At 38.8% G+C, this 121565-nt stretch overlaps 1 protein-coding gene, 1 long non-coding RNA gene and 1 pseudogene across 4 annotated transcripts; 1 reads left to right on the forward strand and 2 right to left on the reverse strand.

Annotated features, from left to right (window-relative positions):
* Positions 1-17613: 17613 nt before the first annotated feature.
* On the reverse strand, positions 17614-37708 carry LOC109548051 (uncharacterized). The gene is made up of 4 exons (XR_004527838.2): positions 37626-37708; positions 23794-24005; positions 18681-18822; positions 17614-18483 (listed from the first exon to the last, which is right to left on the reverse strand). It is a non-coding gene; the product is annotated as an uncharacterized lncRNA (long non-coding RNA).
* Positions 37709-37899: 191 nt separating this feature from the next.
* TMEM123 (transmembrane protein 123) lies at positions 37900-110332 on the forward strand. 3 transcript variants are annotated; one of them, XM_019923803.3, is made up of 7 exons: positions 38120-38188; positions 42394-42450; positions 77342-77386; positions 79110-79152; positions 103460-103876; positions 105037-105190; positions 107745-110332. In XM_019923803.3, the coding sequence occupies exons 3-7, from the start codon at positions 77354-77356 to the stop codon at positions 107767-107769; spliced, it is 672 nt and encodes a 223-aa protein (XP_019779362.1). In that variant the 5' UTR covers positions 38120-38188; positions 42394-42450; positions 77342-77353; the 3' UTR covers positions 107770-110332. The 3 variants fall into 3 exon arrangements, with proteins under 3 accessions (XP_019779360.1, XP_019779362.1, XP_019779364.1); XM_019923801.3 differs by lacking the exons at positions 77342-77386; positions 79110-79152 and having other exon boundaries at positions 37900-38188; XM_019923805.3 differs by lacking the exons at positions 38120-38188; positions 42394-42450; positions 77342-77386; positions 79110-79152 and adding an exon at positions 100987-101127.
* LOC101317114 (synaptobrevin homolog YKT6 pseudogene) lies at positions 81426-82300 on the reverse strand (annotated as a pseudogene).
* Positions 110333-121565: the final 11233 nt, after the last annotated feature.

A 121565-nucleotide genomic window follows, 5' to 3' on the forward strand; every position in this document is an offset into this window, starting at 1 on the left:
CATTTTAAGTGTCATAATAGAGCATTTTACAATGTGTGAGGGAAAAAGTCCTAATAGTGAGATTCCAGGAGTTATTTTAATGAATTTCTGAGCTACATTCAACAAATTCTAGCATACCACAGATAATATGCAAGACCAAAACTCCAGTTTGATCATAAAGTATTCCAGATAAGTAGGACTTCTCAAATAGGCCTGGGACTTCCCACCAGCCTGATCAAAACTTTTTTAGAACTGTGATGTATCCTAAGACTTCACAGATACCAGACCTGCATCATGGTCTGAAGGCTCTCCCTACCTACTCCACTCCCTCCCCCTTTATTCTTCCTAACTCTAGGAAGGATACCTAAGAATAAATCTCTTGCATGTGTAATCTAAAAAAAAACCAAACTCACAGAAAAAGAGATCAGATTTGTGGTTGCCAGAGGCAGTGAGTAGGGAGTGTGGGAATTGGGTGAAGGTGGTCAAAAGGTACAAACTCCCAATTATAAGATAAATAAGTGCTGGGGATGTAATGTACAACATGATGACTATAGTTAACAATGCTGTATGGTATAGTTGAAAGTTGCTAACAGAGTAGATCCTAAAGTTCTCATCACAAAGAAAAAAATTTTTCATAACTAAATGAGGCGATGGACGTCAACTTATTGTGGTAATCATTTCACAATATATACATATGTCAAGTGATTATGCTGTACATCTTAAATTTATACAATGTTGTATGTCAATCATATAATACTGAAATCATATAATACTTTCAATAATACTGAAAGAAAATAAATCTCTGGCATGTCTAATCCTCTCTTAGCATCTGCTCTTTGGAGGACCCAAAGTAACACAAGCGGTGTTCTGTTTATCTATCATTGCATTTAAAACTGCCCTAAACCGTCACTTAAAACAACAATTATTTTATTAAATCTCATGATTTTGTGGGTCAGGAATGCGGGCAAGGCTCCACGGGGTAATTCTTTTGTTTCATCAGGCAGATGGGCTGGTTTGGAGGGTCCAAAATGGGTGCACTCATATGTCTGCCACTTTGGTATAAATAGCTAGAAATCTGGGCTCAGCTGGGACTGTCAACCATATGGCCCACGCGTGCCCTCTCCAGCATGGAGATCTTAAGGTGGTCAGACTTCACACATGTGGCTCAGGGCTCCAAGAGCAAGTGTTCCCACAAACAAAGAGAAGCTGTAGAGCCTTTTAGACACATAGCATCACTTCTGCTATACCCTACTAGTCAAAGTAATCACAGGCCACCCAGAGTAAAGATGAGGGGGAACACCTCCCACTTTGATACAAGTGCCAAGAATTTGCAGTCATGTTTTAAAACTGCCACATGGGGTCACCCTTCGTCTTACAAAACCATCTATCATTTAAACCAGGGGAGATTAATTCTAACTGAAAGTATACTTGCTACAATAAAAATGCTGTATGTATCAGCAGAATTAAGTTTTAGTTTGCACCCTCGTTTGCCATCACAGCCCAGATGTCAATACCTCGATGAACAAAAAGGGAATTCAGAGTGCTTTACTGTTCAGGTGTAGACCTGTAGACCATGACCCTGGTGACCACAACTGTTTCTTTGGGGGTAATTTTTTTACTTTCTGCATGTATTGAAGGCTGTCATGCAACATGACCCCTACCCACTTATTCAGTGATCATGCTAAGTGTGTGAAAGAGTTATTCCCATTACAACGAGCATAAGGAGGATGGTGAATTGCCCTTTGGCTTGACTCCAGCTAAACGACAGCTGTGAGCTACTACTGCAACTTTAATTGGTGAGAAAGAAGCATGGTGTTGTGATTACCGAAGGATAATGGGTTAAATTTTAAGGAACAACAGTCTTTCATCCCTGCTTTTTTTTTTTTTTTTTTTTTTTTTTTTTTTTTTTTTTTGCGGTACGCGGGCCTCTCCCTGTTGTGGCCTCTCCCGCCGCTGAGCACAGGCTCCGGACGCGCAGGCTCAGCGGCCATGGCTCACGGGCCCAGCTGCTCCGCGGCATGTGGGATCCTCCCGGACCGGGGCACGAACCCGTGTGCCCTGCATCAGCAGGCGGACTCTCAACCACTGCGCCACCAGGGAAGCCCAATCCCTGATTTCTTTTGCTGAAGCATTTTCCTGAGGATTATAGACTTTAGGACCAAGAACCAATGATTCTCCTTGGATATAAAGTACCCAAGTAAGGGTGGACTTGCTTTCCTAGACTTTAATAGTAATGATTGTCGTTTGTTTTATGTGCATGTGTATGGGCTAAACATTCACATGGAAGAAGCCTGGAGAACTACCTCAACATCAGAGCAAATACATTCGACAGGCTTCTTTTTCTTGCCTCTCAAATTAGCAAATACACCTAGCCCTGAATAAAAACAAACAACTATGTAGAAAATTTTGGGAAACTTAAATAACGAATTGGACTTCTATTCAAACTTAATACCTAATATACTTTTTTGGTTATCTATAACTAGATCATATTCAGGGATGAATCTACCTCCAAGTAAGTAGATTACAACCTCTATCTAAGGAATCATTCTGGTATAAAAACATGATTAATCTATTTTAAAACTTCTTCTCCCCATGACATTGATAAGAAAAGTGTAGTTCTTGACAGAAAAGGCAGAGTCTATGAGTTAATTGTTCTGAATTAGAAGCCTAAGGATTAGCACCATCACTGGCACATAAAGGTTGTCTGATAAATTTATTTGTTGAATGGTTGAATGATTGAATGAATACAGTATTTGAATTAACTTGCTCAATTAAAATTTTCATTTTAGACATCTTCTAAAAGATGATGGTATAAATCAAGAATGGTGAGGTGGAGGCTAATTTAAATTTGAAATACTTTAATGGTTTCTATTCAGCTTATTAAGGATTAATACTTAGAAGATGTTAATTATAACTTACCTAGGACAAATTTCCTTTGAACCTCATTTCTTATATGTTCATATCAGATAATTAGTCCTTTCTAGCTAAACCCTAATATTCTGGTTATATCAATATCACAAACAAAGACTAGAGGATATCATCTTAATTACTTTCAGGCAGGGAATTTAGCTGCTTTGTTAGTACCCAGAAGAGTATGTGACAAAGAGTAGGGCACCCATTTAATATTTTCTGAATGAAGGAATTAATTAATGTATATATTAGTGGCCTGGAAAAGCATTGGCTAGAAATTGACTTTTTCCTGAATGATTCCTCCATGTGCTGGGCTTACCGGAATAATAATTGCTAACATGTAAATGCTTAGAAGAGTTACTTGGAATACTGTTCCAAGCATTCTGGTGGTTGTTGAATATATTCTTTGGGTTGTCTATTGCTACATAGCAAATAAACCCCAAACTTAGTGTCTTGAAACTACTACAGCCATTTTCTAATACACAATTCTGTGGCTTGACTAGGTAGTTCTGCTAGTTTTGTTTAGGGTCTCTCATAAGTCTTCAGGCAGATGGTGGTGGGGCTAGAATATCCAAGATGGCTTCATTCACATGTCTGATGCCTTAGCAGGATGGCTGGAGAGCTGGGACCTCTCTCCCCACAAATGGTCTCTTCTGTATGCAGTGACTGAATCCCCGGACCTACTGCTTCCAAGGAGGAAGAAGTAGAAGTATCACTTCTTCCAAGTGCTACTGGTTAAAGCAGCCACAGTGACAGTCAGCCCAGATTCAAAGAGAAGGAAAATAAACTCCATTTCTCAACGGGAGAACACAACAAAAAATTTGTAACCATCTTCAATCCACCCTACATACTTACATTCTAATCATTAGAGCAACCCTGAAAAGTAGGTATTATTTTCTGCATTTCATAAAAGAGGAAATTCTCACAGCCAATAATGGCACTTGGATTTGAAGCTATGTTTGTATATTTCCAGCCTTTTTTTACTGCCTCTCCAAGAAGATAACACTAAGGATACATACAAAATAAAAACAAACAAAATTACTGTATATCTAATTCTGTGTCTGGACTTGGTCACTTGTTTTATTCTTGTCCTGGCAATTGAATCATCAATCAGAGCCTCATATTGCTTTTTGCCTCCAAAGTCTGCCCCTTCAGGTTTTCCCACCATTGTTGCCGACCAAAAAAAAACAATCATTCTTTATTCAGCCTGGCATTCCTTTCTTTTCACAACACAGACAATTGTTCAGCCACCAGAGCATCACCAGTCCTGGTTCTTTGATTGAGCCTATGCTCACCTGAGTTTACCATGAAGATTTCAGCTCCAGGGTAACTTGTCCTAATAACACAATCAATTTCTCTGGTGACGTGTCCTCCGAGAATGCAAAGTAGTTTAATACTGGCCTAACAATCATAATTCTTCCCTACCCCGAAGTCCTAAAGATAGTTGATATTTTCTTCTAGCAATTTTAATCTTTCATATTTAGCACCTTACTTTTATATTCTGGAGTTTATTTTTATATTTTGCCTGAGGTAGGAATCGTTTAATTTTTTTCACATAGCGAACCAAATTTTCCTACAAAATATTTAAATAACCCAAACTCCCATGTGCATCTTTCTGAGTTCTATTCTGTTCCACAGTGCATTTGTATGTTTCTATACCAGTACCACATTGTTTACCTAGGATGGCTGGGTAATATGTCTAAATATCTAGTAGAATGAGTCTGTCTTTTCTTTGCTTTTCTTTTTCATGATTGTCTTAATCGGGGATCAGGGAACTGCAGCCCATGAGCAAAACCTTGCCCGCTATTTTAGTAAATAAAGCATTATTAGAACACAACTACATGCATTTGCTTACATACCATCTATGTCTGCTTTTGAGCACTACAACAGCAGAGTGGAGTAGCTGCATCCTGCCACCAAAGCCTGAGATATTTAGTATCTAGCTTTTTTACAGAAAAAGTTTGCTAACCCCTGGTCTAGGCTACTCACTGACTTGAATTCTTCTACATAAATTACAGAATCATTTTGGCAAGTTTCCCAGTTCCAAGTTCTTGATTGCAAGCAACAGAAACTCATTCTGTCTAGTTTAATGCAAAATAAATTTATTGGAGAAGATATCAGTGAGTTCACAGAAGTTCTCAGGAAGGAGGCTATAGAAGAAGCCTCAAAAATGGGCAAGAACTAAGGGAGGCCTGGCAGTAGCATGACAGACAAGGCTACAATGCAAGGGACACCTGGTTAAGATGCCACCATGCCACCACAATGAAAAGCCTTCTGAACTCTCCCTGCACTACTGTAACACTCACTCAAGATTCAGAGTCCTGGGAAGGAGAATTTTATGTCCAAGCTGGGATCACATACTCATGTGCTAGCTTCCAAAGAGTGAGAAGGAGTGTCTGACCCTTCTACTTCCATAGACGGAGGTAGAGTCCTGCCTTCCATCACGAGTCATTTGATGGTTCATTCAAAATATGAAAGGAGCAGCATCTCCCCAAAGGCAGCTATGACTTTGCTTGGAACTGCATTACATTTGGGGAAACTTGTTATGTCTAAATACCGCATTCTCATTCATGAAGATGATTCACCTCACTATTAATTCAACTCTTTCTTTAGGCCCTTTTGTAGAGTTTTTAAATGTTCTTCTGTAATGGTCTTGTGAGTTTTTATCCAGTAAGTCCTTGAAATTTTCCAGTTTTGATGTTGTTGTTTTGGATGATATCTTACTATCTACTATCTTCTTGATATTAATATTGCTGGTATTGAGGAAAGCTACTGATTTTGGTATACTGATCTTATAATCAGCAAACTTACTGAACTCTCTTATTACTTCTAAGAGTCTGTTGATTTTCTTTAGTCTTTTACGTAAATGATCATGACACTTGAAAATGACAATTTTCTCTCTTCCCATCCAATCTTGTATTTCTTAGTGTTATTTCCTATCTTATAACATTGGCTGGAACCTCCAGCATTATGCAGAACATTGTGATAGCATATATCCTTGCATTGTTCCTAATCTTAAGGCAAATGCTTTTCAAGTTTCTCCAGGTAAAAGGATAAATACCTTTCTATCACATTAAGGAAGTTCCTTTCTACATCTATTTTAAATCATAAATAAGTATAAAACTTTAAACAATACTTTTTCTGCATCTGCTGAAATGTATTTCCTTCTTTAATTTGTTAGTATGGGAAATTATATTAATAGATTCTTTTCACATACAATTTTCTCCTTGCATTCCTAAAAATTAACCATAATTGGTCACAATATATTACATACTTTTTTAATTTTATTTTTAATACAGCAGGTTCTTATTAGTCATCAATTTTATACACATCAGTGTACACATGTCAATTTCAATCGCCCAATTCAGCACACGACCATCCCCACCCACCCACAGTTTTCCCCCCTTGGTATCCATACGTTTGTTCTCTACATCTGTGTCTCAACTTCTGCCCTGCAAACCGGTTCATCTGTACCATTCTTCTAGGTTCCACATACATGCGTTAATATATGATATCTGTTTTTCTCTTTCTCATTTACTTCACTCTGTATGACAGTTTCTAGATCCATCCATGTCTCAACAAAGGACTCAATTTCGTTCCTTTTTCTGGCTGAGTAATATTCCATTGTATATATGTGCCACATCTTCTTTACCCATTCGTCTGTCGATGGGCATTTAGGTTGCTTCCATGACCTGGCTATTGTAAACAGTGCTGCAATGAACATTGGGGTTGCATGTGTCTTTTTGAATTATGCTTTTCTCTTGGTATATGCCCAGTAGTGGGATTGCTGGATCATATGGTAATTCAATTTTAGATTTTTAAGGAACATCCATACCGTCCTCCATAGTGGCTGTATCAATTTATATTCCCACCAACAGTGCAAGAGGGTTCCCTTTTCTCCACACCCTCTCCAGCATTTGCTGTTTGGAGATTTTCTGATGATACCCATTCTAACTGGTGTGAGGTAATACCTCATTGTAGTTCTGACTTGCATTTCTCTAATGATTAGTGATGTTGAGCATATTTTCAGGTGCTTCTTGGCCGTCTGTATGTCTTCTTTGGAGAAATGTTTATTTAGATCTTCTGCCCATTTTTGGATTGGGTTGTTTGTTTCTTTAATATTGAGCTGCATGAGCTGTTTATATATTGTGGAGATTAATCCTCTGTCTGTTTGTTCGTTTACAAATCTTTTCTCCCATTCTGAGGGATGTCTTTTTGTCGTGCTTATGGTTTCCTTTGCTGTGCAAGAGCACTGAAGTTTCATTGGGTGCCATTTGTTTATTTTTGTTTTTATTTCCGTTACTCTAGGAGGTGGATCAAAAAAGATCTTCTTGTCATTTATGTCAAAGAGTGTTCTTCCTATGATTTCCTCTAAGAGTTTTATAGTGTCCAGTCTCACATTTAGGTCACGAATCAATTTTGAGTTTACTTTTGTGCATGGTGTCACCGAGTGTTCTAATTTCATTCTTTTACATGTAGCTGTCCAGTTTTCCCAGCACCACTGATTGAAGAGACTGTCTTTTCTCCATTGTATATCCTTGCCTCCTTTGTCATAGATTAGTTGACCATAGGTGCGTGGGTTTATCTCTGGGCCTTCTATCTTGTTCCATTGATCTATGTTTCTGTTTTTGTGCCAGTACCATATTGTCCTGATTACTGTAGCTTTGTAGTATAGTCTGAAGTCAGGGATTCTGATTCCTCCAGCTCCGTTTTTTTCCCTCAATACTGCTTTGGCTATTAGGGGTCTTCTGTGTCTCCATACAAATTTAAAACCTTTTTGTTCTAGTTCCGTAAAAAATGCCATTGGTGGGCTTCCCTAGTGGCGCAGTGGTTGAGAGTCTGCCTGTCGATGCAGGGGACACGGGTTCATACCCCGGTCCGGGAAGATCCCACATGCCATGGAGCAGCTGGGCCCGTAAGCCATGGCCGCTGGGCCTGCGCGTCCGGCGCCTGTGCTCCACAACGGGAGAGGCCACAACAGTGAGAGGCCCGCGTACCAAAAAAAAAAAAAAAAAAAAAAAAAAAAAGCCATTGGTAATTTGATAGGGATTGCATTGAATCTGTAGATTGTTTTGGGTAGTATAGTCATTTTCACAATATTGATTCTTCCATTCCAAGAACATAGTATATCTCTCCATCTCTTGGTATCATCCTTAATTTCTTTCATCAGTGTCTTATAGTTTTCTGCATACAGGTCTTTTGTCTCCCTAGGTAGGTTTATTCCTAGGTATTTTATTCTTTTTGTTGCAATGGTAAATGGGAGAGTTTCCTTAATTTCTCTTCTGTATTTTTCATCATTAGTGTATAGGAATGCAAGAGATTTGTGTACATTAATTTTGTATCCTGCAACTTTACCAAATTCATTGATTAGCTCTAGTAGTTTTCTGGTGGCATTTTTAGGATTCTGTATGTATATTATCATGTCATCTGCAAAGAGTGACAGTTTAACTTCTTCTTTTCCAATTTGTATTTTCTTTTTTCTTTTTTTTTACGGTACGCGGGCCTCTCACTGTTGTGGCCTCTCCCATTGCGGAGCACAGGCTCTGGACGCACAGGTTCAGCGGCCATATCTCACGGGCCCAGCCGCTCCGCGGCATGTGGGATCTTCCCGGACCAGGGCACGAGCCCGTGTCCCCTGCATTGGCAGGCGGACTCTCAGCCACTGCGCCACCAGGGAAGCCCTGTATTCTTTTATTCCTTTTTCTTCTCTGCTTGCCATGGCTAGAACTTCCAAAACTATGTTTAATAATAGTGGTGAGAGTGGACATCCTTGTCTTGTTCCTAGTCTTAGAGGAAATGCTTTCAGTTTTTCACCATTGAGAATGATGTTTGCTGTGGGTTTGTCGTATATGGCCTTTATTATGTTGAGGTAGGTACACTCTATGCCCACTTTCTGGAGAGTTTTTATGATAAATGTGTGTTGAATTTTGTCAAAACCTTTTTCTGCACCTATTGAGATGATCGTATGGTTTTTATTCTTCAGTTTGTTAATATGGTATATCACACTGATTGATTTGCATACATTGAAGAATCCTTGCATCCCTGGGATAAATCCCACTTGATCGTGGTGTATGATACTTTTAATGTGTTGTTGGATTCTGTTTGCTAGTATTTTGTTGAGAATTTTTGCATCTATATTCATCAGTGATATTGGTCTGTAATTTTCTTCTTTTGTAGTATCTTTGTGTGGTTTGGTATCAGGGTGATGGTGCCCTCATAGAAAGAGTTTGGGAGTGTTTTTTCCTCTGCAATTTTTTGGAAGAGTTTGAGAAGGATGGGTGTTACCTCTTCTCTAAATGTTTGATAGAATTCACCTGTGAAGCCATCGGTCCTGGGCTTTTGTTTGTTGAAAGATTTTGAATCACAGTTTCAATTTCATTACTTGTGATTGGTCTGTTCATATTTTCTATTTCTTTGTGGTTCAGTCTTGGAAGATTATACTTTTTTAAGAATTTTCTGTTTCTTCCAGGTTGTCCATTATATTGGCACAGAGTTGCTTGTAGTAGTCTCTTAGGATGCTTTGTATTTCTGTGGTGTCTGTTGTAACTTCTCCTTATTCATTTCTAATTTTATTGATTTGAGTCTTCTCTCTCTTTTTCTTTATGAGTCCGGCTAATGGTTTATCAATTTAGTTTATCTTCTCAAAGAACCAGCTTTTAGTTTTATTGATCTTTGCTGTTGTTTCCTTTGTCTCTATTTCATTTATTTCTGCTCTTTATGATTTCATTCCTTCTGTTAACTTTGGGTTTTGTTTGTTCTTCTTTCTCTAGCTGCTTTAGGTGTAAGGTTAGATTTTTTTATTTGAAATTTTTCTTGTTTCTTGAGATAGGCTTGTATAGCTATAAACTTCCCTCTTAGAACTACTTTTGCTACATCCCACAGGTCTTGGATCATTGTGTTTTCATTGTCATTTGTCTCTAGGTATTTTTTGATTTCCTCTTTGATTTCTTCAGTGATCTCTTGGTTATTTAGTAATGTATTGTTTAGCCTCAATGTGTTTGTTTTTTATGTTTTTTTCCCTGTAATTCATTTTTAATCTCATAGCATTGTGGTCAGAAAAGATGCTTGATATGGTTTCAATTTTCTAAAATTTACTGAGGCTTGATTTGTGACCCAAGATGTGATCTAACCTGGAGAATGTTTCATGAGCACTTGAGAAGAAAGTGTAATCTGCTGTTTTGGGATGGAATGTCCTATAAATATCAATTAAATCTATCGGGTCTATTGTGTCATTTAAAGCTTGTTTCCTTATTTATTTTTATTTTGGATGATCTTTCCATTGGTGTAAGTGAGGTGTTAAAGTCCCCCACTATTATTGTGTTACCGTCAATTTCTTCTTTTATAGCTGTTAGCAGTTGCCGTATGTATTGAGGTGCTCCTGTGTTGGGTGCGTATATATTTATAATTGTTATATCTTCTTCTTGGGTTGATCCCTTGATCATTATGTAGTGTCCTTCCTTGTCTCTTGTAACATTCTTTATTTTAAAATCTATTTTATCTGACATGAGTATAGCTACTCCAGTTTTCTTTTGATTTCCATTTGCATAGAATATCTTTTCCCATCCCCTCAGTTTCAGTCTGTATGTGTCCCTAGGTCTGAAGTGGGTCTCTTTGTAGACAGCATATATATGGGTCTTGTTTTTGTATCCATTCAGCGAGCCTGTGTCTTTTGGTTGGAGCATTTAATCCATTCACATTTAAGGTAATTATCAATATGTATGTTCCTATGACCATTTTCTTAATTGTTTTGGGTTTGTTTTTGTAGGTCCTTTTCTTCTCCTGTGTTTCCCACTTAGAGAAGTTCCTTTAGCATTTGTTGTAGAGCTGGTTTGGTGGTGCTGAATTCCCTTAGCTTTTGCTTGTAGTAAAGCTTTTGATTTCTCCTTCAAATCTGAATGAGATCCTTGCTGGGTAGAGTAATCTTGGTTGTAGGTTCTTCCCTTTCATCACTTTAAGTATATCATGACACTCCCTTCTGGCTTGTAGGGTTTCTGCTGAGAAATCAGCTGTTAACCTTATGGTAGTTCCCCTGTATGTTGTTATTTTTCCCTTGCTGCTTTCAGTAATTTTTCTTTGTCTTTAATATTTGCAAATTTGATTACTACGTGTCTCGGTGTGTTTCTCCTTGGGTTTATCCTGTATGGGACTCGCTGCGCTTCCTGGACTTGGGTGGCTATTTCCTTTCCCATATTAGGGAAGTTTTCTACTATAATCTCTTCAAATATTTTCACTGGTCCTTTCTCTTTCTCTTCTCCTTCTGGGACCCCTATAATGGGAATGTTGTTGCGTTTAATGCTGTCCCAGAGGTCTCTTAGGCTGTCTTCATTTCTTTTCATTCTTTTTTCTTTATTCTGCTCCACAGAAGTGAATTCCATCTTTCTGTCTTCCAGGTCACTTATCCGTCCTTCTGCCTCAGTTATTCTGCTACTGATTCCTTCTAGTGTAGTTTTCATTTCAGTATTGTATTGTTCATCTCTGTTTGTTTGTTCTTTAATTTTTCTAGGTCTTTGTTAAACATTTCTTGCATCTTCTCGATCTTTGCCTCCATTCTTTTTCCAAGGTCCTGGACCATCTTCACTATCATTATTCTAAATTCTTTTCCTGGAAGGTTGCCTATCTCCACTTCATTTAGTTGTTTTTCTGGGGTTTTATCTTGTTCCTTCATCTGGTACATAGCCCTCTGCCTTTTCATCTTGTCTATCTTTCTGTGAATGTGGTTTTTGTTCCACAGGCTGCATGAATGTAGTTCTTCTTGCTTCTGCTGTCTGCCCTCTGGTGGATGAGGCTATCTAAGAGGCTTGTTTATGTTTCTATATTTCATTGTTTAATCATTACTGAATTTAGTTAGCCAGTACATATTAGGATTCTTGCACCTTTGTTCACAAGTGAGACTGGACTGTAATCTATGTTTATTGTACAGCTTTTATTAAGTTTTGAGGTTAGGGTTAAATTGGCTTCATAAAAGGTGGTGGCAATCATATCTTTCTTAAAGGAAGGAAATAATAAAACTGTTACAAATCTGTAAGGTAGGGAATTTTTTAAAGTAGAAATGCTTACCAAAATTACAATTTGTTCTTTAAAAAAGTTAATAAAAATAGAAAAATAACCAGTTGCCCACACATCTCAATCTGCTAAAGAGAACTCCATTGTACACCTAGTGTGCTGGCATAATTATTAAGAGCAGCCCCTTTCATTCTGAAAATATTGCTGTTGGGCAATAAATCATCCATAGGTTGAACCTACAACTGACAAGTGTGTAGGCCACACATTAGCTGTGTTACTGTGATAAATTCACCTGGCCTCTCTGAGCTTCAGGTTTCCCATCAGCAGAATGGAAATTGTAAAATTTACCACCTTGGGTGGTTTAAAGAGATAACTGAATAAAGCAAGTAAATGCTTAACTTCTAAACAAAAGTTAGCTGATTCCAGCACCAGCCATTCCCAGCAATCCACAGATTAGAGCAATGATCCCGGCACCCAGATACAACCCAACAGAATTCCAAAGCCATCTTGACTAGAGGTAGGAAAGTATGTATGAGGCTATACCACTGTTAAATAATAGACAAAATATATATTGGTCTCTGCCCCCACTTCATGCCACAGAGATCCCAAAACTCTTGTGATTTCCGAAGTGATAACAGCACCAAGAACATATTTTTTTCTCATATTTGGTCTTTGACCCCAGTTCCTTACACAGGATTCCTGAACCCTTTGTAATTTCCTGAGTGATATAAACTTTTGTTCTCCTAAGGCAAGTCTGGGTGGGCTCCTGGATGAGGGCTGGTCACCAGAAAAACCAAACCATGATTAGAAGCTTGGAATTTTCAGCCCCTTTCCCAACCACACCCCATTCTCTTGAGGAGGGAGAAGGAATGAGTTAATCATCAATCATGCCTACGTGATGAAGTCTCCATAAAAAACCCCAAAGTAAGGGGTTTGGAGAGCTTTCAGGTTGGTGAACACATCCATGTTAGTGTACCCCAACTCCATGGGGACAGAAGCTCAGGACCCTCCAGACTTCTTGCCCCATGTATCTCTTTTTCGGGCTATTCATCTGTATCCTTTATCACATCCTTTAATAAAGTGGTAAACAAACATACGTATTTCCTTGAGCTCTGTGAGCCATTCTAGCAAATAACTGACTTTAGAAGGGATTTCTTTGGAACCTCCGATTTGTAGCCACGTTGGAAAGAAGTTGTGGGTAACCTAGGACCTATTACTCATGATTGGCATCTGAAGTGTGTGTGTGGGTTGGGGGAGGGGGAATCTCCTGGGATCTGAGGCTATCTCCAGGTAGACAGTGTCAGAATTGAGTTAAATTATAGGACATCCACCTGGTGTTGCTCGTTGTTGGGGAAAATCTCCACACATCTGGTGTCAGAAGTGTTGTTAGTGTGGCAATGTAGAAGTCAAGGAGAAACACAGGAGGAAGACTGGGTATTTTTCCTATACAGGCAACAGTGCCCAGTGCTCCCCCCTCCCCACCCCACCACCACCTGCAACCCTGTTTACTAGATAACTGGGGATATTCAAGGCTTGATCTATGACCCCTGAGTGCAGGCTCCCTGCAATGCTCCATTCTAAAAATCAGGGAAGCCTAAGTCCAAAGATGTGACCTTCAGCTACTCTTCGTCCCCATCTCTTGTCCCACCTCATTCATAAAGCCCTTTAGAGGCCTGGGTTCTTCCTTGCACTTGCCAATCTCCTCTCTACCAATATGTGCCAGGATACAAATACTCACACTGTTCCAATGCATAATCTTATCTGGTTTTGTTTTTCTTCTTTTTCTTTGATGCACTAGAAAGTGAAATGCAAATATTTTTCCTCATCTTTGGTGAAGAAAGCCCTCCCTTCCCTGGAGCAAAGAAGAACATGTTTCTCAAGTTACAGATTTAATGAACTTAAAGTGTTTGGTGACGGAGCAAGAGGGAGGAACTTCCACCCATACTAGAGATTACTTGGCAATGGTGGGGAGAAGAGGTCCATAGGTCTAGAAGCAGTAGGAAGCCAGGCTCTGCTCCAAGTCATTACCCCAGGAAGCAGCAAGACTCCAGAAGGAGGTACGTGGTTTACCTAGGGAAGCAGAGGCCTAGGCACTGGGTTTCAGAGCTTTGACAAATATTCTAGTATGCTAAATGTGTCAGGGAAACTGCCAAAAGCTGCCCGACCTGACAGGATTGTGCGGACAGAGACAACGGGCAGACCAGCAGTAACTTGGGTGGGAGACATGACTCATGAGTAAGAAAGGCCTCCGGAAGCTTGGTGAAACGAGGGAGCACAGTTGAGGCGGCAATGCAAGGCTGCTGGAATAAGTTGTATACACCTTCCTACCAGCCCAGTGGAGTGGCACCTTGGAGTCAAAACTAGGTTGATTCAGGGATCACAAAGAAATGTGATATTTCTTGAACACCAGAAGGTCTTAGATTCAGACCTGTTACAATATAGTAGATTCCTACTTGGGGTGTAAATCCAGTAGCTGAGGGACTAACCCCAGGAGGAGAGATCTCTGTTGACCATTCCTTGGTCACCCTTCCAGACTCATTTTTGCCACACCAACCATGCCTCAGCCTCTGGCATGACACTGCTCACCAGCCTCAGCATTCATCCTCAGTCCTGCCAGGTGTCCAGGGCAAGCCTTCTGTATCTTCTCTCCCACCTTGTCTTGATGTGGTTTATCTCAAGAAAGAGATATTTGTAGGATGGAGAAGTTTCTCTTCCTCAATTTTACTTTCCAAATGTTCACCATCTATCCCCTGGTGACTCTCAAGTCTGTATCTCCAGCCCTGTCCTGACTATAGAATAACAGTTCATATATGTGACATCCCCTTGGTACCCTACCTAGAACTCAAGTTCCAGATGCTAAAACTAGAACTCATTAGCTTGTGCCACCCTGCCCTTAGATGTCCCTATCTCAGTAATTAGAACCACCAACCAGTTGCCTTAATCAGAAACCCAAAGTCACCAACTCTTTTTAAATGTTCTTTATTCTCCATCTTCTCAGGTCCCATTACTTCTGATTTCATTCAGGACTTCATCATCTCCTTCCTGGATTGTTACAACAGCCTCCTAACCCATCAAACTCCAGTATACTTTCCACAAAGCCAGATCAATGTTTCCAAAACACAAAGTGACTGTCACTCCCCTTTTTAGCATCCTTCAGTGGTACCTCACTATTCTGCTGTCCCATGTCATACAAACTGCGGACCCTGGCCAAATCCAGCCTGTACCCTCTTTTGGTATAGCCCTCAAGTTAAGAATGGATTTCACATTTTTAAGTGTTTTAACCAAAAAAAAAAAAAAAAAAAAAAGAAGAATACCAAACAATTGCCATATATGACCTACAAAGCCTAACATATTACGATCTAGCCTTTACAGAAAAAGTTTACTGCCCCTCTTAAGTTTAAAGGACTCCATTCTGGCCCTCCTCCAACCACTCCCCTCCCCACTCAGGGCCAGGAGTCCCCATCTATCCAAAGGGTGGTCCCACTGAGAGCCTGTGTCCTCCTCCCTTCCAGACAACAGTCCTGGAATTCCCAACCCAAACAGCCTGATCCCACTGCTAGGGCTCACTCTTAGGCCTTAGAAGTGGCCAAAGGCAGATATTTTCAGGGAGATGGGACAGAGCCTGGACATGCAAGCTGGGTTGTTCACACATGTGTGTGAGGTGAATTACAGGAGAGAGGGTAAGATGAGAAGGGGACCAGCCAGGAAACTGTACTTGTGTTTTTGGCCTGGGCCCCACAAGTATAAGGATATTTTAGAATTCCCTAGGTCTGCTCAGGATACTTTTAGAATTCCCTAGCGTGATAAGGAAAACTTTTCATGATGTGGTACCCTGCATTCCACACTCAAGACAAGCACTAACAAGACTGACTCTTAGTGCACCCTGCTGTTTTACCAAGTTCCCATGGACTTGCCTCCCTTTTGCTGTCCATTCTCCTGGTAGAATCCTCTCAATTTCAAGACTCAACTCCAAGGTCAGCTCCTCAATGAAGCTTTTCCTGGTCTCTCTTCTCTCATGTCTCATCATTTCTCATTTAGTTTTTAGGGCCTCAAATGCCCTACACAAATGTCTACCACAGTACTTCTGACACTTTATTCTACCTCATTTCTATGTCTGTTTCCTTCCTGTAGACTGGACCCTCCTTGAGGACAAAGACTTGGTCTAATTTTTTTCTGTAACCCAATCAGTGTAATGGAGTATCTAATGCATAATACGTACTCAATGATTTTTGAAAGAATGCATGAATAAGTCAATATATATGATCAGTTTACCTTACCAAATCTTGGGATCCACCCTCAAAGGGCATAGATACTTGTATAATCCTAAGTCACTATGGTCTCCATCCCATTTTTATCCATGGGGAATTAAAATAAAAACTAGGATCCTATAACTATCTGCAGTTTTCTACATGCACCATATGTTTATGGCCTCTATGGCCTTGTTTTGAGGTCTGGTGAAGTCCTCAACACTTAACACTTACCTCAGGTGTCCCCTCTTTCAGAACACCTTCAAGCTGAGTTTGTCTTCCCCATTGGCATACTCTTGTTCCATTGCCTATTTCTCATACCAAACTTTTACATTGTTTATGTCTTTCTCCCCAACAAGATTGAGAGCTCCTTGAAGGCAAGATCTGTCTATGCATTTTTGCATTTCCAGCGCCCAGGGCTACACCTGACACTTAGAAGTTGTTTAATAAATGTGTGTTGACTGATTAATGTTCACACACACAGAGACTTTAGAGACTGTGGAAGTTATCCAGTCCAAAGAAGGAATCCCAGCCACTGTATTCTCTCTGATCAGCCCATCTTTGTTTGAAAACCTCCAGTGACTGTCACGTAAGACTACCCTAACAGAATGTACGCCTCACTGGGACAAGAGTTTTTGTGTGTTTTTCACTGGCAAATCCCCAGAACCTAGACCAGTGCCTGGCACATAGTAGACGTTCAACAAATATTTAGTAATGTTTGAATGAATAGTTGAAAAGTTTTTCCTGACACTGAACCCAAATTTGTTTCCTTGTAATTTCTACCCTTTGAACTTGGAATATATGTTTTTCTTCTTCACATGACAAGTTCCACATATTTTTCAGGGAGATCTCATATCTCCCCCACCATGAACCTCTTCTTCTCCAAGCTCAACAACCTCAGTTCCTTCAACTCTTCCTAATCTGTTCCCAGTCTCTTTGCCATCTCCATGCATGCCCTTACCATCAACATCCTTTTGATACTGAAAAAATAATTAAGAGGAGCTGTGAAAGAGAGGGGTATAATGTAATTAAAACCCACAGCCCTAGGCCTAGTATAACAACTTAAACATTAAAGAGTTCAGAGAATCCCTAGGGGTTAACTAGTTTAAGCTCCTCATTTCACAAATGAAGAAATTGAAGTTAAATTACTCATCAGAGCAAGACCTGCTCCTGGTCCAGTAGCTAATCAGGCGTAGACCCATCTCAACCCCAAGATTAATCATCTTATTCTACTTGAATTCTTAGTTGGATGTTAAACTGAAAAAGCTTAGATTTGCAGAATCTAGCTCTCTGCCAAAGACTATTCTCTCTAGAGATGTGATGAAATTATTTTAAAAAGAAGGCCAAGTTTCCTAATTCTATAAGCAATAATTTACACTTGTTGAAGCTGTTTTTCATGAATCACCAGATTCTTGGTAGCCTTTTAAAGAGAGAGTTAATAAAATGGTTTATAACTTGTTATAAGAGCTATAAAAATCATTTTATTAAGTTCTTATACAGATTCTTTGCATGATACTTAATTTTTTTTAGTTCAAGAACTAACTGAATCTCAATGTACATTATATGACAGAGGCAACCCAGCTGAACCACAAGAGGTCCATGCCACTTTTTTCTTTTACCCCATATCAGGCAAATATAGAGGAAATTAAATTAAAACCAATTTTTTGGAACAAGAAGGGATCACCCATTCCCACCCCGATTTACCATTCCTCTTTTCTATTTACCACTTTTTCTTATCCCAGAAAAGAATGAACAAAATTGAGTAAACAAAGTCAAATTTTTAGGAAAGACATTTAAATATTTCAAAGGCATGGGCAGTTACATACCTTTTAAGGAATTCTGTCTTAAAATTGATGGAGTAGAATAATTAACAGAGGGATGGTAAGGGTTGCTTTTAGTAGGTACAACGTCTATTTGCAAATAAGCCAATTTGCAGATAATCCAGTTGAAGAGCTCGTTTTCTAACCCATTTTTCTAAAATGGATCTGCCTATTTGTAATTGGAAACTTCCTGGAAAATGGGTAATAAACACATACATTTTACTTTCACGTTAAGTACAAACTTTAGTAGTCAACAATTTGCACAAATTATTTTTGGAGAGAATTTTCCTCTGTGAACTTCCCCTTCAAAGATTTGTAATTTAAAACAGGAAAATGCACAGTGCAGTCCAGTGTCAGAATTGCATCAGAGTATTACCAGGACAAAGTGGTAGATTTTTATCTTGGGAATTGCAGCTAACTACAATAGGTCTTTTCTTTCCCTGTAATCATCCTCACCTTTGATACTTCCATCTTCTTCAGTGGTTTTCAAAGTGTGGTCTGGCTGCATCAGCAACACCTGGGAACTGATTAGAAATGCAAATTATCAAGTCCTACCCCAGACCTACTGAATCAGAAACTCTGGGGGGTGAGGCCCAACATTTTGTGTCTTAACTAGTCTGCCAGGTGACTCTGATGCACGTTAAAGTTTGAGGATTGACACTGTATTGTAATAGCAGTTCACCACATCCTTTCCTTTACATTTCAAATGCAATGTTCTTACCCTTAGACAGGCCCTTGTCACCTTACAGAGGTGAGAAACAGAAAAGTAGTCACTGACATCTGGGAGCTGATCTGGCACTCACGGCTTAGGTCTTGGTGTAGAACATATTCAATTTCACAGAACATCATCAGATCAGGCCACTCTGTGATCAAGACAAAAACAAACCCAGTCCGAAATCACATCTGAACACACACAAAAACAGGAACATGTCCAAACCACAAAAATAACCAAAATATTTTCCATCCTAGCTAATATAAGCGGCCACTGCCTCTTTGCCAGTTAAAGTTTAGGCTCTTTTTATTCCTGCCCCTTTCCAATAAGACTTATAAGATACCCAATCATAGAATTGCCCCCACTTCCTGACAGCATCCAATCCCAGACAAAGCCCCATCTCTCAATATTACCTGACACAAGCCCAAATCCTAAAATAAGTCCTTTCTAATTACATAAGCCCCCACTTATCTGCAGTTTCACTTTAGTGGTTTCAGTTACCTGTGGTCGACCTCAGTCTAAAAATATCAAATGGAAATTTTCAAAAATAAACAATTCATAAGTTTTAAATTGTGTGTGGTTCTGAGTAGCATAATGAAATCTCACACTGTCTGCTCCATCCCACCCACGACATGAATCCTTCCTTTGTCCAGCTATCCTGCCCCTTAGTCACTTAGTACCCAACTTAGTTATCAGATCGACTGGTCACGGTATCAGTGTTTGTATTCAAGTTACCCTTACTTAACAGTGGTCCCCAAGTTCAAGAGTAATGATGCTGGCAATTCAGATCTGCCCAAGAGTAGAGGCAAAGTGCTTCCTTTAAGTGAAAAGGTGAAAGTTTTCGACATAAGAAATAGTATGCTGAGGTTGCTAAGATCTACAGTAAGAACAAGTCTTCTATCCATGAAATTGTGAAAAAGGAAAAAGAAATTCATGCCAGTTTTGCTGCTGCACCTCAAACTGAAGAAGTTATAAACACAGTGCATGATAAGTGCTTAGTTAAGATGGAAAAGGCATCTTAAATTTGTACAATAAGATATTTTGAGACAGAGACCACATTCACATAACTTTTATTATAGTATATTGTTATAAGTATTCTATTTTATTATTAGTTACTGTTGTTAATCTCTTACTAGGCCTAACTTATAAATTAAACTTTATCATAGGTATGTATGTATTTTTTTTAAAATGCAGTATGTATATGGTTTAGTACTATCCACAGTTTCAGGCATCCACTGGGAGTCTTGGATCGTATCCCCCGAGGATGGGGGGGATATTACTGTTCTTACTAAGATGTTGCAGGGTGTGTAACTCATCTTGCTACAAGTAATAACCACCTTTCTCAGGAACAGATGTGTTCCTGTGGTCTTTGACTGGACGGCATTGACATAAGAATTATTGCACAACCTCCTAGTCAGTGGGGACCAGTACCCTTCCATGAACAGTTTGTTCCCAGACCAATGCAAGGTAAACATTAGGATTTGTTGTTTAGAAACATTGACAACCATTTGAGACAGTAATTTTATGTCTGTTGAATCTAATAATAGAAGATTGCTTATATTTTGTATACCAGTTGTTTAAATTTTATTTTTCTAGTAATTTGTAATTATATCTTACAAATGATCTGCAATAGATTTAAAAAAGAAAAAAAGAAACTGATACTCCATTACAAATTGTTTGAGACGCATCGTCCTCCAGGACTTTTCTAATACTTTTCTTTTTCAATGCTGCTATCACATTAATCTTTAGAAAAGTCTGCTTTCAATATATTGTGCTCTTTCTCAAGCATCTCCAACATTACAATCTCCTCTGTTTTCCAGTTGAAGAGAGAGGAAACTAACATATTTTGAGTGTCTACCATATGTTATTAATTGTGCACATTTAAATACACCCAATTCCCAGGAAACAATTCTAAATAAATATTAGCATTCTATTTCAAAACCTATTCCACAAAAAGTACAAGGACTTTTATGCGTGATTTTTTTTTAATTCAAGGAACATATATATCGAATGTTATTTAGACAAGAATAAAACAGGACAGCCTTTCCAATTAATTTTTTAGAAGCCATCATAGTAGAACAAACCTGATCAATATAGCATTTGAAAACTCTAGTGCAATGTCATTAATAAATATTGATGCAAAGGTGCTGTACTACGCACTTGTGAGAATTTGTTCTTCACTTAACATTTATCAGGTACTTACTAAATGTTGGCACCATTCATGGTCCCTTTGGCAGCCACATTTGTGCCATTTCCCCTCCTTTTGATAATAGGCTTTGTCATCCTTGGCTACAGAAGCTGGTAAGCGACATAAGAGCCAATCAAAATACCTCACCCTTCTGGCCTCAGTGATGGATCCAGTGGTGTGTTCATTACCCATGTAGAATAAATCAGTTTTCCCCAGAATTGTTCTAACTATAGGTAGCAGGGAAGTTGCTCTTTTTCCTTTGTTGTGAGTCATTAGGACATGGTATAGATTACCAGTAGCGTATTCCCCAGTACATGGAGAAAAAAATTTTTTCCCCAGTACATGGGGAAAAAAATAAATTCAAAATTCAGAGAGACATAGAGATAGAACAAGAATGAGAACAAGAGTGCAGAGGAGAGACTCCCAAAACTGTGGGATTCCCTGGGCGAGGTCATCCCTGAAGCCAGCACATTCTCTTCCCTGTCTCGGGCTTGGTTTCATAAAACAAAAAAATTCCTTTTTGGTTTAAGGTAGTTTGAGTTCCTTTTCTGTCACTTGCAACCCAAAAGCCTTCATTAACACAAACCTTCAATAAGTAGCCTGTGTGGTAGAAAGAGAAAGGGCTAAAGATTGAGACAAATATAGTTTTTCCACTCAATAATTATGTGACTATTAGCCTCTCTGAGCTTCATTTGCCTTGTTTGCTATCTGGGAATAAAAAGAGCCCACTCCGAGAGTCAGACTGTAAGCTTTGGAAGGACAGGAAATATGTCTACCTTTCTTGTTATGTCTCTCTCACATGAGGGTCTCATGACCTGCTTAATGCGGGAAGGGCCAGGGGAAGGTCAGAGACACCCTCCTGCTTCTGCCATTTTCTCGGACTCCTTCAACTTAAAATATTCAATATACCAAGACGTCATATTTTAGGATAGCATGTCCTAAACCCTATCACTTGAAAACCAGAGCTTGGTTTGGCAAATGTTCCCACAGTTAAAGCCAATTTGTTGACCTTTTTGTGTTTCTGCTTTCACTTACTTTTTAGCCTCTAAAATTCCTAACTTCCTCATCCATTTATTGTTTTCTAAATGTCCTTTTATCCTTTATCCAGCATTTTTATTGTGAGAGTCAAGCAAGATATCTAGACTGCCATTTTGCCAGAAACACAAGTCTCTGACTGGTAGTTTTATTTACTATTCTTACGGACTTCCACTGTTTTCATTCAAAAATCTTTCCTTTATTTAGCGTCTTCTATCTTTATTATTGTAGGATATTTTAATGTCTTAGTCTATAAGATTTTCCTTCTCATATTTCATGATTAATTTGTCTAAGTTTTCCCAGGCGTCTTACAATTTTCTAACCTTTGACTAAAGCAAGTAAGTGGTCAGGAGTATGAGCAATTTTCATAAAGTAATCAGTAGAGCAGAGTAGTTAAGAGCATGAGTTCTGGACCCAAACTTCCTGTGCTCAAACACTCATTGCCACTTAGCTGGGAGACCTGTATCTTGAACTTCCTCATGTGTAAAATGCAGGTGATAATAATAGTACCCTCCTGTTAGTATTAAAGAGAAAACCACAGGCCCAAAATGGCATCACTTCTGCTAAAGACCATGATGCCAAACATAGATTTAATACCTAACCGAACTGCAGTTTCAGCCTTCCCCAGAAATGTAATCTTATTCATCCAGTCTGGAATTTCCTGGTCAGTATCAAGGAGGTAATCTGCCACAGTGGGCCCTCTCCATTCTCCCCCATCCCCAGAGGAATAAGAGGCAATCTACATGATAAAACCCTTGCCCTTCTCTCTCCTCCCCGCAAAAAGATATCCTTTCTTTTCTTTTGCTAATAGCTTCCTCATCCCACACTTCTTCCTATAAAAACCTACCATTTAGTACAACCCCTCAGAGTGCCTTTCTGTTTTCTAGACGGGATGCTGCCTGATTCATGAATCATTCATTAAGGCCAATTAGATCTTCAAACTTACTGGGCTGAATTTTTTAACATTAGGGACTGAATTAGTTAATATATGTAATGCTCTTAGAACATAGCTTGCCACATAGTGTTATATTTTTTATACCATTAAAACTGTAATATGATTAAATTATTAAAATTAGTGTAACTACCTGGCACCTGTCAGTGACAACATTTATAAATTAGTAACTTTTTTTCACATAATCCTAGAGGCCTGTGCTTCATTGGCTCAAAAACCATATAAAAGCCATACCCATACGAACCTTAGAGAAACCAGACCTAAGTGTTTTATATAAAAGAATTAACACTGAACACTTACTGTGCCAGGCATAACAGTAAGGACTTTCTATGAATTATCTTTTTTTTCTAACGTCACTGTAACACAGGTAGTATTATTATTCTCATATTACAGTTTAAGGAATGGAAGTTCTGAGAAGCTAAAATATATGATTGGGCCACCCAACATGGCTGTATCTTGCTTTCTGTACACCCCCTGGTCAACCAGTTCCTGCTTCACCTACACCCTACTCATCTAACTGACTTTCCCTCTTAATTATAGATCCTAATCAGTAAATGCCTACATACTTGCACCTGGTCCCAGCTAGTGATAGTTCAAAACTTTAGATCAAAACATCTCCACTATGATAGCTTATCAAAGGAGCAATGAGGAGAGTGCTCCTCTGCTGGTTTCCCTGGTAACCAGTGAGCCCACCTGACATTAATTCCCCCTTTGACCGGTAACCTTCTTCTCTCCCCTGAAGCGAAGACTGCTGCCATGTCCTGCCGGCCATCGGCTGCACACGGTAGGGTGTCACTCCAGGACCTTATTTCAGACATGTAAGATCCCCCATCCATTAAACCACTGATGTCTCTGTTGCTGACTCTGGTCTCTTCCTTCGGTCTTGAGGCTGGGCAAGTACAGTGCTTGCAGGCCTGCGGGGTGCAGCCCAGCGTAAGGGAACTTACGTAGGCTTGTGATGGAGGAAGGCCCAGATTCAAAGTCAGGCTGTCAGACCTCACAGTGAGTATGTTTAACCAAGAAGGTGGGCAGCACATCTCTGGGGTCAGCTCACGCTTTCATCCCTTGAATTCATGGGTTTGGTTCCATGTTGCTGTTGTTTTGGCCGCTGGATAGGACATTAAAGACTCCTTTGTCAAATGAATCCTCTCCCTTTTACCTAGGAGGAAATTGGGGCTGTAAGTTTGTGACTTGGGCTCCACAATTAGAAGTGGCAGAAATGAGGCCTTCTAACACAACACTCTAACACTTATTCATTTACTTCCTTAATCCTGAAGCCAAAGTTTTATTTATTCACACCATCTGAATTCACACCACCTGAGTTATTTGATATGTAAATTATAAATGTAACAATAATAAACTTAGGTGAAAACGTTTTGAACTTGCTGGATTTCTATATTAATAAAACAAACAATAAAACAAATAATACAAAACCAAGCAATTTGAGCAAAAGTATCTTCAAAGGAGAAATAGGTTTAACTAGATTGGATTATAATGCCGCCATCATTAGTGCCACACCATCTTTCTAATATGCTAGAGGGTCATGTGAACCACCTGGTTAGCAAGAAAAAAAATGTTTCAACCCTCAGTAAAACTTCCTCCTTCCACTGAAGCATACTCATCTTCTGTGAACAGATATAGCAAAATACAATAGAAATAAAACTAAGGCTGTCCTGATGAGAATGGGAATTACCACCTCCCAGACTCAGCTCATCTCACTAGTCCCTTGAGTCTCAGGTACCAGCAGGCCACTTGGCAGCCCCTCTCAGCGAAGTTAGTCCTCATTAACAAGAGTGAAGATCAGGAGATCCTCAAATTGATTCAGGTCTGGACATGCTCTCTCTGAGACTGGGATGCTCATGGTGTTCTAGCTAGCTAAGTGTTTAAGGGCTTCACTTATTCCAGCCTGAAACTTCCACAGGGAAGGGAATTTGCCATGTTCATCTTTGTCTCCCCAGCACCTAGCATGGTCCTAATGCTTAGCAGGTAGGCCATACCTGTCTTTGGAATGTTGTAAAGGTTAGACAAATGAAGGAGTCAATGAGTTAACGGATGTGAGTCAGGGACAGGATGGTTCAGTTATGGCATCTTCCTTCTGTGGTCACAGACAAGGTCTGTGTGAAAACAGCAGACGATTTAAGTTTCTCTCAAACTCAACATAAACCAGCAGTGAGATGTGGCTGATAAAAAAATTATGATATAACCTTGATATTGAGTTAACAAGAGTATGATACTCAAAGAAAAGTTAGTAAGGGATTCTTCACTCCTACGGTCACTTCCCAAGCATTCCAAATGCCATGCTCAAATCCAAAGGAAACTGATCTTTCTTTCCAAGATAGACTCTCACCCTTTTGTCCTGTTTCTTCACATGGTTTTCTTCCACCCATAAAAATCCTTTCCATCTCATCTTTCATTTCTCCGTCGTCCTTCTTGGAATACTCTGCTGTTCCACAATCCCAAGCCCCATGCTCCCAACTTATCTCTATATCCCCCAAACTGCTATTACAGTGTTATGGTACTTATCTTTTTTAATCTAATATTTTCACTACTTATGTTCTTGTCTTCTTTATCAGAAGAATCTAAACTGTAAAGCACTGATCAAAGGCAAGGAATTTTCATTTTTATTGTTGTACTTGCCTCCATGTACATTTTACATCCATTGGATTATGATCTTCTAAAGGCCAGTAAGAGACCCATTTTTTTTTTTAATTTCTCTTTAAGTTACACACTGTACCTAGCTAGTTGTTCTGGGCAAAAAACAAATGTTGTTTGTCTGATGGTTGACTGAGGTATAACTACAAGCCACAACAAGAGGAAGCTAACACACTAGCAAGGAACAAGAGCACACATACACTGCAAGCCAGGAGCCAGGTTTTGAAACCTCTCTTAGTATGCAGACATACAGATCTATTTCCCGATTACATACTTTCATGTACATAGATCAAACAAGAGTTAAGCAACTAAGGACAAAAACAGATAGTTCACAGTAAAGGAAATACAAATGGCTAATGAAATAGACAATGATGTGCCATCTTAGTTAATAAAGAGGGAAATGCAAATGGAACAAAATGAGACACCATCATTTGCCTACCACACTGGCAAAAGGCAGAGACAGATAATATTCAGTGTCAGCAATGGTGGGAATGTAAATTTTAAAAGGTACTTTACAATACTGATCAAAATTTTTAAAACACACATTCCTTACTAAATAAGCCCACTTCTAAGAATCTACTCTTCAGAATAACTTTTTCCATATTGCCAGGATATTGGCTGAAGAATGTTCACAGTGCCATTAAATTTATATTAGTAGAAATCAGAGATAACCTAAATATGTCAAAAGTGAGATGTTTAAGTAAATTATATTCATACTCTGATGCTACATAGCCATCATAAAGAATGAACCATATCTATATGTGTAGGTATGGGAAAATGATCACAATATATTGTCAGAAAAAAGCAAGTTGCAAAGCAGTAAATGTAGTATAATTTCTTTTTTGTGGGGAAAAAAGACGTGTTCCATGTTTCTGTGTTCATATAAATACACAAATTTCTACATAAGTCTATGTGCAAAAACAAACATAAAAACAAACATACGGGCTTCCCTGGTGGTGCAGTGGTTGAGAGTCCGCCTGCCGATGCAGGGGACACCGGTTCGTGCCCCGGTCCGGGAAGATCCCACATGCCGCAGAGCGGCTGGGCCCGTGAGCCATGGCCGCTGAGCCTGCGCGTCCGGAGCTCCGCAATGGGAGAGGCCACAACAGTAAGAGGCCCGCGTACCGCAAAAAAAAAAAAAAAAAAAAACACGAACATACAAACAAAAACAAAGGTCTGGAAAGAAAAACACCCAACTGCTAACTGCGGTTTCCCCTAGGGAGGTAAAGCAGGAAGGGCTTTTCCTGTTGTGTATTTCTATGCATTGTTTAAATTTTCTTGCAACATCAACGTAATACTTTTGACTTTTCTGAAATAAAAAATAAACCTAATTAAAGTAGTTATAAAATGTTTGAAGATTCACAAAAGCAGTGATCAAACTTTCAGGAACTGCATGCATGAATTATCTCTTTAAGTATTCTTTAGAACTCTATGCTCACAAAATTATTCACACGTATTTGTGTCAGTTACCAAAACCTGAAACCTTATGTGGTAGCATAAAACAGTCATTCCATGTTTTAGAAGAGGTAAGAAAGGAAAAATGAAATTCCTTTAACACTGTGTACGAAGAATGTCACCTGTTATCAGGAAACAAAGGATGCTGCAGCCATCAAGCCATCAACTGCAGACACCTCCAACTGTACACCCTGAGGGAACTCAAGATGGGAAAGAACAGGATACTGGCCCTAAACAGTTAAGGTGCATATCAAAGGAATGATTTTAATGAGCCCAGGCTCTTGCACCTTCCCATATGTAAAGAAGGGCTAAATTCATTAACTTGAGATGTCTGGTTTTCTTTAATTAACAGTAATCTTTTGATGTTCCAACTACCTGTATATTGCAAAAACTCATATATCCTGGCTACTCCTGTACCTCTTTGGAACAGCTAGCTCCTCAGAGCTATCTAAGAGTGTGTTTCCCAGGCTTAAGTCCTCAGTAAGTCCACCGAATAAAACATAATTTTCAACTTTTAGGTTGTGTATTTTTTTTTTTTAGTTGACAACACTTTTTTAAAAGAAATTGACAAACCAAGCAGAGGGCTCTCAGAAATAATTCACCTGATCATTGATTTATGCTAGGGGCCACAAATACAAATGCCAGAGGAGGCTGGAAAGTAACAGATTAATGAGGCCAGCTGGGAATAAGACAGCAAGGACCAGAGGGACTATTTGGAGAGTGTGTACTGCTTAAAGGGAGCAGCTACTTCAAAACTCCAGCTAAGTGAGAAGATGGATCTGGTGTTATCAGATCTTTTAATATTTCAAAGGAAATCAGAAACCAGAATTTTTTTTTTAAAGATGTTGGGGGTAGGAGTTTATTAATTAATTAATTTTTGCTGTGTTGCGTCTTCGTTTCTGTGCGAGGGCTTTCTCTAGTTGTGGCAAGCAGGGACCACTCTTCATCGTGGTGCGCGGGCCTCTCACTATCGCAGCCTCTCTTGTTGCAGAGCACAGGCTCAGTAGTTGTGGCTCACGGGCCTAGTTGCTCTGTGGCATGTGGGATCCTCCCAGACCAGGGCTCGAACCTGTGTCCCCTGCAATTAGCAGGCAGATTCTCAACCACTGCACCACCAGGGAAGCCCATAAACCAGAATTTTTAATAGCAATACACCCAGGTTTTACATTTTAACAACCGATTTCTTAAAATCTTAAATTTCATGTTGGAGGACTTCCCTGGTGGCACAGTGGATAAGACCCTGCACTCACAATGCAGGGGGCCTGGTTTCGATCCCTGGTCAGGGAACTAGATCCCATATGCATGCTGCAACTAAGAGTTCACATGCTGCAACTAAGGAGCCCAAGTGCCACAACTAAGACCTGGTGCAACAAAATAAATAAATATTTTTAAAAATAAATAAATAAATGCTATGTTGGTAAACATTGCACAAGCCAAACAAAACACATCTCCTAGCTGGATGTGGCCTGCAGCCTCCCATTTGCCATTTTTGGGTTTCACTGTCTCCACAGAGTTCTAGTGGACTAATTCTGACAGACACATCCTTCATCACCCAGATCAGTTCCCTCTTCTTCCATTAGCACTTTGGCCATGGTATTATAGAACATTAGAGTTCAAACATATTTTTTTAAATCTCATTAAAATATCAATTTTTTATAGTAACAAAATATATATAACATAAAATTTGCCATTTTAGCCATTTTTATGTGTACAGTTTGGTGACCTTAATTACATTCACAATGCTATGCAAATGAAGCAGGAGGGAAGGGGGCAGGGCACAAGCTTTAAAAAAAATGACATAGCCATAGGACATGACAAGGACTGGTTAGAATCAACTCGGTCCAAGATGGCAGAAGATTCGACTTCCAGTAGACCTTGAGCCTCACTATATGCTCATTGTAATACATTAACAAGATAAATGACACACCCACCAGTGCCATGACAATTCTGAGGCCAACCATAAACGGTCAAAAAGTGAGCGGTGGGAGATTGGGATTGACATATATACACTAATATGTATAAAATAGATAGCTAATAAGAACCTGCTATATAAAAAATAAAATAAAATCCAAAATTTCAAAAAAAATAAGAAAAGTGAGTGGTGGCCCAATTCCTGGAAATTACTGCCCCTTCCCTGAAATAATTGGAATAATCCTCCCATTCATTAGCCTATGAAATTACCCAGTCCATAAAAACTAACCATGCCATATTTTGGGGCCTGTTGCCTTCTGAGATGTCCATTTTGTCTGTGGAGTATTTTTCTCTCTAAATAAATCCACTTCTTATCTAACACTTTGTCTTTCACTGAATTCTTTTTGCAATGAGACATCAAGAACCTGAGCTTCATTAAGTCCTGAGACCAGGTGTGTGATCTCAATTAAAAGACGTGGGTTCAAGTCTCCATCTGGGTTTTGGCTGGGTTCGAGTCCTGGGACATGGGTTCAAGTCCCAGTCTGAGTTGCACAGTTTCATTACCATCACCACCAGCTCTTTCCAAAATTTTTTCATCACCCCAAACAGAAACTCTGTACCCATTAAACAATAACTCCCCACCCCACCCTCCCCCAGTCCCTGGTAACCTCTTATCTATTTTCTGTCTATGAATTTACCTATTCAGGGTACCTCACATAAATGGAATCATATAATATTTGTCCTTTTGTGTCTGCCTTATTTCACTTAGCTAAATATTTTTAAGGTTCATCCACAGCACAGCATGTATCAGAACTTCATTCCTTTTTACAACTGTGTAATATTTCATTGTATATTGTGATTCATATTAGGAAACATGTATTTGGTCTTTGTTCCCATTACTAGCACAAAAGCTTCTAAAACACTTGGAATTTTCTAAGTGGTGTGAGAAATAAAGGCTTCTTTTGTTATGTTAATGAGGTGATTTTTGGAATGCCCCTAGGTCACCTAAGAATGGATGCTGGTTGCCAGGGGAACCAACCCTGTGACTGGAGGTTTGGAACTTTCAGCTCCATCCCCCTGACCTCCAGAGAGGGGAGAGGGGCTAGATGTTGAATCATCACCAATGTCTATTGATTTAATCAACTGTGAGTATTTAAGGAAGCCTCTGTAAAAACCCAAAAGGACATTGTTTGAAGAGTTTCCAGCTTGGTGAACATGTGATTTGAGAGAGAGTGATGCACCTGGAGAGGGCATGAAAGCTCAGCACGTTTTCCCCATACCTTGCCCTATGCAGCTCTTCTGTCTAGTTGTTCCTGGGTTATATCCTTTTATAATAAACCCATAATCTAGTACATAAATTGGTTTCCTGAGTTCTGTGAGCCACTCTAGCAAATTGAACCCAAAGAGGGGGTCATGGGAACCTCTGATTTACAGCCAGTTGGTCAGAAGCACAGGTAACAACCTGGACTTCTGATTGGCATGTGAAGTACAGGGTAGCCTTGTAGAACTGAACCCCTGACCTGTGGAATCTGATGCCATCTCCTGGTAGGCAGTATCAAAATTGAGTTAAATTGCAGGATACCTAACTGGTGTGAAAGCATTGTTTGTTGGGAAACCCCCCTCTGCTGCCACTATGGAACTGTCTTCAGAACCATTTGTATGCATATAGCACATTTTGTTTACCTCTGTTAATGGACACGTGGGTTGTTTCTACCTTTTGGATATTGTGAATAATGCTGCTGTGAACATTTGTATAAAAATATGTTTGAGTCCATTTTTTATTCTTTTGGATATATACCTAAGAGTAGAACTTCTGGGTAATATGGTAATTCTGTATTTAACTTTTTGAAGAACTGACAACCTGTTTTCTACATCAGCCACACCATTTTACATTCCTACCAACAATGCATGTAAATCCCTCATTTTTAAGATGAAGAAAGCAAGGGTAAAACTTGTTAGATAGCTTGACCATATACACAGAAAGTCAACTGCAGAGCTGACATCAGAAACCAAGTATCTTGACTCCCAATACAGTCCTCTTTCAAAGGTTAACTCCACTAGGATTTAACTCAGATGACTAGGCAAATTGCAGTATTGTCTACACAAAGAGTGGGTCATTGGAAATAGATAAATTGATATATTGGAAGAAAGAATTTGAATTAAGTTCTGGATTTTGCTCTCCAAAATGGAGAGAATTTTGTTTTTCTTCTTCAGGTCTAAGCTCTAAGAGAAAATTAAGTCATACTTGTCTTAAGCCTAGTACCTAATTGTAGAATAATCATAGAAACATTTTTGTATCATTATTAGTCTTAACATTCTGAACTAAGGGCTTTTTAAAAAAAAATTCCTTGAAATGCAATAAAGACTTATTTTAGAGGAGTTGGAAAATTCAGAAAAGTGGAAAGGAAAAAGAAAGGGTCACCTAGAGAACTGTCAACCTGAAAAATATTCACTTTTTAGTACTTTTTTCCATGCTAGTTGTCCTAAACATGGTGTTTTTGTTTGGTATACATGGTCGAAATGATAGAATCTTAAAGCTTAAGAAAATTATTACAATTTGGGGAGTAAGCTTAAAAAACAGAATAAGGAAAAGTAGATATTAAAGTCTAGGAAAGCACCCAACATAGAGTTAACACTCCTTCCTACCAAGTCTCAGCCCTCACAGTCTTATGACATCCCTTTTGGTGGTATGTTCTTACTTACCTGTCCATATGGACATGGCCACACGATGCACTATTTTGTTTCTCCCTCTGTGCCTCATAGAGTGCTACAAATACAGTTGGTATTCAGTAAAGAACTTCTGAATGATTATTACTGATTTCATACCATCTTCAAGGTTAACACCCCTCAGAGTCTCCATAAGGGGTAGCCCAATTCAGGCACTGCAGGACCCAGTCTCGGCAGGGCTTCACACTCCACAGAATTTGGTTCCATAATCAAAGATAATTTAAAAGTCATTTGAATCTTTACTTCCATTACTTGAATACTATAGGTAATTCAACTTGTAACCCACAGTAGCACTTTTTTTTTTTTTTGCGGTACGCGGGCCTCTCACTGTTGTGGCCTCTCCCGTTGCGGAGCACAGGCTCCGGACGCACAGGCTCAGCGGCCATGGCTCACAGGCCTAGCCGCTCCGTGGCATGTGGGATCTTCCCGGACTGGGGCACGAACCCGTGTTCCCTGCATCGGCAGGCGGACTCTCAACCACTGCGCCACCAGGGAAGCCCAGTAGCACTTCTTAAAACCTCCTTGGCCCCATTCTTTTCACTTCAGTACATTTCAAGTCCACAGCTGACTTAAAGGCCCAGTCTCAAAATCTTCACCAAAAATTCTCTCTCAGCTTCATCCCTTGTGGTTCTTGGTTTTCTTTTCATCCCCTTTATCTTCTATTTCTTCTTCCTTTCAGCCAAAAAATTACAGTCATTTGTATCATCTTGGCATTCATTCTTACTTCTTCAGCTCAGCCCCTCTCTCCTGTCTCTGATTCTCTTTCAGGAAAGTTCAGGAATAGAGCAGGCACACTCAGCCCCTCTCTTGGAAGGAGACCCAGGAGTTAGGACTGGGGGAGAAGAAGGCGGAGGAAGTGGGAGAAATCACAAGTGCTTATAATGTACTGTCCTTTCTTTTATTCTCATCACGTAATGAAATTCTCATATATTATTTATTTGGGGTGGGCTACATGAAAGTTCTTTGGAAAAAAATGTGACAAGTTGTAAAGGTAAAATGATGAAATTTTCTTTGAGGATGGAGGTCACGGCCTACCCACCCTCTCCTCTTTGGGGTGTCACCTTGAGGGCATATAATAGGCTGATAAAAATGGTCTGATCTTTTGATCTTACAAAGCAGAGTCACAGGCTTTCTGACCCTTGAAACTGTAAACATTTACTCTGGAATTAGGTCAGAGGTCTCTCATGGGTATAATGAGACAATTACAAGGTACATCATCTTGTCTCTCACAGAGATAAGTTTTCATTTTTCTCTCTTCTACTTTCTGCATAAATCTGTGTGGAAATTTCTCCAAATTTTGTATTCACTTTTGTGATATCTTATATGCATGTTATCACTGATAATGCTTACCTAATAGTAAAATTACATTCTCTCTCTCTTCTATATTGGTACAGAGGGGTCTTTTGTTGGAGTCTTTGTTTTCTTTCCCCAACACTATGATATGGTCCTCCAAACGACAGTTACATCTGTTTAACTATATTTCTTATTTCATCTCTTCCCCCAGTCCAGTAATATCCAAAGTGCACTACTCCTAGGTGACAGCAGACTTAAGTAACACTTAATACTACTTGACATGGGTCGAGTAAGCACCAACAGATAATCACTGAAACTTTTTGTTCTCCCTGGCTATCTCTGTATGCAGAGACTCAGAAGGACAGAAGGACAGTGGGATGGAGTTCAGAAAGTGTGACTGAATATTCCAGGATAAGGGATGTAGAGCTACCACTCATCCAGTTCTCAAGCCACAAACTTAGGATTTTGCCTTAATTTCTCTTTCCCTCAAACACCACATCCAATTGACTCCACACTCAATCCACATCCCAAATCCATTCAGTTCTTCCATTTTCACTACTTCTACCCTAGTTCAAGCCCACGATGCATCAGCCTCTAACTGCACTTCCTGTTTCTACTCTTGTTCCTCTCTACAGCTAGTGTAATCTTTTATAAAAATATAAATCATAAAATGCCACTGCCTACTCTTTAATGGCTTTTCATCATACTTAAATTAACACCCAACTAACCTGAAAAGCCCCAAACCTCATTTTATACTTCCTGCTTCAGCCACACTTGCTTTCTTTCTGTTTCCCCGACACATCAAGCTTGGTTAAAATGTACTTTCCCCTGGTTTTCACATGGCTCCTTTTAAGGACTCAGTTTAACTTTTACCTACTTAGAGAGGACTTACCTATTTATTCTAAAGTAACCACCTAGTTGTTCTCCATCACATTGCTGTGTTTTATCAGCATGACACATTTCTAGTTGTTTCTTGTGTGTATGTATGTTTTCAATTGCTCAAACTTTTGTTGAATGGATGGTAAGCCTTACTCTTCCATCTCCTATATGCGAGATAGGAAATACTGAGCAGGGATCAAAAGTCTAAGAACTTGGGGCTTCCCTGGTGGCGCGGTGGTTGAGAGTCTGCATACCAATGCAGGGGACACGGGTTCGAGCCCTGGTCTGGGAGGATCCCACATGCTGTGGAGCAACTAGGCCTGTAAGCCACAGCTACTGAGCCTGCGCGTCTGGAGCCTGTGCTCCGCAACGTGAGGCCGCGACAGTGAGAGGCCCGCAAACCGCAATGAAGAGTGGCCCCCGCTCGCCGCAACTGGAGAAAGCCCTCGCACAGAAACAAAGACCTAAAACACAGCCAAAAATAAATTAATTAATTAATTAAAAGGTAATGTGAAGTTCTTTAAAAAAACAAAATGTCTAGGAACTTTATTTCGGATTTTTCTTTAACTTCCTCACAATAGCTATTTTATCTATTGTCAGTTTTCTCCATCGTGATTAGCTCTTACTATAGAATGGCATGGGGACTTGCAACTAACTCCATATGAAGCCTTGAAGAAATAAGAACACCAAAGAATGGGGTAGGTGGCAGTGACTTCAAACAGGAAAGGAAAGTATGCTGAATCCCTATAGCCTCCTATAGAGAAGAAACAAAAAGAGTCAAAGTAGGAGCTGATAAATAACCTGGGACTAACAACGGAAAGGCCCATGGGACTTCCTAGTGCCTGCCACTGAAATCTCTGAACTCAGATCTCACCTTCCTACTGTCCTCATAGCACAACATAATCCTGCCAGATCTGTACTGAAAACTCACCGTCACCACCTCTCTCTCAACCAGACCTTTCAGATTCAGACACAACTCTCCAATTCCTTTTTGAGAAGTCATTCCTTAAAACTTTAGTCCACCCAGAACTCTCTTCTCTGACCTCCTTGTTTCAAAATTAAAATCCAATTGTGGAGCTCATTGGTCTTTCTTTGTTTGTTTATCTTTACCATTACTTTTTTTTTTTTGCTTGTTTTATTTTTATTTTTGCTCTTGTCTTAATCTTAGAATCCTATGTAGCACTGAACACAAGATACCCAGTAAGGTTTTTGGGGGGGCGGTTTTTTTTTGGATTAATTGAACAGATTCACACTCTGGCTGAAGTTCGTACCCTCAGGGACAAAAAAAAAGAAGGAAAAACTAAAATGAGAGGGAAGAAGAAGGTGTGAGAAAAACAGGGACTCTAATACACAGGGAAAGGAAGCAGGGGTGCAGAAGAGGGAAAGGACCCAAAAAATCAGCTTTCATTGTGAAGACTTAATCACAGTTTATAACATGTTGTCAATCTGCTAAAATGGAAGTTGACAGAAAATTGGCAGAGACAGGGAAATGGCCACAGGCCAAGTTATACTCCTGTGTTAAATCTTTCCACTGCCTTGCCTTATTTGCAGCTACCTCACGGTCTCAAAGCCAGGTAGATTCTGATTTGTTCCTCATGCAAGTATGGATTTATCAACAGACTGATTTATACATAGCTAGAAAGTAATAATACATAGCTAGAAAGTAATAATCATCTGTGGACATCAAACCGGATGAGCCTTCCTCTATCACCTCTTTCTTTTTACAACTAAAAACTTACTGTGGGATATAAGTAAGTTTCAGTGGAATAACATGAAATCTCAATATCTCTTGTACAGTCATAACAGAAGCAGTTTCTGCCATTCCTATCCAGAAACTAACTCACTTTGAAACCACTCACTTGGTCTATCAGGTAGATCAGCGTTATTCACTGCTATTTCCTAGCACCTAGAATAGCGCCTGGTACATGTCATGTGTGCAATAAATTTTTGGATACTGACTGATTGGATTAATGAATAAATGATGGTTCCAGTCTCTGGTGCACCCTTAGGTGACCTTAAGCCAAAGATACAGACATACGGGAAATACAGGATGGATTTTTAAAAAGGACATAATTGAGGGAGAAGATTACCAGAGTTTTGCTGCTTTGTTTATCTCCACCTAAAATTCATTCCACGAATAGAAACTGAATGCCTTCTATGCCTTCTATGTGACAGGAAGTGTGTTATACCCTCAAGTACAAATATAAAGATACAGACCCTGGATCCAATGTGTGCTTTTCCATGACTACATCATAGCCTCTAATCACACTCTGTTTCCGTTACTAGACTGTAACTGTCAATGTATCTGTCTTGCCACTATATTGTAAGCTCTATTAGGACACCGCCCATCACACAGTAAGCACTCAGTAAATAGCTGGTAAAGCATCTGCTTAAAGATGCCTTACCAGCTATTACCAATTTACCAATGGAAATTGTAGCCTACTAGGGGGAAAAGACATAATGAACCGTATAAAGTCAGGATTCTTAGTTTTGAGAAAGAAGAGCTAACTCTTGCTGATATAGCAGAAAAGGAGCATGTTGAAGATATTGGGTAGCTCTCAGAATTACTGGAGGGTAAAGAGAATCATGGCAGACGCTAGGCCTCCAGGAATAATGCACAAAATCACTGCAGAACTAGTCCAGTGAGGAAACTGTCTCTATTGCAGTTCCCCACCCATGCACTTCTGCATCGGAAACTCAATCTTGCAACCACTGAGAAACTGCTGTTGCTGCCAGTGCTGCCAACAAAGTCAGCCACCTCTGCTGCTACTCCTGTCAAATGCCAAAGAACCAGAGAGCACCCTTGTTCATTGGTAGCTGAACCAAGGTTGGAAAGACAGGTTGAGCCTGGATTGTGAAATGCCTGAACAAAGGTATAGGCAGTCACCAGAACAATTTATTCCTAAACCAGATTCCCCAATCAAATGGAGTAACCAAAAGCTAAATGTGCAGTGCTTGCTTTTTGCCCATGGTGGATGCCAACGAGTACTTGCAAGTTTGGTTGAAACAACAGATGGGAGTCTGCAAATTTAGGACAGACTGCCCCACTTAATCCCCATGATTAATCATGTCTATACTGATAGCCTTACCTGAGATCAGAAAGTACTCTCTCTCATATTTTTGGGAATACAACTATGATATCGTGGTCCTTATGGCATGAATCTGGGTCAGGTACCAAGAGAATCATTTAGATCTGCAACATTTAGAGTGTTGGGAAGGGGGGTGGATTCACCAGGATTTTAAGTGCCCTGGATCCTTTTCAACTGAAGGTTTCCCACCCAAATGAGGACTCAATCTTTGTCGTTCTCTTGCATCAGCCACGGGTTGCTACAGGTCACTTCGGAGTTTCTTAGCAAAAACAAAATGCAGTCTGTAGGAGCACTGCAAGTCAAGACAGGTGAGTAGAATTGGCTCCAAGGGCTGAAGAGGAACTTAGCCAAAAACTATTCAAAACAGGTTAATCCATCTGAACTGGGACAGCAGACACCAAGGAGAAAAGGGACTAGGTTAGACGTGTGCAGCCTCGGCCTTGCTGGCTATACTTGCCTATGAACAGCTACCAGTTCTTCCAAATCCCCCCGCCACCATCCCCCCGCGTCCACTCGGATAATCTCTTTAGGCACGTTAGCTAGCCAGAGAAGCAGGGAACCTGTGGAAGAGGATGAGGTGTTATTTGGGGTATAGAGATCATGGATGTTTTACGTATGCACTTAATGAATTTGTCGAGCCCCTCACCCCCGCCCCATCTTAGGCTGGGTCACTCGGAGGAAAAAAAACCCTCTTTCCTGTACCTCCCTTTATGCTGTCCTCGCCTGCGACTTCTCCCTCTCACTCTGAGCCGCACGCAGCCTCCGTGCCTCACCTAAAAACTACTCTTCAAAGACTTCCTTCCGGGCCCAGCAAAGCCCGGCGTACTCGGTATCTGGAGAGGCAGAGGTACTCGCTTCTATCCAAAAAAACAAAACTACCCTTTCCGGAAAAAAAAGAAAACTGCTCGAGCATTCCGAGGCTCGCATGCGCGCGTCACACGGGGAAGCTGCTAGGAGGGTCCGGGTACTTCAAATCGCAAACCCCGCCCCCGCGTGTCGGCCCCGCCCCGCCGCCTCAGCCCCGCCCCGTCCCGCCGCCGGGGCAGGCACGCGACGCCCTCTCCAGGCCAGGCTCCCGCGCCCTATTTGGTCTTTGGGGGGCAGGCGGTGGGAGGTGAGGCGTGCGTGGCGGAAGGGGACGCGGGGCGGGCTCGGGTGCGCTAAGGCACAGCTCTAACCAGCGCAGCCGCCACCTCTTCGGGAACCCACGCGGCCTCTGCGTCCTGCCTCGGAACAATGGGACTCGGCTCGCGAGGTATCTTGGCTGTGCTGGCCCTGGGGGTCGTGGTGGGGGTAGCGCTGCTGAAGATCATCGCCGACAGCACAGACCCGGAGGGTAAGTGGCTGCGGGGGTCGCCAGCCCCGGCTCCGGGAGGAGTCGCGCTGCCCATCGGGAGTTTCCAAGTTGGATCTGGTTGTGCAGAAAGTTCTGCAAGTCTTAGGCCGAACGCACGGGGCAGTCCTGGAGGTGACCTGATGGCCCCATCAGAGGGAAAACTGAGACTTGGGCCAGTCCCCCACCTGTCCCAAGGCCGCCTGCTTAAGAAATGGTCCAGTCCGTCCCCTCAGTTTTTCTGCAAGCAGCGGACGCAGGCCTGGAGGAGTGCGTATAACCTGTTGAGTTACCGAAGGATGGGCCTTCAGCAGGGGTTCAACTCAGTTGTTACAGTCTTTCCCCGAAGTTAATGTTTTCCTGGGAGGTTAGAGATTATCTAAGCCTTCCTTTTGTAAACGATTAGATGGATTGAAAAATATGTCTACCGATTTTTGAGCAAATATGTCTACCAGTTAGTTGCGGAACCTTTAGGCGTTTTCCGGCGTTTCATCGCCTAATTGTGTAATATCAAACGAATTATTTATAGTCTTAAGGACCCCAGACGCTTTGGGGCTAGTGTAGCTGGTTGGGAGCTTTTGGGGTGCGGACAGCGCTCCCGGGCGCAGGTGATGCTTGTGCTTCTGTGGATGGGCGCTACCAGCCCCTCGTGTACCGTAAACACCGGCCGAGGCGGGCCGAGGCGCGTATCAGCTGTGCAGCCTTACGATCACAGCTGCGCTATTGTTAGGAGTCCACGACGTCGTCAGTAAAATCATAACAAAATGATTTTGACATTTCTCTTCTGGGGGAAGTGGAGGTGTCCCTTTAGGCCCTTGGCCCTTTGGGGACTTTTTGGATAAAGTCCTGAAAACTGATTTGCTGTGTAAATTCTGTTTTCTCTTTGTCAGCTCTTATAGAGGTCAGGTCACTGATTAATGGTCAGTAAACTAGAATAAGTTAGTTTAAATGACCCAAGTTTTTCCTGGTTTTAAATTCTATCCACTGTATATTACATTAGTTTTATCCAGCAGTTTGCAAAACCAGAGGGTTCAGGCACAACACCTGCTTTTGCTAGAATAATCTGGGTGAGTTAGACAATAACAGTTTTTGTTTGTTTTGCTGAATTTTTTTGTTTGCTGAATTGCACATGTGACAGACTGGCTTTGTAGAGCTAATTTTGAGATCATTTCAGGAAAGAATGATCAGTAAAATCATGTCCGTCATAGTTTCAATATTATGAGGTATTTTATTGTAAAAGTGGACTATCTGGAATTAAACAGTATATTTTGCTGATAATTTTATGCCAATATTTATGTGAGTTGCTTTCCATTTTTTTATTTGTTACTTTGTGAAAGTATACCTGCTTATTGTTTCTCTAAAGAATTACTGAGTAGAGAAACTGAGTGTGCTTGCTTTTCTTTTGCCCTCATAACAGATTTTTTTTGCCCTGTTTTAATACTCACTGTTTGTTCTATTTGTTACTTGATGTCTCACTAGACGTTAATGCTATTTGGAAAACTTGGAATGCTCTACTATATGAAAGCCTTGATTTCATAAACTAGTATAACCAATGTGAGCTGGAATCCATTTCTGCAGACTATACAGTGCACCTTGAAACTAGAGTAAAGGAAGGTTCTGTAGAGGATGTCTCAAAAGAGCAAGTAAAGGTTGTCCTAGTCTTTATATGCAGTGTGTAATCTGTATAAAGTGTCATTATGAAGTACAGTGATTTTTGTCATACTAGAGCTTATATAGCTAATTTTTATTAGACACTTTTCCTGTGCTTCTCACACTATGCTAATTGAGGTCCATACTTACTCCCATTGGATCCTCACAGTATTATCCCCATTTTATAAATGAGGAAACTGAGGCTTAGAAGTTACCTAATTTATTCAAAGTGAAACAACTAATACATGTTTGATTTCAGAGGCCAGAATCTAAACTCTCAATTAACCATTTTGCCACTAAGCTACAGTAGGTGATGTTGGCTCTTCAAGTAGATAATACTTTTATCCACAATACTGACATTGCCCAGAATATTGTGGGAGACGATAAAAACATTATTGAAATTCTTCTTTTAAAATATCCTTCACAGTCTGCTGCATAGTTTCATAAATATCTTCAGTTGAAGGAGGAGGGATACTATGAGCAAGTTAGCAAGCCAGCAGACAGGATAGATTGTGGTAGTTCAATGAAAGACGTAAGGGTGGGGGAGGCTATTAATCAGGACTTTTGGTGGCAAGTGACAGAAACCCACCTTAAACAGCCTTAGGGGAAAGGAAGAACTTTATTGACCCTTAAATGGAAAAGTCCAAGGATTAAGGTGGCTTCAGAAACGCTGCATTAAAGAGTTCAAATAGGTTGCTAAGAGATGGCCATTTCCGCTAAGAGATGGCCATTTCCGACTCTCTAGATTACATCTATCAAACCATAGGCAAGCCCTAGTTAAAGTGTTCTTAGCCTGCAGGGGAAATGCAAAAAACAGGGACTTTCTAAAGTGATTCCCAGGCTTCAAAAGCCACCATAATGGGTAGCCAATTAGGATATGTAATTAATCTTTAATGAGCCTATGCCACTTCATGAATTTAACTTTCTTTTCTTCTATTTAGTGCAATATTCTATTTTAATACTTGGTCATTTTGTCAGGTAAAGCATCAGCCTCCTTGTTCTTAGATTGTCCGTGACATTCTTTATCTCTTAGGACACAGAAACAGTGCCTGCCCATAGTAGGTACTTCATAAGTATTTTTTGAAGAGGAGAAAAGGTCCTAAAGCTAGAAAGAGGAACACTGCTTCTGCCTTCTTCCTCACGCAAAAAAAAAAAAAAAAAAAAAAGGGTTGCCAGGAAATCATCCCTCATAGGAGTGACAACAGCAGGTAGACAAAAACAGGAGGCTCTCGTAGCAGTCTAGGCAAAAGATGAAAGCACGTGGTAATGGAGATAAGTAGATAGAGTCTAGATCTTTTTGGGGGGTAGAACTGAAATCATTTGCTAATGGATTGCATGGTGGAGTGAGGAAGAAGGAAGAATCAAAAGATGACCTCTTGGTTTTAGGATTGAACAACTGGTAATGCAACAACTGGGAACACTGGGGCAGAAGCAGGTTTATAGCAGAAAATCAACGGTTCCATTTTGGCATTCACAAGTACAGGCTTTGGAATCAAACAGCCTGGTCCAAATCCAGACTCTGCCACTTACTAGCTGGGTGGCCTCCTCTGGGTCTCAGTTCTGTCACTGCACAACAGTGTTCCTGTCACAGAATTGTTGTGAGGGTTAGATGAGCTAATGCAAGTTACATGCTCCCCATGAGGCCTGGCATGTAGTAAGCCCTTAATAATGTTGGCAGTTATTTGCTACCTGCTGCTAAATACATCTGTACAGTCTACTGACCTTGATCTTTTTCAAGTTTAATCTTCACACTATATTCTTTTGTGATAAATGGATTATGGTTCCAGCAAGAGGAAGAAACGCACAGTAAAGATAGCTCCTTCAAAGTTGTTATTGCTTACTTTCTTTGTACTTTGAAGGTTTTTTGGGTAGGGGAAAACTATCTTTGTGAAAAGTACACAGTAATAAACTTACTTGCCTCCCATGTAGTATATGTGTTAATCTTTCATTATACAAAGACCAAAGATGAATAACCCACTCTGAAAAGTTGCTTAACTGGGGCATAGAATTCTTCCAAACTTTTTCCAAATTTAAGGTACTAGCTAAAAATTCAAAGAATTATACTGAGAAGGCTTGCAATTTTAAATGAAAATCCTAACCCACTTCATCTTCTCTCCATTGTATGCAGTTAGGCATGTTGGTGGTACAAGACCTAGGAGCACCCATTAATAGTAAGGGCCCCTCCCAGGATGGTCCACTCTACTCAGAAGAGCAGAGTTGTCAGTAGCAAAAATTCCTCACCAACCACTGTGTCCTCATGTGGGTGAATGAACTTTGGCAAACTATTGTATCATTGGCTGGCACATAGTAAGTACTATATAAGTGTTACATTAGCCATATGTTTTCTGTCTTGAAAAATCCAATAATACAGTCCCAGATTTACTGACAGTTTCAAGGTATATTTCATAGCAACAGTGGCAAAAGTAGAACTTCCTGTGGAATAATCTACCCTTCCCCCACACCACCACCACCCCAGAGACAGAAAGAAACATATTGCCAGTGTTCTTAGTTAAATATTAAATGTCCTTTCATCACAGGATATTTCTTTGTTTTTATAGGATCTCCAGGTAAGAAGAATCCTATGTCTGTGGAAGACTCCAATGATAACCCAATAGGTGAGTTTAAAAAGGTCAGGAAACAGATTATCTGTCTAGGATACATAAAGTAATATCAGCTAGTCAAGTACATGTAAGCTGGTACACTGACCTGTCTTAACCATGATTTGTTCATTCGTGAATCCCTAAAGCCTACCATCAAGGGCTGCCCTTAGTGGACATCAGTAAATGATAGTTCACTGGATTAATAGTCTTTCTCAGTTTAGCAAAGATGTGAATAAATTCTGAAACTAAAAGCATACTGGAATTTATTACTGAGTTCTGAAGCACATTTTTAGGTATGACATTTTGCACTCTGCCTATAGATATGAACTATGAATATGTAAGTCTGCTGATCTTGCCGGTAGAACAAGTCACGCTAAGCTGGTCAGCCACAGTAGCCTTAATTTGCCTTGGTGGACTCCAGGGAGACCCTACTTATATTTCACCCATCAGTTAGATTTCAACCCACCCTCTTGCTTCCCTATTGAAACAATAGACGAGGCCCTTTTTGTTTGTGTTTTTGTTTTTTGGCTGCACTGGGTCTTCTTTGCACCTCACGGGCTCCTGTCTAGTTGCAGCACATGGGTTGCCCCACAGCATGTGGGATCTTAGTTCCCTAGCCAGGGATCGAACCCGCGTTCCCTGCATTGGAAGGCGGATTCTTAACCACTGGACCACCAGGGACGTCCCAAAAAGATGCTCAGGCAGTTTTCTTGTGCTTTTAGTTTGGGACAAATGGATTTCTTTCTTGATTTTCTGAGTTCATTAGCATGGAAAGATAGGAACCAGGCTGATGTTATAAATAGTGAACCATCAAGGCATGTTTCTTGTAAGCAGTATTTAGTTTATCTTCTTACTGTCCTTGTTATTAAGAGTTGACAGAGGTAGAAACTAGAAAAAGGTACACAAATCCTATCACTGGACCCATTTTCTCTACTTTTATTCAACAAATATCTATTGAGTGCCTCTAATGTAAGGACACATTACAAAATGGACCAAGCCCTTACTTCTTGGAGTTTTTGTTTGTTTTTTGTTTTATTTCATTGTAGAAAAATACACATAACATAAAATTCACAATGTTAGCCATTTTTAAGTGTACAGCCCAGTGGCATTAAGTACATTCACATTGTTGTGCAATGTCATGGAGTTTTTTATTAATTAATTTTTTTAGTGAAATATAGTTGATTTACAATGTTCTGTGAATTTCTGCTGTACAGCAGAGTGATTCAGTTATACATATATATACATTCTTTTTTATATTCTTTTCCATTATGGTTTATTCCAGAATATTGAATATAGTTCCCTGTACTATATAGTAGGGCCTTGTTGCTTATCCATTCTGTATGTAATAGTTTGCATCTGCTATGAACATAGGGATGCATGTGTCTTTTTGAATTATACTTTTGTCCAGATATATGCCCAGGAATGGGATTGCTGGATCACATGGTAATTCTATTTTTAGTTTTCTGAGGAACCTCCATACAGTTTTCCATAGTGGCTGCACCAACTTACATTCCTACCAACAGTGTAGGAGGGTTCCCTTTTCTCCACACCCTCTCCAGAATTTGTTATTTGTAGACTGTTTAATGATGGCCATTCTGACTGGTGTGAGGTGGTACCTCATTGTAGCTTTGATTTGCATTTTTCTAATAATTAGAGATGTTGAGCATCTTTTCATGTGCTATTGTCCATCTGTATGTCTTCTTTGGAGAAATGCCTCTTTAGGTCTTCAACTGGGTTGTCTGCTTTTTTGTTGTTGGGTTTTATGAGCTGTTTGTATATTTTGGAAATTAAGCCGTTGTCGGTCGCATCTTTTGCAAATATTTTCTCCCGTTCTCTATATTGTTTTTTTCATTTTTTTATGGTTTCCTTTGCAGTGAAAAAGCTTGTAAATTTGATTTGGTCCCATTTTTTTATTTTTGTTTTTATTTCTATTGCCTTGGGAGACTAACCTAAGAAAACATTGGTATGATTTATGTCAGAAATGTTTTGCCTATGATCTCTTCTAGGAGTTTTCTGGTGTCATGTCTTATATATATCTAAGTCTTTAAGCCATTTTGAGTTTACTTTTGTGCATGGCGTGAGGGTGTGTTTTAACTTCATTGATTTACATGCAGCTGTCCAACTTTCCCAGCAACACTTGCTGAAAAGACTTTCTCCCATTTTATATTCTTGCCTCCTTTGTTGAAGATTAATTGACTGTAAGGGTGTGGATTTATTTCTGGGCTCTCTATTTTGTTCCGTTGATCCCTATGTCTGTTTTTGTGCCAATACCATGCTGTTTTGATTACTGTACCCTTGTAGTATTGTCTGGGAGGGTTGTGCCTCCTGCTTTGTTCTTTTTTCTCAGGATTGCTTTGGCAATTCTGGGTCTTTTATGTTCTGTATAAATTTTAAGATTATTTATTCTAGTTCTGTGAAAAATGTCATGGGTAATTTGATAGGGATCGCATTAAATCTGTAGATTGCTTTGGGTAGTAGAGCATGGGATATCTTTCCATTTCTTTGAATCATCTTTAATTTCCTTTATTAATGTTTTATAGTTCTCAGCATATAGGTCTTTCAGCTCCTTGGTCAGGTTTATTCCTAAGTTTTGGGGGGTTTTTTTGGTGTGATTTTAAAAAGTAACTTTTTTTACATTCCCTTTCTGCTATTTCATTGTTAGTGTAAAGAAATGCAAGTGATTTCTGTATGTTAATCTTGTATCCTGCTACCTTGCTGAATTTATTTATCAGTTCCAATAGTTTTTGTGTGGCGTCATCAGGGTTTTCTATATATAGTATCATGTCATCTGTATATAGTGACAATTTTACCTCTTCCCTTCCAATTTGGATACCTTTTATTTCTTTTTCTTGTCTGATTGCTGTGGCTAGAACTTTTAGTACTATTTTGAATAGAAGTGGTGAGAGTGGGCATCCTTGTCTTGTTCAAGAATTTAGCAGGGCTTTCAGCTTTTCACCATTAAGTATTACATTGGCTGTGGGTTTGTCAAAAGTGGCTTTTATTATATTGAGATATGTTCCCTCTATACCCATTTTGGTAGAGTTTTTATCATGAATGAATGTTGAATTTTGTCAAATGCTTTTTCTGTGTCTATTGAGATTATCATGTGGTTTTTGTATTTTCTTTTGTTGATGTGGTGTATCACATTGATAGATTTCCGTGTGTTGAACCTTCCTTGTGAACCTAGGATGTATCCCACTTGGTCACAGTATATGATCTTTTCTGTGTGTTGTTGGATTCAGTTTGCTAGTATTTTGTTGAGAACTTTTGCATCTATGTTCGTCAAAGATATTGGCCTGTACTTTTCTTTTTTAGTGGTATCTTTGTCTGGTTTTAGTATCAGCGTGATGCTGGCTTCGTAGAATGTCTTTGGGAGTGTTGCCTCAAGAGTCTTTTGGAAGAGTTTGAGAAGGATCAGTAAAATTTCTTCTATGTATGTTTGGTAGAATTCGCCTGTGAAACCATCTGGTCCTGGACTTTTGTTTGTAGGGAGTTCTTTTTTTTATTACAGGTTCTATTTCACTTCTAGTGGTTGCTCTGTTCAAATTATCTATTTCTTTTTGATTCATTTGTGGTGGGCTGTATGCTTCTAGAAAGTTGTCTGTTTCTTCTAGTTTGTCAAATTTGTTGTCATATAATTGTTCATAGTATTCTCTTATGGTTTTTTGCATGTCTGTGGTATCAGTTGATATTTATCCTTTTTCATTTCTTATTTTATTTGGGTTCTGCCTTTTCTTCTAGGTCCTGGTTTTATTGATTTTTTCTATTTTTTTAATCTCAATTTTATTTATTTCCTCTCTGAGCTTTATTATTTCCTTCCTTCTGCTGACTTTAGGTTTTGTTTGTTCTTCTTTTTTTTGATTCTTTTAGGTGATAGGTTAGGTTATTTTTTGAGATATTTTTCTTGTTTCTTGAGGAAGGCCTGTATTGCTATGAACTTCCCTCCTAAGAACTGCTTTTGCTGCATCCCATAGATTCTGTATGGTTGTGTTTTCATTGTCACTTGTCTTAAAGTATTTTTTAATTTCCTTTTTGATTTCCACATTGACCCATTGGTTTCTTAGTAGCATTTTGTTTAGTTTCCATGTAATCGTTTTTTTTTTCATATATCTTTTCTTGTGGTTGAAATAATTTCTATACTGTTAATTTGTTGACGTTTGTTTTGTGCTCTAGTATGTGGTCAATCCTAGAGAATGTTCCATGTGAACTTGAAAACAATGTGTATTCTGGGTTTTTTGGATGTAATGTCCTGAAAATATCAATTAAGTCTAACCGTTCTATTGTATCCTTTGGATATTTGTTGCCTTATTGATTTTGTCTAGAAGATCTGTCCATTGATGTGAGTAGGGTGTTAAAATCTCCTATTATTATTGTATTTCCATCTGTTTCTCCCTTTATGTCTGTTAGTATTTGTTTCACGTATTTGGGTGCTCCTATTTTAGGTACATATATGTTGACGAGTGTAAAAATCCTCTTCTTGTATTTGTCATGGATTTTTATTGTTGTGGGTTTCCTAATGCTCCATGTAGTTCATATTCTCAGTTGCCTCTGGGCTTGCTTTTTATTATTTCTGCTGTACATAGTCAGAATATACTTTTATTCTAGTTACAGTAATTCTACAGAAAAATTTTCAATTGGAAAAAAATGACTAGATAGATTACCCTAAATGTACTTGTGATTATTATTGGGCAGTTGTGGGAATGGTTTTTTGTTTTTAAATACTTTACTCAGTTGTTCGGTGTCTTTTCCTATTGGACTTTTTTCCTCATTTTTAAAAATTCAATTTATTTAAACAGACTAAAAATAAAGCACAGTTCACCCTTTACTCTCATGCCCCCATCCTCAGTCTCTGGCAGCCACTGATTTGTTCTCTGTATGTATCTATGGGCTTGTTTTGTTTATTTTTTGAATTCCACATATAAGCGATATTATACAGTATTTGTCTTTCTCTGTCTGACTTATTTCACTTAGCATAATACTCTCACAGTCCATCCATATTTGTCACAAATGGCAAGATTTTCCTTCTTTTATATGGCTGAATAATAATCCATTGTGTGTATATACCACAATTTCTTTATCCATTCACCTATCGCTAGACACTTAGATTGTTTCATATCTTGGCTATTGTAAGTAATGTGAAATGAACATGGGGGTTTGCATATCTATTTGAGTTATTGTTTCTGTTTACGTCAGATAAATACCGAGAAGTGGTAACTGAATCATACGATAGTTCTATTTTTAATTTTTTGAGGAATCTCCATACTGTTTTCCATAGTGGTTGCATCAATTTATGTTGCCACCAACAGTGCATAAGGGTTCCCTTTTGTCCATATCCTTCACAACAGTAGTTATTTCTCATCTTTTTGATAATAGCCGTTCTAACAGGTATGATGCAATATCTCATTATGGTTTTGACTTGCATTTCCCTGATGATTAATGAAGTAGAGTATCTTTCCATGTACCTGTAGGCCATCTTTATGTCTTCCTTGAGAAAATGTTTATTTAGATCTTCTGCCAATTTTTAATTTGATTGTTTTTTGATGTTGAGTTGTATGAACTCTTTATATATTTTGGACACTAACCCCTTATTGGATATATCATTTGCAAATATTTCCTCCCGTTCAATAGGTTGCCTTTTCATTTTGCTGATGGTTTCCTTTGCTATGCAGAAGCTTTTTAGTTTGATGCAGTCCCATTTCTTTATTTTTGCTTTTGTTGCTTTTTGTGTCAGATTCAAAAAAAGTCATTACCGGGCTTCCCTGGTGGTGCAGTGGTTGAGAGTCCGCCTGCCGATGCAGGGGACACGGGTTCGTGCCCCAGTCTGGGAGGATCCCACATGCCGCGGAGCGGCTAGGCCTGTGAGCCATGGCTGCTGAGCCTGCACGTCTGGAGCCTGTGCTCCACAATGGGAGAGGCCACAACAGTGAGAGGCCCGCGTACCGCAAAAAAAAAAAAAAAAAAAAAAAGTCATTACCATGCCAACATCACTGTCAAGGAGCTTACCACCTATTTTTTGTTCTAGTAGTTTTATGGTTTCAGGTCTTTTGTTCAAGTCTTTACCATTTTGAATTTATTTTTGTGTATGGTGTGTCAACCTTAAAAACTAAATAGCCAGTTATTTTACCAGCAAAATGAGTTCAATTGGGAACAGCAGACTAATTGTAATTCAGGACAAGCAAAATATGGTGAATTATAGGCAAGTCTGGAGAACAAAGGAGAGAAGCATGCTTTTATAGAGGAAGGGAGGAAGTTGGGGGGGCCTGCTTCAAACAGAAGTTCGCTGGAGCAGAGCAGGAGTGCAGGGTAATAGCAGCTTCTCATTGGCTGAATGTGGTAGTTTCTCATGGGCTGGGCTGTTACTGGGCAAGGAGAAAATCTTTCTTCCTTCTTCTGCGGCATGTAAAGTAAGCTTCTTCCTGCTGGGTCTGCAACTGGCAGTGAGAGGTAGTGTATGACAGCTCTCCCTTCAGGGATTCTCAACTCCATTTTTAAGTAAGAGTTCCTTTATTTATTTTCACATTTCCTCCTGTTGATTAGTATCTTTCCTCAGAAGCATCACTGATCAAGAGTCAGATTTTGGTGATTCTGTTCCTTGGTTTGAGGAAGGTCCTTTCCTGGTTGTCATATCCCACGTTGTAGGGAAAATGCACAAATTGGAAACTGTTGAAGCTACATTTGAGTAACAGGGAAAGGTAGGAGGGAGAACTCTCAGACACTTCTCATCTAAAGTTTATATCTTATCAAGGTCATAGCATTTGGAGATCATCTCAGAGTATTGAGTTAGCATTTCCTCTGTTTGATGCAAAACCTCTGCAGAGATTTGACAGGCAACCAGTACAAAGTAGAAAAATAATTATGCAAAACAAAAGTAACAGGACAAATCCAAGTTATTTGATGATTCTAAACCATAACCCTAGACCCAAAGGTAGCCAGCTGAACAAATCAAGGGACCATGGAGAGAGGTGAAATTCCTTGTAACCAGTACACTTGCTCCCTGATCTTGTACAGTTGAATTTCTGTCTTCCGATCTTGTACAGTTGAATTTCTGTCTTCCCAGAGACATTAATCCATATGTGACAGGGAGTATTTGCTATTACACAAATGCCTCCTTGCTCAGCAAGTAGATAAACAAAGGCTATATGATTGTCCAAAACTACCTTAGCCAACGAGTCATGTAATTATTGTTAGGCAGCTACTGCCTTGGCTGTGGAGTTGGCTAGCTCTTCTAATGTTAGGGAAAGATTTTTGAGTATGCATTCCCTGGTTCTTACCCCAACCCATGGGAGAAGGGCTCTCCCTGTGAAGGCAAACCCAGAGTCATGTGTGCTTCCTGGAAGTTTCTGTTTAAGGCAGCCATGGAGGTTTAATGGGGAGAACAAATGGGAGGCTTCTGATTTGTTACAGATGTTGACAGTTAAGTGTCCCAATAAGCATTGGCCTCCAGTTCACCATCTATCCAAACATTCATACACCCATGAGAAATGTCATCCACTGCAGAAAAAGATAAAACCAGGTGGAGCAGAGAACTCCATCTAAGGTCTGGTTCTTCATTAGCTAGAATTTCCTGATTGACCTTTTCAAGCCAAGGGTCAGAGGAATTGGGATGACATTCTGTAAGGTACTATCCTAGCCTAAAGGGGTCTATTCTAAAAGCCTTGCAAAGAGAAGTTTGCCGGCTTGTATTTCCCTTGGGTGTAGGAAAACAGATGGTATTTTAATAAGGAAAAGGGTGTGGGAGAGTTAAGGTCATACAGTTGGTGGAGGTTTTTTATTGAACTAGTATTGTTATGGTTGGAGAAAGATTGAAACAAGGCATGGGAACACTTGCATGTAACAGCCTAACCAAATAGGTAACACCTGTAGGCTTGTAGGTATAATTGACAGTGGCATTTGGGACTAATGAGAAATTAGTTACAGGTAAAAACGATGGCTCTCCAACATCATGAACAGGTTGGAGTATCTAGTGACAGATCCAGCAGTCAGAGAGGTTTCCCCTTTTGCAATACATTGGGAAATGCAGATAAGAGAACTGTCTTTTCAAGAAAGAAGGGGAGAAAAAGGTGTATACCTGTACAGGCCTGGTTCAGTCATCTTGGAAGAGCTGTCTCCTTCAGGTGTCATCTGCTTCAATTCCTGTAAATCTTTATTTTCAGGTCACCAGTTGGTGTACCGGTCCAGTTAGTGTTTGATGCTTTCTTGAGATGTGATGTGTTAAATCCAAGAGTCTATATTTTTGAAGTTTGGCAACACAAGGGTTGGTTAACAGTACCTGATAGAGGCCTTTCTAGGGGGGTTGAAAGGAGTCTTTCTAGAGATGTCTTTTCCAATAGATGAAATCTCCAGGCTGCAGTGTGTGTTGTTTGAGGCCTTCATCTCCCAGGAGTGCACTATGAAAAGATTGCTCTACTAAAGTATGGTTATTTTTGTGACACACATTTTAGGATGCTAACTAGAATTATGACTGATAACATCATACCAGGACGTATCAGAATTTTATACAATTTCTAGAACATTTATGTTAATAACATTCACCCATGCAGTATAACTTAAAAAGGTTTATTATCGTTTATTTGACAATGCTTCCCATGTAATTTAACATACCAAATAAGCCTAATTAGTTTAATATCTCTTTGTAAAGAGAGAGAACAAATCTTTTGAGATGTTGTAGGAGCTCTGGAAATGCCCAGGGTTACTTTCAGATCAAAAAGACATTATTTAGAATTTGATTTTGGGGAAGTTTGTCAAAATTATCAAAAGGTTTTGGACACTTGACTAAATGAAATCACAGATTATTATAAAGCAATACTTTATTATCTAAAAAGTTTACATAGTTCTGAGCAAAACTTAGTTCTTTTAAAATTGAGAAGACTCTGTTTTCCCAAGTAATCAAAGACCTGATTAAGATAACATGAAGCACAGGAAATAATTTTGATAAAACACAAAATCTTTGCTTTCTAGGCAGGTTACTTAAAAGATAAGAATAAACCTTTCACAGAATCTTATCAGGAGCAGATCAATAGTCCAAGCAAACTTTGTTCTTTTAGTAGATGAAAGAAAATTAAGTTCCAGTTTTACATAAGTACACCATTGATATTAAAGGTTATTTTTTTAAACCCTTAGAACAAATTTGTTCAATCTTATCCAGCTTGATCACACATAATACTTCTTTCCCAAGATTCTCTTTCCACAGACCTCCTACAACTTTCTTAATATCCCTTCAGATTGTGTTCTGTGTTTTTTCCTGTTTCCCTTTCTGAAATAACAAGCCTCACTTGAGGACAAATTACTTTCTTTTCTCTCAACAAAAAGACATCTCTCATACTTTCTTTTACCAAGAACGCACATCCTAGTTTTCTTGCATATGGAGATGTTTCCCTTATTATTTCTAGTAGCTTTAATTATGTTGAAGCATTAAAATTCTTAACACTAAGTAACCTTAATTTCTAGTGAAAGTAAGAAAAAGAACTGTGAACTGTTAGACCAGCATTCTTTAGATTGGTCAGTTTATGAATATATTTCATAATTTCTAGAAACATATGCTTTCTCATAGTACAGTTTTTTAGCATGGCACAAAACGTGTTTAGAAAGAGAACTTAATATCTTTAGTGACTCTATAAAAGAAAGCCCAAAGTGGATAAACCTGGGTTCAGTATTTAGTGTTTCAGTGTTGTATCTTATTTGGAAATGATTCAGGTATTCAATGAATTTAACTTAACTCATTATTTAACTGAACTTAGCAAAACTTTAAGGTTCCAGATTACCAAAAGATTTGGGGAAACTATTTTAAAAGTTTACCCAAAAACTTTGTATTCTGTGTACATCTATTTACTTGCTTTTAACAATTATATTGAGATTAATTATGACAATCTGATCCTACTAAGTTATTTTTCTTGCTGAATGATCATTAAAGATCAATTCAGTACTTTGAGAACAGCTTCAGAGTCAGTGAGATGATTTCAAATACCCCTTCTAGCACAGGGAAATTTATTCTGAGGGGAAAAAAAGCATTGCCTCAAAATATTTTTCTGAAGAGACCAGATAATACAAATATTATAAAAATGTTTTGTTCATTGTGTAACATTTTCCATAACTGTTTTATTCCTTTTATATCCTCTATTTTCTCTTTTGTAGTAACACACTTCTAGTCGTTGAAAGGTTGTCTTTTGGACGTACTGTTTGCCAATTTATTGGATGCAATTTAGCACAGTTTATTTGGCACCAATCCCAAAAGGAGAACAATGTCTTTGGGGAATCCTGTATGATGTGTATTCCAGGAATGTGCTGTTGGGAAAAGTGGAGACAGCCAGCAATACTACAGCATTGGTGCCTATCACTTTTGTAAGACTCACCACATTGGATTCAACAAATCCAATTTTTCTCTATTTTGTTTGTTTTTTTGGTCTCTGTCTAAGTTCTATGAGTGGTATCTATGATTTATTCATCGTGGCACATAACACTATGCCTGGTACATATAGTAGGTATGCACACATGTTGGTTGAACTGAACTGTGGAACCAAGTACATATTTTGTAGTTGCTGATTTACCTTATCAAAGAACCATTATATATGTTTTTCAGACAAGACTGGTCCATGCCCCAATCTTATCCATTATCGTAGCTGGATTTTTTTTTTTTTGTTTGTTTAGAGAGTAAGGTAGATACTGGAGGTCAAAGAAACAGGAATTAAGGTTACTTTCTAACTGTACCACCGAATTATATGTAACAGTTCTATTTTTTTTAATATGCTCTAATCATTATTTGAAGACAGACATACTTTTGACATTCTTTTGTGCAGGGACTTGTTTGATGATTTATAAGCTTATAGAGAAAATAATTTCCCCCATTTCATGTACAGTCAGGGGCTTATAATTTAGGGTCTGTGGATGGATGGGTTTATTCTTCATGGTGCAAGGAAGGCACATGTCCAGATTATTTTTCATAAAAGGGGTTTGGGCAAGGATACAAGGAGATGTAACATGGTCTAGAATGGACAGTAGGTCTCAGAACAACAGCTCAGTATCATTCAGGATACAACCTTCTCCTCAATCAGTTAGCATCAGTGCTTTCCCCAAAAGGGGAATCTCAGAGGTTAAGGGTATCACTGTCCAGTCTGAAGCGCTTTTCTTGGGCATAATTTTACAAAACCAGATTCAAAGCAGTTGATCTTCCTTAACGTTCTATCCATACACAATTGCCTTTGGCTTGGTAACCCATCCTTGGTACAGTCACTTGGGCTACTCTAGTAGGGTTGGCTTTATCCACAGACCTGGCAGGACCATAGCAATTTTGAACAGATGGACCTGATTTGGAGGTTAGATTTCTGCAGAAGAGGGCAGCGGAAATTTGGGAACAGCTTACTCAAGTAATTATTCCAATTTTTACCCCCAATGGAAACACTAAAAGTCTTACTGAAGTGGAAAGAATTTTACTTCAGATATATAATCCCATATTCCTTACTACCTTCTTTTAGTCACTTTGGGTAAAATGTTTTATGTGTGAAAGAAACATTAGATGGAAACTTCCTGTTAGGTTGTAAGCTGCTATAAGACAGGAGCCAGTTGGCCCGACAGGTTGCCTCAGATGCAAATGGTGTTAGATAGACAGACAGACAGACAGACGTGTAGGTACAGATATTGATACTTGTTTCTAACTAGAGAGTTGATGTAGGAAAGAATTTCCCTGACCACTCTGAAGGATTAATTTGTATTTAAGGAACTGCTTCTACTTCTCAAAGACTGTTTATTGTGTTCAACTCATGTTTTTGAGATTGCATTTGAAAATTGCTGGTAATTTTTAACAGCATCAGGTTTTGTCTCAAGGAATGTAGAGTGGGAAATCATGCAATATTATGTTCAGTTATATAGTGAACAGATGTTTGTTTTGACTGCCCACTTTAGTATTCAATGTTTTAGGCACAAGGCATACAGTGATAAATAAGACAGATTAGTCCCTGCTCTCAAAAAGTTTATAATCAGGTGGGGAGATACAGACTATAAGGAGATAAACAACTAAAGAAGAGGATTTCAGATCATGATTTTTAGAAATAAACAAGGTGGTATAAATATGTAAATACATAAACAGGGTAATGCGGTAGAGAATGACTGAGGAAGGGCTGCTTCAGACTGGGTGGTCAGGGAGGACCTCTCTGAGATGGGGTCATCTGAGCTGAGCCCTGACTAACAGGGAGGAGCCAGCCCTGCATATACCAGGGAGAGAGCACTGCAGGCAGAAGGAATAAATGGTGCAGGTGTGAAACAGGAGTCAGCCTCTTGTGTCCAAGGAGCACAGGCAGGTCATGTGGCTGCCTGCAGGTCGTGTGGCTGCCTGCAGGTCATGTGGCATGCAGCCGTGGGTGTACACTGCAGTTATGTTATCACATATAGGAAATTCTGAAGTGTAAATACAGTATTTAAGATGTAAGAGTTGTATTTTGAAACGTCAAAAGCAAAGCAGGCTCCAGAAGAGAAGGCCGAGGGATGTGGATTCTGCCAACTTCATTAATTTTTCTGGGTCTTTTTTTTTTTTTTTGGTGGGAGGTGGGTGTTATTTCTTCAAGCATTAAAATGCTACAGTGATTCTAAACCACTATGCACCTTCATACTCTGCACTCAAGACAGCAGGTGTAATAATAAATTGGAATTGTTCTGGTGTTTTCTTTCCTGAAGTGTGCCTCTATCCTGAAGTTACAATTAGGAGCCAAATGAAATGCTTCCAATTCAGATCAAGAACTGCTGCTTGCACTTTATTGTGATGTGAACATCTAAGGGAATATCTAACGTTTAAATCATTTTTAGGGTTAGAGATAATGGGGCTGAGTAACCAGCCTGCTGTATGAGCTCTGGGAAAACCCAGGAAATTGTGAATGTTAGCTTCAGTTTGTGGGGGCAGCGGGAGGGGGGGAAGGTCATGATGAACGGAGGTTAGGAGAGATAAACAGTGCTGATGCACATGCACTGAGAAAAGTTTGTGCAATTTTTTATGCTTTTGTTCCTTTTGAAAAGCCAGAAAAACAAAAGATGGTGTAGAAGATAAATATAGGTCCTCTCTCCCCGCAAAAGTAGGCCTAGGGCAGAAAAGCCAACCATCAGACCCTCGGTTCCTGTTGTCTTTCAGTATGCCCATGAAGGGGCTGCCACACATGGAGTGCCCCATGGGTCCTTGTTGAATGTGAATTCTAGTTTGAATAGGAAAATGGACTCAACTGGGATTGAATACACAACACTTCTTTTTTATCTTTCTTTTTCATGGAAATCTGGTAGGCTTGCTCTGGACTCTCGTGACTTCTTTCAGACTGAGATTAGTGACTTACCTACCCAATTATGTTCAGTAATACATAGAGATTTCTCAAGAATAACTTCCCCAGATGCATAATATTCCAAGGAAGAGACTTCGATATACTGATTATAGAGTTAAGCAGTACTTGGTATCAGGCATTCACCTTTTTGCTTGTAGTATCTTCTTTTTTTCCTTCATATTTTAATTTTGTTTACAACTTATTATACAATAGGAGTAACACGTGTGCATAATTTAAAAGTTCAAACAGTACTTGAAAATATGAAATACATAATACCAATCTTCTTTTCTCTATGGAGTCCCACTCAGTCCTTTTCCCAAATGTACTTCAACAGTCAAAAGACAGATTCATCATCCACCCAAAGATCTGCTTTTGTATTTCGTAGCTCACTTGAGGGACCCACCATTCATTATCTAAAGTGAGAAATGGTTACCAGTTTTACATCATTCCAGAAAACAATTTAAGCATAATGCAAATCTAGCATATGTGTTTTTTATGAACATAAATGGATACTGCTAAGCAGCACACTGTTCTCTACTCAGCTGGTCTCACTTATCCTCATCCTTCCTAATGGCTATGTGGACTCCACGGTACAGATTTTAGCATAAGTCGTTCACCCAGGCCCCCACTGATGGATATTTAGGTTGTTTGCAGTCTCTGCTAACTTAAGCAGTGCTGCAGTGAGCATCCTTCCTATTCCATGCTGCTATACCTCTGCTAGGGCACCTGTGGTGTTCTTTTCTAGTGGTGGGATTGCTGAGTCAAATCATGCAGGTATTTTAATTGGTGATATATTGCTAAATTTTCTTCCAAGAAAATTACACTAGTTTACTCCCACTGGCAGTAAAAGGTGCCTGCTTTCCACGCCTCGACAGCACTGGGTAATAGCAAACATTTTAATATTTGCCAGTCTGATACGTGATTAATAAAAAATCTTATCGTTTGGACTTAGAGTTCTTTAAGTTTAGAATATTTTCATATTGGTTTTGGGGGGTTTTTTGGTTCTTTTTTTAAAAACAGCTTTACTGAGATATAATTCAGCCATTGCAGGTGTATAATTCAGTGGTTTTTAGTATATTCAGATAAGTGCAGCCATCACCACAGTTAAGTTGAGAATATTTTCATCATCTCAGAAAAGAAATTCTGTGCCCTCTAGCCATCATCCCCTTATCCCCCCTCTAACCCCAACCCCCAGCCCAAAACAATCACTAATCTACTTCCTCTATAGATTTCCTTATTCTGGACTTTCATATGAATGGAATCATTGTAGTATGTGGTCTTTTGTGATTGGCTTCTTTCACTTAACATAATGTGTTCGAGATACATCCAAGTTGTAGCCCTTTTATGGCTGAATAATATTCCACTGTATGGATATACCATATGATGTTTATACATTCATCCATTGATGGACATTTAGGTTGTTTCCACCTTTGAACTACTATGAATAATGCTGCTGTAAACAGTTGTGTACACATTTTTGTGTGGATATATGTTCTTAGGAGCAGAATTACTGGGTCATGTGGTAACACCATGCGCAATGAACTGCCAGGTTGTTTTCCAAAATGGCTGTACCATTTTACATTCCCACTAGCAGTGTATCCTGATTCTGATTTCTCCACACCCTTTCCAGCACTTTTAAACTTTTGATTCTAGCCATCCTAGTGGGTATGAAATAGTATCTCATTGATTTGCACTTCTTTGTTGACTAATGATGTTGAGCATCTTTCATGTATTTATTGGCTATTTGCATATCTTGCTTTGAGAAATAGCTATTTACGTATTTTTTAATTGAAGTATAGTTGATTTACAATGTGTTAACTACTCTTTATTAGTTTACTGTACAGCAAAGTGATTCAGTTATACATATATATATTATTTTTTAATATTCTTTTCCATTATGGTTTACCGTAGAATAATGAATACAGTTCTCTGTGCTATAGAGTAGGACCTTGTTGTTTATCTGTTCTGTATATAAAAAGCTTACATCTGCTAACCCCAACCTCCCACTCCAAAATATTTAAGTATTTTGCCCATGTTTAAATTAGGTTATTTGTTTTTTGTCTTTTTTTTTTTTCTTATCAGTTATCCATTTTATATGTATTAGTGTATATATGTCAGTCCCAATCTCCCAATTCATCACACCACCACCCCCCGCCAGGGACTTTCCCCCCTTGGTGTCCATACGTTTGTTCTCTACATCTGTGTCTCTATTTCTGCCCTGCACACCAGTTCATCTATAGCATTTTTCTAGGTTCCACATATATGCATTAATATATGATATTTGTTTTTCTCTTTCTGACTTAGCTCACTCAGTATCACTAGATGCATCCACATCTCCACAAATGACCCAGTTTTGTTCCTTTTATGGCTGAGTAATACTCCATTGTGTATATGTGCCACATCTTCTTTATCCTTTCATCTGTTGATGGACATTTAGGTTGCTTCCATCTCCTGGCTATTGTAAATAGTGCTGCAATGAACATAGTGGTGCATGTGTCTTTTTGAATTATGGTTTTCTCTAGATATATTCCCAGTAGAGGGATCGCTGGGTCATATGGTAATTCTATTTTTAGTTTTTTAAGGAACCTCCATACTGTTCTCCATAGTGGCTGTATCAATTTACATTTCCACCAACAGTGCAAGAGGTTTCCCTTTTCTCCACACCCTCTCCAGCGTTTGTTGTTTGTAGATTTTCTGATGATACCCATTCTAACTGGTGTGAGGTGATATCTCATTGTAGTTGTGATTTGCATTTCTCTAATAATTAGTGATGTTCAGCAGCTTTTCAGGTGCTTCTTGGCCATCTGTATGTCTTCTTTGGAGACATGTCTATTTAGGTCTTCTGCCCATTTTTTCATTGATCGTTTTTTTCATATTGAGCTACATGAGCTGTTTATATATTTGGGAGATTAATCCTTTGTCCGTTGATTCATTTGCAAATATTTTCTCCCATTCTGAGGGTTGTCTTTTTGTCCTGTTTATGGTTTCCTTTGCTGTGCAAAAGACTTTAAGTTTCATTACGTCCCATTTGTTTATTTTTGTTTTTATTTTCTCTAGAAGATGGATCAAAAAATATCTTGCTGTGATTTATGTCAAAGAGTGTTCTTCCTATGTTTTCCTCTAAGAGTTTTATAGTGTCTGGCCTTACATTTAGGTCTCTAATCCATTTTGAGTTTATTTTTGTGTATGGTGTTAGGGAGTGTTCTAATTTCATTCTTTTACATGTAGCTGTCCAGTTTTCCAGCAGCACTTATTGAAGAGACTGTTTTTTCTCCATTGTATATCCTTGCCTCCTTTGTCATAGATTAGTTGACCGTAGGTGCGTGAGTTTATCTCTGGGCTTTCTGTCCTGTTCCATTGAGCTGTATTTCTGTTTTTGTGCCAGGACCATATTGTCTTGATTACTGTAGCTTTGTAGTATAGTGTGAAGTCCGGGAGCCTCATTCCTCCAGCTCCATTTTTATCCCTCAAGACTGCTTGGGCTATTTAAGGTCTTTTGTGTCTCCAAACAAGTTTTAAGATTTTTTTGTTCTAGTTCTGTAAAAAATGCCATTGGTAATGTGATAGGGATTGCATTGAATCTGTAGATTGCTTTGGGTAGTATAGTCAATTTCAAAATATTGATTCTTCCAATCCAAGAACATGGTATATCTCTCCATCTGTTGGTATCATCTTTAATTTCTCTTTATTTTGCGGTATGCGGGCTCTCACTGTTGTGGCCTCTCCCGTTGTGGAGCACAGGCTCCGGACGTGCAGGTTCAGCGGCCATGGCTCACAGGCCCAGCCGCTCTGCGGCATGTGGGATCTTCCCGGACCGGGGCACAAACCCACGTCCCTTGCCTCATCAGGCGGACGCCCAACCACTGCACCACCAGGGAAACCCCATCTTTAATTTCTTTCATCAGTGTCTTATAGTGTTCTGCATACAGGTCTTTTGTCTCCCTAGGTAGGTTTATTCCTAGGTATTTTATGCTTTTCATTGCAGTGGTAAATGGGAGTGTTTCCTTAATTGCTCTTTCGGATTTTTCATCATTAGTGTATAGGAATGCAAGAGATTTTTTGGCATTAATTTTGTATCCTGCAACTTTACCATATTCATTGATTAGCTCTAGTAATTTTCTGGTGGCATCTTTAGGATTCTCTATGTATAGTATCATGTCATCTGCAAACAGTGACAGTTTCACTTCTTCTTTTCCAATTTGTATTCCTTTTATTTCTTTTTCTTCCCTGATTGCCATGGCTAGGACTTCCAAAACTATGTTGAATAATAGTGGTGAGAGTGGACATCCTTATTTTGTTCCTGATCTTAGAGGAAATGCTTTCAGTTTTTCACCATTGAGAATGATGTTTGCTGTAGGTTAGTCGTATATGGCCTTTATTATGTTGAGGTAGGATCCCTCTATGCCATCTTTCTGGAGAGGTTTTATCATAAGTGGGTGTTGAATTTTGTTGAAAGCTTTTTCTCTATCTACTGAGGTGACTATATGGTTTTTATTTTTCAGTTTGTTAATATGATGTATCACAATGATTGATTTGCATATATTGAAGAATTCTTGCATCCCTGGGATAAATCCCACTTGATCATGGTGTATGATCCTTTTAATGTGTTGTTGGTTCCTAATTGCTAGTATTTTGTTGAGGATTTTTGCATCTATATTCATCAGTGATATTGGTCTGTAATTTTCTTTTTTTTGTAGGATCTTTGTCTGGTTTTGGTATCAGGGTAATAGTGTCCTCATAGAATGAGTTTGGGAGTGTTCCTTCCTCTGCAATTTTTTGGAAGACTTTGAGAAGAATGGGTGTTAGCTCTTCTCTAAATGTTTGATAGAATTCATCTGCGAAGCCATCTGGTCCTGGACTTTTGTTTGTTGGAAGATTTTTAATCACAGTTTTAATTTGATTACTTGTGATTGGTCTGTTCATATTTTGTGTTTCTTCCTGGTTCAATCTTGGAAGGGTATAACCTTTCTAAGAATTTGTCCATTTCTTCCAGATTGTCCATTGTATTGGCATAGAGTTGCTTGTAGTAGTCTCTTAGGATGCTTTGTATTTCTGCAATGTCTCCTGTAACTTCTCCTTTTTCATTTCTAATTTTATTGCTTTGAGTACTCTCCCTCTTTTTCTTGATGAGTCTGGCTAATGGTTTATCAATTTTGTTTATCTTCTCAAAGAACCAGCTTTTAGTTTTATTGATCTTTGCTATTGTTTTCTTTGTTTCTATTTCATTTATTTCTTCTCTGATCTTTAGATTTCTTTCCTTCTACTAACTTTGGGTTTTGTTTGTTCTTATTTCTCTAGTTCCTTTAGGTGTGAGGTTAGATTGTTTATTTGAAATTTTTCTTGTTTCTTGAGATAGGCTTGTATTGCTGTAAACTTCCCTCTTAGAACTGCTTTTGCTGCATCCCATAGGTTTTGGATCATCGTGTTTTCGTTGTCATTTGCCTCTACGTATTTTTTGATTTCCTCTTTGATTTCTTCAGTGATCTCTTGGTTAGTTAGTAACGTATTGTTTAGCCTCCATGTGTTTGTATTTGTTACAGATTTTTTCCTGTAATTGATATCTAGTCTCATAGTGTTGTGGTTGGAAAAGATGCTTGATATGATTTCAATTTTCTTAAATTTACTGAGGCTTGATTTGTGACCCTAGATGTGAGCTATCCTGAAGAATGTTCCATGTGCACTTGGGAAGAAAGTGTAATCTTTTTTGGATGGGATGTCCTATAAATATCAATTAAATCTGTCTGGTCTATTGTGTCATTTAAAGCTTCTGTTTCCTTATTAACTTTCTGTTTGGATGATCTGTCCATTGGTGTAAGCGAGTTCTTAAAGTCCCCCACTATTATTGTGTTACTGTCGTTTTCCTCTTTTGTAGCTGTTAGCAGTTTCCCTGTATATTGAGGTGCTCCTGTGTTGGGTGCATATATATTTATAATTGTTATATCTTCTTCTTGGATTGATCCCTTGATCATTATGTAGTGTTCTTGTCTCTTGTAACCTTCTTTATTTTAAAGTCTGTTTTATCCGATATAAGTATTACTACTCCAGCTTTCTTTTAATTTCCATTTGCATGGAATACCTTTTTCCATCCCCTCACTTTTAGTCTGTATGTGTCCCTAGGTCTGAAGTGGGTCTCTTGTAGACAGCATATATACAGGTCCTGTTTTTGTATCCATTCAGTGAGCCTATGTCTTTTGGTTGGAGCATTTAATCCTTTCACGTTTAAGGTTATTATATGTATGTTCCTATGACCATTTTCTTAATTGTTTTGTGTTTGTTTTTGTAGGTCCTTTTCTTCTCTTGTGTTTCCCACTTAGAGAAGTTCCTTTAGTATTTGTTGTAGAGCTGGTTTGGTGGTGCTGAATTCTCTTAGCTTTTACTTGTCTGTAAAGCTTTTGATTTCTCCATCAAATCTGAATGAGATCCTTGCTGGGTAGAGTAATCTTGGTTGTACGTTCTTCCCTGTCATCACTTTAGTATATCATGCCACTCCTTTCTGGCTTGTAGAGTTTCTGCTGACAAATCAGCCGTTAACCTTATGGGTATTCCCTTGTATATTGTCATTTTTCCCTTGTTGCTTTCAGTTATTTTTCTGTGTCTTTAATTTTTGTCAATTTGATTACTATGTGTCTGGGCGTGTTTCTCCTTGGGTTTATCCTGTATGGGACTCTCTGTGCTTCCTGGACTTGGGTGGCCATTTCCTTTCCCATGTTAGGGAAGTTTTCGACTATAATCTCTTCAAATATTTTCTCGAGTCCTTTCTCTCTCTCTTCTCCTTCTCAGACCCCAATAACGTGAATGGTGGTATGTTTAATGTTGTCCCAGAGGTCTCTTAGGCTGTCTTAATTTTTTTCATTCTTTTTTGTTTATTCTGTTCTGCAGCAGTGAATTCCACCATTCTGTTTTCCAGGTCACTTATCCATTCTTCTGCCTCAGTTATTCTGCTATTGATTCCTTCTAGTGTATTTTTCATTTCAATTATTGTATTTTTCATCTCTGTTTGTTTGTTCTTTAATTCTTCTAGGTGTTTGTTAAACATTTTTTGCGTCTTCTCAATCTTTTCCTCCGTTCTTTGCTGAGGTCCTGGATCATCTTCACTATCATATTCTGAATTCTTTTTCTGGAAGGTTGCCCATCTCCACTTAATTTCGTTGTTTTTCTGGTGTTTTATCTTGTTACTTCATCTGGTACATAGCCCTCTGCCTTTTCATCTTGTCTCTCTTTCTGTGAATGTGGGTTTTGTTTCACAGGTTGCAGGACTGTAGTTGTTCTTGCTTCTGCTGTCTGCCATCTGGTGGATGAGGCTAAGAGCCTTCTGCCAGTTTCCTGTTGGAAAGGACTGGTGGTGGGTAGAGCCTGCTGTTGCTCTGGTGGGCAGAGCTCAGTAAAACTTTAATCAGCTTGCCTGGTGATGCGTGGGACTGGGTTCCATCCCTGTTGGTTGTTTGGCCTGAAGTGACCCAACACTGGCGCCTACCCAGGCTTTTTGTGTGGCTAATGGTGGGCTCTAGGAGGGCTCACACCAAGGAGTACTTCCCAGAACTTCTGCTGCCAGTGTCCTTGTCCTCACGGTGAGCCACAGCCACCCCCAGCCTCTGCAGGACACCCTCCAACACTAGCAGGTAGGTCTGGTTCAGTCTCCTGTGGGGTCACTGCTCCTTCCCCTGGGTTCCAATGCACACTCTACTTTGTGTGTGCCCTCCAAGAGTGGAGTCTCTATTTCCTCTATCCTGTCAAAGTCCTGCAATCACATCTCACCAGCCTTCTACGTCTGATTCTCTAGGAATTGCTCCTCCCATTGCTGGACCCCCAGGTTGGGAAGCCTGACGTGTGGCTCGGGACCTTCACTCCAGTGGGTGGACTTCTGTTTTATAAGTGTTCACCCGTTTGTGAGTCACCCACCCAACAGTTATGGGATTTGATTTTATTGCAAGTGTGCCCCTCCTACCATCTCACTGTGGCTTCTCCTTTGTCTTTGGATGTGGGGTATCTTTTTTGGTGAGTTCCATTGTCTTCCTGTTGATGAATGTTCAGTAGTTAGTTGTGATTCTGGTGCTCTCACAAGAGGGAGTGGTTTGTGTCTTTTTATTAATTTTTTTCTGATTATAAAATAGTATATAGTTCCTGTCGAAATTTTGGAAACTAGAGCAAGTATTTTTTAATTATTCAAATTATTCCCACTAAGTGGTTTTAGGTTTTTTTAAACTCAAACTTAATATATAGGCACAGTTTCTTAAAATGGAAACTAATCCTCTTCTACAAAACATTTTATTATGGTTACAACTTATGACATGAAAACAACTAGTTGAAAAGTGACAATTTTAGTCTATTACCTGACTGTTCAGTAAGAACTGGTTTGACAACTTTTTTCACTCTGCAATGAATTTGATTCACTAGTTTTAGTGTTTTTCACCCAGTGTGTGTGTGCCCTGTTGTATTTTGGGGAAAATACAAAGAGAAAAATAGTTGCTTTGCTGTTATGTGAACTTGGGCAAGTTGTGTAACCCCTCTGTGCCTCATTTCCTTTTGTAAAAACTAGAACTGATAAAATAATATAGCTGTCTCATGGGATAAATAACAAGTAAAGCGCCTGGCTTTAAAATAGCACCTGACACAGACTAAAAAGTAAATAAATGTGTTCCTCTTTGCTCTCCAGCCACAATGGTCCTTTTTTTTTTCATTGAAATATAGTTAACTTAAAATAGTGTATTAGTTTCAGGTTTATAGCACAGTAATGTGGTATTCTTAAACATTAAGAAATGTTCGCCACAATAAGTCTAGTTACCATCTGTCACTATACAAAGTGTCTACAATATTATTGATCATATTCCCTATACTGTACATTATCTTTTCATGACTTAGACTTATAAATAACTAGAAGTCTGTACCTGTTAATCACCCTATTTTGCTTGCTCCTCCACCCCTTTCCCTTTGGCAACCACCCGTTTATTCTCTGTACCTGTGAGAATGAGCCTTTTTTTTAATTCCTCCCATCTGTGCTCTCTTTGCCACAGAGCCTTTGCATATGCTGTTCTGTTTCCCTGAAGAACTCTTCCCTCCCATCTTTGCCTTTGCCTGGTTAACACCCATTCAGCCTTCAGATCTCTGTGCCAGCTTCAGTTCCTCAGGGAATAGACCTGTGGTTACAGGCCTTCAGAGGACCATATATGTTTGTGTGATGCTTTAGCTAAGACTGCCTTCCCGACCAGAAAGTCATCTTCACGGGCAATGCTGATTTCACTCAGCACCACATCGCTGGTGCTCAGCTCACACCTGACCCATTTTTTTGAAACATAGGATAAATGAATGCTCTGGGAGGAGGAAACCAGTTTTTGCGCTTGCTGCCCCAGGCTTACCTGTGAGGTTATTTGGGAGCTCCTTGGTCAAAATAAATCACCACCTGCTCTCTGCCTGACGTTTAACCAGACCCAGGCTTTTCACTTTACAAATTCTATTACTGCGTCTCTGGACAACTCTTTTCTTTCTTTTTGTTCACATAAAGCCCCTCCAACAAGGCCCTGATGCAATGAGGGGTGTGGGGAAATGGCGAGACAGGGCCATTCAGATCCAAGAGGACAGAGAGGACCTTGCCAGGCTCACCAGGGCTGTGCTGTGGTCAGTCTTCCTGCTGAGTAGGAGATACCCAGGTTGTTCAGCCCTGGTGACCTTCTGGCAAGACATCTGTGCTCTGCACGTAAGAGGGTCATAAAGGTGATACAGGGAAGAGGTGTTGCGAGGCTTTACTGATGTTGGGGGAGGGGAAGGGGTTGCTGAAGTTCCTTAGGGAGTATGGATTTGATAATAATGCAGTGGGAAGCCATTGCAGGATTTTAAACAAATTAGTTTAAATGGATGATGGGCCAGGTGGCTAGTGGTGGAGATGAAGATAGATTCTGCTGATGGATTGGGTATGGCAGGTAAGAGGAAGGGATGGCTGGTGGCTGGGTATTTGAGTTTGAGCTCAAATGTTTTATTGGCCCAGTCAAACCCAGACACCTGGCCACCACGTATCTGGGCGGTTATTACAGGGGAGAAGTTAAGAATGAGAACAGCTGAGAGATCATGGCAGGCTGGAGGGGAAGAGTGGACAGTATCCAAAGAGGGAAAGCCTCATGATGAAAGACAGAGGAAAAGAGTAAGGACAAAGTTGGGGGTTACATAAAGTGAAGGGTGAAGAGAATCCCACTTTATTACCCTTCCTTCCCTTTGAGAAAGATGGGAGGTAGGGGTTACAATGTGAAAATTAGGCAGTTGTAACTTCCTGTATGAGCCAGTTATTAGGGGTTTCTTGCAGGATAAATCTTAGAAACTGTCATTTAGTAGTTATATTGTCCCATTTTATTTCTTTAACATTTCTTATAAGGCAGGTCCAGTGGTGATGAACTCCCACAGCTTTTGTTTTTTCAGGAAATCTTTATCTCTTCTTTATTTCTGAAGGACACCTTTGCCAGGTATAGAATTCTTGATTGACAGCTTTTTTCTTTCAATATTTTGAATATATAATTCCATTCTCTCCTGGCGTGAAATGTTTCTATTTAGAAATCCACCACTAGTCTTATGGGGTTTCACTGTGTGTAAGTACTCTTTTCTCTTGTTATTTTCAAAAAAAATCTTTGTCTTTGACTTTAGACAATTTAATTATAGTGTATCTCAGTGTAGTTCTATTTGGATTCTACCTATTTGGGGTCCTTTAGTCATTGTGGATCTGGAAATCCATTTCTCTCCTCAAGTTTCAGATGTTTTCAGCTATTATTGCTTTATTTTTTTTCTTTTATTAAAGTATAGTTAATTTACAATATTGTGTTAGTTTCAGGTGTACAGCAAAGTGATTCAGTTATACATATTTTTTTTCCTTTTTCAGATTCTTTTCCCTTATAGGTTATTAAAAGATACTGAGTATAGTTCCCTGTGCTATACAGTAGGTCCTTGTTGTTTATGTGTTTAATATATAGCAGTATGTATGTGCTAATCCCAAACTCCTAACTTATCTCTCCCCCCTCACTCTGCTCTCCCCTTTGGTAACCATAAGATTTTTTTTCTACGTCTGTGAATCTATTTCTGGTTTGTAAATAAGTTCATTTGTATCATTTTTTTAGACTCCACATATAAGTGATATATATTTGTCTTTCTCTGTCTGACTTACTTCACTTAGTATGATAACCTCTGGGTCCATCCATGTTGCTGCAAATGGCATAATTTCATTCTTTTTTATGGCCGAGTAATATTCCATTGTGTATACATGCATACATCTTTATCTGTTCATCTATCGACAGACATTTAGGTTGTTTCCATGTCTTGTAAATAGTGGTGCTGTGAACATTGCATTATTGCTTTAAATATACTTTCTGTTTTCTTCTGGAATTCCCATAATGCAGATATTGTTTGTTTTGATTATGTCCTATAAGTCCCATAGTCTTTCTTCACTCTTTTTTCTTTCTTCTGTTTGCTCTTCAGACTGGATAATTTCAAATGTTCTGTCTTATAGGTCACTGATTCTTCAGCATGGTCAAGTCTGCTTTTGAGTTGTCTGTTGAATTCTTCAGTGCAGTCATTGTATTTTTTAGCTCTAGGATTTGTGGGGTTTTTTTTAATTGTTTATATTTCTTTGTTGAACTTTCTGTTTTGATCATACATTGTTTTCCTAATTTCATTTAGTTGCCTGTGTGTTTCTGCAGTTCACTAAAATTCTTTAATTATTCTGAATTCTTTGACAATTCATAGATCTCCATTTCTTTAGGTTCAGTTTTTGGAGCTTTATTAGTTTCCTTTGGTTGTGTCATGCTCAACAAATTTTTCGTGATCCTTCATTCCTTATATTGGTATCTGCACATTTGAGTAAGTGGCCTCTGCTTCCAGTCTTTACAGGTCTGGTTTGGCAGAGACAGCTCTTTACCAGTCAGCTCAGTTTGGGTCTGTGCATATGTCTGCTGGTAACATCCTTGGGCAGGTGGGGCTTGCTATCAGGGTATATTTTGAGTGAGGCCACTGCCTGGGCTTTAAGGTCAGGGGTAAGGGGGTGGTACCACTAACCAAGAGCAGGTAGATAGGATTGCTGACTTTGTCCCGTGCTCCACGACTGCCTGGATTCTCTGGTCAATCCTAGTAGGCAGTCCAGACTGGGTACTACATTCAGAAGTAGATGGGGCTATGAGTTAGCTTCTCTCCCCTGGTGTGGTAGCAAAATGGGTCCCAGGGCCTACACAGCTTGTTGTTTAGGAACCTGAATCAGGCAAGACTGTACACTGAATTCTCTGGCCAGATAGAGCCACTGGCTCTTTATTCAGGTGTCACTGTAAGCACGTGACAAGTAACAGCAAGCAAGGCTGTTGGATGGGCCACGCAGCCACCCATGTGCTCTGCTGAGATGGGCTGAAGGCTGTGTTCAGCAACAGTCAGGGCTACAAATTAGTTTTCCTACCCAGGCACAGGGGGAGAACCTGCTCCAAGGCTGGTAAGTCTGTTTGTGGTCTTGACTCAAGCCACCTGTTCCCCAAGCTTCCTGGCCAAACGGTGCCACTTGCTTTGCTCTGCAGACTACCAGCTCTGACTGCCAGCTCTGACTGCTCAGCTATTTCCAGGCATTCTTGTCAGAAGCTCCTGGGTAGGGCTGGGAGCTTCACTCTTCAGTGGCCAGGACTATGACTCAGCTCTCTTGCCTGGGTATGGTGGGAGGGCAAACACCTGCAGGTTTTCCCTGTCAGGCTTTCTGGTCTGGAGGGGCCAGGAGCTGCACTCAGCTGTAGACCTGGTATGATTCAGCTCCCCTGCCTGGGAGTGGACGGAGACCAGGCTCCAGGGCCAGCAAATCTCTTCATTTGAGGCATGCAGACCTGCATGCCACTGAGTTCGCTCGTCAGACTGCCCCGACTTGGTTCTGCAGATGAGCAAAGCTGCTAGTTGGGATTACTAGTTGGGTGCGCAGGCAGGGACTTGGTCTGCCAAGCTCCTAGTGCCGCTTATTGCAAGCCCCTAGCTCCCTTCTTCATCACTATCAGGTGCTGTGGTCAAGCCCCACAGATTCTCCTGCAGTCCCCAGGGGACAAGACTGGAGTGGGGGCTCCCGAGAAGCTACCCACAAAATGTGGGAGCTGGATGTCCACGCTGGGCTCTCTTTACCCCTAAAGGAACTGTAGGCGCAGGGGGACCTCCTGGCATGGTGCTGTGCTGTCCAGGGGAGGGGCAGTACCCTTCTGATGCAGTCTGTCTTGGTCTCTGTGGTGCGGCGGAGGCGGGGGTGCTTTAGCCTCACCCTCGTATTCTTGGATTCTCAGTGGTGTCTTGTCAGTGAACAGTCATCGTTAGTTCTTCTCGTGAAGGGGAGTGAAGTCAGGAATGTTCTATGTTGCCATCTTGGTGATGTCACTCTGAAGAGTTTCTTAGTATATGCAAATATGCAGTCACTGCTGTTTGAATTGTTTTTCATCAACATGTACTACTTTCAGCATTTCAGGAAGAGGAAGAATACAAATACTTCTAAGTAAAGGGAGGGGTGAATTTTAAAATTTTCAAAATGTGGATCTTATGATCTGCTTCCTTTCATAGATGAGAAGCTGTCTTTTTTTTTTTTTTTTTTTTTTTTTTTTTTTGCGGTACACGGCCTCTCACTGTTGTGGCCTCTCCCGTTGCGGAGCACAGGCTCCGGACGCGCAGGCTCAGCGGCCATGGCTCACGGGCCCAGCCGCTTCGCGGCATGTGGGATCTTCCTGGACCGGGGCACGAACCCGTGTCCCCCGCATCGGCAAGCGGACTCTCAACCACTGTGCCACCAGGGAAGCCCGAGAAGCTGTCTTTTTACATCTAGTAAACAATTAATGTGTGGCTCCCAAGTCCCAGGAACACTGCTAGACTCAGTATACAACAGTGAAAGAAGGGAATCCTCGCTCTTGTCAAGATCATGCTCTATGGTCATGAACGAGAGTGACCAGCACCATGTGATGTGTGTTCTCAAGACCCAGTGAGGAAACAAGAAGAAGTTACCAGCTTTGCCAGACCCATAGGAGCTCACCAGGAGAAGAACAGGACACTCCAGATTGAGGCAACAGAAAGTCCAAGGGCAGAGGTGAAAAATGAAAGTCTCTGTGGAATCTCCCTCCGAAGGAAAGTCAACTGTCCAACTTCTCAGGGGTTTATCATGGAGAAACCATAGGATTTAGAAGATGTCAGCAGGAAACATCACTTGTCTTTCCCTTAGTTGTATGATTTTTTTTCTTTTGCTTATTTAACCTATTTATGCTGGTAGCTATGCTAATGCTTAATTATATGTGAAAATTATAAACCAAAAAGTACTATCTAGTTCCTCAGTGAATGCCTAAACTTACCAGAGAGGAGAAAGTATTCAGTTCCTAATTTTTTCAATTGAGTTTAATTGTCCTAGGTATTAAATTTTCTTGTAAGAGTTGTTATGTAATCCAAGTTTTGCCATGACTTCTTTCTTTTTATTCAAAAAGCTTCTGTTTCACAAAGTAGCCTTGAGATGAAGCAATCCGTAGTAATTCTGACACACCAAGGATAATACATTCTTAGTTGCATTGCATAGTTGTATTGATGAGACTTGGCATCACATGTACAACGTATGTGTTGCCATCTCTGTAAAGAGGTTAATCTCTCTTCATGTTAGGTTTGATTGAGAATGATTCTGTTTATAACTAAGCTCTAGATCATACTGACCCAGAATAAAATCTTTAGACTAAGTGCTTTATATGATGCTAAGTCCCTGTAAATTCGGTGAGTCTAGCTGCATCTGAAATACATACTAGCTTACCAATTAAAGGTGCTTACCAATTAAAGGTAAAACATCTTCTTAGTTGAGTGCTATGATTATAACAGTTTACAATCAAGACATGATCCAGTTGGCTTGGCATAAATATAGTAGCATTACAGCACACAGACACAGGCATTCATGTTTTCGTGTTTGTTAGCTTAGAGTCAAAGGTTCATAGAGGGGTATCAAAGTCCATTTCAAAGAGAAAAGTCTAATTTTAGAAGCTTGCAGTTTACACACCAGAGCTTGCCTTTCAATAAATAGCTTGTGTAATCTTCCTGCTGGCACAAGTTGAAAAGTACATTGTTGGAAAGGAAAAAGAAAAAACTGAAGAGAAATGATAAACTTGTTTATGAAGAACAGGAAGAATAAAGTAGACATCGTCACAGATTTAGTTTTCATATTGTTGAAAGTATTTGGTTGCAAGCAACAGAAACCAACTCTAGCTAACTTAGGCAAATAAGAAATTGTTGGACACCAATGGGGTCACTCACAAAATCAAAGAGAAAGAATTGAACAACTAGACCTAGTCCCAGGGATTTCAAGGGCAGGAGTGAACAGAAGATATCTTTAGGGAGTTGCCATTAAAATGACTGTCAACTGTTTTCCATCCTAGTGTACACTGCTCGAGTTTCAGATTCCTGGGAGAGTCTGATTGGCCTAATTTGAATCACTTGCCCACCCATTGACAGTCCCTCCAAACTACATGGAATGTGAGGGATGCATCTCTAAGGAAGAGTGGAAACTGTGACAGAAACTGAGGATCACGGGCTTCCCTGGTGGCGCAGTGTTTGGGAGTCCGCCTGCAGATGCAGGGGACACGGGTTTGTGCCTCAGTCCGGGAAGATCCCACATGCCACGGAGCCTGCGTGTCCGGAGCTTGTGCTCCGCAACAGGAGAGGCCACAACAGTGAGAGGCCCGCGTACCGCAAAAAAAAAAAAAAAAAATGAGCATCAGGAGCTGGACAGGGAAAAAACAGTGGATGTTCACTACACCACATAGCCACAATCAGTAGTAATGATTTTGCCCGACCAGAGTACATGGCCAATAGTTATTGGTATTTCTCTTCAGAAACATCTCTTGTCAGCTTTGTATTCATATGTGAGCTGTGGGAAAAATATTATGCCACTTTGATGGAGAGGGACCATTTCTCATGAATTTCAGAGTATCATTTTCATTTATCTTTGTAAATTGTCCAGATGGCCAGGAATTTCTGATATGGAGTAAAAATATTCTAGAATCACTTTTCTTGTTTGCTTTTCACTTTTTTTTCAGGAAGCTCTTACACTAGAAGTATGTCTTGCCAGAAAGTTATCATGATAATTCTCAAAAGGTATATGTATATTCTTCTTTTCTACATCTCAACAGAGAGAAAATATTCTTTGTCTCCCTGAATGGACTGACAGACTGTTTACATTTAAAGTCTGTTTCCTTAGAACTTATACCCACCCTATTCCTTCTCTACCACTTCTACCCTTCCCCTTGTTCCTCATAGTTATTGGGCGTGTACTACTTCAGCAGGGACCTGGGGTGGCTTTCGTGAAACTAAATACAATCAAAAAGCCCAGGGAACAAGAATTAATTTAAATGTGTTAATTTAATTCAACCTTCTGCTGCAGCAGCCATTGAAAAGCAGTGGTCATTACTCTGAGCCGTGGCCACGGACCTCAGCAAGGACCACAAGGTGGCCAAGCACACTCAGTTTGTGCTGGACTAATCCCAGAGGTATATGGTTTCGCTCTGTGTGAGTCGTGTACACGTGGGACTGTCAAGGTTTCCAAGGACAAGTGGGCCCTCAAGTTCATGAGGAAAAGGGTGGGGACACACATCCGTGCCTAGAGGAAGAGGGAGGGGTTGAGCAGCTTTAAGGAAAACAGCTGCCAAGAAGGACTGAGCCTCCTTCCCTGAGGTACATAATCCAACCTTTACAGGGAAAAAGCATATACCATTTGGGACATTAAGCCAACTGTGAATACTAGTGTTTTTCAGCCCACTAGCTAGATATAGAGGGTGGATAAGATACATGTAGTGTGTTCCAACCACAGACTAAAGGTTGTGCAAAGAGAACTTGCAAGAAGCCAAAACCCTGCAACTTGATTCTGCAACTTAAATTGTCCCACAGTAGACAGTAATACATTCACAATTAGAAAACTTCTGTTTGGTTTAGTGATATCCCAACTACCACAGAATAGCAAATAACTGCTGCATGTGCCCAGACACAAAGCTTTTTATCCACAGCTTGCTGTTCAGTTAATAAAAAGTTTTGTGAATGGGCGTATACATCAGTTATTTGCTGTTCTATGGTAGTTGGGATATCACTAAATCAAATAGAAGTTTTCTAATTGTGAATGTATTAGCCTGCCATGGCTTTTGATCAATAAGTGGGAAATGAAGCAGCCTTTGTAAACATTAAGCCACATGCTCATTCAGTCTTTATCTTCATATCCTAGTAAGTAAATTTGCTTTCCGTGTTAAACAACAGCAACAAAAGGCATACCAAAATCCTTGTATACCTTTGGGTGTAAACTTTTCTGGGGTTTTACATTATTATGAAGTCAAAGACAAATTTATAACTTCCTTGAGATAGCTAAAACTTACATAGCAACCTCTTTAGTAGGGATAAATTATTATAAAGAAATTGATCCTGCATTATTTTCTACTCAGGACAGGGTTTTGGTTAAATACATTTTTGTTCTGTTTTAAAATCTCTTATATGTGCTTTGTCCATCTACAGTTAGCTGCAAAGCAGCTGACCTCAGGCAAAGTTAAGTCCCTTGGGAAGTCTAGTACCTAGAGATAGGGAGACAATTTTGCTTGACATTGACACTATTTAGTTAGAAGTAACTATAAGTGTTTCGGTAGATCAGTGGAAATTGATTTTGGATGTTAGATAGTAGAAACTTCTTTTACCTTGAGGAGAACATAAATATTATCAATAATATCCATTAAAATATGCATAGGGGAAGAATGGAAAATACGGCATAGAACTAATTCCAACCCACAGGGGTTTTATGAAGATTGGCTGAGGTAAACTGAGGAGTGTTACAATACATAATAAATTCTCTTTGGCCATTATAGCTTTTTTAAGTTGTTGGCTCTTATTTTTACCAATCTGAGTTTTCATTGGGCTTTGTTTTTCTTACACAGTTAGAGGGAAAGGAATTATGATATGACCTTAAAAATCTCTGTGCCTCAGTTTTCTTCTAGTACTTCTTTATAGGGTTGCTGTGAGGATTAAGTGAGTTAATACATGTAAGGCACTTAGAACAGTGCCTGGCACATAATAAACACTATTTATATGTTAACTATTATTATTGTTAAGAACGATCCAAATACAGTGCTCAAGAGTGGAGAAGTCAGAATTCTAATAGGTTGCTATAGTAACTTAGACTCAAAGCTATAAAAATTTAGCTGACCTTCCTATCAAAGTTCAGTGATAATTCTGCTACATAAGCCTCTGGTATTCTTTTGTTATATCCACTCAGCAAATGTTCATTCTGAACCTAATGTGTTGGGCAGTGTGCCAGGTTTTGTGAGAGCTATGGAGGCCAAATGGATATAGACACTGCCCTCATGATACTTAAATAAGAACAGAAATAGCTATAATAAAAAAATATGCTAAGTATAGTAGGAACTTGCACTCAGAAGAGGGAGAGATTTACTTTCAGTTAGGAAAATCTTGAAGGAAATAGCACTTGAACTAGTTCTGAGTGGATGTGACGTTCAGAGATGGAGTGAGGAAGAAACAGATTTGTCATTGGAGGACACGATGTGAGGAAAGGAGTGGGGAAAGGAGTGGGTCTGTGCTGGAAAGGTGGTCCAGGCTGTCTTTAGTTGTACCTTCCCTGTTGTAAAATGAGGGTGGAGGTGCCAAAAATGGTAGATACTGGTTGAACATAATACTGCTGCCAAGCATTTTGCAGGTATTTCATGCTTGTTACTGAATTCCACACAATAACCAGATGAGCTAAGTATTATTTTCCCTATTTTAGAGGTGAGGAAAAGTTGTATACTTAGAAAGTAACTGCACACCATTTAAGCACAGGAGTGGTTGATGGCAAAAGCCTGGGTTTCTTTCTAACATACCTGGCTGCCTCTTCAAAATCGCAAGCGATTGGTTGACAGATAATTAAACACATTCTACCATCTTGAGAATACTAATTGATAGCAATTAGAATTTTCTTCATTACCACTTCTACAGTTTCAGCAAACAGATTTTCTGCCTCCAGCGTTTCCCAGAAACCCCTGATAAGAAGGTTTGTCTTTCCCCAAGACTGTTTCTGAAAAGGTTGCTGGTGAGCATGCAGTCCGTGCAGAGTTGGATGGTTGTTCTGGCTGTAGTGACTTGGGGTCCCACATCTACAGGCTGGACCCTCTCCCTTTTCAGTATCAGATAAATAGCGTTATCTGTGTAATCAAGTTCAAACTCAGAATGGAATTCAGGGACTCTGTGCCTTGGCTCCATTCACTTCCTGGCTTTGTTTCCAGATCTATAAAATAGCAGTAAAAATACTTTTATATGCCTCAAGGTTTATTGTGGGATAAGATAAAATTTAGTACATGGAATACTTCATAAACTGTTCACTGCCTTATAAATATTGTTTCTATAATCATAGTCTTGTGAAACAGTTACATCCTCAGAGGATACATAGGGGTCTTTGTTCCTACACTTGAGTGGCTTCAGATGGCTTATTTTAGCTTCTCCTTTTTTCTAACAGACTCAACTGTCATGTCTTTGTATTGTCATTATGCTTCCCTCCAACAGCCCACTCCTCTCTCAATTTGCTTTTAATCAGCAGTCAACTAGGAAACCACATAATAGAACTTGCTGGCACTATGTCTAAAATTAAAGAAATTTTGTTCTTCTCTTTAACAAGGGGTGAGAGGAAATTTTTTTAAAATCTCAATTGGCTTAAAATTTCATATTAATTTTTTAAATCTTATAAGTTTTTAAGCATTTTTAGAAATTAATAATGCATGCTCTTAATCTTTCAAACAATGCAAAAGCATATAAAATAAAAAAGATATGATCCCATCCTCCCTTTCCTTCCCAACAATTCCCTAGAAATAATCACTATTTACTGGTATGAATATATAAGATAGGCACATAATGGTCTGCAACTTGCTTTTTTGACCAAACTGTTGAGCTTTTAGTGTCAGTACATTATTGGTTATTGCTACATAATAGAACCCCAGAACTTAGTGGTTTGACTATATTTATTACCTGAGTTCCTGTGAGTCAGGAGTTCAGTAGTGGCTTAACTGGGCACTTAGCTGGAGGTAGATTTGAGGTTGCAGTACTGGAGGCTTGAGTGGGGCTGAAGGCTTTACTTCTAAGGTGAAAAAACTCACAGACAGGCTGTTGGCAGGAGGCCTCAGTTCCTCTCTCTATAGGGTTGCTTGAGGATCTTCACAACATGGTAGCAGGCTTCCCCAAGAATGAGCCATCTTAGAGATTCACTAGATCCTAGAGAGAGCCAAGTAGAAGCAATCCTTTTTCTGACCTAGCCTCCGAAGTTACATCATTTTGCCATATTCTTTGCTGGAAGCAAGTTTCTAAGTTAGGTCCACATACAAGGGAAGTGAAATTAGACTTCACCTTTTGAAGGGAGGCATATCAAAGAATTTGTGGATATGTTTTAAACCACCAGAGTATGTATAGCTCTCTCATTCATTTTCATGTTTGTGTTACGTTCCATAGTATGGAGGTACCGTAATTTCCTTAACCATGCTCCCATTAGTAGATACCGTTACTCATCTAAACAGTGCTTCAGTGAATACGCACATACACCTTTACCAACTTGAGCTAGAATTTAGCCAGATACTTAAAAGTAGTTGTTGGGTTCTGAAGGTGGGCCAAAGGGGATGGATCCCTTAAAACTAAAGAGCTGGAATGCATGAAGGCATGTTTTGCCTTTCAGCTGTGTTCTGGCTAGATGGTTCAGAAAGATATTGGAGTTAGTCATTTCATGTAATCAGACTCATACAAACAGAAAACATCTCAAAATATTCTCGGTATTAAAAACAAGTTTAATACTATGAGAAATGTGTGAATTAGGGGTATAGATGTCAACATGAGTGAAATTTATTAATGTAATATTGAGTAAAAAAAACAAGAACAGAAAAATATATAGCATGATGCTAGTTATATAAAATTTAAATGTGAAAAACAGTATTTTGTTGCTTAGAAATAGTGTACAGTAAAAATATAAAGAAATCTATGATAAATTCAGGGTAGTGGTTACTTGGAATGGACTGCAGTTGAGGAGGTACACACTTTTAGGGGGTTTCTTAATTGGCAGTTTTATTTCTTTATCAGAATAATGAGGACACAGATGTTGGTATTATTCTTTGTACTTTTTTGGTACATCTACAGTTATCACAATGAAAATGATGAGAGGCTCTTGATTTTTAAATTCTGAGCTCTTATTTTAGCTTCAACTTTTGGTATTAAGTATATACATTTGTTTATTGATGGTGATTTTAGTGCAGTGAAGATAGTCAAAAATTAATTAATTTTTAGGTAAAGTTAATATCTAAAGTAAATACAGTAGGCTCTGGGATTCAGGTGGATTTTCATCAGGAGACAATGAGCAAATCAATGAAAAGATTACCAGGCTCGGAGGAGTCCAACGACCTGTGTTATGGTCTGTTCACCACCATGTCTGACAGCGATTTGGAGCATTTAGTTAACTTGAGTCACAGTTTTCTCATCTGTAAATTGCAGGGAGCAAACCCACTTCTCGGTGCTATTATACAGATCACATGAAATTTTTTAAAAATTAAAAATATGAAAAGCACCTAGTCCAGTTACTGGCGCAGCAGATGTTCATTATTTTCTTCCTACTCCCACAGATTACTGCCATCATGATTCTGGTACCATGTCTAGCATTTAAGCAAGTATGTATTTTTGGTAATTATGTAAAGTTAGCATTTTTCTTTTGTCATGTAAGAAAAAATGTTCAGTATTAAATATTCGAATGCCTTTATACAATGAGTTAAAATTATTTAATAGTGAATTATAAACTGTACAGTTGTCATCTCTAGGGATTTCTTTTTGCTGACATTTGAGCAGACAGTTTTTTTGCTGACTGAATATCTCTTTGTTGTGTTGCTTTGAGCTCGTTAACGACCAAATTCTTATGTGGCAGCTGCACATTACACATGCTTATTCTCCATGTTCAGACCATAAATCTTCTGTGACTGAGTGACAACACCACCTGCAGAGTCTTTTGATGTTGCAGATATAGCACTAATAATGTTATTTCAAAATATTTCAGACCTGTTTTCTCATACATTTTAGCGCTACTGGGACAATGAAATGATATTTCAGGATATGAGAAGTTTGTTATTGTTTTTTGTGTATTTTACAATGGAGACAGACTGGTAGTATTTGCTATATGTAGGACTGTAGAACATGGAACAGCAAGAGTATTGGTATATACCCAGCTGAGGTTTGTTAAATACTTAGAGTAACTCTGAGTATGTTATCATTTTTTCTCCCTAAAATCTATTTTCTAGCTTATTCTTATCTAACAACATGTTGAAGGTCAACACTGGGGCAATGACACACTCACCCATCCCAACCAAAGCTTTTTGTTTTGGTGGCACTACTTTTCGTGACTGGCAATGGAACACAGTGCTTGAAAGCAGAGGCTCAGTTCAGGTCCTGGCTCCTCCCCTTACTAGTTTGTTCTCAAGTCACTGAACCTCTCTGTACCTCAGTTTCATCTGTAAAATGGGGATGACCATAACATCTGCCTCTCGGGGTAATTATGAAGATTGCTAATATTTACAATATATTAGAGCAGTGTCTGGCTCAGAATGAGGACTGTTTAAAGATTCATTAAATAAACACATCAAATAAATATAGCAGACAGACAGCTGTAGAGCATAGAGCACACAGGACTGGGCTTGGCTCTGTGGGCTCATCCCAGATTGGATCTGTCCCCAAACAGTAAAAGACACTGTCCTTTCAGTCAAATTAGTTATACAAGCTAATAAGGATAAGGAGGAATATAAAGTATCAGCAGATGATGCCTTCCCTTTGGCTTAACCAAACCAGAAGCCTAGGGGTTAAGGGAACCTATGTCATTTTTTAGGGCAGAGGGCTGGTGGGACAAGGGTAGGGAGGGATCTAGAGGGACAAACAAAATATCCATCACAGTTTCTAAGACAAAGTGCATATTTATATATAGTGCATATATGATATGTAGATATGTGCATATTTCTATATAAATTTTCCATTATCTTCCAATATATTTTCTAAGTTTATACAGAAAGAAGTGTGATCTCGGCATGTAACTGGAATGAAAAAGTCTCACAGTCACTTAAAGTGTATTTCCAGCATTACTACTTCCTGGCTTAAACAAAGGAGGAACACAGTTCATTTTCCACTTAATTCAGAAAAGCCCTTCCAAGCATGGTAGGAAATGTTAAAGAGCTGATAGAATTGATACTACTACCTCCGAGGTAGAAATGCTGGCAAAACTATCCCCCAGTCTTTATGCCATATGCTTCTAATCTGCACCAATAATTCCTGTTCATAAATAGATATATTGAATTCTCTTTTTAGGGTAATAAATCTATGCCTAAATCAGTTTTTTCATTTTTCTTCTACTAGAGTACCATTGAGCTCACTCTGATGTTCACGTCTTCAATGGGAGGTAAAGCTGATATGGAATTTTCTGAATAAGAAAAGTGGTTAAAAGAACACTTCAAAAGAAACCATTGTCTAACAGACTGGACACACATTGTCCTGGGGAGTTGAGGTAGCTGAGAGATGATGCATGAACAGGCTTTAATTCTCTTGGTGATTTGTTGCTAGAGGACCATTTTAAATTTCTTCCCTGGAGCCTTGAGAAGGTAGCTCACTTGCCTCACAGCATTGGGTTAATTCTGTGTTCAGGTACACAAGGGACCTGATTAGCCCTGGTTTGACAATTAGTTGTTGGTAGCTAATAACTAATTATTCAGGACATGAGGAAACACATTTTTGTAACCTTCCCTCCCCCTCCAAAAACAATATATTCAATAAATTCACATAGGGGAACTTTAGCCTGCCTATGGTTGGGAGCCAATTTTGTTTGCCCGACTTTTGAACCTTTGAATTTAATGAGGGGTTGCTGACACTTTCTCCCATTCAACAGCTAGGAATTTAGTTTTCCCAGATTTGCAAATCAGGATCAACTTTACCCAAAACACTGTGTGGGAGGTGGAATTCTAAGATGACCCCCCCAGTGACCCTCACCCTTTGTCTTATTCCCTCACCTGTGAATATGAGACATCATTCCTGTGATTATGTTATCTTACCTGGCAGAGGGGTTTTTGCAGATGTACTTAAGGTTAGTAATCAGTTGACCTTAAGGTAAACTGTTGAGTGGGCCTATCATAATCATATGAGCCCTTTAAAAGCAAAGAGTTTTCTCTGGCTGGTGGCAGAAGTGGAAGTTGGAGAGATTTGAAGCGTGAGAAGGACATGCTGCTGTTGGCTTTGAAGACAGAGGGGCCACATGAATACAGGTGGCCTTTAAGAGCATGGAGTGGCCCCAGCTGAGACAGTAAGAAAATGGGACCCTCATGCAAGGACCTGGATACTATCAGCAGCCTAAATGATCTTGGAAGCAGGTTTTTTCCCAGAGCCTCCAGATAAGAGCCAAGCGTAGCCACACCTTGATTTCAGCCTTCATGAGACCCTGAGCAGAGACCCAGCTGAGCCGTCCATTCGTACTTATGACCTCCACAACTGGAAGCTTATAAATGGTGTTTTAAGTGACTACATGTGTGGCCTAGAAGTATATTTTGCGACTAGTTTATCTTGAAAGGAATACCGGGGAGTTATACTACTCTAAGCTATAAGTGCTATGGGTACTTTCCCGAGAAAAAAGTTGATGGCCAGGGTGAGTGTTTGCTTAGGATACAGTTACTTCAGTAATGGTGTGAAAAACCACACATTCTTCTGTTAGGGAACAGTCTGCTGCTGGTATGTAATTTTTATGTGTTTGGTTCTTACAGGAAGGAGCTTTTACAAACCATTAACATTTATTAAACAAACCCACAACCTGTGACAGAAATCAGTGAACTTTTTCTGTGAAGGGCCACATGGTAAATACTTGTGGCTTTGGGGCCCATATGGTCTCCATCGCAACTATAATCAATTCTGTCCTGGCATCACAGCAGACACAGACAATATTTGAGTGAATGAGTGTAGCTGTGTGCCAGGAAAACTTTATTTACGGTCATAATTTGGCTTGTGTTATCAGTGTCTTATCTCTGGGTTTTTTTTCTTTTTACTCATGGTTGGTAGGTACTAGTTATTCCTTTAATTTATCACAACTGATTTCTGCCCTCATTCGTAGCTTTTCCTGACTTGAATTTACAAGAAACCTCCCCCACCAAAAAAAGTCTCTTTACTGAATTATCTTATAATCTTGAGCATGTTTTTTGTTTTTTGTTTTGCGGTACGCGGGCCTCCCACTGCTGTGGCCTCTCCCGTTGCGGAGCACAGGCTCCGGACACGCAGGCTCGGCGGCCATGGCTCACGGGCCCAGCCGCTCCGCGGCATGTGGGATCTTCCCGGACCGGGGCACGAACCCGTGTCCCCTGCATCGGCAGGTGGACTCTCAACCACTGCGCCACAGGGAAGCCCTTGAGCATGTTTTCAAGTGACAAAATTGGTAGGAGAAGGACTATGGGATCTGTTTTATTACATAAGCATAGTGTATAAAACTTAATTTTAAAAGAGGCAAAGGTCATTCCTTTTATTTATTGAGGTATAATTGATGTGAAACTTTATATTAGTTTCAGGCATACAGCATAATGATTTGATAATCGTGTATACTGGCAAAATGATAAGCCTAGTTAACATCCAACACTACACATAGTTACAAATTTTTTTTCTTTCTTGTGATGAGAACTTTTAAGATTTATTCTGTTAGTAACTTTTTTTTTTTTAAACGGGAGTCACTGAGCTTTATGGTTTCATTTGGCCCCAAAAATACACTTTTAGGGGGCCTCAAATTACTAGACATGTGAATTTGAATGTTCCCCACCGCCAGGTCCCTTCCACCCTTCGGTTCCTCCCAGGAGCTCCAAAGCCAAAGTTGAGTCTGTCCCACTCGGGTCGTTCCACAGTGGCTCTGCTTCCTGGGGGCTGCAGTTGCGATGTGAATGACGGTGACGTTCCAGCTCAGGGGCCTCTGCCAGCTGCTGTCACATGATTGCATGGCACGAGTTTTGTTTCCAGGCCGTTTTATAGAAGGCTTTAGACTGTATTCCCAGCACTTCGGATTTGGACACCAGGTCATCTAGCTTCTCGCCTCGCTCTAACAAAGACTCCACGGTGTTGTGCAGGATGATTTTGGTCTCATCTAGTTCAGCCTGCACTTTAGTCATTGGGTCAACTTCTCGGAGGTTCTGGTATCTACTGAGGTGACCGTCCAGGCCTGCATACTGGATGGTATTGGGGGATTCAACTGGCCAGTCTGGCCTTTCGACCTGCTTGGAGAATTCGTCTAGTACCTTCTCCAGCAAGGTAAACGCCACCCGGGATGGGTATTCACTGTCAGCAATGACCACTCCCACCAGACTGTCCCTTCTCACTTAGACATGGCACAGATATTCTTGTTCTTTGACAGAAGCTCTACTGCCTTTTGAAGAGCGCTCCACAATCAGTTGACTTGTGAAGGTCATGAATTCCTGAACGCTGGACCTCTGGAAGAAGCTGAAGGAGGACACGTCGTACGCAGCTTTGAGCGGCACCGCCTTGGCATCGCCTCTGTACGGGACGCTGAGGCTGTACAGCTTCATGGCGCCGCGCCCCCGGGCCAGCTACCCGCCTGGCCGCGGGACCAGCTTGCAGGGAGCAGCATGGCGCTGCCCCTCGAGACCGCCATCAGCTGCTGATGGGTCGGCCACTCTCTTAGTAACTTAAATATGCAGTACAGTATTAACTATAGTCGCCAGTCTGTACATTACATCCCCTGATTTATTTATTGTATAACTGAAAGTTTGTACCTTTTGTCCTCTTAATCCTTTTCACCCACCACCCCTGCCCCGCCCCGCCCTAGCTCCTCCACATTTGACAGCCGCCTATCTGTGAGCTCAGTTTTTTCTTTTGATTCCACATAAAAGTGACATCGTACAGTATTTTTCTTCCTCTGACTTATTTCACTTAGCATAATGCACTCAAGGTCCATTCCTGTTGTCACAAATGGCAAGATTTCTTTTTTTTTTAATGGCTGAGCAATATTCCACTGTGTGTGTGTGTGTGTGCGCGCGTGCATGTGCGTGTGTGTCTGTGTCACATCTTTATCCATTCACTCATCAAAGGCCACTTAGGTTACATATCTTGGCTGTTGTACATAATGCTGGACTGAACATGGCAGTATATATATATACACATATATCTTTTCAACTTAGTGTTTTCATTGGGGGGGATGCTGGAATAAATACCCTGGGGTGGATTGCTGTATCATACAGTAGGTCTATCTTGAGGAACCTCCATACTGTTTTCCATAGTGGCTGCACCAATTTACATTCTCACCCAGAGAGCACAAGGATTCCCTTTTCTTCATATCTTTCCTAAGACTTGTTATTTTTTGTCTTTTTGATAATAGCCATTCTAACAGTTAGGAGGTGATATCTCATTGTGTCTCTGATTTGCATCTTCCTGATGATTAGTGATGTTGAACACTTTTCATATGTCTGTTGTATGTCGTCTTTGGGAAAATGTCTATTCAGATTCTGTGCCTATTTTTTAAATGAAATTACTGGTTTTCTTGCTATTGAGTTATATGACTTCTTTATATAATTTGGATACTAACCCCTTAACAGATACATGATTTACAGATATTTTCTCCCATTCAATAGGTTGCCTTTTCATTTTGTTGATGGTTTCGTTTGCTGTGCAGAAGCATCTTAGTTTGATGTAGTCCCACTTGTTTATTTTTGCTTTTGTTGTCTCTGCTTTTGGTGTCAATCCCAAAAGTCATAGCCAAGACTTAAGGACTTTACCACCTATTTTTTTTTAGATGTTTTATGGTTTCAGGTCTTACATTAGGTACTGTTAAGTCTTTACCCCATTTGGAATTGATGCTTTGTGTGTGGTGTAAGATAGCGGTTCAGTTTCATTCTGTTGCATATGGCTGTCCGGTTTTCCCATCTCCATTTATTGAAGAGATTGTTCTTTCCCCCATTGTATATTCTTGGCTTCTTTGTCATAAATTAATTGACCATACTTGTGTGGTTTCTGGGCTCTCTGTTCTGTTCTGTGGATATATATGTCTGTTTTTATGCCAATACCATACTGTTTTGATTACTATAGCTCTGTAATTATAGCTTAAATTTAGAAAGTGTGATGCCTCCAGCTTCGTTTTTATTTCTCAAGATTGCTTTGGCTACTCAGGGACTTTTGTGATTCCATACAAATTTTAGGATCATTTGTTCAATTTCTATGAAAAATACCATTGGAATTTTTATAGAGATTGCATGGACTCTGTAGATTGCTTTGGATGGTGTGGATATTTTAACAATGTTCTTCTAATTCATGATCACAGAATATTTTTCCATTTGTGTCTTCTTTAATTCCTTACATCAATGTCTTATAGTTTTCAGTATACAGGTCCATTACCTACTCGATTAAATTTTTTCCTAGGTATTTTATTCTCTTTCATGCAGTTGTTAATGGGATTGGTTTCTTAATTTCTCTTTGTGATAATTTGTTATTAGTGTATAGAAACGCAGTAGATTTTTGTATATTGATTTTGTATCCTGAAACTTTATTGAATTTGTTTATTAGTTCTAACACTTTCTTTGTGGAGTCTTTAGGGTTTTCTATTTATAATACCATGTTATTTGCAAATACTGACAATTTTACTTCTTTCTCTCTAATTTGGATGCCTTTTATTTCTTTTTTTTTTTTTAGAAGATGTTGGGGGTAGGAGTTTATTAATTTATTTATTTTTGCTCTGTTGGGTCTTCGTTTCTGTGCAAGAGCTTTCTCTAGTTGTGGCAAGTGGGGGCCACTCTTCATCGTGATGCGTGAACTTCTCACTGTCGTGGCCTCTCTTGTTGCAGAGCACAGGCTCCAGACGCGCAGGCTCAGTAGTTGTGGCTCACGGGCCTAGTTGCTCCGCAGAATGTGGGATCCTCCCAGACCAGGGCTCGAACCCGTGTCCCCTGCATTAGCAGGCAGATTCTCAACCACTGCGCCACCAGCGGAAGCCCCTATTTCTTTTTCTTGCCTAATTGTTCGGGCTAGGACTTCCAATACTGTGTTGAATAAAAGTGGTGAGAATGGGCATACTTGTCTTGTTCCTGATTTTACAGGAAAAGCTTTCAGCTTTTCACTGTTGAGTATGATGTTAGCTGTGGGCTTATCATATATGGCCTCTATTATGTTGAGGTACATTCCTTCTGTACCCACTTTGCAGAGAATTTTTATCATAAATGTTGAATTTTCCTAAATGCTTTTCCTGCATCTAATGAGATAATCATATGGTTTTTATCCTTCATTTTGTTAATGTGGTATATAACATTGATTTGCAGATGTTGAACCATCCTTGCATCACTGGAATAAATCCCACTGGATTATGGTGTATGATTCTTTTCATGTATTGATGAATCCAGTTTGCTAATATTTTGTTGAGGATTTTTGCATCCATATTCATCAGGGGTATTGGCCTGTAATTTTCTTTTGTTGTGGCATCCTTGTCTGATTTTGGTATCAAGGTAATGCTGACCTCTTAAAATTACTTTTGAAGTCTTATCTTTTATGTTTTTTTGGAAGAGTTTTGAAAAGGATTGGTATTAATTCTTGAATATTTGGCAGAATTCACCAGTGAAGCTGTCTTATCCTGGACTTTGTTTGCTAGGAGGTTTTTCTTTTGTTTTGTTTTTAGGTTTTTTTTTTTTTCTATTTTGTTTTATTTATTTTTTTATACAGCAGGTTCTTATTAGTCATCAGTTTTATACACATCAGTGTATACATGTCAATCCCAATTGCCCAATTCAGCACACCACCATCCCCAGCCCCCCACGGCTTTCCCCCCTTGGTGTCCATACATTTGTTTTCTACATCTGTGTCTCAACTTCTGCCCTGCAAACCAGTTCATCTGTACCATTTTTCTAGGTTCCATATACATGCCTTAAATTACGATATTTGTTTTTCTCTTTCTGACTTACTTCACTCTGTATGACAGTCTCTAGATCCATCCATGTCTCAACAAAGGACTCAATTTCGTTCCTTTTTATGGCTGAGTAATATTCCATTGTATATATGTACTACATCTTCTTTATCCATTCATCTGTTGTTGGGGATTTAGATTGCTTCCATGACCTGGCTGTTGTAAATAGTGCTGCAATGAACATTGGGGTTGCATGTGTCTTTTTCAATTATGGTTTTCTCTTGGTATATGCCCAGTAGTGGGATTGCTGGATCATATGGTAATTCTATTTTTAGTTTTTTAAGGAATCTCCATACTGTTCTCCATAGTGGGTGTATCAATTTACATTCCCACCAACAGTGCAAGAGAGTTCCCTTTTCTCCACACCCTCTCCAGCATTTGTTGTTTGTAGATTTTCTGATGATGCCCATTCTAACTGGTGTGAGGTGAAACCTCACTGTAGTTTTGATTTGCATTTCTCTAATAATTAGTGATATTGACCAGCTTTTCGTGTGCTTCTTGGCCATCTGTATGTCTTCTTTGGAGAAATGTCTATTTAGGTCTTCTGCCCATTTTTGGATTGGGTTGTTTCTTTAATATTGAGCTGCATGAGCTGTTTATATATTTTGGAGATTAATCCTTTGTCCGTTGATTCATTGCCAATATTTTCTCGCATTCTGAGGGTTGTCTTTACGTCTTATTTATGGTTTCCTTTGCTGTACAAAAGCTTTGAAATTTCATTAGGTCCCCTTTGTTTATTTTTGTTTTTATTTCCATTACTGTAGGAGGTGGATCAAAAAAGATCTTGCTGTCATTTATGTCAAAGAGTGTTCTTCCTATGTTTTCCTCTAAGAGTTTTATAGTGTCCGGTCTCACATTTAGGTCACGAATCAATTTTGAGTTTACTTTTGTGCATGGTGTCACCGAGTGTTCTAATTTCATTCTTTTACATGTAGCTGCCCAGTTTTCCCAGCACCACTTATTGAAGAGACTGTCTTTTCTCCATTGTATATCCTTGCCTCCTTTGTCATAGATTAGTTGACCATAGGTGTGTGAGTTTATCTCTGGGCTTTCTATCTTGTTCCACTGATCTATGTTTCTGTTTTTGTGCCAGTACCTTATTGTCTTGATTACTGTAGCTTTGTGGTACAGTGTGAAGTCAGGGAGTCTGATTCCTCCAGCTCCGTTTTTTTCCCTCAAGACTGCTTTGGCTGTTCGGGGTCTTTTGTGTCTCCATACAAATTTTAAGATTTTTTGTTCTAGTTATGTAAAAAATGCCATTGGTAATTTGATAGGGATTGCATTGAATCTGTAGATTGCTTTGGGTAGTACAGTCATTTTCACAATATTGATTCTTCCAATCCAAGAACATGGTATATCTCTCCATCTGTTGGTATCATCTTTAATTTCTTTCATCAGTGTCTTATAGTGTTCTGCATACAGGTCTTTTGTCTCCCTAGGTAGGTTTATTCCTAGGTATTTTATTCTTTTTGTTGCAGTGGTAAATGGGAGTGTTTCCTTAATTTCTCTTTCAGATTTTTCATCATTAGTGTGTAGGAATGCAAGAGATTTCTTGGCATTAATTTTGTATCCTGCAACTTTACCAATTGATTAGCTCTAGTAGTTTACTGGTGGCATTTTCAGGATTCTCTATGTATAGTATCGTGTCATCTGCAAACAGTGACCAATTTGGATTCCTTTTATTTCTTTTTCTTCCCTGATTGCCATGGCTAGGACTTCCAAAACTATGTTGAATAATAGTGGTGAGAGTGGATATCCTTGTCTTGTTCCTGACCTTAGAGGAAATGCTTTCAGTTTTTCACCTTTGAGAATGATGTTTGCTGTGGCTTTGTTGTATATGGCCTTTATTATGTTGAGGTAGGTTCCCTCTATGCCCACTTTCTGGAGAGTTTTTATCATAAATGGGTGTCGAATTTTTTCAAAAGCTTTTTCTGCATCTACTGAGATGATCATATGGTTTTTATTCTTCAATTTGTTAATGTGGTGTATCACATTGATTGATTTGCCTATATTGAGGAATCCTTGCATCCCTGGGATAAATCCCTCTTGACCGTGGTGTATGATCCTTTTAATGTGTTGTTGGATTCTGTTTGCTAGTATTTTGTAGAGGATTTTTGCATCTATATTCATCGGTGATATTGGTCTGTAATTTTCTTTTTTTGTAGTACCTTTGTATGGTTTTGGTATCAGGATGATGGTGGCCTCATACAATGAGTTTGGGAGTGTTCCTTCCTCTGCAATTTTTTGGAACAGTTTGAGAAGGATGGGTATTAGCTCTTCTCTAAATATTTGATAGCATTCACCTGTGAAGCCATCTGGTCCTGGACTTTTGTTTGTTGGAAGATTTTTAATCACAGTTTCATTTTCATTACTTGTGATTAGTCTGTGTATATTTTCTATTTCTTCGTGGTTCAGTCTTGGAAGGTTATACCTTTCTAAGAATTTGTCCATTTCTTCCAGGTTGTCCATTTTATTGGCCTGGAGTTGCTTGTAGTAGTCTCTTAGGATGCTTTCTATTTCGGCGGTGTCTGTTGTAACTTCTCCTTTTCATTTCTAATTTTATTGATTTCAGTCCTCTCCCTCTTTTTCTTCATGAGTCTAACTAATGGTTTATCAATTTGTTTATCTTCTCAAAGAACCAGCTTTTAGTTTTATTGATCTTTGCTATTGTTTTCTTTGTTTCTATTTCATTTATTTCTCCTCTGATCTTCATTATTTCTTTCCTTCTGCTAACTTTGGGTTTTGTTTGTTCTTCTTTCTCTAGTTCCTTTAGGTGTAAGGTTAGATTGTTGATTTGAGATTTTTCTTGTTTCTTGAGGTGGCTTGTATAGCTATAAACTTTTCTCTTAGAACTGCTTTTCCTGCATCCCATAGGTTGTGGATCGTCGTGTTTTCATTGTCATTTGTCTCTAGGTATTTTTTGATTTCCTCTTTGATTTCTTCAGTGATCTCTTGGTTATTTAGTAACGTATTGTTTAGCCTCCACATGTTCGTGTTTTTTACATTTTTTTCCCTGTAATTCATTTCTAATCTCACAGCGTTGTGGTCAGAAAAGATGCTTGATATGATTTCAATTTTCTTAAATTTACTGAGGCTTGATTTGTGACCCAATATGTGAGCTATTCTGGAGAATGTCCCTTGTGCACTTGAGAAGAAAGTGTAACCTGCTGTTTTTGGATGGAATGTCCTATAAATATCAATTAAATCTATCTGGTCTGTTGTGTCATTTAAAGCTTGTGTTTCCTTATTTATTTTCATTTTGGATGATCTGTCCATTGGATGATCTGTCCATTGGTTAAAGTCCCCCACTATTATTTTGTTACTGTCTATTTCCTGTTTTATAGCTGTTAGCAATTGCCTTATGTACTGAGGTGGTCCAAGTTGGGTGCATATATATTTATAATTGTTATATCTTCTTCTTGGATTGATCCCTTGATCATTATGTAGTGTCCTTCCTTGTCTCTTGTAACATTCTTTATTTTAAATTCTATTTATCTGTTATGAGTATTGCTACTCCAGCTTTCTTTTGGTTTCCATTTACATGGAATATCTCTTTCCATCCCCTCACTTTCAGTCTGTATGTGTCCCTAGGTCTGAAGTGGGTCTCTTATAGACAGTATATATATTGGCTGCAGCATTTAATCCAGTCACATTTAAGGTAATTATTGATATGTATTTTCCTATGACCATTTTCTTAATTGTTTTGGGTTTGTTTTTGTAGGTCCTTTTCTTCTCTTGTGTTTCCCACTTAGAGAAGTTCCTTTAGCATTTGTTGTAGAGCTGGTTTGGTGGTGCTGAATTCCCTTATCTTTTGCTTGTCTGTAAAGCTTTTGATTTCTCCTTCAAATCTGAATGAGATCCTTGCTGGGTAGAGTAATCTTGGTTGTAGGTTCTTTACTTTCATCACTTTAAGTATATCATGCCACTCCCTTCTGGCTTGTAGAGTTTCTGCTGAGAAATCAGCTGTTAACCTTAAGGGAGTTCCCTTGTATGTTATTTGTCATTTTTCCCTTGCTGCTTTCAATAATTTTTATTTGTCTTTAATTTTTGCCAATTTGATTACTTTGTGTCTCGGCATGTTTCTCCTTGGGTTTATCCTGTATGGGACTCTGCGCTTCCTGGACTTGGGTGCCTATTTCCTTTCCCATGTTAGGAACGTTTTCAACTATAATCTCTTCAAATATTTTCTCGGGTCCTTTCTCTCTTCTTCTGGGACCCCTATAATGCGAATGTTCTTGCGTTTACTGTTGTCCCAGAGGTCTCTTAGGCTGTCTTCATTTCTTTTCATTCTTTTTTCTTTATTCTGTTCCGCAGCAGTGAATTCCACCATTCTTTCTTCCAGGTAACTTATCCATTCTTCTGCCTCCGTTATTCTGCTCTTGATTCCTTCTGGTATAGTTTTCATTTCAGTTATTTTATTGTTCATCTCAGTTTGTTTGTTCTTTATTCTTCTAGGTCTTTGTTAAACATTTCTTGCATCTTCTCTATCTTTGCCTCCATCCTTTTTCCGAGGTCCTGGATCATCTTCACTATCATTATTCTGAATTCTTTTTCTGGAAGGTTGCCTCTCTCCACTTCATTTCGTTGTTTTTCTGAGGTTTAATCTGTTTCACTATCATTATTTTCAATTCTTTTTCTGGAAGGTTGCCTATCTCCACTTCATTTAGTTGTTTTTCTGGGGTTTTATCTTGTTTCTTCATCTGGTACATAACCCTCTGCCTTTTCATCTTGTCTATCTTTCTGTGAATGTGTTTTTTTTTTTCCCACAGGCTGCAGGAATGTAGTTCTTCTTGCTTCTGCTGTCTGCCTTCTGGTGGATGAGGCTATCTTTAGGAGGTTTTGATTACTGATTCAACCTCCCTATTGGTCTGTTCAGATTTTCTATTTCTTCATGATTCAGTCTTGGAAGGTTTTATGTTTCAAAGAATTTATCTATTTCTCCTAGGTTGTCCAATTTTTTGGCATATAATTGTTCATAGTAGTGTCTGAAAATTCTTTGTATTTCTGTGGTATCTATTTTGATGTCACCTCTTTCAATTCTGACTTTAGCTGAAAGTTTGTCCATTTGTTGTTTATCTTCTCAAAATGGCAGCTCTTGATTTCATTGATGTTTTCTATTGTCATTTTAGTCTCTATTTCATTTTTCTACTCTGACCTTTGTTATTTTAATTCTTCTACTAACTTTGAGTCTCAATTTGTTTTTTTTTCTAGTTTCTTTAGTGTAAAGTTACGTTGTTTATGTGAGATTTTTCTTGTTTCCTGACGTCAGCATTTATAGCTATGCACTTCCCTGTTGGAATTACTTTTGCTGCATCCCATAAGTTTTGGTATGCTGTATTTACATTTTCATTAGTCTTAAGGTATTTTTTGTTTCCTCTTTGATTTCTTCTTTGACCCATTTGTTCAGTAGCATGTTGTTTAATTTCCACATATTTGTGCATTTTCCAGTTTTCTTCTTGTAATTGAATTCTAGTTTCCTACCATTGTGGTTGGAAAAGATGCTTGATATTATTTTAGTCTTCTTAACTTTGTTAAGACTTGTCTTCTGGCCTCATATATTGTCTGTCCTGGAGAATACTCCATGTGCACTTGAGAAGATTGTGCATTCTGTTGCTTCTTGGATGAAATGTTCTGTATATATCTGTTAAGTCTCTATGTTCTAACATGTCATTTAAGGCCAGTGTTTCCTTATTGATTTTCTGTCTGGATGATCTATCCATTGATGTAAGTGGGGTATTAAAGTCCCTCATTGTTATTGTATTGCTGTCTTTTTCTCCCTGTAGGTCTGTTAATATTTGCTTTATATATTTAGGTGCTCCTATGTTGGGTGCATAAATATTTACAAATATTTTCTTATTTGTTTAACACCTTTATGTGATGCCCTTCTTTGTCTCTTATTAATATCTTTGTTTTAAAGTTTATTTTGTCTGATGTAAGTATAGCTACCCCAGCTTTCTTTTTGTTTCCGTTTGCAGGGAATATATTTCTCTATCCCCTCTCTTTCAGTCTCTGTGTCCTTGTATCTGAAGTGAGTCTCCTGTAGGCAACATATAGATGGGTGGGTTTTTTTAATCCACTCTGTATCTTTCAATGGGAAAATTTAGCCCATTGACATTTAAAGTAATTGTTGATAGGTATGGACTTACTTCCATTTTGTTAATTGTTTTCTGGCTGTTTTGCAGGTCCTGTATTCCTTTCTTCTTGTCTTGTTGTCGTCTTTTGTGGTTTGATGACATACTTTAGTGGTATGCTTAGATTCCTTTATGTTTTGTGTATCTACTAGAGGTGTTTTTCTTTGTGGTTACCTTGAAGCTTACATATAAGAACTTATTTATAACAGTCTGTGTTAAGCTGGTAACAACTTAAATTTAAATAGGTTCTAAAGCTCTACAGTTTTGCTCTCCCCACCCCCACGTTTTATGTTTTTGATGTCACATTTACATCTTTTTATCCTGTGTATTCTTCAACTAATTATTATAATTATAGTTATTTTTTTATTAGTTTTGTGTTTTAATCTCCCTACTAGCTCTATAAGTGATTAATCTACCACCTTTACATTAGATTATTCTGAATTTTACCTTTACCAGTGATACTTATTCTTTAATATGTTCTCTGTTACTGATTAGCACCTTCTTGTTTCAGCTTAAAGAAGTCCCTTTAACATTTCTTATAAGGCCAGTTTAGTGGTGAACTCCTTTAGCTTTTGCTTTTCTGGAAAAACTCTTTATCTCTCCTTCAATTCTGAATGATAACTTTGCCAGATTGAGTATTCTTGGTTGACAGTTTTTCCTCTAAGCACTTTGAATATATTGTGCCACTCCCTTCTGGCCTGCAAAGTTTCTGCTGAAAAATCTGTTGTTTTTATGAGGATTCCCTTATATGGAATAGGTTGGGGGGTTTTCTTGCTGCTTTTAAGATTTTCTCCTTGTCTTTATCTTTTGACACATTAATTATAATGTGTCTTTGTGTGGGTCTCTCTGGGTTCATCTTATTTGGAACTCTCTAGATTTCCTGGATCTGGATATCAGTCCCTCCCCAGGTTGGGGAACTTTTCAGCCATTATTTTCTTTCAATAAATTTTCTGCCCCTTTCTCTCTTATGTTCCTGGGACCCCTATAATGCAAATGTTGGTCTGCTTGATGTTGTCTTGTAAGTCCCTCAAAGTATCTTCACTTTTTTTTCCACTCTGTTTCCTTTTTGCTGCTTTGATTGGGAGAGTTCCACTGTCCTGTCCTTGAGTTCACTGATCCTTTCTCCTGCTTTATCTAGTCTACTCTTGAGCCCCTTTAGTGTATTTTTCAGTTATTGTATTCTTCAGCTCTGTGACTTCTTTTGATACTTTCTTACATTTTCCCTTTGTTGAAGTTCTGACTGTATTCATCCATTCTTCTCCCAAATTCAGTGAGAATCTTTGACAGTTATTTTGAACTCTTTATCAGGTAAATTACTTATCTTTGTTTCATTAAAGTCTTTTTTTGATGTTTTATCTTGTTCTTTCCTGTGGAACATATTTCTCTGTTTCTTCGTTTTCTTTGATTCTCTACATTGGTTTCTATGCATTAGATGAAACAGCCACCTTGCCCAGACTTGAAGGAGTGAGTCCATGTAGGAGATGAACCTTATTGTTCAATCCTGCCCTAGCTCTTGGTTGTCTCTCAAACTTTTTTGATTGTTAAGTAGTCTATTTTGTTTTTAATGGATGCTAGTAGCTGAGAGTATGCCAAGACCTGTCAGTGTAGGAGAGGATCTCAGTCAGCACCTAGACTAAACCTGATTGGAAGCTAAACCCTCAGGTAACAGCTTTCAAAGTATGCAAATATATACAGTTCTCTGGGACCACAAACATAAGTCCCACTGGCAGCTAGAGCCAGGTGATCTGGAGGTGTCCCCTGGGCAGCATCACAAAATTGGTGCCTCAGAAAAATGGACAGCCTCCTTTCCAGAAGATCCCAGAGACCTGGAATGAGGCAAAGAGAGAGTGCAAAGATGGTGTCCCCTGGCCTCCATTCCCGAGAGCGCCTTTGTAGGCCTCTAAAAGTGTGCCAAACCCTAAGCCTGCCCCTCAGGCCAAAGCTCCTGGACAAGCAAGAAGGCCTCTCTCTCAGAAAGATCTGCTATCTGCACGGTTCTCTGGGGGTGGCAGCCAGCCAGGAACTACCTTTGCATTTGTTACAGTCCCATGGGACCTAGGAACACAAGCCCCCCCTGGCCTCCAGAGCCAGGCAATCAAATGCATCCCCTGGTGGTGTTGGGGGGGGAGGGGCAGCCACGAAAAACAGGGCACCAGACACATATACAAGTCCACTCCAGGATACACTGGTGCTCTGGAGTGTGGCAGAGGGAGAACATGAAGATAGCACCCACCCCCGAGGTCTCTGGAAAGGATTGTGGTCAGCCCTTAGATGTGTGTTTAATTAGAAGCCTGCCCCTCAGGCCTAGCTGATAAGATAATAGGCCTCTTTCACAGAAAGGCTGAGCTCCTGGGTCTGTTGCCTCTTGCTGTGTCCTGGGGAGTGGTAGCTGGTTGAGAGCTCTTTCTCTGTTGGTTACAGTCCTATGGAACTTGTGAGCATATACCCTGCTGACCAGAGCCAGTCATTCTAAAGGTCTCCCCTGGCAGCAACCACAAAAATTGGGGCACCAGAGATGGGCATAGGCTCCTTTCTGGGAGATCCTGGTGAGCTGGAGTGAGGGAGAGCAAAAAGATGGTGCCCGCCAGCCTCTGTCCCTAGAGGGTACCCCAGTAGGCCCTTAGACATGTGTTAGATTAGATTCCTTCTGCTCATACCAAACTTTAAGATTAGCAAATGAGCCTCTTTCACATAAAGTCTGGGTGCCTCTCAATTGACTGCCTCTGAGCTGGTCCTTGGGGTGGGGTGAGTCTGAAGATGAGTGCCCTTTAAGAGCCATTTCTCAGTTGGCTATGGCCTTGGGGGTCTCAAGGACATAGCCCCATTGGTTTTCAAAGCTTAGAGGGCTCACCTCTCAGGTGCAGGTCTTAAAAGTCAGGTGCCTGATGTGGGGTTCAAACCTTTCACTCCTCAGGGGGAAGCTACGGGTTTTGAGTTCCCTTCTGATTGTGTGTCACTGCAGCAGGTTGAGGGCAGGAGCGGGTTGCAGAGTTTATGGCGAGATTGTGTCAGCCTCTCCTACCTGCCTCAGTGTTGGTTTTTTTCTCATTTGCCCGATGTGTAGGAGTCACTCAGCCAGTTTTGGGGTGTCTTTTTTCCCAGAGGAAATTGTTGTGTAATTGGCTGTAGATTCAGTGTGTCTATGGGAAGAGGTGAGTTTAGGATCTTCCCATGTCACTGTCATGAACCAGTACCACTCATCACCTTTTCTCTGATTAGTAATTGTATAGTATATTTCTTTCCTATACCTTCACTTTCAATACCTTTCAGCTTTTTGGAATCTTAGTTTTAAGATATATTGCTTATGAACAGTTCATAGTTTTGCTGTCCAGTTGATAATCTTTGTCTTTTACGTGGCCTGTTTTGTACATTTAATATAACTTCAGTGTAATTTCTGGGCTGGGCCAGGAGCAGTAATAGGGTTTCACCAGGTAAAGAATGGGTGGGAAGCATCCCAGGCAGAGGAAGTAATATAACAAAGCAACAGAAATAAATAAACTGCATAGGGAAAGCTGAGTAAATCTGCTGGAGCAGAAAAGAGTAGCAGAAGATTAGGAAGCAGAGGAGACCATGGCCTTGTCATCATGGTGAAGAGATAGCTTTTGGCCTTCCCTCCTTGCATAGTGTGGAGCACATGCTAGAAGTGATCGAGTTCTTCCAAAACTTGCCTGGCACTTATGTAGAGTAAAATGAAAATGCAAGATGTAGTTCTTGCAATTAATAACCAACTAATTCCATTTAAAAGGTAAGATAATACAATTAAGAGTCCAGAAAAATGCAAAATAAGGAGATATAAAATAAAGTTAAAAATAAAGGAGTACCTGAGAAGGATTGCATCTTTCTTGTTTCTGCAGAGCCTCCTAGCATTGTTCTTGGCACTGAGTAGGTATTGGGTTGGCCAAAAAGTTCATTCCAGTTTTTCTGTGACGTCTTAGGGGAAAACCTGAATGAATTTTTGGCCAGCCCAATAATACTCAGTGCTGGGAGGAGTGAGAAGCCAGGCTGACTGGAATGTGTTGGGGAAGAATAGCAGATAGAGTGAATTCTATTCTGTGGAGAGTGAAGATTGCCAGGATGAGAGGCTGGGAAGGTTTGGAGCAGGAACAGAGGAAAAATAATATCATCTTGCCTGATGCCCTTGTGAATGTGATTCTTGCCTTATTTATTTATAATTAGCTAGGGTTACAAATTGTGGGCTGGGTCTGTGGTAATGAAATAGAATGGGCAAGACCTGTGGCAATATCATAACAAAGCCTGGATATTGTCTGCACAGCCCCGGCCAGCTTAGCCTTGGCTGAGTTGGGTTCTGACTGCCTTGAAAAGCCAAGTTTCTTTTCTGACCCTCTCTTGCTCATCTGCTTTCTGTACAGCTCTGGGAATGCACAGGATCGCCCTTCGGAATGAATTTCCTTAAACAAACCTGGACTGTGTCACAATTGTTAGTTCTCACTGTCCGTAAGGCAGATAATTGCCTTGACTGAAAATGCCTCTTTCAGCTCCTGCCAGAGTTTATATTAAAAGATTTAGGTAGAGTGATGATAGTGTAACAAAATGTGGGAACAGAATTTATTACAGATGTACTATAACTTATTTAAAACACCCCAGTTGTTATTTTTCTGTGTTCATATATATATAGAGAGAGAGAGAGAGAGTTTTTTTTCCTTTTTGGAATTTTAATTTTTGAATTTAGAAGTTTAGGAAAATATATTTGATTTTCAGAAAATGGACAGCTCTTTTGATGATATATTTTTTAAAGCCCAATTTTCTCTTAGATTGTTTTAAATCTAAATTTTTCTTGATTTTTTTAAAAGATAACTTTTTAAGATTTTTTTTCTAATCTATATTTTTCAGTTCTGTGGATTTTTGGTCCTCAGGTAATTTGAATTCAAGGGGAATTTTCATAATGAATCTACTGACTTTGTACAATGAGGAAAGGCCCCTTTGCTTTCTAAATAATGAGTACTTCTGGGATTACACTGATACTTAGATTCTCTATAGCAGGGGTCCCCAACCCCCAGGCCACAGACAAGTACCAGTCTGTGGCCTGTTAGGAACTGGGCCGCACAGCAGAAGGTGAGCGGCGGGCGAGTGACGGAAGCTTCATCTGTATTTACAGCCGCTCCCCATTGCTTGCATTATCACCTGAGCTCCGCCTCCTGTCAGGTCAGCGGCGGCATTCGATTCTCATAGGAGCTCGAACCCTACTGTGAACTGTGCACGCGAGGGATCTAGGTTGTACACTCCTTATGAGACTCTAATGCCTGATGATCTGGCTGGGGAGTGGCTGCAGATACAGATTATCATTAGCAGAGAAGTTTGACTGCACAGAGATCATAATAAATCATTTGCTTGCAGAGTCATATCAAAACCTTATCAGCAGACTTCCCTGGTGGTTCAGTGGTTAAGAATCTGCCTGCCAATGCAGGGGACATGAGTTTGATTCCTAGTCTGGGAAGTTCCCACATGCCGTGGAGCAACTGAGCCCATGCACCACAACTGCTGAAGCCCGCGCACCTAGAGCCCGTGCTCCGCAACAAAGAGAGGCTACCACAATGAGAAGCCCGCACACCACAACGAAAAGTAGCCCCCGCTTGCCGCAACTAGAGAAAGCCCACGCACAGCAATGAGGACCCAATGCAGCCAAAAAATAAATAAAATTTTAAAAAGCCCTATCAGTGAGTGGCAAATGAAAACAAGCTCAGGGCTCCCACAGATTCTGCATTATGGTGAGTTGTATAATTATTTCATTATATATTACAACGTAGTAATAGAAATAAAGTGCACAATAAATGAAATGTGCTTGAATCATCATGAAACCATCCCCACCCCCATCCGTGGAAATCTATGGGAAAGAGGTTCTCAAGGTTCTCAGTGTTTAAAAATATTCCAAGAGACACACACAAGACTAGTACTAGCTGCAGTCTGTACTTAGAATCATAGAACCCTCAAAATGACTCTGTGGCACCAGAAATTTATGATCCATGATCTTAAATAGCTCTGTATTTTTGACAGCTATAATAGGAAATGAAAAACTACTACTATCCCGTTTTAAAATAACTGAGATTTTTTAAAAAAATGAATGTGAATTTTCAACTCTGGTTTAAGTGTGTATCTGATACCCCAAAGAAAACAAATTGTCACTCTTAACTTTGAAATATTTAGGTTAAAGGACAAAAATGGCACTTAGATAGTTTGGGGCTCAAGGTTATAGGAATAAAGAAAGTTATTTCAACACAACATAGTTATACAAAGATTCTTGGAATAAATCCAGACTTTGAAGAGGATGAGTACTTTTACTTGGTACTAGGAAAAAACAGGCTGCTTCATCGTGTCCCTGGTCTTGCTGGAATAAGAAGGTGGCCGGCTGGTGTTAATAGAAAAAGGCCTGGAACATCACTTTTTTCTTCTTGGATATTTATATCAATGAACTGAAAATACCTTTAAGAGCATCCTCTTCGATGTGCTGTTATTCAAATGGCAGTGGTGATAATCATGGAAGTAGATCTGACTGACTACTACTCAGCCTCCTATAAGGGAACTGTGTAGTGCAGCTCCGTAGGAGAGGTATATTCTGTAAAACAAATGCTGAGATACAGAGTAACCATTCATTGAGCAGGTCCTCCGTAGGAGGCACTGTGCTAAGTGCTCAATACAAATTATGTCAGTTATTTCTCCCAAACCCCTGTGATATCCCTTTTTATAGATGAGGAAGGAGACTGAATCTCAGAGAGGTTAAGTAACTTGTCTAAGGTAACCCAGCAAGTAAGTGGCTGAGCTGATCCAGAGCTTGAGCTCGTTCCCACCATGCCTGAAAAATATCACTAGCACTTGGTAAAGAGAAGAGCTCAGTACATGGAAGTGCGAATTCTGTCATAGAAAAATTGTGCTCCAGGGATAGTTCTCTTATTACAGAACAGGAACGGAGTGCTGATTGGACTGTCTTGAGTATTTTTTCAGCAGTGACAAAACATCAACTCATCCCCACTTGTACTTTCTCTGTCTTGTCCCTTTTGCGCCTGAACATGGCAGTTGCTGGGACGGAGGGTGCATGGGTGCTCTTACTACAGCCCTTCACTTTGTTTTCCTGTGATTATGTTAGTTGAAACCAAGAATTAGGGTCAAGAAATTTTTATAGCTCTGAAATCTATAGGTGATCTTAGGTTTCATTTAAGAAGTTTTGAGAGTAGTTTGACAAGTACCGAATGACTGAATTCATCTCACAGTGATTAGTTGCAAGGATCTGTGAAAGGAACAAGCTCAGCACAGCCACTGGCGAGTGCTGTGGCACAGCTGCCTGAAGACACGTTTTGTTAGCAGTGAAAGAACTGTGGTCCTGAGTGCATTAGTTTGCTAGGGCTGCCACACAAAGGACCACTAACTAGGTAGTGTAAACAGCAGAGATGTATCGTCAGATTGTCGACAGGGTTGCTGCCCCCTGAGAGAGGATCTTTCCTGTGCCTTTCGCCTCGTTTCTGGTGTTTTGCTGGCAATCTTTGGCTTTCCTTGGCCTGTTGGAAGCGTCACCATGATCTGTGCCTTCATCTTCACATGGTGTTCCTCCCGTATGTCTGTCTGCCTCCAAATTTCCCATTTTATAAGGACACCAGGTATTTAAGGCTCATCTTCATAATCCCATTTTAACTTCATTATAATCCTCTGTAAAGACCCTGTCTCCAAAAAAGGTCACATCCTAAACTACTGGGGGTTAGGTCTTCAACATATGAATTTTAGGGGGACACAACACTCAATAAGTGTTAACAACTGTGTGCCACATACACCCCTTCCCGCAGCTCCACTTACATTAGCTGAGGTGTTATCCATAGTACGTAGGTCCAGTTTATTGAATCAGTTGTATTTAGTAAGGTGTCTCTCGTTTTCAGAATAATACCAAAATAAATAAAAGTCTACAATGATTGGAATTTCTCCCTCTGCCAGCCTGGGCCTGCTTCGCGTTTGGAACCAACAGTGGGGAATTTGACGCTGTCGGCTTCCTTCCTTGCTCTGCCTTTCTCCCCCTCACTTCTCCTGGTTTTTACCCTTCCAGGATCAGGCCTAAAGGGGCTTAAGGGGAAAAGCCAGCTGGGATGTTTTCGTCTGACGAAGGTGCCCCCTAGGTGGCGGATGTGGTTCTCTTTGGTAGATTCCGGGGAGACCCTACAGCTGGGGCTTCCCCCTTCAGCTCCCCTGATGCAGTAGGGCCTCCCCTCCAGCTGACCCCCTCACTACACACCCTTGGCCCCTAGCTTTTGGTGTTCCACTTCTCTGCTGGTTATCTTCATCCCTCTGCGCAGAACTCTCTGGGGAGGCTATCTTTTAAGGCAGCCCCATGCTGGCTATGTTTCACGGGGCCTGGTTTGGTTCTTGGGAAACACGCACCTTTGCTGTCAGTGGAAATAAGAGTCTACTCCCAGCGCAGCCTTTTAAACTCTGCTGACAGGTAGAGACAGCTCAGCCATAGCCTCTCGCCTTTAGAGTTACTTTTCAGGCTTGAGTCAAATCTTAGTCTTTGTCGCTTCAGGTCCAGGAGATACTGGGCCTGCTCTTCAGGTGACTCCCTCGGCTTAGTTTGAGGTGAGGGGCTGCGTTCTCCTCTTTTCCTCCGTGGGCAGAGGTGGCGGTGGACACAGAGCACACTTGACACTCTCCAGTAATGTACCCTCTTTGGGCCTTTATAACTTGTTTTGTTTTGATTTGATGTTTCTGTACTGTTTTTGATTGAGATATAATTGACGTATAACATTATATTAGTTTTAGGTGTACAACATAATGATTTATATATTGCAAAATGATCACAATAAGTAACATCTATCATAATGTATAATAATGTATATAACATAGAACACCTATTTCATCATATTTAGTTACAAAATTTTATTTCTTGCCATGAGAACTTTCAAGATCTATTCTCTTAAAAACTTTCAAATATACAATATAGTAGTATTAACTGTAGTCACCATGTGCTGTACATTACCTCCCCATGACTTATTTATTTTATAACTAGAAGTTTGTACCTTTTGACCACCTTCACTCATGTCACCCACCCTCCACGCCTTTACAACTTCTGCTTCTCAGAGGCAGGGGGAGACTGGCTAAAACAGCAAAGTCAGATAGGGCTAAACCCTTTCCAAGCCCTGCATGGATGCTCTGTTCTTCTGACATCTCTGCAGGTACTCACTGAGCCACGCCCTGGAGGGCACTGGTCAGTAGCTGAACAGTTAAGGGAGAAGGAAGACACCCAGATGTCCGTGGTGGGATGGTCTCATTTGCAGAGGAGCACAAATGACCGTTTACTTATATTACAGACAAGCGGGTTGAGTCATGGAATGTGAGTTCTGACCTTGAAGAGAGCATCCTTGCATTGCAGTTATCCCATTTAAACATCATGAAATACACCTTAACAAAAATTATTGGCCTGTTTTGTCAATTTATAGAAAATTTTAGCTACTTAGTGGTTTCTGTAACACATTTGGATTTTCTTAGTGAAGAACTAACCTGTTACAGCTCCCTGTTTTTGCCCATGTTACTTCATACAGTATCTCTGAAGAATATCTTATTATGGCAGGGAGAAGAGAGTAGGCTGTGTGTGTGTGTGGAATCCAAAAGCAGAATTGTGTTCATTGTTTTACTCTGCAAAGATCATTCTGTTCTAAAGATATGATATAAATGATGGTTCTTTGCTGTATTTAATTTCATTATAATAGAATTCATTCTCTACATTAAAATAATAGGTGATTATTTCAACGCTAAATTATATTATATGTTTATAGAGCATTCAGAATTGAATAATAAAAGATTAGTCCAAGTTCATAGCATTCTACTTGAATAATTATGATTTATTCACCTATATAATACAAAAGTACTGATTCCTTTGGTCTTTTTTTAAAAATTAGGTAATACTCAGTGGAAGAGATCACACAGTAAAGACCCAAAGTTCACAAAATGTGATAGGAATTTAAAGAGTAAAAGCAGATGGGCAGATAAGCACTATTAAAACCAGCCTGTAAAATTGAAAATAAATATTTGAATTCTTTGAATAAAAAGTCCAGAATAGGGGCTTCCCTGGTGGCGCAGTGGTTGAGAGTCTGCCTGCCAAGGCAGGGGACGCGGGTTCGTGCCCCGGTCCGGGAAGATCCCACATGCCGCGGAGCAGCTGGGCCCGTGAGCCATGGCCGCTGAGCCTGCGCGTCCAGAGCCTGTGCTCCACAACGGGAGAGGCCACAACAGTGAGAGGCCCGCGTACCGAAAAAAAAGAAGAAAAAAAAAGTCCAGAATAATTGTGAAAGGGTGATAATGCATGAAGTCATCACTTTTGGTATGTGACAGCAGCAGTGGTACAGAGAACCTGAAGGCCTTGTGCTACTGTCACTGGGGGAAAGGAGAAGGCAAGCCCGGTGGGTAATTCTTTCCACTTTAGTTCTTGGCCATAAAGAGTAAAATGGGAGTATATAGGCAACATAACAAACCACTAAACCTGCAAGTAAACTTTGAGACTAGGAAACAAACACAGAAATAAATTACATCCTATTAATAGGGCAAAGAGATTTTTCATTCCTTAAATAGTATATACTAAATTATAATAACTAAAGTATCTTTAGTTGTAAATATCAGTTAGGTTGTGATGCTACAATGAAGATAGAGTATGAAAGAATATTGTTAAGACAGAAAGGTTTGCTTTTGGTCATAGGGCATTTTGTACATATATAGATATTTAGTATTTATTTTTGGTCATAGCGCTGATTTATTTATTTATTTCCAATTGTTTATTTTAAATTAACACCAATGATTCTCCTTTACAAAATTGGCTTTTGCTTTTTTTTTTTTTGCGGTGCACGGGCCTCTCACTGTTGTGGCCTCTGCCGTTGCGGAGCAACAGGCTCCGGATGCGCAGGCTCAGCGGCCATGGCTCACGGGCACAGCCGCTCCGCAGCATGTGGGATCTTCCCGGAGCGGGGCACGAACCCGTGTCCCCTGCATCGGCAGGCGGCCTCTCAACCACTGCGCCACCAGGGAAGCCCGGCTTTTGCATTTTTAAAGGTTTCAGAAATAATTTTAGAAATAAATTCCCAATGACAGAAAATTATCACCAGTGTGAGATTTCCAACTAGCCACGTTCTGTGATGTTGTTTCACTTCCTAATGCACCATGGGAAGCTGGTTTTACTCTTAGGAAGAGTATCTCGCTCATGCTCACATCCTACTGGGGGGTTAGAAGCATGCAGCTACTGTTTGTCCTCAAAGCTTTTTGGTAGAATGTGGCAGAGAAACCTTAAACTTTAAAAACCCTTTTTATATCCATTGGTTTCATAATCCATTCAACTAATATTTGTGACATGAAGCATGGAATATTCAGACACAGAGATGGTTAAGACACTGTCCCTGTATCGAAAGAACTCAGTCTTCTGGGTTGTTTCTTTTTTTCCCATACGTTCACAAAAATTTCTTACTTTACGTAAATCCAGGCTTGGTTCCTGTTGAATATTTTACTATACGTTTTATGGCTTCTTGCTGTGTAGTGCAAAGTATTAATAAGCTAAGTATCTTTCATGATGCTGTGTTTGTTAGACCTTTTTCTTTATGTATGACCACGAAAGTCAGTGAAGTGGGAGGTAATTATCTACGTCATAGCTCTGGCTTTAATGTTTCTTCATATTCTTGCAGCCCCACAGGTACTTTTCAGCCATACAAGTGAATCTTCCAACTTCAATGTGAAACCATCAAAAACTCCAGTTTCCCCAGTCTCAAAGATGATAGCTACCACCTCAAAACCCATAGCAAAACCATCAACAACTGCAGCTGCCTCAGTCTCAAATAACGGGACCGCCACTACCTTGAAAACAGCAAAACCATCAACAATTCTAGTTGCTTCAGTCTCAAATAACGGGACAGCCACCACCTCAAAACGCATAGCAACATCTAAAATGATAACACCAGAGGTCTCAACAAATATGACTTCCACCACCTTAAGGTCTACACTCAAAGTCACAAGTGTTTCACAAAATATATCCCAGATATCAACATCCACAATGACCACAACCCACAATAGTTCGGTGACGTCTGTTTCTTCATCAGTAACAAGTATGTATAAAAATGGACCTATTTTTCCTATGCTGAAAAAATAGTTGTTAAAATGCCACATTTACATCATTCCATTCTGTAAAAATGTAGAAATTTAGACAATTATTTCTCATTTCCTAAATAAATTAGTTGTAGAGATCAGGAAGAGTCAGTTGACTTAGTAACTATCTTGTCCCTTTAAAAAAATTAGCTTCCAACTTAACCGTGCCAAATCATGACTGTATGAGATCCATCCGTAAATAAATAATTTATCCTAACATGGGATTTTATTTTGCATGGTTTGAAAACTTGTCATACCTTTAACTCTTTGAACCTCATTCTAGAAAGGAATTAGGCAGGCTCAGTCTCCATGATTTCTAAACCTAAATCATGGAGAACTTTGGTTTTAATTTGTGCCATAAAAATATTTTTTAATGGTATTATATATAGTCACATATGTAGTATTAGTCTCAGCACTCTTTATTTTTTTGCATTTGTTTAAAATATAATGCCTGTGAAACCATGAATTCAAAAACCTTAAGATTCTCTTTTAAGTTATCCAAAGTTGAAGTTCTGTTTAAAAGCTAGTGATTACATTTATCATAACAAATAGCAGACTTCATGGTTTCTTTTGTGTGTTTTTATATACTTCTATTCCAAATAGTTTATTTTTTTATTACTACAATTTATGTATTGAAATCAACTTTAATGTCTCAGGGGCTCTTGACTCCATAAAATTAAAATAGTTAAAATTCCCAATTTATTCAAAAGGAGAAATTTCAATTAGAAACATTTACTCAAATTGGATCCAGTTTCAAGATTTCAGCTGTTACCCAGACCTGTTTTGTTTAAGGCATGAACTCTTAAGAAAATTCATAAAAGAATTAACCAAATCTTGCTGCCTCTGAGGTTTTGGTAGACCATCCAAGCCCAGTCTCACCTAAAGATCTTGGGGTTGTAGGCACTGGGGATTTAAGGGATGTGTTGGATCAAGTGAAGAAAACTAGAACCAGGCAGTCACTAGACACAGAATCATCTGGAGAGCACCTTGATGTGCTTATGATTCCCCCTTGTCCCCAGATCAGCATTCTTACATAGAAATTCAGAATGTTTTAGCTTATTACAATATGTTTAAAAAGCACTAAAGCCTTATTTTTTTGTTTCCTTTTGTTTTCTTCTAGTCACAGCAACTATTATTTCTAAGGAAAATAAAGGATCAAAATTTGATACTGGCAGCTTTGTTGGTGGTATTGTATTAACACTGGGAGTTTTATCTTTTCTTTACATTGGATGCAAAATGTATTATTCAAGAAGAGGCATTCGGTATAGAACCATGTAAGTTTTGATTGGCCAGGACTTTTTTATTATTATTAATTCTGTATTTAAATATCATGACAAAATATCAGAGTAGAGCGAGTGTTCATCTCAGGGATTAATAATTTATAGATTTATGAGTTATATTCCCATTAATCCTCTATGCCCAAAGCAAATTGTTTGTGTGCAAGCTTGTGATTATAATTATTTGCAAATGCAAATGGATATACCTATAAAAATGATTGTATTTTATTAGTGTCATACTTTTTTTTTTTTTTTTTACCAGAGACCCAAGTTTAGCTAGTCCTTTTCACTTGCTTATACCTCTAATTGCAAGAAATACCATTATCAGGTCTCCTGAGGCTGTTGACCTAGTGTTACTGACAAACACAAGACATACTAAAATAACATCCTTGATAAAAACGTGATTTTTGCTTTCTGTGACAAAGAAAATAAAGAAATTCTTCTGACAGCCTCATTTTCCCTGATACTGAGTTGTTAGTATAATATACATTATCAGTTAATCTGTAGCAAAACTGTCTTTTCAGGTGAGCGTTATCAACAAGTCCCCAACAACAAACTATGTCATTCTAAAGATCTGATGGTTTTTGGAGGTATAATCTCCCAATTTTTGTTATTCCAACAAAGTCCTTTCGGTTTTTTCTTTTGAGCCTTATATGTACAAGAGCAAATCCATTCTTTTGATTGTTAATGTATGTATAAAATAAATAGAATAGATGACCATTATCCAAGATTTGTTTAAGTTGTCATATGCATATGTGTCTCACACAGGGTTTCCATGTCAGAAACACTTGGGAACTACTAATTGAGCAAAGTAAAATAGAATAGGTTACTTTACTATAAGAATACTGTAAGCCTTTGATATGTTGATGTACATTATGAATTTTTAGGAGGAGAATAGAGTATGAAAATATGTCTCAAATTTTTCATTGAACTAAGAAAACCAGACTTTAAAAAAAGTATATTTAAATTAGAAGTTACCTTCCACATACAGTATCCATCATATCGAACTTACTTTAAAAGCGCATCAAGGTGGTGTTCTGTCAGATTAAAAGCACATTCAGAAACATTCATTCTTTTCTCTTTTAGATCAACCCATAAAAGAAAAAAATACATGAAGGAAACTGACTAAACAGAGTTGACTCTAAAAATGCTTTAAAATTTGAAATATTTTTTAAAACCACTGTGTTTCTAGAAATACTTATCATCTGTTTTCTTGGTAAATTTCACCAGTTAAACAGAAGGCACATTTTGATTATAGTAAATTTAATGCAACTCCTTTTTTATAATATCAATATTTATTGATATACTTGAGGCTATAAAATATTGAAGGAATTAAATTTAAATGTGTTGTTTTCATTTTAAAGTGCCTTAACTACAAAGTATATAATTTTAGCTTTATGGACTTTTTCCTCACGTATACATGACCACATAATGCTGCATGCCCTGTGGAGGACATCAGAGTCCAGAATCCCCATAACTGTAAGGACAGAGCTGTGTGGCATGTAAGGAAGGCAGTGTGACTCTAACAGGAGTCTTATTCATATCAGAACCAGTAGATGGTGAAAACACCATATTTAGTTGAGTCTAAGTACACATTTTTGTTTTTGTGTATTTCCACATTTTAACACCTCTGAGATGGATGTATCTTACAGTCTATGGGATGAGAAAGCATTGTGTTGTAGTTTAATAGGCCATGTTTTTCTTAGTGCTACATTTTTTAAAGAGTGCATTTTAAAGCCAGTAGTTTCTTTGAAGTTATAAATAATGACATTCCATAAGTAAGGACTTAATATTTGTCCCATTAAGGAACCTGAGACCTTCTATACCTAGTAATTATCAGCATTTCTAGTTTTCATTTATTGGATAATAACACTGATTAAAACACTGATTATAGTGTTAACTCCTGTGTTTCTTAGAGTTGCATGGAGAGACAGTGGAGTGAAGTGGTAAGAGATGGGGTTTGGGGCAGACAGACTTAATTCTGATTCTGGTTCTACTGTTGACTAGCAGGGTGCCTACCCACGTTTATATAAATGATGTAGTACAGTGTACAGTGGTCAAGACGAGAGTTCACATGCTTGCTTAGCTTCTGATCTTCTGCGAAATGGAATTGATTGATTAAATAAATAAATAACATTATATATATATATATATATTTTTTTTTAAAGTGCCCTCTCTCTGCTTAGGGGTACTGTGATGATTAAATGAGATATGGTTGTAAAGTCTGTAGCGTAACACCTGGCACATAGAAGATGCTCAAGAAATGATCGCTGTTTTGGTTGTTTTCTTTTTTAAAGAGGGTTATAATAGCTAATTGATGAAAAGTCACACAGGCACTGCAGAGATTTGAGCATAGGTCCATTTCGCAACCTGAATACACTGCTTGAATCCTTAACCAATACAGTATACCAGGTACTTTTTCTTAAGAAACTTTACACAAAGCAATGACAGTTTTGATTCTGAAATTTATTTATTACTTAAAATTATGAACTATAAGTAGTTTGATACAAATACAAAACATAAAGTAACTTTAACTTTTGATGTATTACAGCGATGAACATGATGCCATCATTTAAGGGACTCCAAGGATCAATGGAAAGAAGATTGATACAACCCTATCAATTAATTTTGATTTATTATTACTTTAGAACAGTATTCTCTTCTTGAAAATAGCATAAACAGGCCATGAATATAATATACAATGTATTATATAAATATGTAAAGATTCCTCATGATTGCTAAAGGTAAAAAAGGGTTTGATTTGGGTTTTTTAATGAACATATGTAGCATACAGTTAATGCAATGGTTAGAAAATATATAGTAAGACAAGTCTTGTCCCATTTTTTTGTGTCATTGGTCACATAGGGCCAGTAATTGGAAAACACCATCAGTGAAGGGTATGATGCCATGTGTTCATACAAATAAGGAGCTTGTCTCAGCACTCAGGATTTTGCTGTCTTTGTTGGTCACACAAAGAACCTCAGTGCTGTTAAGAGCTGGATATATCCTAATTACCATTGCCACATAGCAGAAATTATATGAATAAGCCAAGTCTTAAGTATAATTTTAGTTGAAGTGTCTCTTCAGAAAGCATATTTCATATGTTTAAAGCTTAGTTATTTGGTTTAAAAACAAAATGCATGCCCTCCCCCACCAAAAAAAAAAAGTCAAATAAAACTAGAAACAATATGTGGGCTTATCCCTGTTAGAGAGCCATTGGAGAGCCTGTATTTTTAATAACTTCTTTGGCGCTTTCAATGGCAGTTGATGTAATTGCCTTTTTTTTCTCTGTAATTTCAGTAAATTGCAATGTTTAACATAATAATGTTTTAAAGACTTAGTTATTAGTGTTAAATAATAAGTTAGATTATTTGCTACTGTGAGAATACTGTCACCACTGGAAATTGCTTTACTTCATGTTCAGCTGTTAATTTTATATTTAGTGAATATTTTTAACAGATGTAGACCTGCTTTCAGTATCTAGAAATGGTTAACGTAATGTAAACACACCTAGCCTTAAAAAAAGAGACTCTTATATGATTTCCAAAGCAACATTTAGAACTCTCTTCAGTCCAAACGATAGATGAATGCTGTTTATCAGGCCAGGGATTGTGGGGCTCCCCTCAGGCTACTAAACCTATAGGATGAGAATGCCGCATTTTTGTGCACTGTCAATGTTACTCAAAGATTTGGGGAAACAGCATTTTTATACTAAGACACCAATGTACTTTGGAATAAATTCCTGCTGAGTATTTAAGACAGAAAAGTTCCTGCTTCCTTATTTGGGTCCTCTTCCTCCCGTGCTGACGAGGGGAGGCACGTTCAGATGTACCATGTTAATGGAGAGGAAGCACGCAATATTGAGGGACACCATTATCAGCCAGCATATTTTGGAGTGTTTTCAGCTTTACAGTTTATATTCCAGCACTCAAAACTCAGGGTCAAGTTTTGACAAAAGAGGTATTTAGTCATACTGTGTACTAAGATATTGTTTCTTCTATCTTAGATGGTCACAGTAAATCACACCAATGTCTGACAGTCCAAAAATGAGCTAAGAAGTCCTAAAAAATATGTACATACATTTAATAGGAATTAAATGTAACTTTTGTGATCAGCTTTTGGTTTGCAGAGAATCAAGAATTCTGATATAAAAGGATCATTTCTACTCACTGTGTATTATGGCCAATTGATGTGATGAAAATGAATAATAAAAATTATCCAGAATATGGATATGACAGGATGGATGGATGTGACACATGGAATGTGGAAGAAATATTATGAAACACATGTGTTTGCATTAGTTTGAAAAAAGAGATGTGGGCTGATAAGTTGTATGTTACTAACTTAACCATAACTGGTCTTTTAAACACTGCTTCATTTCTTTGCAAAATATACTAAAGATACGTTTTATAGTAATGGGGGCTTTCTAAATTTGATTTGTCTCCTGCATTCTTGATATTTCAGTACTTTAAGTCAGTCAGAACTTTGTAGACAGGACTGAACTTTTCTTGAATACTTGTTTCTTAGCACTTTGAAAAATATAAAACCACTTTTTAAGTACTAAATGTCATTATTTGCCTTTAAAGTTTCCTGTGCTTTAGGTTCGAAATATTTTAGTTATGTCTTTTTTCTGTATATAAGTTGTATAATTTGTTACTTTCAAATATCAGTACTTCAATGCAATCAGGTGTTGGGGGTTTTTGCTTTGTTGTTTTGTTTTTGTTTTTTGGATATCTGCAGAAATTGAGGGAAACAGCTATATAAACCAGTATTTCCCTTTGGAGCACATTTCCTAAGCATAAATTTATCTTCCTTATTATGTTTACTTCAGCAAATGTTCAGTTTTATTTGCATTCTTTGATAATGTATTTACTTGAAGATAAAAGCAATTCAGATGTATGTCTAAATATTAGGTAGAATTCAACCTATGATTTTAAAATTTCCTTGGATAATCCATAGAATGAATAATTCAAATACAGATAATGAGAGCTGGCAGTATATTACAGTGATAATTTTGTATTTTTCAGAAAAAAATGTAAAGCAAATTTCTGTTACTTTTTTCTTTTTATTACAATGACCAACTTTTGGCATTTCATTGTTACTGAGATCTATTTTTAGAATAAAATTTTGTTAAGAGTAGTACATGGTTTTGCTTCATTTTATCAAACTCAAGAGAAATTAACAAATAGAAAATGCCCAAAGTAAAAAGGCAAATCGTGGGGGCTAATCTGACACTGTAAGTGTGGTTGCCTGGTTCAGCAGCAGCAGGAACATCACCTGGAAACTTGTTAAAAGTGCAAATTCTTGAGTCCCATCCCAAACCTACTGAATCACAAACTCTGGGGTGGAGCCCAGCAGTGTTTTAGCAATCCTATCAGGTTATTCTGATGAACACCAGAGTATGAGAGGCACTGCTCAAAGGATTTTCATTTGAAGCCTCTTATTTGTTCTGCTGGGTAGAACTTTTAAAACAGGTATATTCAGGACTTCCCTGGTGGCACAGTGGTTAAGAATCCGCCTGCCAACACAGGGGACACAGGTTCATGCTCTGGTCCGGGAAGATCCCACATGCCGGTGGAACAACTAAGCCCTTGTGTCACAACTACTGAGCCTGCACTCTAGAGCCCCCAAGCCACAACTACTGAGCCCACATGCCACAACTACTGAAGCCCATGTGCCTAGAGCCTGTGCTCTGCAACAAGAGAAGCCACCACGATAAGAAGCCTGTGCACCGCAACCAAGAGTAGCCCCCACTTGCCACAACTAGAGAAAGCCCAAGCACAGCAAAGAAGACCCAATGCAGCCAAAAATAAATAAATAAATTAAAAAAAAAAAAGGTAAGAGGAGTGGCTACATGGTGACTGCACTGCCCCTCCCCCCAGCCTGGCACAACACCATGCCAAGAGGTCTCCCTTGAACCTCTGGTTACCCCATTTGGAAAAGAGCCCAGAGTGGACATCTAGCTCCCCCAGCATTGTGGTTCACTTCTTGGGAGCCCGCACGCCAGTCTCACCCCATGGGAATTGCAGGGAAGTCTGTGGGGCTTGACCACCAGGAATCTGACAGAGAAGAGGGGAAGGGCTTGCAATAACCAACACTCAGAATGTGGCAGACCAAGTTCCAACCTGCAGCATGCAGGTGTAGTCCCAGCCAGCAGCTTGGCTCATCTGCAGAATCAAGTTGGTGACACAGTCTAACTAGGGAACTCAGTGGGGTGCAGGTCTGCCTGATTTGGGTCCTCAAACAAAGAGACTTAGCAGCCCTGGAGCCTGGTCTACCCCCATCCCAGAAAGCTGAGTCATATCCTGGCCCACTGCTGAAATGGAAAAAATAGAAACATACAAACTGCCTAACTGAATTCAGAAGAAATAGGAAATCTGCACAGACCAATTATTAATAAGGAGACTGAAACAGTAATCAAAAATTTTCCAACACAAAAAGACCAGGACCAGATAGCATCACTGGAGAATTATACAAAACATTGAAAGAAGAATTAATGGCAATCCTTCTCAAACGCTTCCAAAAAAATCAAAGAGGAAGGAACACTCCCAAACTCATTTTATGAGGCCAGCATTACCCTAATACCAAAGCCAGAAAAGGACACTACCAGAAAAGAAAACCAGAGGCCAATATCCCTGATGAATATAGATGCAAAAATTCTCAATAGAATATTAGCAAACTGAATTTAGCAACACACAAAAAGGATCACTCACCAAAATCCCTGGGATTTTTATCTTGGTGATGCAAGGATTATTTAACATATGCAAATAAGTCAGTCTGATACATCACATTAATAGAATGAATGAAAAAATATCATCTCAATGACACAGAAAAAGGATTTGAAAAATTCAACATCCCTTCGTGATTAAAAAAACTTAACATTTTATGTATTAAGGAATGTACCTCAACATAATAAAAGTCATATATGACAAGCCCACAGCTAACATAGTCATTAGTGAAAGGGTTGAAAGTTTATCCTGCAAGATCAAGAACAAGACAAGAGTTCACTCTCACCACTCCTATTCAACACTCCTATTCAACATAGTACTGGAAGTCCTAGCCAGAGCAATCAGGCAAGAAAAAGAAAAGGCATCAGAATTGGAAAGGAAGAAGTAAAATCGTCCCTATTTGCAGACGACATGATTTTATATATAAAAAAGTCCTAAAGATGCCACCAAAAAACTTTAGGTCTATTCAACAAACTCAGTAAAGTTGCAGTATACAAAATTAACATTCAAAAACAGTAGCATTTCTATACACTAGCAATGAATTATCTGAAAAAGAAATAAAGAAAATGGTCCCATTTACAATAGCATCAAAAACAATAAAATACTTAGTAATAAACTTAACCAAGGAGATGAAAGATCTCTACTCTGAAATTATAAAACACTGATGAAAGAAATTGAAGAAGACACAAATAAATGGAAATGTGTCCTGTGTTCCTGGATTGGAAGAGTTAATATTGTTAAAATATCAACACTACCGAAAGCCATCTAGAGATTCAATGCAATCCCTATCAAGATTCAAATGGCATTTTTTTTACAGAAGTAGAACAAAAATCCAAACATTTAGATGGAACCACAAGGACCCCAAAGAGTCAAAGCAATCCTGAGAGAGAAGAAAGCAGGAGGCATCATACTTCCTGATTTCAAGCTATATTATAAAGCTATAGTAATCAGGGCAGTATGGTACTGACACATAAAAACAGACACATAGAACAATGGAGCAGAATCCAGGTCCCAAAAATAAACCCCTGCATATACGGTCAAGTAATATTTGACAAGGGAGCCAAAAATTCTCAATGGAGAAAAAGTCTTTTCGATAAGTGGTGCTAGGAAATTTGGATATTCACATGTAAAAGAGTGAAATTAGACCCCTATCTTACACTCCTCACAAAAATTAACTCAAATGGATTAAAGACTTACATGTAAAAACCATAAAACTCCTAGAAGAAAACATAGGAACAAAGCTCCTTGACATGGGTCTTGGCAAATGGTTTTTGGATATGACACAAAGCAAAAGCAACAGAATCAAAAATAAACAAGTGGGACCACATCAAACTAAAAAGCTTCTGCATAGCAAAAGAAATGATCAACAAAATGAAAAGGCAACCAATGGAAAGGGTAAAAATATTTGCAAACCATATATCTAATAAGGGGTTAATATCCAAAGTGTATAATGAACTCATGCAACAATAGCAAAAAAAAAAAAAATTTAAGGGGGAAAGGAACTGAATAGACATTTAGACATTTTTCCAAAGAAGATACAAATGGCAAACAAGCATATGAAAAGATGCTCAACATCACTCATTATTAGGAAATGCAAATCAAAACCACAATGAAATATTAGCTCACATCAGTTAGAATGGGTATCATCCCCCAAAAAACAAGATATAACAGATGCTGGTGAGGATGTGGAGAAAAAGGAACACCTGTGCACTGTTGGTGGGATTGTAGACTGGTACAACCACTATGGAAAACAGTATGGAGGTTCCTCAAAACATTAAAAATAGAACTATCATATGACTTAGGAATTTCACTTCTGGGAATGTAACCAAAGGAAATAAAAACACTATGTTGAAGAGATATCTGCACCCCCATGTTCATTAGCAGCATTGTTTACAGTAGCCAAGACATGGAAGCAACCTAAGTGACCACTAATGGGTGAATGGATAAAAAGTTGTGGTGCATATATATACAATGGAATATTATTCAGCCATAAAAAGGAAATCCTGCCATTTTTAACAGCATAGATGGACTTTGAGGACATTATGCTAAGTGAAATACGTGGACAGAGAAAGACAAATAGTAAATATCTCACTTATATGTAGAATCTAAAAAACAAACAAAAACCTAAACTCATAGAAAAAGAGATTTGTTTCCCAGAAGTGGGGTATAGGGGGAGGGGACAATTGGATAAAGGGAGTCAAAATGTACAAACTTCCAGTTATAAGATAAATATATACTGGAGATATAACGTACAACATGATGACTAACAGTTAACACTGCTGTATGATATGTAAGAAAGTTAAGAGTAAATCCTAAGAATTCTCATTACAAGGAAAAATTTTTTTTTCTTTTGTATCTATATGAGATGGTGGATGTTAACTAAACTTATTGTGGTAATCATTTCACAGTGTATGTAAGTCAAATCATTATGCTGTAAACCTTAAACTTATACAGTGTCAAATGTCAATTATATCTCAATAAAATTAAAAATGCATAAATCATAAATATACAGCACAATGAATTATCCCAAAGTGAACAAAGGTTTATCACAAAGTGAGAAAACCTCTTTAACCCCCACCCAGGTCAAAGACTAGAATATTACCAACACTTTAGAAGTCCCTCTCTGCCCCCTCCCAACCACACTTCTCTCCTTCTCCTCTGAGGTTAACAACTGCTTGACTTTTTTTTTTTTTTTTTTTTTTTTTCTGGTACGCGGGCCTCTCACTGTTGTGGCCTCTGCCGTTGCAGAGCACAGGCCCCGGACGCGCAGGCTCAGCGGCCATAGCTCACGTGCCTAGCTGCTCTGGGGCAGGTGGGATCTTCCCGAACCGGGACACGAACCTGTGTCCCCTGCATTGGCAGGCGAACTCTCAACCACTGCGCCACCAGGGAAGCCCACTGATTTTTAAGGTCATAGATTAGTATTGCCTGTTTTAGAATTTCATGTGATGGAATCATGCTACTTTTGCATCTAGGTTTTTTCAGTCAACGTCTGTGAGATTCATTCATATTATTGTAAGCAGTCACTAATTTATGGTCATTGCTGTTTAGTATTCCATTATGAGCATATCGATTTGTTTATCTCCTGCACATTTGGGTCTCCAGAATTTGGTTTACACAAATAACATGGGTATGAACTAATTATACATGGCCATCGATGCAAATCTGTAAACATTTCTTTTGGGTATATACCTAGGACAGGAATTCCTGGGTCAGATAATTTGTGAGTATAGCTGCAGTAGAAAATGCTAAACAATAAGAACCTGCTGTATAAAAAATAAAATTAAAAATTTTTTTTAAAAAGAACATAAAAAAAAAAGCTAAACAGTTTTTCAAAGTGATTCAATCAGTCTGCACCCCCATGGTAGCCTGAGAGTTCTAATTGTCTCATATCCTAATCTGCACTTGATTTATCTGTCCTGAATTTTAGTCATTCTGGCAGATGTGTGGTGGTATCCCACTGTGGGTGTACTTTGCATTTCTCTGATAACTCTTTATACAAGGTTACACACATTTTCATTTGTTTGTTGGCCATTTGGCTATACTCTTGGGAAGTGCCTGTTTGAATCTCTTGCCCATTTTTCTGATAGGTTTTCTGTCTTTTTGTTGATTTGTAATTTTCTGTATATCCTTGATGTAAGTTTTCATCAGTAATATGTGTACAAATATATCTCTCCAAATCCATAGCTTACATTTAATAAATATAGGAAAATTAATTTTTGTTCTATGCAAGGAACTAAGAGTGTAATTTAAATAGCATATGGTATATTTTCATTAAATATGTTTCTGGCAAAAGAAATGTTTGTTATTATCCCTGCAAGTATTTTGTGTAAGAGTGCAGTGACTGACAATTTCCTAAGAAGTAATGCATAATAAAAAGAAACATTTAATAAGTATGAACATTTTATATTTACTCTGCTGTTGTGTGATTGCAGATTCACAGATTCATTAGTGAGTTTGTAGTAAAGGGGAGAACACAATTTAATACATATCTCTGGATATAAATAGCTGATAACTAAGAAAAACTAGTTGGAGATCTGTAATTAAGTCCTAGAAAATTTCTACTGTGAATAGAAAGTACTCAGCTTCCTGCCCTTTTCCTGCAGTAGCACCACTACACCTATCTTCCCCCTACACACATCCATCCATCCTAACCCTCTTCCATTCCATTTCAGGAAGAGATAGATTTCTGCCCCAAAATGTCTAGTTTTATCACCTCCCGACTACTCAAAAGCCTTGCTTATTTTTATTAATAAAATACCATAATCATTAATAATTTCTTAAGAACCAGTTAACGTGCCACCTCTTTTATGTATAACTTTTCTCATGCCCCTGCTCTTCTTCAAGCCTGCTCTTTCTTTTTCTTCTGTTCTGTGTTTTCTGCTATTGCTGCTGCTTCAAAGTGTTGACAGGAGGGCATATAGCAAAAGGATTCTCAAAACGTCCTGTCCTGCTGCTTTTGCTGTGGGATCAGGAAGGAAGTTTCTAGGAACTTCAAATGCTCTGCACCAAAGGATATTAAAAAAAAAAAATCAGCTGAGATGGAACACTTCCTAACTCATTCTGTGAAGTTAGCTAGCATTACCCTGATACCAAAGCCAGACAAACACACCACAAGTTAACGACAAACCAATATCCCTTACGAATATAAACGCAAAAATCTTCAACAAAATATTAGCAATCTGAATCCAACAACATATTAAAAATATTATACACCCTGATCAAATGGGATTTATCCCAGGAATGCTGGGCGTTTCAACACAACAAAATCAATCAATGCAATATACCACATTAATAAACAAACGTGGAGGGGAATCATATGATCATTTCAATGGAGAAAAAGTATTTGACAATAGCCAACATCTTTCATGATAACACTCAGAAAACTAGAAATGGAAGTGACTTCATCAACCTGACAAATGGCATTTATTAAAAAACAAAACAAAACAAAAACCACTAACGTACTCAATGGTAAAAGACTAAAAACTTTCCCACTAAGGAAGCCCACTTTCATCACTGATGTTCAACATTGTGCTGAAAATTCTAGCCAAAGCAATTAGGTGAGAGAAAAATCTTCAAAACTGGAAAAAAAGTAAAACTATCTCTATTTGTAGATGTCATGATTCTAGACATAAAAATTCCCAATAAAACAACAAGGAATATAGAGCTAATAAATTCACAAAGTTGCAGGGTACAAGATCAACACACAAAAATCAGTTGTGTCTCTATACACTAGCAATGAACAGTCCAAAAGGACATTAAGAAAACAACATTCAAAAGAATAAAACACCTAGGAGGAAATTTAACCAAGAAAGTGCAAGTCTTGTACACTGAAAACTACAAAACATTGCTGATATTAAAGATTTAAATAATGGAAAAAATCCCCATGTTCATGGATGGGAAGATTTAATATTGTAAAGATGGCACTACTACCCAAGGCAATCCACAGATTTAATGCAGTCCCTATTGAAAGTCCATCAGCTTTTTCCTCAAATTCATATGGAATTACAAGGGACCCCCAAATAGCAGAAACAATCTTGAAAAATAAGAACTATGTTGGAGGATCACAGTTCCCAATTTAAAAAGTTACTACAAGCCTACAGTAATTAAAACAGTGTGATACTAGCACAGGATAGACATATAGACCAATGGAATTGAACTGAACATCAGGAATAAACCCATAATCTATGGCCAATTAAGATGTGTGTGTGTGCTGTACACTTGAGAGCAAGTGCCCATTTTTTAAAATTTTATATTTTAAATAAAAAATATATTTACCATGTGATATTTTTGTGATGAGAACGCCTGATTCTATTCTCTTAGCAAATTTCCATTATTCAGCACAATATTATTAACTATAATAACAATAGTCATTATGCTGTACATTAGATCTCTATATGTATGCATCCAATATAACTGCAATTTTGTGCTCTTTGACAAATATCTCCCCATTTCCCCCACTTTCTTCTTCCCAGCATCCACAATTCTACTCTCTACTTCTAAATTTGACTTTTTTAGATTTGACATACAAGTGAGATCATGTTTTCATTTCTTTCTGTGTCTGGCTTATTTCACTTAGTCTAATGTCACCCAGGTTCATTCATGTTGTTGCAAATCGCAGGATCTCTTTCTTTTTCAAGGCTGGAATATATATATTATATATATAAAATCTCTCAATTTTTTAATCCATTCTTTGTTGAATGGACACTTAGGTTGTTTCCACATCTTACCTATTGTGAATAATGCCGCAATAAACATGAGAGAGCAGATATCTCTTCAAGGTACTGATTTCATTTTCTTTGTTTATATGCCCAGAAGAGGGATTGCAGGGTCATGATAGTTTTATTTGTAGTTTTTTGAGGAAACTCCATAGTGAGTATACAATTTACAATCCCTCCAAGTGTGTACAAGGTTCCTTTTTCTCCACTTTCTAACCAGCACTTATCTCGTCTTTTTGATAGTAGCCATCCTAACAGGTGTTTGTTGCTATCTCATTGTGGCTTTGATTTGCATTTCCCTGATGATTAGTCACATTCGCACCTTTTCATTTACATATTGGTCACTTGTATGTCTTCTTTGGAAAAATGTGTATTCAGTTCCTCTGTCCAATTTTTAAATTGAGTTGTTTTTTTGCTATTGAGTTGTACAAGTTGCTTACATATTTTGGACATTATCAGATATATGGTTTGCAAATATTTTTCCCCTTTAATTTTGTTGATTGTTTCCTTTGCTGTGCAGAAGCATTTTAGTTTGATGTAGTCCCACTTGTTTATTTTTGCTTTTGTTGTCTGAATTTTAGATGTCATATACAAAAAATTATAGCCAAGAGTAATGCCAAGGAGCTTTTTCCCTATTTTTTTTTCCTTCAGAAGTTTTATAGTTTCAGGTATTATGTTTAAGTCTTTGATCGATTTTGAGTTATTTTTGTGTATGGTGTATGATATGGGTCCAGTTTTATTCCTTTGCATGTGGATATCATTTTCCCTATACATTTTATTGAAGAGACTACCCTTTTCCTGTTGTGTATTCTTCACACCCTTGTCAAAAATTAGCTGACCATATATGCTTGCGTTTATTTCTAGGCCCTCTATTCTGTTCCATTGGCCTATGTGTCTGTTTTAATGCCAGTATCATACTCTTTTGATTACTATAGCTTTGCAACATAATTTGAAATCAGGAAGTGTGATGCCCCCAACTCTATTCTTCTTTCTCAAGATGGCTCTAGCAAGTCAGAGGTTTGGGGGTTTTGTTTGTGTGTGTAGTTCCATACAAATTTTAGAATTTTTTTCTATTTCTGTGGAAAATGCCACTGGAATTTTGATAGGGATGCATTGAATCTGTATATTGTTTTGGGTGGTATGGACATTTTAACAATATTAATTCTTCCAATTCATGTATACAAGGTATCTTTTCATTTATTTTTCTCTTTAAGTTTTTCCTTCAATGTTCAATTGATTTTTTGACAAGGGTTCCAAGGCCATTCAATGGGAAAAGAATAGTCTCTTCAACGAATATCCTGTTGTCCCTGTTCAAAAATGCAAAAGAATGGAATTGGACCCTCACCTCACACCATATAGAAAAATTAATTCAAAATAGATCAACAATTTAAATATAAAAGCCAAACTATAAAACTCTTAAAATGGGTAAATCTTCATGACCCTGAATTTGGCAATGGATTCTTAAATATAACACCAAAATCATGAGCAACCAAAGAAAAACTAGATATATCAAACTTCATCAAAATTAAAAACCAAACTTTTGCATCAAGAACATTATCAAGAAAGTAAAAAGATAACCTACAGAATTCAAGAAAATATTTGCAATCATATTTTTAAGAAGGGTCTAATATACAGCATATATAAAGAACTACTACAACTCAACAACAAAAAGACAAGCAACCCAATTGAAAAGTGGACCAAGAGCTGGAATAGACATTTCTCCAAAAATATACAAATGGCCAAAAAGCACATGAAAAGATGCTCAACGTCATTAGCCATTAGGGAAATGCAAATGAAAGCGATAATGAGAAACAATTTCATATCCACTAGGACATGTATAAAAAAGAGAGAGCAAGAAAGAAAAAAATACAAAGTGTTGCAGGGAATGTGGAGAAATGGGATCCTTTGTGGATTGCTGTTTGGAATGTAAAATGAATGGTGCAGCTGTTGTTGAAAACAGTCTGGCAGTTCCTAAATAACCTCATTCCAGGTATATAACCAAAAGAACTGAAAACAGGTACCCAAACAAATACTTGTAGAAGACCATTCATAGCAACACTAATCACAGTAGCCAAAAGGTAGAAACTACACAAGTCCACCAATGGATGAATGGATAAATAAAATGGTACATACATTCAACAGAATATTACTCATCCATAAAAAGGAATGAAGTACTTATACATGCTACAATGTGAAGAACCTCAAAAACATTATGCTAAGTGAAAAAAGCCAGACACAAAAAGCCACATATTGTTTGGCTCCATTTATATAAAATATCCAAATTAAATAAACCCACAGACAAAAAGCAAATTGTTTGCCAGGGGCAATGGGGAAGAGGGCATGGGGACTGACTGCTTAAAGGGTACTGGATTCTCTTTTGGCTTTAGTCATCTGCATAATCTACATCCCCTTCTCCCTTTTTTGGCACAAATGATGTTTTTCAGTATTATTTATGGTGTTTATGAATTGAGCTTCAAGTCCAACCAACTAGCCTTCCCAAACTCCTTTTATATAGAAATTCAATTCTGCCACTACATTATTCTTTATAACAGCTACAATCATATAACTCATCTACTGAAAAAATCAGTAGTTCTTCTTTACCTTTAGAATGATGTCTAGACAGCAAAGCCCATAATCTGTAGCCCTTTTAAATCTGGTTCCCATCCTAACTTTCTAAACTTGTTTCCCTAAATACTTTCATTGACCCTACAACTACTCACTTTTTCCAAAAACTACTTCATGCATTTTTCTCTTTCTTCATATTTTTCCTTCTACCTGGAAAATACTTCCCAATAACTCTGTTCTCCAACTTTGTATACTCTAACCCTATTTAATCCTCAATACCCAATTGATTACTACCTTAGTTAAAATTCTTCTTAATAATCCCCATAGCACTTTATCTGAACCTCTCTTACAGCAATTATTTTCTACTTTGAATTAAAATATATCTCTCAGAGCCTCAGTACCCCATCTTATTCTTTTGCACCTCTGTGCCTTTACACATGCCAAACCTATCACCAGTCTCTATACCTGCCCCCATGCTTTTTCACCTTTGACATCTGTAAAGCATATCCTAATTATTCCAAATTACATTGTTCTATGAATTACTTTAGCAATCACAATAGCTTCAAAATGGATAAGCCTCCTCAAGAGACAGTGAATTCTGGTGGAAACGGAGATTGTACGTGCAATCATCTGAAATGTAATCATCTGAAATGCTATAGAGATTATATATACCAGATAAGAACAGAGAAAAATCTTTAGTTTCCTTGTAACTTTGAAACCAAGATTATGATTTCTATTTTCATAAAAAAATCATGGGGTATTTACCTACTGACATGGAAAAGTAGAGTTCTTCAAGGCATACTGTTGAGTGAAAAAGCAACCTAAAGAACATTCATATTTTCTTTTAATATTTATTTATTT

Source organism: Tursiops truncatus, chromosome 8, assembly GCF_011762595.2.
Source record: "Tursiops truncatus isolate mTurTru1 chromosome 8, mTurTru1.mat.Y, whole genome shotgun sequence".
Taxonomy (NCBI): domain Eukaryota; kingdom Metazoa; phylum Chordata; class Mammalia; order Artiodactyla; family Delphinidae; genus Tursiops; species Tursiops truncatus.

Coding starts and splice junctions, on each gene's coding strand:
- TMEM123 (XM_019923801.3), top strand. CDS start 38,089: ATGGGACTCGGCTCGCGAGGTATCTTGGCTGTGCTGGCCCTGGGGGTC. Junction 42,451..103,459: donor CTCCAATGATAACCCAATAG/GTGAGTTTAAAA, acceptor ATATTCTTGCAG/CCCCACAGGTACTTTTCAGC. Junction 103,877..105,036: donor TGTTTCTTCATCAGTAACAA/GTATGTATAAAA, acceptor GTTTTCTTCTAG/TCACAGCAACTATTATTTCT.